Below are 144,179 nucleotides of genomic sequence, written 5' to 3'. Positions count from 1 at the left end.
GAACATGGAACGAAGTGTCAGAACAAAAAAGCTTTTGCACTGATTTATGTAACACTTGCGTAGATGGAACATAAATCAGTGACTCACTGTGATTGCTTAGGCACACCCATTTGACCCCAGTTAAAGCAGCGATCTCAAACTCAAATCTTACCGTGACACAGAGCAAATAAAATAATAAATAAATAAAATAAAGAGAATGCTATCTTACCTTACTATCAGAAGTATAATGAAAAGTAAAGTTATTTAAGTTATTGCTCTTCATCAAATATCGTTGGTTGCATGCTGTTTAAGCTTGTGCCTCAAAAAACCACAATCATGAAAAAAATAGCAATCATTACTGAGCCAGATTAATTTGGCTCTACGACAAGAAACACTTTGATGGCATTTACAAAAGAAGACACAAGATCCAAAATGGCCGGTGACATAAACGTAAATTACACTAACTTCGACGCATTTGTCACATTTCCTATGTATTTAAGTATTCAATTAACAGAATTGTGGGGTCTCAATTGCACCAAACGATTGGAGGAATACCTGCAGCATAATATGAGTTTACTGACAGGCACACGTTTACTCAACCACTGAGACAGAGAAGAGATTGATTGAGCGCTGTTTTTCGCCAAAATGGACAGCCCCAGTTGGATGTGTGCTGTCCATGGTTCTGAAACAATCACAACCCAGACGTTAAAAAATATATAATTTCAGGTGGCCTAACATCGAGGCAGCAGCTATTGGCACATTTCAGCAGCACTTATCTTTGGTGTCCAGCAGTGAATCTTGTTGAGACAGAGTATTGCCTGTACTCTTCAGATTATATGGTAAATGGACTGCATTTATGTAGCTTTACAATTAATGTAATCTCATTCACCCATTCACACACACTGACCAAATGCTGCCATCCCATGCTGCAAAGCACTAATCAGCTCGTTGGGAGAAATGGGGGATCGAACCGGCAACCCGACTGCCTTCCCTGATTGACATCTCCCCTAGTCTAGAGGTGGTCAATGACCGAGGGCACACCACAATGCTGCTTCGCAGTTGATCTGAGAGTAAAGAAAATAATAATTATTATTATATTTAATACCTTACAATATTTGTTTGAATTCATTTTCATTTGACATGAGACCTTTGAGTCTTTGAATAAGGAAGCTATCAGACCTGTGTCATGGCCAGGACATGGCCACTACAGTGGCACTCAAGCAGGAGAGGTCAAGATGACAGCTTCTTGTCAACTGTACATTAGTTGACCAGTATAGTAGCAGGCAGACAGATACTGGACAGCCATTGAGATCTGTGTGTTTTCTGGCTGAGCTATTTACTATTTGTATTCTGAATTATTGTACTAACTGCAGTTCCCGATAAGAGCGTCTTAGTAATATGAACAATAGCCTGAAAAACTGTTATATCATGGTTCAAGTTCACTGTAACTACATTCACTGTGTTTACTATACAAATAAATAATTTGGCTGGTTTTCTTGTTTAGTCTCCATTTTAATTAATTCACCTGAATTCACCTGAAGTGATGAAACAGAATGTTGTTTAAAATGAAGCAGAAAATGGCACTACTGTAACTTTCTGAAAGAACCAGCTGGTTTTAACAGACACAGACACAAAGTATTTTATGTAAATTTCATTTGACATGTTCTTTATTACCGTTTTCTTGTCAGTGTTGTTCAGAATATCCCAAAGCAGCTCTTTGGTATAGATTTGAAGATGAATTTAGTGAGCCTGGTCCCCTATTTACTGTTCATCTCAGCTAGAAGAGACAAACACTGCACCTCCATCACACATACGTACCTATTTAACTGCACAGATAATATAATCATGTATTAATATGTGTGGTGCATGTCTCATCAAGTATGGACTGAAAGAGTGTAGGTCATCTTTGAAGGTAGCAAACTCTCTGGAGTACATGTACATCACTCATGGAAGTACATGAATATTCAATTTGAGACCTTTTAACTTTGTGTTATTTATTTGTTTCAAGAATATATTTTGTTATGTGGGGCAAAGATAAAATGCAATTGATGCTTATACTGTGCATTTATCTAAAAATTAATAAAACATTGTTCACTGATATAAAATTGTGCCATGAATCACAAAATGAATAAGGGAATGAATTGTGTATTTTATGCCATGTTAATGCACATTACAATTCAGCTTCTAGCGTTCAGTTTGTTGTTCCTTCATAGTAGATTGGTTGGGAGAGTGCTAACAGCAAAGGGCAATTGACATAAATTGATAACAAAAATCCAATAAATCTAACCTTAGTGCGATTTCCTCTTAACCTCAAAATAATAAAATCAAAGCACCCCAGTGTTTTCAAATGTTAAAAGTAATGATATTTCCTTTCCTGATTTCAACTGAAGTGTCGAGACCACTTCAAATATTTGTATAATGACATAGGGTAGGGGGTGTGTTGTTATACTGTGAAATATATACAGTATATAAATATTTTCCAGTGAGCAAATTTTGGAAGATCATGGGATATTATCCCACAGATGAGGGGTTTAAATTGCCTTTCCCACCATTTTATTCTGTTGCATTGTGGGAAGCAGTATATGTAGTATATGCTAGATTCTTTCATTTATTCACACCTGTTGAAAAAGGTGTCTCTTGAAATGAGCTCAGTTGTAAATATACTGGTACACCGCACAGTGTAAAATCTGTGACAGAGTACCTATAACTGAAATAGAAAGCTCTAGTACATATTCCCTACTGGACTCATGGACACTGTTTATGCAACACTGTTAGTATTGATTTAACCTGAGTAATTTTATTGTGTACTGTTTTGACATGGAGGGTTGGCAGCATAGTGTACACTATAATCAAGTTTCGATTTATAAAGAAAATGAACAGTGGACATCACAAACAACAGCAATATCATTTTTCTGTTTAAGAAGCTGTGGTGTGGGAACACTGACTGCTTTGTCCAACCACATAACCACTCTTATTAGGACTGCAGAAATGCAGCCCATCAGCATTAAGGGAGTAAGGTGCCAGTTTTGATCAAACTCTAGCCTATTATGTGGTTGTGCACTGGAGTACTTGGCACAGAACATTGCGATCGTACCATAAACTGTTGAACGGATTCCAAAATTAAATCCCTCTTCTTCCAGCTGTCAGAATCCAGTGTAATGCTGTATAATATACTTGCTTTCTGTACTAGCATTTGGATTGCTAAAGCACTTTATACTGGATTATAACACATGAACCATTGCTTTGCTTTTAATTGAAATCTTCCGCTTTGCCAAATCCGCCAGTTTTAGTGCTTTGCATGGAGAATACAGAAATAGCATAGATACATACATACAGTAAAAACAAGGCAAATGCTACCATACAGAGTGCCAAACATATATTGCTGAATATATTTGAATTTATTCTACAATTATTTGGCCTGGCGGCACGGATGGTGCAGTGGTTAGCACTGCCGCCTCACAGCAAGGAGGTCCTGGGTTTGAATCCCCGTCGGCCGGGGCCTCTCTGTGCGGAGTTTGCATGTTCTCCCCGTGTCTGCGTGGGTTTCCTCCGGGTACTCCGGTTTCCTCCCACAGTCCAAAGACATGCAGATTAGGCTGATTGGAGAGTCTAAATTGCCCGTAGGTGTGAGTGTGTGAGTGAATGGTGTGTGTGCCCTGCGATGGACTGGCGACCTGTCCAGGGTCTATTCCTGCCTTTCGCCCAATGTATGCTGGGATAGGCTCCAGCCCCCCTGCGACCCTGATCAGGATAAGCGGGTTCAGATAATGGATGGATGGATGGATCTATACATATATATAGATATATATATTTTTTTTTTGTTTCCATTTTTCTTACAAGAAAAATGTTGCATTTGTTTTCATTTATCATTTTCACTCCTTGAACCATTTCTAATCCCTGTTTATATCTAAATAGCGAAACAGTATAAAAGAAACAGGAATGATACACAGATTCAGAAAGTCATTTTATTATTTTAAGTGCTATAAATAACATTATATAAAAATGTATAAGTTAAAACCTTTCCCAATGCCCACAGTTCTTATCTGAAAATATGATAAAATATGAATGAAATATGAGAAGTCTTCTTTCAGAGACAACTCAAAGTTTTATTTGTAAGACAAGCATATTTTATTAATTGTGTATTTACAACCTCTGTCAAAAGTACAGCCTATCGTGATATGGAAGTACAGTAGAACCTAAACGTTACAATCTGCTATGGATGACAGTTCAAATGAACATGGTGTCAAACTAGAATTAGCATATCCAATTGCGCTTCATCAGGCCTATTTACAGTATAATAGCCTTAGGAATATAGCTTAACAATCAGAGTAGCCCACTTAAAAATGTGGCATTCGTAATGTAAGCTATAATTCTAATTTATAAAGGATTCAAATTCTTTAAAACAAATGCGATATCACTTCCAAAATTAGGAATGACTGATGGAAATACATATGTTCTACTAGGTTCTACTTTATGCACACTTATAGGTCTCAACAAATAAATAATTTTAAAAGTGAGCCGTCAGTGAAGTATGATTTAATATCAAATAAATAAATACATTGAATACATTGTCTTCTCTCTCTCCTTTAGGAGGAAAACTAGAAATATTTTTCTTATTGACACAATGGAGCACCAAAGTCATTTTGGCTGAAAAGAAGTCTTAAGGCTATGGCCATTTCCAAAACAGCCTTCTAACTACTGTCTCACCACAATATGTACTGTCTACTAAACATACTGCCTATTGCTTAGTGTGTATTTTTAGTACGCAATGGGCAGTATGAATTGGGCAGTATGCAAAAAATATCATGCAAAGGTAGTGCGGAAGTGTCCTAAGATGTGCCACCCTTGTAGTAAAAAGGCCCTGCCTCTTTCTCTCTGATTTATGGGACCTCTCCAGTGAATGCTCTATGGACCTCCTAAAAAGTATGGTTTTCTTCCTGAAAAGTGTGCTGCCAAAACACTCAGAACATCCCAGGATTATATCATGCAGGGATTTTAAGTACAGTACATTATAAGAAAATTTCACTACGTTCTCATCCAGCGCTGAAATTGTATGTTCAAGCTGTACACTCACACAGTCCAACTATCTTTGGTTTTGTTTTCTTCTGGTGTATTTTCTTTTACTTTGCTTCACATTCCAATCCTTTCAGGAAAAAAATTAAAATAAAAAACATTTATGCATGAGCACACCAGGTGAAAGACGATGCTGGTGGAACTTTAAAACATACCACCATAAATGAACCGCCCTCATGCAATGAGAGACCACAGTTTTCAGTGCTTGGCAGTTCTTGGACACTTTTCAAAATGTTCATAAGGCAGGATCATAAGCACAGAGGAGTTCAGTGCCAGACTAGACATGTTAATTTACCTTTCTTGATCCCTATTTTCTCCCCAGTTAGAATTCCCGCTTTGAGAGTGCAACCTCCTTTGTCAGTTTGTGCAGGCAAACCTTGGGAACCTCATATACCTGGAAGGGGGTCGCGTTATGAGTGACCAGACAACGAGAGACCGACGTCCCGTCTGAACTTAAATCCCTCCCAACCTGATTGTGGCCACGGCAAGTTCTCCTAACCCGTACGGTGCTGCAGCCAATCACGGACAACCCTCATTTGCTTATCTTGAAGGCGCCAAAGTAACTCCCCTCCGCTTCAGGATCCAGCAACCAGGGATTGGACACCTTGACCAGGAGCCCGTCCCCTTCCTTCAGGGCGAAGACCCCGCCCTGCTGTTCGCAGTACATGTTGTAGTCGGTTGTCCCCCATTGCTTGGTGCTGCCGCTCTTCATGAGGACCGTGGGCGTGATGGTGTTCTGGGTGTGTTTCTCATGGTAGACATACTGGATAAGCTGTGTATTGTCCTCCAGCTGGTGGCTGGGCCTGGAGCCCGGCTCATAGGCCTTGACGTAGTACCGGAAGCAGGTCTTGGCGTAAATGTAATACAGACCACCTTCCTGGACAAGAATGCGACCGTTGTGGTACCTGAATCGTTCCAGGTTACCTTGGGCTTCATTCCACTGTATTGTCCTGACCTGAATCTCACCTTCTGTGAATAAGGGAATGAAAGAGAGTGAAAGAGAGAGCATAAGAGAAAGAGAGAGAGAGAACAAACATACTTTTTCCATTAATCGCCTATTTCCACCTTTGGTTCAGCGACCAACAAACTTGCAGTGTCGTGTGCATTACAGAAAAGCAGCACTTCATTAATCTGAATCTGAGGATAAACCACAAATGCTTCAGCCACCATTTCAGTCATGGTGGGGTGGAGGACATGAGGAGTGAGTTATGACTGTGAAGATCTGCACACAGAACATTTAAAGATTGACTGGATGCAGTGGTCAGTAAGTTATAATTTATCATATCCAAAGTGACTGAGCGGTTATGCTGTTGATAGATGGAGTGAAACAAGAGAAAGGCTGGGGCAAAAATAATCTGGGTGGATTAGCAATGTGCCACATGGGAGTTGAGCTAGATTTCCAACAGACTGTAAAACTGTGACTGACATTTGGATTAGATATCCTTTATCACCATAATTTGCATTGCACTTAATTCATTTGGCCATTTAGCAGACATCCAGATTGGCATACTGATTGCATTTTTAGATACAATCTATTCCTACAGCTCGACCTTCATTGGACCATTTCAGGATAAACACCTTTGCTCAGGGATACAAATACAGTGCCTCCCCTGATAATCAAGCCTGCATTTGTCCCATTGTACACCTTCCTAGTGTCTTATTTTAGGTCTTGATATCCTAAATACATTTGTGTGGGCTCTATTCAGTTTTACATGTCCATTCATCAGTGCCTCACCAAGAACTCCTAAGAGCTTAACCAAGACCAGGCTGTTGTAGTGACTGTTTCTTTAAGCCTCATTGATATCAGTGAACCTCTGCAGGTAGGAAAAAAAAACTCAACGCCATCTTTGCTACGAGTGGGCTGTGCTGAAGCAAATAAACATATTGTCGTGATGTCTTCACGGAACTGCAAACAGCTTGTTTAAATTAACATTTTCTTCTTATGGATTGCATGGATTTATTTGGGGGCTGAGTGTTTTGACACACTCAGTGTTTTCATAGCACCTTCAACTCCTTTATAATGCACATAGCAAGGGGATTTTCCACAATATATGACCTTTAAATCAAAAGCTCAGTTCCCTAGCCGTTATATTCCACTGTCACCACTATCTTCTCTATTATTATTAGCACCATTGTCAATTTATCAGATGGACTTACTTTGGACATAGTCGATGGGTGCCCTGATGGGCAAATGAGCCATTGGCGTGGGGCTTTTTGTACACCGTATTCTGTCTCTTTTTCTGGGTTCTCTAAGTGCTCTGGCCAGGATGGGTCCAGTCTGCACTGCCTGCAAAAGCAGAAGGAGCTCTGGTAACAATCTGGGACCTTATTCACATAGGAAGCACAGTTTCTGACAGAGGAATCAGGAAGCCAGAGCAAAGTTCCCTTTGATCTTGCAGGATTGAATATCCAGATGTAAAAAATGATTTAAAACCTTTGGATTAAGAGGGCTACACAGACTTTAAATAAATATAACCTCCCCAAAATGGGAAGTTCAGAAGAGCTGTGGAATATATCATGACTCAATGGTACTTAAGTCAGATCTGAACTATCCATTAATGTTGATATGATAAATACTCACAGTACACGCAATACAGTGTACAGTCGATTACAGGAATCCTAACATATAACTCAAATAAATCCACTTTACTCCACAAACCTCTCAATCCTATGCATTTCAGGAAATTCCATTTTATTTTTGTTCAACCTTTATTTTTTCCAGGACACGTTTTTTGGGAGAAAGTGAAATCTGGCAGCACAATTAAAAGCATGCACAGTACAAAAAGCAAATAAAATGACAGAACAAGCATCAAGCATGGGAATTACAACAAACACACACACACAGGAAACAACCATGGTATGACACAACCATGGTATTTCATCTTCATACAGAAATAAAAGCAACATACTGTATTCAGAAAATGTTGCACAAAACAAGAGCAGATATGTATTTAAAAACATGCAAAGCCCTAAATGCGACCTTATAAATACGTCTATCTTTGACTACTCAATTCATGAGTGTTGTCGAGAATACAAAGCTGTTGAATGGAACACTGTACATGTCTAACTGTAAACTTTGTGGGATCCCTTTTTTACCTATTCTCAGAAACTGAACCAGACAATTCAGGTTAAGAACTGCATAGTTACAGTGTAATTATTACAATACGCCGACTAAAATTCTACTTACCAGAAATGACTTAATTTAACACAATAAGACAGAAGTGTCTTATTCTAATCCTGGCTGCAGTATCTGCTGAATTCCAGAGTGTCAGAACTCAATTGAAGCTACTGGAATTAAGATTTTAAGACACTTTGACCTTCCATAACTGAAGTCTTGTGATCCTTGTATTAAGTTTTCATAATTGTAGCTGTGAAAGCCATGCTACACTATGCTTCCTAACATCCCCTGCATTCTAACTCATGCTTCACAAATGGGAAACATAGGAGAACATGCCAAATCCTGCCATGGGTCATTGAATTACTGACTGAAAGATGATTCATTAAGTTACAAAATCTCAAATCGATAATACTTGTTTTTTATTTATTTATTTTAACAATAAATTAATTAAAACTTTCCAAGGCATCTTTACATGTCCCATGATAAAAATGTTACACAATACAGGCAAAACAAAGTGGACTATAATAAACTCAGACAATGCAAAAGCACAGTGCATGGCTTGAATTTATTATTGCCAATATTGTTTGACCTCATCAAACAATGATATCTTCTTCCAAAGACGCCTGGGGTGGTTTAGGCAAGTATCCCTTTGCAGTAAAAGCAGCCAAAATGAGTCATTTTAGGTCAAGCCAAGCCATTAAATACAATGCTTTGCCAAATCCTATGTACTGTACGTGATGTAGGATAATACAGTTTGAATATTAAACATCTTGATATATTTTCCATCATTTACTGGCCTCAAGAAGCATTCATACTTCCAATACTTCCATACTTTAAATACAGCTGAGAGCAAAGATTCACACAACAGATTTGGTGTGGTGCTCCCTATCAAAAGCACACACACACACACACACTCACATACACACACACACACACACATGCACACACACACCCCCACAATGACAGAGATACTGTAATGATTCAAACTTAAGAGAGAAATTAAACAACACAAAGATCTTCTTGCAAAGATATGACTCACAATGAAACAAGCATAGATTCCAGCAAAAACCACATTACAAAGCCACTGGTGCTGATGTAGCAGAACTCATTGTGAACAAGAATCCAGTAAAAATGGTGACTTTACTCTTTGGCATCCAGACAAGAGTGCAATTAGTCCCCCTGTTGTGTGTGTGCGTGTGTGTGTGTGTGTGTGTGTTTGGGAGGGAGGGGGGTCTTTTTCACAGTGGATTAATTATGTCTTATGTTGGGAATAGTCCCATGTTGTTAAAAGGACCACACCAGTTACAGTGATGATTACTAGGCCTTGGTTCTATGTGGTCGACACTTGAAATATATTCCATTTGACCGCAATAGTTACATAAATGTTTTGAGGAAACTGTTGTGTGAAACGATGGGAAAAAATAGAAAGAGATAGACTATTCCCATTGTTGGGATATAATTAGACTTTGACCTGCTAACAGAAATAACTGATCAACCATGTGTAACTGTATGCATTAAAAAAATACATACAAGGGTATGAAACAGCTTTGCATGCATATGGTGCAGCGTTTGATTCATAACAAAGTTAACACACAAATTCCCAATTTACATGGGTATTGGGTCTGACAATTGGTAATATGGATCTATGCCCACTGTACAGTCGAATTAGTCAAAAGAATAACTCACCTCTAGCGACTTCCGCTGAACAGAGAAGTCTACCTAGAAAAATAACACATGCACAACTGCAATTAACTGAAGTAGGCTATGCCACAAATTAACTACAGTATGTGTCATAAACAATGCACAATAATCAATCACTGGGAAGACATTTGTGGTGAGTCAGAACTACATCTGTCAAAATACAGCTTTCCACTTTGTTCAGCAATAAAACAGGTCTAAGCTGTACGCTGCGTCTGTTCTAACCTCAGGCCTCCTGGAGGTAATTTGTGAGTGCACCTGCTATTTTACTGATTGTTGGTTTCCGGAATAAAGTGGAAATGCTGATTGTCGCCCTTCACATGCGCTACAGGTGCTACTGGGACAGCTTGATGTGGTGCATAATATCGGCTCCGAAATTTCCGTTTCCCAGCAGTATCGTGACTAACTAAAACAGCAACAGATGCAGCAATATAACAATTGACAAGTAGTCTAACGACTGAAACGGATGCCTTTTAACATTTGCCGTTGTTTCTATTATTCTATTTTTGCGACAATGCGATGGCTAGGTTGATTGGCAAGGATACTTCATACAGCGACTGGCCATGAAAATGCCTTCTGTGCCTTCTCTCTGGTACTACTGCTGCACTATTGTATTCCAGATGTCAACAGATGTTCTCCTCTTCGTGAGTCACACGGAATATGATGGCAGTATCTGCCAAATTACAATTAGGCACTGTACTGATAAAGAATGAGTGAAAATTATAATATTTTTTCATTGTTTCGCAACTGCAAGACGCATCATTCCAAATCAAAGGCAAGAAATTTATTTTTGTTCGTATTTTAGTTTTTTACATGAATGATGCAAGAAAGAATTTATACCACGACAATATAGTCTACTGCTACTGCAATGTCTAAGAAATGTTTGTTCGGAATAAATATATAATAATAATAATAATAATAATAATAATAATAATAATAATATTTAACATCTATTGCCAAATGTTCTCGTTAGCATCACCGAAGTTACAAAAGAGATGTGAGACATAGGCTTTAACAAATAAATGTGCGAATTCCACAAAGCACAAATATTAGGGTACAATGCAAATATTTATATGAGGAACAAAACGGGCCAGCTGAAGGTCCCGGGAATGTTGCATAGTATAAGACCATCCGTTTAGTTTCAAGGTAAAAGTTTCACTTTTAAACAATTTGAAACAATTATTTTACAGAAAGATAGACCGACATTGTCCTGGTAAAACATGAGTTGCAGGTGTGGTATCCTTACACTGGGAGAGCTATTCCGGTAAGCCAGATGTGCAACTAAAAAGCGTTTAAAATTTCAGCCTAAATCTACTGCAACACGGTAAAAGGTTCAGTCTTACATTCATCTGTGTATATCAAGGTATTTACTTGTTTGTTGCAGTCGCTTAGGAACGCCACGGTGCATATGTTAACTACAATGAAATAGAAGAAAAGTCACGCTCACCGAATCTATTAATTCGTTTTCAAAGGTGGAAAGCATGTCACGCTCTGTCTTTCAGCAATAGCAACTCCCTCAAAGGTATTGGAAATAATTAGGACTACTGGAGCAAATCCCTGTCTGCCGCAAGTTTAAACCTACTGTTGCAATACCTGTGCACAACGCTGGCTGAACTCATTTAGGGAACATTAGGATATACATAACGATAACATCCATGGCTGGCATGAAGAGTGCAACAAGGAAACAACTGTGAGCAATGTCATAATTTGAAAACCTACGTTATTAGTAGCTTCGGTATGTAACAAAGTGAAAGCATAATTGTGTGCTTGAATTAGAAGTTGAAAACACAAAATGTTGACAGAACGTAAGTGGTGTAGTCAGAGTCGTCAGTCTTCGAGCAAAGGAATACTGGTAAAAACATAGCCTACCTCGTGGATATAACCTGTTAAATGTAGCAGGATTGCTACACTCGAAGCGACCTGAAGCAATCCCATGACAAAGAGCGTTCCAAAAAGAAATGGCTTGAAACTCGGCTCCGCGGAAGAGAGTCGCGTTTGACTGTTCTCCATTTCACTAGGATCCCGTAGGTAACCGTAATTGTCATTATCTGCCATGGGCTCTTGCGTTTAATATTAATTTAAGTGGAAGGAAGCAAATGATGGCAATGGATAGATATACACAGTGGGTGGGTTGTATGGTTAGCTTCCTTCATAGAGAACAGCCAATCAGATTAAAGTAATCGCAATTATTAAGTACAGTACGGAGGTACAGGTTAAACTAGACGGTTCACATCACGTAGCTGAAAATCACCTCTCAGAAGGATACAAGGAATTTAAGAGTTATAAGGAAATACTCAGCCGCGTAGTGCGTAATCTGAGTGCTTAAAATTTATAAATGCATAATTTACCTGCGGCAAAGGGAACAAATCAAATGTCTTACTTTTCTGTCCTTTGCTCTGCACTCTATCTGGAAAGATTGTTTTGCTCGCTTCTCATTTAAGTCTCCAACTTAAAGCTAGTGTGTGATCTCGTGCACAACGTCTCATATAACGATTAGTGACTAATGTTAACCATTAGCCTAAACGATTGCAGTATGCGCTGTAAAATAATCGATTACGTGCACTCCTGTCTGTGTGATATTCAGAAAACCAAACCAAAGAGCAGCAGGATCGTGTTTGCCGTAGCTGCATGGCGGGGCGTCCCGGGTCATTGTTCTCCGTTTACATGGATATGACAATGCAATTCCATCGTCGATCAATCAATTGTGTGGTAATACCATAACCCAGGCCCAGTAGCACTATGGCTGCCTAAATATGCTTTGGAGGTTTATGTTTCCCTGCTCCCTGAGTATTAAGGATACTATTCACATTATAAAACTGTAGTTTGGTTCTTCTTTGCACTGCCACTACAGCTAATTACTCACATGCATGTGCTTCCCCTACATTGTCCTAAGGTCTGGGTGAGAGCTTCTGCAAAATTGATGTAATGTAGAGGACTTGAATTATTTAACTGCCTCTCCAAGCAAACAGTTTTTTCATTCCAGCTTTTATGATTTTTTATTTTATTTTATAAGAGCTTTTACTTTTCATTGGGTTCATTTCCAAAAAATGGATTTCCATTGTATTATAGGCTGAAAGTGTCATCTCTCTCTCTCTCTCTCTCTCTCTCTCTCTCTCTCTCTCTCTCTCTACAGTATGATATATGCACTGTGCACTACAACTAAAACAACATATATTTGACTGTTGTGCAGGGCTGAAAAACAGCAGAATATTTAGAAAATATCCTGTGACATTTTATGATTTTTTATTTTATTTTATAAGAGCTTTTACTTTTCATTAGGTTCATTTCCAAAAAATGAATTTCCATTGTATTATAGGCTGAAAGTTTCATCTCTCTCTCTCTCTCTCTCTCTCTCTCTCTCTCTCTCTCTCTCTCTCTCTCTCTCTCTCTCTCTCTCTCTCTCTCTCTCTCTCTCTCTCTCTCTCTCTCTCTCTCTCTCTCTCTCTCTCTCTCTCTCTCTACAGTATGATATATGCACTGTGCACTACAACTAAAACAACATATATTTCACTGTTGTGCAAGGCTGAAGAACAGCAGAATATTTTGAAAATATCCTGTGACAGAAAGTGCCTGGAAGACAATTGCTATGACGAATTTAGAGACAAGGGAGGGAAAGAATGCTTGGAATTTTGAATGTGAAATAAAGATTTATGCTTGTAGCAGACTTGATACAACTTGATCCAGCAGACTGCAAATTACATTAAGGCTGTTCCGAAACATGCCTGCTGGTGTGGGTGTTTAGTCATGATCGAAACAGAGTAAAGTGGTGTTTGTTTTTCAGAATCTGACCTGGACTGCCCACACTTTTCGTAGCAGAAGTGAGTTCATGATTCCCGAAGAGACTCTCTGTCTACATTTTGCTAGCCTGGGGGCAAATGTTGCCTACCGTAAACACACTCTTGGCCATTGGTTATTGGGAAAACAGTCTTATTCAGTTGCCTCAGAAATTCTACATATTAACAATACTACTAATACAATCTACTTTATGTACACACAATAAATACAATGCAATCTAGTAATAAAGTAGCAAAAAAAAAAAAAATCTTCAGTTTTAATTGTTGCAGGTATATTGGCAAACACTATGGGTGAAAAAAAGACTACACCTGTCTATAGTGGGGTAATGCATTATTGACCATAGTGTTGCGTTCACAAAATTCCATATATGGAATTACGGCTATTTAAAGAGATTTTTCTCCTGAAAAGTGACAGCAGAAATGCAAATATTGTACAAAATGCACAATACTTACTGTATTTGGAGATCTGAGAAAAATGTATTGTGTAGGTCTGCGAGCTCAGTTTGTGCATGTCAGAATGTTTTATTCTGACTAAGCATGTAAATACACACCTTGATGGGATCCATTTATTCAGATATCTTCCTCTGACCCATGTTTGTGCAAGCTCAGTGGCTGGTCATTGTATTTTAGAGGAGAGCACATGCTCTCCTGAACCAATTCCGAAGGCTACATCAATGAACATGGCTGGTAAATATTACTGGAAAATTACATTTGGAGGAAACGGCAAGAAACTTCTAAAAATGATTTTCAAGCACAATCTACTGAGGATACAGAAACAGTCAGTCCTAAAGTATGTTGCTACAACATTGTTGGCATAAGCATTAAAAAGCCTTTCCTGGTATTCACACAGGATAAAAGAGCTTACTTCTGGTGAAGTCCCTGGGCTCCTAGCCAATTTACTCCCAGTCTTACAGTAAGGTTTTGGCTTTCTGCAGGTTACTGGGGGACAAATGGCAAAGGTAGGACACTGGAAGGCGTGCCTTCAGATCCCTTTTTCTTACTGTGTTCGCACTTAAACTCTTAAGGCTAGACAAGACAGAGAAAACCCACAAGGCAGGATCCCTGTAGTGCCCTCTTCAATTTGACCTTGTGGGAGGGGTGTTAGCTCTGGCATTCCAGTCATGGACTAACAGTGGAAAGCCTGTTTTGCCACGGCCTGATTAAACCTCAGTTATCATTCGTGAGCGCAGAACTGAGGACAATGGCAGGAAGGTTTGGACGCAATTTATACCCGCTTGTTTCCCTATGTGAGTGGTGACTGCCTGGCCCAGGAGGTGGTGGAGCTGTCCAGATCATGCACTTCTCACAGAGCAACGGAGCCAAACCCGTGCAGCCGGTGACGGCTCATTTTCCAAAAGCCACTGGTAGTCACTTTCCCAGGGCAGGTGGCCGGAAGTTCACATCCTCCTCATTATGTTTGAAAATGGAAACAGATGAAACAGAAAATAAGTAATGTAATAATAATTGATATATTAATATAAAAATATTAAAAGCACAGCTATTGATGCAGTAGAAGGGATGATTAATATACTTATACTTATAATTATATCAGTCTGGAGTGTGGATGAATATAAGAATCTCATGTTCTGTCTTTTCTTTTTTTTTTGTTTGTAAAGGTTTATGCAGTGGAATCCATGCTGTTCCATATCTGAATATGCTATAGTGAAGGCAAAGTGAAAATACTGTGCTAGCTATTTACTGTGCATGGCACTGCACTGGGCCTCATAATGAAATAAAAACATACATTTCAAAGCAAAACGGCCTTTGGTTCTTGGTTTTTGTTCTTAACTACATTCTTTGACACTGTGCACACTTAAAGTTAATGGCATTCTCTGTTGTCTCCATCAACAGTGTTATTTACCAGGTGATTCGATGCAAATAAATAGAACTGATCCTTTTCCCTCACATAATTCTTTCTTGCTTCATTAGTACATTATTTTGTTGTAATTAAAAACCAAAATAATGGAATGATTGCCTTGATGAATTGTACACTGTTCATGCCGCAAATCCAGGGTGAGGTCATGGTTTTCTCTTTCAAAAACATACAGGAACATCTTACCACTTAATGTAATTCAGGGATGAGATCACCAATAAGAGACGCATCACTAGGGGAAGACAGGCTGTCAATTCATCAGAGAAGCAGCCACCATTAAACCACAGATTAGTGCATTGAGATTTGAGATGAAATGAGTCATAGCCTTCATGCTGAATGTTTTCCTTCATGTGTCAGATGGAAAAGGATTAACAAAACATCTAAATCTGCTTGTGTTAATCAGTCATAATTTTAACTGTTTTTTTATTATGCCTAGTTTATTCAAAGTCACAGAGAAAGAATGATGTAAAGACACAGATGAATGCATTTTTTACAATAGCTGATTACTCTCCATAGAGTGGAGTTTGGTGAGCATATTCAAAGAAATTAAGCAAAAAAAAAAAAAACCTACGTAGGGATATTGTGGTTAATTACTCTTCTTTCTAAAGGAAAACCTACTGCTACTATGGAAATCGTTCTCAATATTTTCATAGCCATACATGTCATTAAGCTGTCATCAAAAGGGAGGAGAGATCTAATGGAAAATTTATTTTAGTTACCATTTTAAAAAACAAATTCTGTTTCTAGTAACTATGCCATACACCTTTTTACTTCATGACATAAAAACATTACTGTATATATTCATCACTCCATTTACATTTATGATAAACAATACAGCTATTGCATAGTGAAGGGACTCCATCACTCGTGGATATCTACATTCAAACTAAGGCTTAGAAAGGCCCAGCCCTGAGATAATGTACAGACCAATCGACTAAACTCTTGTCTTGTGAAAGAGTCTAAATCATTCACAGGGGCAGCCTGTAGCAAGTAGCTAAGGTACATGCCTGGGACCCGGTGTAGCACGGTATAGCCACAACAAGATCGGTAGGACCCTTGAGCATGGTCCATTACTCCACATTGCTCACCACCACTCCTAACTGGTTCAAATGCAGGGGACAAATTACCCTATGGGCTTTGCTTATATACGTATATCTATCTGTATGTATCATGTGATAAAATAGTATTATTAGATTTTTTTTTAAGCTTGGATACATTTGCTAATAAAACCAACTTTGTGACTTCATCCCTGCTTCACGACTGGGTTTTTCCTGGCAACAAACATTTGTTGAAGGTTGCAAGGGAAGTGATATCATCCACGAAGTTAGAGTTGAATCATAGGCAAACACCAGGGAGATATTCCGGGTGAGGCCGGACTGAGCCTGCCTGCCTAGTGTGGGGCTACACCTTTCAGAGATAATTCAGGGTCAGACCATTGCATTTCCTCCAAAGGAATTCCCTTCATGTGCAGTCTTTGTTTTTACAGCTGGAAAACCTTGTGAGGAACACTAAGCCTCATGTTCTTTTTTTTAACGACTACATTAATGAACACACTCTTTGTTACAGAATGCCTCCAAGGATTCGCTTGTTTTCTGCCAGATGATTCCCTGGCACATTTTTCTGTCCCTGTGTCACTGCAAAGCCTACAATTATTCTCCTTCTTCATCTCTGTTGCATAAACACTCCTGAAAACAGTAACAGTAAATTCACACCAGTAACTAGGTAGAGCAGATAATAACATCTCATTAAATTACAATGGACTCCTTTGCTGTGTTGTCTGCTGAGACTCTGATTCTCTGAAGTTGGTGAGATTTTACTAAAGCCAACAGGTTTGACTTTGATATGCAATTTTGTTCTTCCCCAGTGAATTAAGTTAAGGGTCAGAAAGTAATTTATTCGTAGGCTAATAGAAATGGGTGGCCTGAGCTGGTATAACTGCAAATATATTGCCAGTGTGATCCTTCTTAATTTATAGCATAACTGACAGGGTGCAGTCCATAAGTAATTGGGCAGCCAGTGACACAATTTTTACTCCAGTACATTAGGATTTGTAATGAAATACTGAATATGAGGTTAACCCTTTCCACTTTACCCCCCTCTAGAGGGTAATTTCAACCTATTCTGTACTAGTCCTATAAAGGTGTCAATATCTTAAAAACTATTTACTGCACACACATGGTTGAAGACTTTAATTAAAGTGTCCCCAAATCTCTCCAAACACAAAACAGCTGCATATCATTTTGTCCAGACACATGAATGATCAGAGAAATACGTTTACAACAGTTTTTAATACGAAATGTGAAGAAAATTTAGATTCACGTGTGTTTTACTCACATATATGGGTGTATGTTTTTATAAAGCTCTCAAAGGTGTTCAAAAGGTTCTCCAAAAAGAATGACTTAAACCAATGCTTTCTAACAAATCATGTAATTTAAAATTGAAATTCATTTAAATTCGATTTGATTCCAGATTCCCGGTCCTTCCAAAGCCGAGTTTGGCCAGCAGCCAAGGGAGGGACTCGGCAGGTGCAGGAACGCTGTGCTCAATAGCACCCTGGGCGCCTTGGCATCACGATCGTGGGTGAGACAATACGGCTTGAAGAAGGTGTGTTGTTCTCTGGATCACAAGATCCATCTGCGATGCTGAGGCATGGGTCGTTGACAGCCTATCCTCCGTGTGTAGCTAACATCGATAATTGGAGTAGATAAGGTACAATTGGCCACAAAAAATGGAAAAAAATTTAAATAAAATAAACAACAAATAAATAAATAAAATTAGGTTAACCAGAGCCCCGTTAGTCAATACAATTACAGGTTTACATCTATAGCAAGTCCAAATCCTGTAATTATGCACGTCTGTATGTGCATTCTGCTATACGAAAGGAACGGTATTCCTATACTGTCCGTCGCCTGAATATGACAAATTATATTAGTTTATATTAGTACTGAAATTACCTAGCAATGCATTTACGCAACAATAATAAGTAGTTCAACATGGCATTTGCTTAGGTATAGTAAAAACTGGCTGAACGAATGACAAAACTTCATTAGTCAGTCGTAGCTTCATAACCAGGTGGGATATTTGGTTCCATAAATGTCTGTATCCATTAATTTGCAAAAAAACTTGTATTTCTACCAAACTGGAAATATGTCGCCCGGGCATGGAATGTGAGCTAAAAAACTATTTATTTATGCTAACTTCTTATATTGGAGCTTACATTGGATGATTTTTTTGATGTAGTGAAATGCTATCAAGGATTGCTAAAATATGGCTTTTATTGTCTGTGATGAGGTCAGAGTTTTAAACTGTAAGCGTGGCATGGGGGAGCCTGCTGTTTTATTGCCATGCATAGCAAATAAGAGGCTGATAAGAATCTAAACTGCTGTTCTCGGTAGCAGAAATCTAGCGGAAAATGTCAGTTTTTTGTATGATATAAAAATGTATGCAACAATTTGAGTTGTCAACGTCCACAAGGGGGGAGAGTGGATGGTGTTAAAGAGTAGACTGTCAGCTTTAGTCGTTCAATTGCTTCCTTAGTTCAGGTATAGATAGGAGAGCTTCAGTATCTAGTCTACATTCCAGGTTTGGCAGAGAACAGAGCCAAAAGCTAATTCTTCAAACTGATGGTCAAAGCACTTTTCTAAGTTGCCCTTTAAAGTATCTGTCAACTTACAGTCAGGTCCATAAATATTGGGACATAGACACAATTCTCCTCTTTTTGGCTCTATACACCACCACAATGGATTTGAAATGAAACAAACAAGATATGCTTTAACTGCAGACTTTCAGCTTTAATTTGAGGGTGTTGAACGGTGTAGGAATTACAAGTTTCTATATGTGCCTATCAGTGAAGCAAGCCATCATTAGGCAGAAAAATCCAAACAAACCCATCAGATAGCAAAAACATTAGGTGTTCCAAATCAACTGTTTGGAACATTCTTAAAAAGAAAGAACGCACCGGTGAGCTCAGCAACACCAAAAGACCCGGAAGACCACGGAAAACAACTGTGGTGGATGACAGAAGAATTCTTTCCCTGGTGAAGAAAAACCCCTTCACAACAGTTCGCCAGATCAAGAACACTCTCCAGGAGGTAGGTGTATGTGTGTCAAAGTCAACAATCAAGAGAAGACTTCACCAGACTTAATACAGATGGTTCACCACAAGATGTAAACCATTGGTGAGCCTCAAAAACAGGAAGACCAGATTAGAGTTTAAAAAAGCCTTTACAGTTCTGGAACAACATCCTATGGACAGATGAGACAAAGATCAACTTGTACCAGAATGATGGGAAGAGAATGGAGTATGGAGAAGGAAAGGAACTGCTCATTATCCAAAACATACCACCTCATCAGTGAAGCATGGTGGTGGTAGTGTCATGGCGTGGGCATGTATGGCTGCCAATGGAACTGGTTCCCTTGTATTTACTGATGATGTGACTGCTGACAAAAGCAGCAGGATAAATTCTGAAGTGTTTCAGGCAATATTATCTGCTCATATTCAGCCAAATGCTTCAGAACTCATTGGACGGCGCTTCACAGTGCAGATGGACAATGACCCGAAACATACTGCGAAAGCAACCAAAGAGTTTTTTAAGGCAAAGAAGTGGAATGTTATGCAATGGCCAAGTCAATCACCTGACCTGAATCCGATTGAACATGCATTTCACTTGCTGAAGACAAAACTGAAGGGAAAAAGCCCCAAGAACAAGCAGGAACTGAAGACAGTTGCAGTAGAGGCCTGGCAGAGCATCACCAGGGATGAAACCCAGCGTCTGGTGATGTCTATGCGTTCCAGACTTCAGGCTGTAATTGACTGCAAAGGATTTGCAACCAAGTAAAAAAAAAAGGTAAAAGTTGGATTTATGATTGTTAGTTTGTCCCATTACTTTTGGTCCCTTAAAAAGTGGGAGGCACATATACAAACTGTTGTAATTCCTACACCGGTCACCTGATTTGGATGTAAATACCCTCAAATTAAAGCTGAGAGTCTGCAGTAAAAGCACATCCTGTTCGTTTCAAATCCATTGTTGTGGTGTATGGAGCCAAAAAGATGAGAATTGTGTCGATGTCCCAATATTTATGGACCTGACTATGTAAAAATAGAAGGAGCACAGAAGTCACCTCAAGGGGGCAGTGATAATGCTCATTCAGAATTGAATTTGTAGTTGGAAAAACTTACTTGGTGCTTTTCAACTGCAATTTGTGCAATTGAATTTGAGTTGAGTGTTACTACAATGTTATAGTGTTACTTACAATAGATAACTTTGATGCCTTGTGATTAACCTTGTGCATCTCATTTCTGGGACAGAATGGGGTAATCTGTTAATAATGGGGTCAACACACACAAATTGAAAAACTACTGTACACATGAAAAATGCTTTATTCTTGGCCACAGCTTTTACAATTTGCAAATATAGTGCTTCAAGCGTGTCAATTGTAAATTAATGAGAAATATCACTATGGGACAAGTAGTGCACTCACTGTTTTAACTTACACAAATCATTAAATATTTTATTTGGCAAGATTATACAAATAAGCAAGAAAAATATATGTCAGTATACAGTGCATGTTGTTTGCTTGCTACAATGTGTAATTTGATGAATATAACACTGCACAAGTAACAAAATATATTTTCACTACTGAGTCAAATCTACTGTATATAACACATTCAGTTTTTAAATAACACAAAATAGCATTAGGCCATTTTCGAATGAAAGTGATGCACATAAATGTACATGAAATAAAGTGACTAACGCACAACATGAACACAGACACCTCCAGAAACATACTGTAAGAGAACTCCCTTCATTTGGCTGATTCAAGGAACCACCATATCACAATATCATTACCATCAAACATAGCTCTTCAATAATTATAATATTTTCCAATTAATACGCTTATTTTGTCTTATTTTGTGAGTAAGAGAGAGCTAGTATTACCACTTAGTTATCAAACCTGCTCTGGGTTCAACTGAAATATCTGGCAGCTTTCCTTGTTAATCTACTTACAATAAATATGCATGTGATTCTAAGTTTAAAAAAATAACTGATAATGGTAAACACCACTGGCATGAGGGAGCATGCAAAACTGCATCACGATTTAACAATTGGCTAACTATCCATGTTTTCTTAAAAGGCAGGTGGAATGTTCCAATACTGTACTGGTGTTAGTTTCTTCGTGGATTGTGCCATTTAACTTTGGCTAAACACAAGCAGTTAAATCATATTACACCTTCAATACATGACACTACCAAAAGGTAGGCTTGCTAGAAAAAGCACATAAAGTGACAGTCAATTGGTTATTGATGTTATTAATACCATACAGTAAGTGGCTAAGTTTTATGACCAATCAACAGCTGCCATTGAGATAGCAAGGGAATTGCTGTGGTTTACAGAAAATACTTGTGAAACCTATCATTTACCAGTGGAAAATACAAATAATAAATGTTTTAATTGGACTCAGCACTTTCCTTATTCGGGAAGAATAATACTTACAGCTGACAAAAGAAAACGTATACCTGGCTCAAGGGTATATAACAGCAGCTTCATCCCGATCAAACACATACCAACCCCGAGTGTAGAGTACAGTGCTTTTGCTAGTACAGTAGCTTCCACCCTTACCAATAGCTTACAGGCTACATTACACTCTACTTCCCTGGGATATATTGTAAAATAATTCTTTGATGTCATCTTTCCTGTCCTTATTTAAAAAGAGAGTTCATCAAATACAATTTGAGGTATTTTACACATAAAACAGGCTTGTTGCCTTGCTGGACATTAGGGTGCTTTTAGACTTATGAAAAGAAATATGAAAATTACCATTACATTGGCAGGTATTCCATTCAGAAGTAAGCCACTGAAGGATGTGTTTAAAGAGTGAAATCTAAAAAGCATGACTCAAATAGCATCCATGCTTTCAGCAGTTCAGACCACATTGATTTCATTGGTCAGTCTATAAATCAATTAAAATAATAACAAATATAAATTGTGGCCGTATCTGTGCAATTTTCATTATTTCTCAGTGCTTAATCAGTTAAATAGTTGATGATGATGTTTTTGTGTGTGATGAAGGATATTTTGGGCAATTACGAAAATTTCTGACAAACTTAGCTTTACAATGGCTGGCATAAAGGCAATAGGAGGCTTGCTTAATTGTGGAAAATATACCACAAGTAATTCAAAGCAGCTTTCCAACCACTTCAAGGTATGACGTATTGTGTTTGGAGATGCTCTTTTGCATACCACTGCAGTAATGTGTGGTTATTTCAATTACTGTAACGGTTGTGTAAGCTTGAACCAGTCCGGCCATTCTCCTCTGACCTCTCTCACAAACAAGGCCGTTTCTCGCACCATTTTCTGTAAACGCTAGAAACTGTTGTGCGTGGAAAATCCCAGGAGATCAGCAGCTTCTGAGATATAAAATCTCTGTACAATCTGCTTTGGAGTTACTCTTAGTGTTTTTCTTGCTTTAGACCACAAACATCCAAATACCCCAATAACAGCCATTGTATTGCCGGTAGACCATCAGAAATGACAATAATCCTTTCATCGCATATAGAATCAGACAAAAATATAACATATAAAACCCAATAAACTATAATAAATATTATATAAATATAGCAAAGAGGCTTTTCTAGGCTGCATTATGTCTGTGCTGTAAACAACGGTTTGTTAACTAACTAAAAAATCTGTCTTCATTTTAAACAATTTGAGCACTGCTATTATGATGCAATTGGCAAATAATCCACTGAAATAAATGTTACGGAGTGACTGGAATTTTGAATGCTTTTCATATTGGTGTTATGCGGATTCAGATAAAGGCTCTGGACTACACGACCCAACACCACACAAACACAACAAAAAGAAAACAAGCCCCGTTTTCTGAACTTATTTTCTAAACTCTAGATTGCTTTGCTTTAAAAAGCTTACAGTATAATTGAACTATACGTTTCCATAATGCTTCCTTGGTGTAACTAACACAGTCCACACAATTCCTCCTACACACTACACAGTGTTGGGAGTAGTAGTGGTTTCTGGAATTGGCTCCTGACCATGTGGAATCTACGCCAGGAGAAGAGGAATAATGGTAACAGTTTTCTGTGAAGAGATGGGGATTCCCTGAGAGAAACATTCTCTCATAAGGCTGTCCCTCCTTTCTCTTATGGCACATGACCAGGGTGTGAAAGCACAATGTACAGATACTCACACACCGATGGGACGTGGAAATGTACTGTACACGAATGTTACGAACGGAAAACCTGAAAAACAGAGCGACAAGGCCCATGACAAAACAACAAAGTGACCTGGAAGTCAAAAGCATACAGTTTGCGACATCAAGAGTGGACAGCGGGTTCTTTTCTGCCACCCCCTAGAGGGAGGGAGGTCCACCCACAAGCAGTGCACAGGACGAGACACATCCCACCAAATAGGCCTCAGGGAAAGCCCTTCTTGGTGTACTGTTCCTGCTTCTGGATTTCATGCCAACTACCACAAACTTCATTATTTAATTACAGACCTGCAGTGGTTCACTCGTGGGTCAGACCACAGTATAACATTTCATACAGGGCTGGCTGTTGTCTTTTTCAGCTGTCATTCATTAACTTATCAAGAAATAACACAAATGATGTAACATGAACTAATTAGGCTAATAAATAATTACAGGCAGAAGTTGGCATGAAGGCAAGAAAAAGACACCAAGTGTTAGAAACACTGAATTTTGGGCAGAGCGCACTAACATTACAGCACTACTGTTACTGCACTACAGCCAGGTCACACAAAATCCAGGAAGAGATTCGGCCCTCAAGGAAGGGGGTTGTACACCCTTGTTTTCGGCAGAGAGACAGCACAGTAATAGGGAGTTTTGTAGTTAATGGCAACCTTAACATTTCACCCCCCAGAGGGAGTTCAGGTGTAGGCATCTATGCTTGGTCCAGCAGCCACTGGAAGAAGGGTTGCCCACTGCGTCTCTCTGGATCCGTGCCCGGTTCCAGTTCTTCACAATACCTGAGGAGAGCCTGCAGGAGCTCCCCAACCCTCCACTCCTTCTCCTTCACCTTTTGAAGCACAGCTGGGAGCTGCAAGAGGAACACAGACACATAGTTGGTCAGCCATGTCAGACTGACCTCTACCTAATGAAAGCCAGCAGGCACTGAGGATTGAGGGCAGGGATACTCAAATCTGGCTCACAACGTTAGTAGTACGTCTGGTTTTCATTCCTCCCTTCTCAACAGGGACTGAATTATAGCTGGGACACTGACAAGTTGAAATTGTACTTCCCTCTAGGGTCTTTCGGCGAACTTATCCCTGGTTATGGGTATGCACTTTGTTGTACGTCGCTCTGGATAAGAGCATCTGTCAAATGCCAATAATATAATGTAATGTAATGACAATGCTGCTTGAGCTTCAATTTGTAAGTAATTTGGCTGACATTAGGCAAGCAACAACACAGGCAGTGTGGTAGGCCACCCCTTGGCCAGGCCAGTTGCATCTTAACCACAACTGTCTGGTGGTTGAGAATTAATAAGGGGAAAAAAGCAGTTGCACAAAATACAAAAAATTGATTTTATCGTGAATAAATGCTACAGAATGAATGTGTTTATATGAATAGCCTCTGCTAGAACCATAATGTTCAATCTGCCGCATGTTCCTGCTTTAGATAAACAAATATCCCAACACCAGCCATTGCAAAGCTGGCAAGTCATCAGAAGCATTTTTTGGAAGCATTGAAAATATCCTTAATCAATAAAAAATAAAATAAAATAAAATAAAACTGAATGAATATGAAAAAAACTCCAGAAAGTTTGTCTTATTATATTGGACTGTGCAATCTGCTTGAGTTGGTCAAATAAATAGAAAGATAAAAATAACAGCAGACCCTGGTGGTCTGAAGGACACTGGTTCAGTCAGTAAACACTCACCAGCTGCAACTCCCTGTCAGGTGGAAGGCCAAGCTGCATCATGGGAAGGTTGGACTGGGAGGCTGCAATCCACTGCAGTACCATGTTCACCTGTGGGTCCAGGGCCTGTTCCCCCAGGTGTGTGGTGACCACCAGCAGCCCTCGTTCTGGGAGGAGGGGCCTGCTCTCCACTCGAGGAGGCTCTGGAACGGTCGTCACACACAGAAATAATTGAATTTATTTATAAACATTTATTTTCAAAATGCTAACCCGACAGGGATACAGTGCCTCAGGAGGATTCTAAAAGTCAAAATTTGTTCTTCATATGAATTCGGTCTTAGACATTTTTGTTTGTTTTCTGCAAGAGTGTGGCAGTAGAAAATAAAAATGTAATGTTACAGTGAGATTTTTGCATTTTGTTAAATAAAGTAACATATTAAGTAATAGACCACTTTTAATTAACTTTTCACTGCTCTTTATAGTAATTTATAGAAAATCTATTCAATTTCGATTTGAAATGGTTAAACATTTCTGAAAGAAGCTTTTCTTCACAGATTTTCTTTACATGTGCTTTTTACAAGACTTTTGCACAGTACTGTATTTGCTATTTTTACATGAAGAACAGGAACAAATACAAATTAAAAAGGAGACAGAATAAACAAATAAATAAGATTTAAAATGTAAAACACCTTGAGGGACCTTCAGAAATGAATCAAACATAGTATCAAGTCAAGTAAATTAAATAAAAAAATAAATTAATGGCATTTGGCAGACGCTCTTATCCAGAGCGACGTGCAGTTGATTAGACTAAGCAGGAGACAATCCTCCCCTGGAGCAATGCAGGGTTAAGGGCCTTGCTCAAGGGCCCAACAGCTGTGCGGATCTTATTGTGGCTACGCCGGGGATTGAACCGCCGACCTCGCGGGACCCAGTCATGTAACTTAACCACTATGCTCCAGGCTGCCCCAGAGTATTTCATCTAATGAACAGAAGCAAGTTCTTTGCTTTTAGTCTTGATGCCCACATACAGTGGTGTGAAAAAGTGTTTGCCCCCTTCCTGATTTCTTATTTTTTGCATGTTTGTCACACTTAAATGTTTCAGATCAAACAATTTAAATATTAGTCAAAGACAACACAAGTAAACAGAAAATGCAGTTTTTTTATTATTAAGGGAGAAAAAAAATCCAAACCTACATGGCCCTGTGTGAAAAAGTGATTGCCCCCCCCTGTTAAAACATAACTTAACTGTGGTTTATCAAACCTGAGTTCAATTTATCTTGCCACACCCAGGCCTGATTACTGCCACACCTGTTCTCAATCAAGAAATCACTTAAATAGGACCTAGACCAAATAGTAGTAGACCAAATGATCCTCAAAAGCTAGACATCATGCCGAGATCTAAAGAAATTCAGGAACAAATGAGAAAGAAAGTAATTGAGATCTATCAGTCTGGAAAAGGTTATAAAGCCATTTCTAAAGCTTTGGGACTCGAACCACAGTGAGAGCCATTATCCACAAATGGCGAAAACATGGAAGTGGTGAACCTTCCCAGGAGTGGCCGGCCGACCGAAATTACCCCAATAGCGCAGCGACGACTCATCCAAGAGGTCACAAAAGACCCCACAACAACATCCAAAGAACTGCAGGCCTCATTTGCCTCAGTTAAGGTCAGTGTTCATGACTCCACCATAAGAAAGAGACTGGGCAAAAATGGCCTGCATGGCAGAGTTCCAAGACGAAAACCACTGCTGAGCAAAAAGAACATGGCTGTCTCAATTTTGCCAGAAAACATCTTGATGTTCCCCAAGAATTTTGGGAAAATACTCTGTGGTCTGACGAGACAAAAGTTGAACTTTTTGGAAGGTGTGTGTCCCATTACATCTGGCGTAAAAGTAACACCGCATTTCAGAAAAAGAACATCATACCAACAGTAAAATATGGTGGTGGTAGTGTGATGGTCTGGGGCTGTTTTGCTGCTTCAGGACCTGGAAGACTTGCTGTGATAAATGGAACCATGAATTCTGCTGTCTACCAAAAAATCCTGAAGGAGAATGTCCGGCCATCTGTTCGTGACCTCAAGCTGAAACGAACTTGGGTTCTGCAGCAGGACAATGATCCAAAACACACCAGCAAGCCCACCTCTGAATGGCTGAAGAAAAACAAAATGAAGGCTTTGGAGTGACCTAGTCAAAGTCCTGACCTGAATCCTATTGAGATGCTGTGGCATGACCTTAAAAAGGCGGTTCATGCTCGAAAACCCTCCAATGTGGCTGAATTACAACAATTCTGCAAAGATGAGTGGGCCAATATGCTCCACAGCGCTGTAAGGGACTCATTGCAAGTTATCGCAAACGCTTGATTGCAGTTGTTGCTGCTAAGGGTGGCCCAACCAGTTATTAGGTTTAGGGGGCAATCACTTTTTCACACAGGGCCATGTAGGTTTGGATTTTTTTTCTCCCTTAATAATAAAAACCTTCATTTAAAAACTGCATTTTGTGTTTACTTGTGTTGTCTTTGACTAATATTTAAATTTGTTTGATGATCTGAAACATTTAAGTGTGACAAACATGCAAAAAAAATAAGAAATCAGGAAGGGGGCAAACACTTTTTCACACCACTGTATAACCATGTGTCACAAACATGTTTGTACAGCAACAAATTAATGCAGTAAAAAATTGCAAGCATCCACTAACAAAGTCAGACTTGTTTTAATAAAGAAATCTATAGCTTTCTGCAAATACCTTTAGATTTCTTACCATTACCATCTATGTGCTCCTTGGACTCCAGCTCTTTGTCCTGCTCTTTGTCCTCTGTGCCATTGCTACCACAACGGAAAACAATCAAATGAAAAATCATATAACATTAAAGAGAAGAGGGCACAGAATAAAGAGGTTAATCAAGCTAAAATGGGAGACTGCAGAACTACATCTCCCAGCATGCCATGCCACACATCAATCAGCTCCAGAGATTTTTATATGAAAGTTACATAGTAATGATCAATGCTGATGTTTGCTTTTGTGTATGCAGCGGCCATACACATTTTCACACAAATCTTTTATTTTGACAAAACTCGAGGCGACAGATACATGCATTAGCAGGGATTACTTGTGTGACTATACATAGCTTTCTCTGTAAAGAGGAGAAAGTGATTATTTGAATGTCAATTCTGTTGCCATTTAATTATTGCACTAATCTGCTCTCTGGAACATGATCTAGCGTGAAGAGAGAGAAAGAGAAATGGAAAGGGAGAGGGAGAGACAGGGAGAGCAGTCACATCACAAACCCATGCAGCATATCTACAGTATTTATTTTCCAAGCGACAACACTTGGAATGAATGAGGGAAAATTCCCTCTCACCCACCTCCCAAAACATTTTTCCCCCTTTCATATATCGGGGAAGTCTAGAATACCAACAGGCTGTGGCCTACCAGCCAACACCCATGGCAACAAAGGCACAGTTGACCACACATTGAATACAATATGAATTTCGTGAAGAATTCAATGTCTCTCTGACCATGGATTGGTCTATAGTGGTCATACTGCTGTCATATCCAGAAGCAACACATAACTTGTACTGCACAGCATGATTTTCTGATTGGTGGACTCACCCCAATTACCTAGCTAATGTGGAGAGTTGCAGAAAAGCACTGTATTATTGTCCATATTAACACTAATCATCAAAAATCTGCCATATTTCTGACAAATACCATTTTATTTGCCAGTCAATCACATATTCATGGAATCAGTTAATGACTGCACATTTGCAGGCTGGAGTTATACTCCTGATAATAAAATGAGGAGAAAACTCCCTTATGATGGATGAAGTAAAGATGTTGACTATGCAGCCACAGGTAGGCAGTGTCTAGAGAGGAGCTGATTCAAAGAGGCTTCAGTATGAATGCATTAGTTTCAACCAATCAGAGATTCCAATTCTATTTCCAGTGAGGAATGGGCATCACTATAGATTTCAGCCAATAAGTGACATGTAAACACCCTCTGTAAACTCTGAAGATTGTATAAAACACTTAAGGAACAGTGTTTTACTGCATAGAGCTCCAACCAAGCCTTGTCTAATGCTAGGTATGACTTAATTACTACCTAGTTTTCTGGCAAGCATGTCAGCTTATTAAGCAGCATAATAGCGAGCAAATTAACTTGTCTATAGAGTAGAGTTACTTTTCTGAACATATAGTCCAGTGCGAGACCTAGTCCAGTTCTTAGTCCCCCAAAATTGGAGAAATATGTATGAAAAGTGCTGTAATTCCTAAATAGTTCACCCGATATGGATATGAATACCTTCCAATTAAAGCTCTGACAGTCCGTACAATCGGACTGTATAATCGTTGTTTCCTTACAAACCCAATGTGCTGGAGTACAAAGCCAAAACAAAAAATAATAATCGTCTCACAGTCCAAATACTTATGGACTACATTGCATGTGTGTGCCTTTGTGGTTGTGTATGTGTGCGTGTGCACATGCAAGCGCATGTTTGTGTTTGTGTACGGGGCAGAATCTACTTGGTGTATTCTAATGAAATACCGCACCCATACAGACAGCTCGGTCTCCTGAAACCGCACCAACCTGTCAGATGGGGAGAGGGATAAGGGATCCTCACAAACCTCCCCCTCTAACCCCAGACTGCTCCAGCTACTGCTGTTCCCATTACTGCCAGGAGAAAAGATGAGAACTTAGCAAGATACATTAACACTGCCTTCAACAACACTGCTAGCTTTTTTGAAGTGATACAACTACATCTGTCATTTTTGAAAGCAGGAATACATCACTGAATGTGAATCATAAATTGGCGAAACTGATTGTATGTGATGAGATTCTTCTCAATTTGCATGTAATTAAAAACATACTATGCAGGGTTTCCTTCCTTCGTTCCTGTGTTTACAATTAAAAACATCCCCATTCTCAACTGCACCTAACATCCAAGATGACAAAACTCAACTACAGTACCAATAAAACTAGATATTTTGCACTGGCTAGCTATGCCGGTAGCTTTGCAACATCGTATTGCAAATTACTGGAATCAAATTACTTACAAAAATAAAGCAATAGCTGCATTCATACCAGTCAGGCAGTCATGTATGCCAAAAAGCTTGACTGACATATCACATAGCCTGCCTGGAAGCCTTTTTAGAATAACAAATACAAGTATGGATTGCATAGAAGTGAACACAGACACTGGTTGTCAGTGCATCAGAGTAATGCCTGAGCATAGTTGTTTTATATTATTTTCAAATAGAAATCCTGCATGGCAGTAAAGCAAGGGGTAGACTTCAACTGGCAACTGGCCAGTTTTAGTGGGAAATCTGCCATATTTCTGACAAATATAATTTTACTTGCCTTGAGCAACAAAAGCACCAGATTTGCTGCCCCAATGCCTTTTAGTGTCTGGGTAAATTACTACAGTACTTGTATTTCCCTCTAATGTTTTACATGAGCAGATAATGATTAAATCTTCTTTAAATTAAATATTAAATATTACATTAAATATTTTGGCCACAAATCCATTTTACATACACTTATCATACATACAATATCAAGCTATAGTGCCAATTTCCTAACATTTCCGAGCTGTAATGTGTCCATCAGCTCATTATCTAGATGGATAACAAGGAGGTCGACTTAGTCTCCCCATGCTGTGGGATTTCTAAAAACCCCATATTCCCTGTTACTATACATGAGAACAAATGGCAGACAATTATGCAGACTGAGACAAAATGTGAACAAACATGCTTTTGCTGTCTCAACCCTCCATGGACAAGAGTTAAATAATTAATTAGCTTGGGATTAATACTAGTTATCTCACAGGAAGCAAAGGTACAGCTTGGCCGATTAAGACAGTTCCCTGGTGCTGCCTTTCACACAAGGGATTGATTAAAATTCCCAAAAGGTCTTCTAAAACACTGCCTAGTACATTCATTCCAGAAATCGAACTTAATAAGAGTTAGAGACACACTGGTGAAAAGGTGTGTGCAAGAAAAAACAGGGTGAACTATTAACAGACAACCATAGGCTCCTGCAGGGAGTATTTAGCAGTTTACTAACCCATCCAAAGGACACACAGCATCCGTAATCTACAGTAGCTTTCTCAGGTGATACATAACAGAACATTTTATGCAAAGGGTTAGGATGAATTAAGAGGTCTATCACGATCACCCAGTTCAAATTCAGCAGCTAGCATGGTGCTTCTCAGACCACGCTAGACAGACTGTACCTGTCGCTCAGGTGCAAAAAGCTGCTGCTCTCATCTGGATGCTCGTCCTCGAAGCTGAGGTTGGACCAGCTACCAATGCTGTCCTCCCCTGCACTCAGCTGCTGGCTCACTGCAGACTCTGATGTGTTTGTCCGCTCTCTTCCAGGCGGGCTAGGGCATAGAAAGCACATAACACCACTTAGCAACATGGTCAGCTGAACAGAATTTTACTTGCCCTTGAGAATTTTGTCCTGGACACACATTTGGATTCAAATGGAAACATTCCAGCGATTAATACTCCAAAAAATAGCATCATGATGCAGTCGATAATATGTCAATTTTTGTGCAGCTTTCTATGGAATTCATTTTCTTTAGTTGCCCCTAAGAAGCATTTTTGAATAAAGAAGTGTAATGTTCCTTCCTATATGTTCTGTTTGCGAACATCCATTAAAAGCAGCCATAGTGCCATGAATTTGGTGTGTGGGCAGAGGGGTCATCAATAACTCAGTGACCAATACACAAACCCCTCTGAAATTACCGTTTGAAGTAAGGTGATATTGCATAAAATAGGTTTTACCTGACACTGACAGCCCGGCAGATGTTAGATATAGCAGATGCCATTATATCTGTGGTTAGGCTCTCAGCAAAACTTGCACCATCATGCCCAATCCCACTGTCTGCATTCAGGCTGGTGCTGCTCAGCTCCCTCTTAGCTTTTTCAATTGCAGAAGACACCACTTCTTCTGCAAACACCTCCCTCTTATCCAAATTGATGTGAATCTTTGGAATTTCAAGACTGCAAGCCCTTGCCTGGTTACAGCAGCTGACAGTTGATGCTTCACAGTCCTGCCCCCTTTTCCTGTGAATTTCCTGGAAGTAATGCCTGCCCACATTCCTTAAAAATGGACACTCCTTGACAGCACAGTAGTGACAGGCTTTTTCAGCATACACATTTCTGCTCATCCTTATTCTGTCATCTAATGCTGGATGGCCTGCTGTCGCAAGTGTCACCTCTAAAGTATCATCAACAATTTTTCTGGCATACCGTTCAATGACTTGCATGACACCGTCACTGTAAGTTCCATCATTTAAGCTACCAGTGCTGTGATATTGTTTGTGTTTCTCCATGTAAGGTAGGAAGGAGTTTGAGCATGAGCTTTTGATAAGCTTGTCTGGCATATCTCCTGGCTTGGACTTTTTGTACAGGCAGGAATCGGTTAGTGATTTGGGCAGACGAACAGATGGCAGTCTGAGCTTTCTTGTAACATCACATGTGATGTTGTAAGCTAAAGACTCTGCAAAGTTAACAAGTTCAATGTATTCCCCACTGCTTACATCTCTGGTCTTCTGACATGTACACTGGTCAGCCTGTGCGTCTGTGAAAGGTGTCTCAAGAGCTGACCTCCGCCAGACCTCATCGGTGTCGTTGTGATGAAATCTCCTGAATGAGTGAAGCTTCAGGCTGGACTTCTGCTTGATTCTCCTTGTGGCATGTGCTAGTCCCGACTTGATAGATCTATAAGCAAGTCGGCTGGCGTACTGATCCAAAATGAGCTCCCTACTGCCCCCTTCTCTCTTCAGAACCCTGATGAGGTACCCAGCATATTCATCGGTTACGCTCTCACAACTAGGGAAGTTGGATGACAGTCCGCTTGCACCAGAACCCTGGAGGCTGAGAACTGAGGTCACAAGATCGCTGGACCACTGGTCGGCTATGTTGTTTAATCTACATTCTCTGTGGCCCAACTGTGAGTGACATTCAGCAGACTCGTCTTGGCCATCGCTCCAGGCCTTGCGGCCATGATGAGTAGAACTGATCATCATCTTCTTTACGTCATTGATGACCTCCCCAGCTAGTTCCCCAGCATAGGTCCACAAACAATTTAAGGTTTCTTGTGAAAACCGAGCACTGTGCACTGGGAGGTTGGCTTCACCTTCCTTGTCAGTTAACTTGCCTCCTTCTTCCAAACCTAGGGTGTCCATTTCTGTAGCCATAGAAACAAAGTGGTAAGCTAAGCGCTCTGCATACCGGAACGCTCCCTTCTGCATGATTTTCTGGTCGGTTTCTACAGGAAGGTTTTGTTCCAGCCGGCAATCTCCACCCCGCATTCTGGATTGGCACCTACTGTCTCTTCCGTATTCCTCTTCCTCGTTCCTACATGCTTCCTCCGAAAGGGACCTCATAAGCTTCACCATGAAGTCTTTCTTCTCAGAGTTGGCTCTGGCTTCAAGTGGTCCAGCGGGAGGCTGGCACTGTGGGGTAGATGGCGGTGTGGCTGGAGAAAATGCCTTTGCAAGCTTTCCCTTCAGTTTCTTTGAGAACTGCTTGATTTGTTTCTCCTGAGACACAGGTGGAGGCTGCTGTAGTGGGGTGGATGGTGGAGTGCCTGGAGTTCCATTACATTTTCTCTTGATATTGAGCGCCTCTTCCAGAACTATTTTTTGGTCACCCTGCCCTGCCAGTTCGATACTTGGGACTTCCAAAGCATCCTTCATTGACAAAGAACGTGCCTCAAGGCTTGCATCTCTGAACTGCCATACATTCCTAAAGTCGGTCTCACGACTGTCTCTATTGAAGGAAGGCTGCAAGGGAAAGAGGGAGCTTTCATCAATACGACTATCTTTCTCCCGCAGGTAGGCAGTATCTGTTAGCTTGTCTGATGCTGGACTGTGTTTGTCCAACATAGAGTATACACCAGAAGTATTTTTCTGAAGTACTGTTCTTTGATCCACTTTGTCTTCTCTATCACTCAGGAGACATTCAGTCCTGGGAGCTGATGTGTCAGTATTCCCTTGTACATCAGCATGCTTGGTGGCAGACTTCACTACATCTTCACTGAGAAGATCCGGACACTCAACTTGCCGTGATGAGGGTATGCAACTTCCTATTTTCTTGCTCAAATAGTCAGCACATTCCCCAACTGTCTTCTTCACTTTGGAAGTGGCCATGAGGTCATATGCTTCGCTCACAATCAAGTCAACCATGTTTCCAGAGAAGTTCTGAAAATTAGTCTTCCTTGATGACGTAGCTTCGTAAATATTCTCATCACTGGCAAAGACTGTTTCTTCATCATCGCCGCACATTTCACCATGTGCGCTATTGCCTTGGGCAGCAGCTGGCAGCAAGTCTGTCTGAGTTGCTGTGGATTTGTCCAATGCTGATGTTGTCACTAATCCCAGTTCAGAGCAGTTGCTTTTCTTGGGACTAGTTTGTGAGGTGTGGCTAACACTAGATTTAAAATGACAAACATCTTCTGGATTCTGAAACTGGGAAATGCCTTTCCCTGCCACAGGTACTGGCACACAACTGGCAACTCCAGACATGCAGTACAAAGCTTTTCTCATGGTGCATTTTTCTGAAGCACTGTCCAGTTCAGATGTGCATGGCAATTCCAAGTCATTTGTGGCAGTATCACATGTCATTGTAGATGGTGTGGAATCCTCAGCACTGACATAATGCATGTTATCCAGAGACACACTGATGGCCGCCTGTGTTGTGAAGGTAACCTCCACTTGAGACAACTCAATGAATGCCTCCTGGAGTACCGATTCCGAAAGGTCCGAAGCATATGATGAAACAACCTCTTCCTCTTGCTCAAAAGACCAACCACTTGAAGTTGAGGGTGTGGCTGGGTATGAGAACTGGCAGACCTCCATGATCCCTTCAAAGACCAGCTCCTCTGCAAGATCTGCCGCAAACCTGGCAACTGTGTTGTTGAAGATTTGCTTTCTCACAATAGAGAACTCTTTCAGTGCCTCAGACATGGCTTCCCCAACTAAGAAACTAGCCAGACCATTTACAGCACGTTCTTTTAATACATACGCCTGCCTCATGCCTATCTCATGAAAGGCCATTTGAAAAACTGAGGAAGTTAACCTAGCAGCTAGATGGCAAAGTGTAGTAGTGCAAGAGGACACCCCCTTCTGTAGATCTCTGAAGGCACTCCCTAGGCTCCTCTCCACCAAGTCTGTGGCAAACTTCTGTATTCCATCTGTCAGTGTTTGCGATTTCTTGGATATAGTAACGGTCTCCTGTATGTCAGAGAGTTTCATGAGGTGGCCACTGACATTTTGAAATTCTTTATGGCAAACGCAACTCAGGTTCTTGTTAATGTTCATGTCAACGGGAGATGAGTATCCACAGACCGATGCAAGGATATCCTTAGACATAGTGCTTGCAAAATCCGAGTATGTTTTATACAGTGCACAGAGGTCCTGAGGTTTGCGCAGTTCTGTGGTATCTCCATCTGCCTTCCAAAAATACTCAAAAGATCCTCCTTCTCCGAGAGGGCTAAACGCTGATGAACTGTCCGGACTGAAGAGAGCTCCATTCTCCTCACCAGAAGCTCGCACTTGCCGTGGGGAATCAGGGACCTCAGAGTGGGCACCGCTAGCCAAACCTGGTTTCAGTGGAGTGGGTTTCTTTATGTTGGCAGGGAGGATTGGATGGTCAAATTTCTGTGGATTCATAGCTTTAGCTGAGCTTCCTCTGGATTTTGAGCCTCGGTCCTCTGAAAGCTTCTTTTTATGCGTCTGGCCAGGAGATGCTATATCCTTGAACAGCTTGGTCTTAGATGTGCTCTCCAGAGCCTGTTCCAGGTCATCAAACTGGTCAAAGCTATCAAAAAACTCACTCACCTCCGAATCAGAGTCCTCCACCCCATCCTTGAGGATGGGGATTTTTGGAATGTCAAGCTTTGCTTTCAAACTTTTTTGATAACCTACTTCATCCAAGAAGATAATAGGGCTTGGACTTGAGCAATTGGACTCGTCCGACTCTGTGAGGGAGGTTGAGGTGAGGCGACCTTTCTCAGGACTGCTTGGTGAGTAGAAGCTCCACTGGCTCCCAGAACCTGTGGACCATCCTACCGCGGAGCTCTGTACAGAAACCGATACTTCAGGAGGGGTTGACTTTTTGGCTGATGTCTTTTTAGAGATAGAGCGGATGATGACCCGGGAACCAGACTTGTCTTTGCGGTGGGAGGGGACAGTCTGAGAGGCCACGTCACGCCGGTTATGCTGACAGTAGGCACCAGAAGCTGAAAAGAATAAGAGACAGGGGCATTTATTAAATAACACAGATATTCAATTATGATGAATATCCTACAAATGTTATGCATTCTTCAGATTATACTATCCTTCTAAAAATCAACTTTCAGGCCTCAAGCTGCAAAAGTAATCAAAAGTGATGTAGTTATAATTATTTGATCCTTGACTTAAAATGCAAGCCTCTCCGCTAATAGCATTATATGGATGGAATGTTGACATGTGGTTGAAGAGCTAGCTAGAACAACATGTAATAGTGCATGCATATACACTATTATGTTCATGTTTATTCTGACATTTCAATGTTCTCCTAATAAATCTTGTTAAATTGGGAAACCAACACTTGTTAATAGCGTTTTTGGCAATAGTATTTCTGGCCCTCTAGTGGACATAGTTAGCACAACACCAGTTATGTATGAGTGGTCAGTTTTGACATTATAATTATTCTCAAAACAATAAAAACAAAAGTATTTAAAATGTACATATTGAAAGTGCAAGGTTTGGTCAAAGTGACAGCCCTAGTTTGCAATCACCAAATCAAGGCTGATTATTCGAAAACATGCATGAGTGAAAATGTACCAATTTATATACCGATAAGCGGAACCAAAATTAAAATTTCTTATCAGATACCTGGATCTTGGAATTTTGGATCCAGTTCTAATTTGGAACTGGTTAATCTACCCTGAACATAGTGCTCAGGATCGCATATGAGCCACCATTTAATGGGAAATTAATATTGAATTGGGATCTAGTCAATAATAGTCGACAATATGAAATCTAGTCTTTTTTTTTTTATGGGTACATTGTAGTGCAATGTAATTAGCTGGGGATTGGAAATCAACTCAAATATTATGAAATTACAACCCAAACTTTCAGAGAAATTACCTACATGGGTAATCTGTGGTGTCCTCCTCCTCCAAGTGCTCAAAAGCGGTGACAAAATCATCCTCGATGGAGGATACAGACTGGTTGGTATCATCGTCTTCAGATTGGCAGGTATCAGGTGTGGCCTTGTGTACAGACTGCAGCTCTATGGCAAACTTTACACCTGCAGCGTATCTGGCCAGTAGACCCAGTGCAGTATTGATACTACTCTGAGGAGTCAGGGAGAACCGCAGTATACAGATGGCTTTCAACCAGCCACTCTGGAGCAAAAAGAGGATATGACCATGGTCAGCCAATGCAAAGGAAGAAATAACAGTTGATTTATTAAGAAAATAAATTGAGGCTAGAGAAAGCACTGCCATAAGGGTAGTTTTCCCATGCATCTGAAACTAAGGGTTGGATTCCACACATTACTCAAGGCCCAAGGGTTTTGGCACATCATCTGAATTATTATGGTTAATTTTAGAGTTAACCATGAATGTGACAGTGCCCATAGTCATTATGTATGTGCTTATTTAATGCACATAAAATGCAGTTTATGGGAAATCATGTTCTGAACTGATTCAAAGCAGTTACTGATTCTCTATTTACTCCCATTGTCTTTGGGGGCACTGTAAAAAAGTGCACACATAAAGCCTTGTTATGCCCAATGTTATATTGGGATGGTGATCTAATCTCCCTGAAGGACTAAACTCTGCAGTCACAACAACATACCAAACAGAAGAACCAGATAAAATCTATGCAGGAAACTTAATTAAGTGACTTTAACTGACAATGCATCGATTACGAGTGCAGTAGAAGATCAAAAATACTAATCAAATCATCAAATTACAGTCCTCAAGGGCTGAGAGCTGCTGGTTTTCCCACCAACCCTTTACCTGCAAGTCAGGTGTGAAGATAGTCTGGCCAATAAGTAGCACTAATAGTTCATTCAATTGCCCAGGTGAAAAGAAAACCAATAGACTTGGATTTGAGAGCCAAATGTAATGATCCCTGGTCTAACACATAGTAATCACAAAATGCAAATCCCATTACTGTAAATAGAAATGGTGAATAATAGAAAATTCCCAATCGTACCTGAGAAGTACTGTCTTTTTTCTCCAAGAGATTCTTAGAGTCTTTGAGCAGCAGCAGCTCTTCATCCTTCAGGCTAGGGACATGTAGTGATCTAAGCAGCTCAGTCACGTCACTGGGGGCAGCTGCCACAGCCTTCATACAGTGCATCAAACACAATGAATGTAGGCATTTTACAGCATTTACAGGGCGTAGAAATATTAGATATAATTATTTTTGTTCAAAAATGTCATGAGAATGTTAAGCCACATTTAATATTTTATTTTTTTGTGAGTGCTAAAGAAAATATATGAGCAATAAGTATGAGCAATGCCATTTTGAAATATAAAACAAGCACTGACCTGTAGTGTGATACTGTCTCCGAGAGAATGACTGGGTAAACACACAAAATGAATCTAAGGGTGGAAAAGGAGATGTGTTTAGAATAACAAGCTGTTAAAATAATAATCAGAAGAACTTGGTAAAGGACCAACACAAATATCACATCTTAACAAAACAAAAAAATTACTTTTCTGCAACCATTCAATTTGGATCATTGCTGCACTCTCCTACTCTCATACTTTCAGGTCCTGTTTCAGTCACAGTCTAACAGAGGGCAGCTGGTTTGTACACATAGACTGTAAGTACCTGACTGATCAGACTGACCACTTAGCAGCCCTTAAAACGTTTAAGTGAATTTGTAACTTGGACGTGGGAATACATACCTCAGTCGGAGACACCATCTCTCTGATTGGCAGGTCCAGCACCACGTTACACAGCTGTTTTCTACTCTTCACAAGGTTCTTCAGATTGAGTGTGGAGCTCTCCTGGACAGTCTAACCAAGGAAATAATGTTGGCCAACCAGCAAAAGGATAAACACAGGCAAACACAAGTATTTTGAATGACTAAATTACAGGGCTGCAGTATACTATAATGGCTAGTGAACTGGGCTTGTAATCTTAAGGCTGCAAGTTTGATTTTTAGAATTCCACCACAAAATAACATTAAGGTAATTTAACAGATCAAGATATAACTGATTAAGTCTCTCCTGCTGACCAAATTCAGCAGCAAATTTGGCAAAACTTGATAATTGCACCCTCTCTCATTCTTGGGTGGGTGATTTGAATTTGGGGATACTGTTTCGCGACCTCCCGTACTAGGCAAAGGGGATTTTGGCTAGTAAACAGGATATTGCTCAGTGTGTGTAGTAGTCTTGCAGAGATGTTCTCCTCAATAACCTCTGGCTGAAAGTGCCTGCTACACATTTGCACATTTTTAACTGTGTCTGAATCGTATAGGCAGGATATTTAGCATCGCCAATTGCAGTCAGACATTGTTTTCCGGTGTGTTTGCCAACAGCAAAGCAGCATTTTCCTAAAACCTAAAAGCATGAAAGTAAACTGAACTGAGCACCATTAACCTAGACTTATAGTAATTTTCTTTCTTTAAGAACTTGCATTCAAGCCAAGTAGGAACACCCAGCCTCTGTTTGTATTTGTAAGTGGAAACCTGAGACATTGTCTGACACCTGCCCATAGATTTATAAGTGCAACCACTGTCATTGTCATCCATAGTAAAGCATGTGCAGTAATTTGGGGTAATGTAATACTTGTTAAATTTATGTTAAATTTGAAAACACTCCTGTTTTTGTAGACACTTTTTTAACTCAGGAGGTAAGAGCGGTCGTCTGGCAGGTGGAGAGTTTCATCCCGGTGTGGCGACGTGTCTCTGAGACACCTAACCCCCAATTACTCCTGGCAAGCTGGTCAGTGCCTTGCATGTCAACTTTTCACCATTAATGTGTGAGCGAATATGAATGGGTGAATCAGAGGTCTAGTGCTATTTACCATATAAAATGCCGTCCACTTACTGGCCAAAACGGACAATCATATGAAAGAACAGGTAAGATGAAAATACAATAGAGACTTTTAAATTGGTCAGTAATCTGCAGCAATTATATATGTGCCTAAAGGGTTTCAAATACCTATCTAGATCAGTCCTATACCCATCATCTAATAAAACTAAGGTCACCTGGGTTTTCATTGAAGTGTACTATGGAATTGATATATAAATCAGAGATCATCATATTGATACTGAAGTCCTGATAATCAGTAATACGAAGCTAGTGAGTTATCAAGAATGAAAGACGTTCTAGGACGAACACATTTTATAATATTTGGAAGTACTCTGGAAACCCATCCTGATTGACTGACCTCTTTCCTAATGGAGGCCCGGGTCTTCAGAGGGACCCCTCTGATTCGGGCACAGGCGTCCATGGCTGGGCAGGGCTGGGACAGGACGCTGGCCACTCACCTGCAGCTGTCATGGAAAGAACTCTCAGGCATTAGCACTGGGGGAGCAATACTGAGGAAAGGAAGCATCTCATACACTTGTGGAAAACAAGGACCCTGGTGAAGGACCCTGGTGCAATAAGTGCCATGAAGAGGTTATTAAGATGGTCAGTAAGAATTGTATCTGTTACAGCACAGTGTCCCCATCACTATGTTGGGGCATTAGTTTTTCCAAGATGAATGTCCAAACTGCCTGCTACTGGCACACGAACAGTGCAAGATGGCAGCCTTGTTTTCCCAGAATCTTTTTCATACTACATTTCAAGTGCAAAAATAACAAAAATCTAGTCTCCTCCAAGATCTGGCTTACTGTATGACAGAAAGTTACGGGGTAATAGTGCTATTGGCAACAATCAGAGTAGCGTCTTGAAGGGTGTGCAACAATGAAATGAAATAAATGTTGGCCTCCTGCTAGTCTTCATTGTCAAACTGAAGACCAAACCAAGATGTTCTAAGACGTGTCATTAACATGCCAATAGCAAGGCAGAGTCACAAAATGGAAAGAATGAATGTGACCATTTGCTCACACCGTTCAGAGCAGGCTAATCTTTTTGTACGGAGCCCAATATAAATCAGGGCTTATATATATATTTATTAAAGGGAAAGTTCATCCAAAAAAGAAATGAAAACATGTTACCACTTACCCAGGGTACTATCTACAGTATCAATCTAGATAGGTTCTAGGTTTAAAAATGCAGTTGAACTTGATACAATAGATCTTTATCGACCAACTTTTTTGTGGCCCTCAAGGCGCTGAACATATACATGTGAGAAACCAAACAGCAACGTCTCTTTAGAAATACAATGCGACGGTTATTCACAAACATTCACAGAGCTTAATATTCCCACCATTTGAGAACTAGCTTAACCCGAAGTATGCCAACTGTGTATATCCAAGCAAAGTCGCATGCCGGCAGATAATCAAAAATATTCACTTTTAAGGTCAATCGAGGTCATACAATAAAAGTGAAATCACATGAAAAACCCCAGAAAGTGAACTATCCATTTAAAATGAGGTTAACCCCAGAAAGAGCACTATCCATTTAAATTGAGGTTAAATGAATTAAATGCTTTGTCAAATTTCCTACAGCAGCATCTGTTGCTATGTGTTGATACATAACAGTACCAAGTTTGAACTTGGCTGCAGGTCTGGCAGTATGAGACATCAAACTAATCTTTGTTCTGATGCCAGGGTTTCCCCTAATTTAGCCTAGGCTTCACACTTGTGGTGATGATGTAAAGTTCGTTATAAAAGACTGCTCTTTAAATTTTTACTGTTAAAGGAAACATACTGAAATGTTTTAATCATTTCGCATACATCTCAGACTTAAAAACTGCCAGATACTCACAAAGACAAATCAATGTAACCCAGACAAACTACTACTAGTACAGGACAACAGAGCATCAACCACTTTCATTTTAATTGCGAAAAACTTTATTGCACTGCTGGTCTAGCTACTATTCAACATAACTTAAAAAAAAAAAAAAAAAACCTTATGTGGCAAGGTGGCTTGGTTTGCGGGAAGGAAGCAGGGCAATCGGAGGCACACCTGGACTACATTGCGAATCAGTCCAGGCTTCTAAAAGGTGTGTTTCTATCCACAGTAGGCGGCAGAAACCGGGAACATGCAGGAGAGGACAGAGACCAGACACGTATCGAGTCACAAACCCCAAGCCAGCTGAAAAGCTATGCGAGTCCTGTTATTTTCTTTGCAGTTGTGCTCTTCCTCCTTCCAGCTTCGGCTGCGTGCAAATAAAACACCGGAGCAATCCTGAATTTCCGTATCTCTCTTCTGTCCTCCCCAGAGTGTGTCACGGCGTGCAACACCTTATTTTCCATTGCCAAATTCAGGGTTATGAGACAACTTGAAATTACTAGCGCCACTATGCCGTATTAACCCTCTCAGTCCCAAACCCAATATGAATTGGCTCCACCCAAATCCCAAAGGGTTTTGGCTTTGGTTGTTTAAACTTAATTTATTTTAGGATAAAACCCCTTAAGATGTACCATCTCATTTTTCGAAGTAAATAAATGAATAGGGGCTGAGCTAATTTTGATTAGTTGACAAGCTACACGGTTGAGAGTGCCATATGGCACTGGGATTGCATGGTAGTTACACTTGAGTGCCAATCACACAGCTTATGGCGTTTTCTATCAGAATTTCAATAGAAAATTGCCAAAACATTTAATATGGGCCAATTTCCCTTTCCAATTAAACATGTGGAAAAACTAAAAAATCGAACACAGAATCTGCTCATAAGGCCTCTCACACCTGATTTTTTGAAAAACATTCGGGAGTCCATAAGCCAGTGGGATCAGCTCAAAATGGTATCTCAAACCTAGCCAATTGCGATGTCAAAATGTTTTTCTTATGATTTGGTCCCAATCTGAAAATAACAAATGGGAGCCAGCAATCGTATAGTGTAAGCCCGTTTTACTGCACAGAGTGGGATTGGATGGGTTATGCCTCCTTCAAGAACACAACATAGGTTTTACTTGCATTAGGCTACTTAATCACTTCATTGGGTAGACCTGTACACATCTGCTCATGAAAGTAATCTAATCAGCCAATCATGTGGCCGCAACTCAATGCATAAAAGCATGCAGACAGCGTAAAGAGGTTCAGTTCTTGTTCAGATCAAACATCAGAATGGAGAAGAAATGTGACCGAAGTGACTCTGAAAATGGATTGATTGTTGGTGCCAGATCAGATTTGCTGATCTCATTTCATGCACTAAAGTCTCTAGAGTTGACAGCAAATGATGGAAAAAAACATCCAATGAGCAGAATTTCTGTGAGCAAAAAAACACTGAAAATGAGAGAGGTCAAGGGAAAATGGTCAGGTTGGTTGTTCAAGCTAAGAGGAAGGTGACAATAACTTAACCACGCGTTACAACTGTGGTATGCAGAAGACTATCTCTGAACCCACAACACATCAAACCTTTAAGTGGATGAGCTACAGCAGCAGAATTAAAAATAAATAAACAAGTCTAATAAATACCTAATAAAGTGATCACTGAGGGTATATAATTACACACATTTAGGAATGTTTTAATCAAATCAATCTGCTGTCAAGACAGACTTAGCCTAATACCCAGGCTTGAATTACATGGCAACAAAGGATAAGACACCTGATTTTTCTTTGTGTGAGATGGCCCCACTGTGCATTCTGGAGGTCTTGGGAGGGTTTTCAAAAATGACATAATGGTCTAACTTCAGAGATGCATTGCTTTGCACTCCAATGCAGAGGATCCTCGTCGGATATAAGCTAGCATAACGCACATAATTCATAGGTTCATTTACACCATTACACCAACATTTAATTTAGACATTTAGTCATACTTTAATCCAGACTAACAAAAGTAGAAAAAAGTTAGAATGATGCCATGTCATCAGTCATCAACAGTCATTACACAGTCCTAAATCTTCAACTTAAGTACCACAGTGTAGTGCAAAAGGAAGATTTGTGTATATAGGGCTTTAAGCAGCAAATGGATTTGAGGGTATAATTCTCCAGCTTTGGGGAAACTGTTAAATGCAGTTTATTTCTTCTCCTAATGACAATGAAAATTACAAAATGTATAATGGTATGACTGCACTATGCATACAATGACTGTAAATCTACCAGGGATGTGACAAATCAGTATAACAACTTTAATGTCAAGATAAAAGCCTAATTGCCTAAAAGCCTAACAGATGTCCAGCAGTCTATAGTTAAGGCTACAACGAGGCATGCTGGTTGATCATGTGTCATTTTCTTAAATGCATGGTTAATGCCATGCCAGTCGACTGGTCTCATGATTGTTTCTATATGGCTTATATTTTTATGAAACGGTAAACTTTGCCAATTAATTTGATTTCATAAAGCTCATTTGATACTAATCATAGATACTAATTGCAAAAGGCTTTTTGACCAGGGGTGCCCAGATTTTTGCACACTACTGTATGTGAAAAGAAGCAAACCTGACTTCCAAACGGTACAACATTTTACATTTACAACTTTTTATTAAAATTTTTTACAGTTTCTAAATAATAAAAAAGTTTGGGAACTCAGTTAGTACTTGTAACTCCTCCTCGGGCAAAAATAATAGCTTGTAAATATTTCCTGTAGCCAGCGAGGAGTCGCTTTTTTCCCCCATTCTTCCTGGCAGAATACACACACAGATTTTCAATAATATTCAATAATAAGTCTGGGGACCTTGGCGACCATTGCAAAACCTTCATCTGTCTTTCCTGGAGGTACTTCATTCTTGATTTTGAGTTATGGTTTGGATCATTATATTGCTGGAATACCCAACCTCTCTTCAACTTCAAAGTCTGGACTGACCTTCAAACATTAGCCTCTAAATGTTCAACGGTATTCAGATTGGGGGAATGAGTCAAGAATGTTCCAGCTTATGCCTTTGAAAAACTCCTTTGTTGCTTTTGCAGTATGTCCATTGTGCTTCTATAGGATGAAGGGTCATCCAATGAGTTCGGAGGTGGAGGCATGTGGTTGAACTTCAGCAGATAGGGTGCATTTCTACACCCCATAATTAATTCAACTGCAGTTATCAGCAGTTACATTATCAATTAAGAGTGAGCTTGTACCTGTGGCAGCCATACATGCCCAAACCATAACACCCCCACCATGTTTCACAGATAATGGGGTGTGCTTTGGATCTTGGGCAGTTCCTTTTGGCCACCACACTTTGCTCTTGCCATCACTCTGTCAATCTCAGTCGCATCTGTCCACAAGACATTTTTTCTTATTTCTCAGCTGCATAATGGCTTCCTTGACTTCCTTGACAATCAAAAGCCTAGAATAAAGACTAGATAGTGAAATATTGTATCTGGACTAGGGAAACAACCGAGCACAACCTGACTAATGAAAAACACCTGTGAAGGCAACTGTACCGAACACGGAGCCCTGAAATCGGGGACAATGTACAAAAAGTGCTATTATTTCTACAGTACAAGGTGAAACCAAAATATATACAAATAAAAGCTGAGCATACGCACTCTAAGTACCTATGTTACAAATTTTGTAATCCAGAACCAAATCACAGAAAACATGTCTTAGTCCCAAACATAATGGAGCTCACTGCATTTTTTCGTTCTCTGAGAAAACAATGCTCAAGGGCCCAACAGCGACATTGCGGGTCCCAGTCATGTACCTTAACCAATATACTACAGGCTACCCTGTGGACGCATAGATATGAACCAAAACAGGTCACATTAAATTAAAAGTGCAGCCATATTCATCCTCAAAGAAACACCAGACATAGGGCTGGCACAGTCACAACCTGGATGTTGTTCATGCCTTGTTTTTTAATTCTGAAACTAGTGCGAATGTTTAGCTGTATCTAGGTTTGTGTAATGTGATAGGCCTCTTTGAACATTTCAGATTCTATAGCCTATCAGGCACCACAGCATTTCTTAGAGTCTTTTACAATGGCCATTGTCCACAAATTGTCCATGTTAGTCCAGACTGTCACAAATGTAATATAGAACTGATCGTCAAGTGTATGCTAATATTAAATATAATAGATTGTTTTTAAAACATAATATAAAATATATAATTAGGCTAAATCAAAAACGGTTTCAGAAGCATTCGCTAAACGCAGGTCACCTGTGCGAAAGAGCCATCCAAACACTGATACCTCTCCCAGAAACAGCAGCTAGCCTACTCTCTTATTAACATGAGTAAGAGCTAACACACCTTCCATGGGCACAACAATATTCAAACATACCTCTCATTGAAGCAGACTGCAACGTTACCAGGGCGTGGACTGATCATAACTAGTAGGCTATAACTAAATGTTTATCTTCCCTAAGATATTCTAAGCAGCTTTAGAGAGAGTCAGGGCAACAATCTGTCGCCAGGGCATAACTTATATAAGCTCTAGTGATGAAAATGGGTCAGACTCTACCGTTTGCTGTAACGGTATATGTTACGACGTAGAATGTGTGTTTAGATGCATCGAGCTACGCTGGTTAACGTTAGCTAACATTAACTTTATCAAAGTATGTCAAATCAAACAGCAACGTTAGGCTTTCGGCTGATGCAGACGTATATTTTAGCAATGATATGCATTCAGCGTGATAGCTAACCCAACATAAATTTCATTTTGCACTACGTTACTAAAGCTAAATCTAGACAGATGCTAGGCCTAAGTGGATATTGAAATCTATGTTTGCATCTGCTACAGCTGTGTAGCAAGTCGGTACAGCATTTAATTGCGGAAAGTGGCGGCTGTTGTGGTCTGATGTCATCTTCGGGAAAGTGAGATCGTATGGATTAGCCAGCAGGAAAGGTAACATTATGTATGTTAACATCTACACTACAAAAGCTACTCACATTACAACGCTTATTTGAGATACGAGCGCTAAATGATGCGAGAGCATCACACGCACTGACAGACGTCAAAGTAGTTACTATTTAACATTTTCACAGGGCCGCGGCCTCAGTATAACCCAATATGTAGCTCGTGTGTATTTGCTTTTACAGCGGAAATACATACAATAAAACAGTTGAAACAAATACAGTTAAAGCACCAAAATATCTAATTATAAAATCGCGCAGCATACACAATGATTATTCTCACCAGATAGCCGTCAGACTCTTTGCTGCTTCCCTCTGATAATTTCACATAACATGGAAGATTCAGGCCAAAGCAATCAAATCCGGAAAAAATCTGCCAGCAAGGGGAAACGGAGACTACTGAAATAGCGATTCGATTCAAATAAAACAAGCAAACACATTATTTTATTTAATGATAATCCACATTTGAGATAACATAGATTGCATAGGCAAAACATCTAGGCTAGGCTTGGCTAGGTAAGCAGTGTTTGGATAATTAACTTTGGTCACTTTTGCTCTGTTTGTTTGTTTCTTTGTTCAAAAATTGGCCTTATATTTGTTGTACAGGTAGCAGTTGAAATTGTACTTCCCTCTAGGGTCTTTCAGCGCACTTATCCCTGGTTATGGGTATGCACTTTGTTGTACGTCGCTCTGGATAAGAGCGTCTGCCAAATGCCAATAATGTAATGTAATGTAAAACAAAGAGCAGTATAGTTACTCGCAAATTTTTAAAAAAAAATGTATGACCAATAGCAATTCAGGAATGATTGGTAAAAGATGCCCACATAATTATGTATATTATTTGAAGACTACACAGTATGTGGTGACTAGTACAGACAAAAATCCCATATTATTTAGATATCTGGACTATATACCGTACCTATCGTATATCAGATATGCCTATGAGAGACAACATGATCTAATATTTATCTGAAAACAACAATGAATAAACACATGGATGTATTCTGTAGGAATTCAGGCAGAAACATTAGGATTGCATTCCGTTTTATTGATGTAGGAAGATATCAACTGCCAGCCTTTACAAGGCAGCACAAAATGTACAAAGTTTGACAATTAGAATACAAAAATACACATCTCCTGACCTTCATACTGTAATAGTTACCATGCATTTTACAATAAAAAGGCACAGAATACAGTCACTTAATTGTCATATAAATTACTACTTGACCATTGTTATCCAGCTATCTATACAAGTAATTACAGTGTAATATTATACTCCAAGGGTGATAACACATTACACATTACATAATTGCATGATATGCAAGACACACACACTATATACACACACTGTGCACTTTATTAGGAAGACCCATACACCAGCTTGTTAATGGAAATATTTAAACCCAAATGTCAGAATGGGGAAGACGTGATCTAAGTGACTTTGACTTTGGAATGATGGTTTGTGCCAGACACGGTGGTTTGACTATCTCAGAAACCGCTGATCTCCTGGGATTTTCATGCACACTGGTCCCTAGTGTAAAGAATGGTGAAATAATAATAATAATAATAAATCCAGTGAGCAGCAGTTCTGCAGACAGAAACGCCTTGTTAACAAGAGACATCAGAGAATGGCCAGACTGGTTAAAGCTGACAGGAAAGCAACAGTATCGCAAATAACCACAACAGTGGTATGCAGAAGAGTATCTCTGAACACACAACACATCATAAATCTAACTGGATAGGCTACAGCAATAAAAAAGTCTAATAAGTCTAATAAATACCTAATAAAGTGCTCGGTGAGTGTATAATTAAAAAGAAAACTGTTGTAAACAGAATGTAAACACACACTCTCTTCTCTTTAACCTTGTTACATATGTTGTTCAAGATCAAAGATCCTCTCAACAGGTGAAACCAGGCAGTTTGTAGCTTTTTTTACACGGCAATAATTCTTTATGAGTGACATTTTGCCTGGGGCATACATAGCAGGTTACCGGGCTGCAGGTTTTTTTGCCAAGCACATAACACTTATCACAATGTACTTTCCTCTTGGGGGACTCACTCAGTACTCAGAAACCCTCCTTCTAGGGGACAAAAGAAAATGTCTGAACCATCCACCTATATGCAGCTCATATTAATGGGTGGCTCTAATTAGCAAGAGTAAGAGGAAGAACTAAAAATCTGATAAGCAAATTGTATATTTAGATTTAAGATGTACCATTGTAACAGCGAAGGATATGCAGACACATTCAGAAACACATAAATATACACACCTCCAATCCTGAATGTCACACTGCCTATAATATAGTATTTTGTATCACATTCACATAAAAGGTATATATATGAAATAAATTAATGTAAAGAGAAAGGTCCAGTGCAATAAACATTGACCCTATCATAACTCATTCTGAACCCATTCTGAACGTGTCACAATCCATTGTTAAATCAGATTAGATCATGCCTTGCTTAAAAAAGGCATTGCAAGCTGTTGGGAATGGAAGAATTACTGATGACAAAACAATAATAAAACAGTAAGAATACAATGTATTACTGTTAAACATCTCAAATTGATGTTTTTGAAGCTCAACAATTGCTGGAGTATTTTTCAGGTCTGATCATTGCTGAGGTTTTCCATCGTCCTTTGACAGTTCTGCGATATTTACAAGTTATTAGCTCAAAGACGGAAGAAAGCACATGGTATTAGGACGTTTGACATTCCTTTTCCCTTCATCCAGTGCTTGAAGTGCTGGTACTCAGAACTGGCACGTCAACCTTTTACTCTTTGGATTACTGTAACTTTCTTGCATACTGACACTTATTTTAACATCCCAGTACTGTTTTCTGCACCTGCCCAACCATATTCTCTATCAGTAAAAGACTGTTTGCCAGTGGTAGTACCAGGGCTTGAAGTGGGCTGGTTACAGTCCAGTAGTACCAGCAATTCTTTTTTCCACTTCAAACACTGGCTCCATCATACTTTTAAAGCCTCACCCACATTGATGAAATTTCAGACTGTCTTTGAATGAGTGATTCTAAGCAAATATTCTGTCTTAATTTTTGATAAATGTGTAAAGGACAAAGACAAAGAACCATTTTACTGAACAAAGGACCCGGTAACACTTTACAATAAGGTCACGTGAATTGACATTAAGTAATGTAGTTGTTAACATGAATTAATGATATACAAATGCATTAATTAAGCATGAAATTCACTTTTCATTAGGAAATGTAACTCCTAACTAATGTATTAGTTACATGAATATTTATACATTAGCAAACCATAGAATAAACATACAATTAGTTAAGCATTATCAGATACATTAACTGGTTTTCTCATTCCAATATGAATCAGCATGAACTAATGTAGTTGTTAGCATGTATTCATGATGTACACATACAAAAACAAAGCTGAACAGCTTAATTTTTCAGTAGTTAGATCATTAACAACAACATTAGTTAATTCCAATTAATGTAAACTTAGTGTTAAGTGTTACCAAGAACCCTGTAATTGTTCAAAGGCTTGGCATGTGGCATACTTGAACGTTTGATGGGTAATTTGGATTCCTTGCACTGATTAATAGGATCCATTGATTAGTCTTCAATGTGGTACACTAACAGATCCATTGGTTCTCAACATTACACAGCACTAAACAGCTAAAAATAGTATTTGTCTTGTAATAGCATAAAAATGTATCCCAATAAAAAGTTCAACTTTTGATTAGTGACATTACTGAGTCTGAAACAGTCTATACACATGTATTTCAACAACCAAAAAAGCATTTTCTCCTAAAAGTAATTAACAGAAAGGGAAAATGGCCTGAGATTCTGAGTAATAAAATTGTCAACCATTTTTTTCTCCAAGTGATATTGACTAAATAATTGATTGTAGCTGTGCAACTATTGCCACAAAACACATTTTCTCATGTAAGTCTTACATTGTAATAAAAACAAAATTGGAAGGATTTTCATTGTAAATATTTTTTTTCAAAATATGTTTTTAAAAGCTTTTGAATGCACCTTTTGGTTTCTGTTGAAGCACACACTGCTAGTTATATTGCAGGTTATTTCAGTGCATGTTTCCTGTATTGAGCTGCCAGCTTGTAGCTTCTGTACGTATAGTCTCTTTCTCTAATCTGCTGCTAATATCTTAATATGTACTTTGTCCCCCACACCAAATTCAAGAACTGTCTTTAGAAATCAAGACTGTAACACATTGACGGTTAAGGGTGATGGCTTTTGCAGATTAATGTAGTTTATTCCTCCAGGGGGCATAATAAATCATTAACTAAAACACATCCAACTTTGACTGTATCAAATGTAACAGTCAGTCTGCATATGCTTATGCAGAGCCTCATATAAACATAAGCTTATTGAAAGGTGATCTAATTCTGTTCCTGTCTTTTCTGGTCTCATTTGCACCCTCTGGTGGATAACAACAACGCAACACTTTAGTGAACAGTGGCTGAATTTGTCACTATCCAAACAAACTACAAAGTGCATAAAAACAGTTTGATTATTTGCAAAAAGTATTTAAAAAAACATTTCACCTATTGCATCTGATAGAAGCACAACTGGACTATCTTGCTGTCTGAACTAGGAAATATAGTCACTGTTGCCATGTTTAGCACAATATCTAGGAAGCTGGATCACTGGATCAACAGTGAGCTATTGGAAGCATTTCGAACAATTAAAACATTTATTCTACACATATTCTCCCTTAAGGTCCATATAACACCCCCCCACCCCCCCACCCCGTATGTTTTCCACAGAAAAACATCCAAATGTAAAGCTATATAGTCAAATAAATGAATTTAAATAGCATTATACTGCACCTTTATCAAACGACACGGATCATATCACTCACTAATATCTATTTTCTGGTGCACTGCACAGGTTCAGGTGTGTAATTCAGCAAACCGTAACAAACATAAATATACCATGCATTGCCCCCACCATAGAGAAAAAGCATTATGTTATCACAAGTGAAATAAATAAAATGGCACATAACTGTTAACGAACACATCTCATTGACACTGAAGTTAAATGCAAAAATCAATGCAAAAATATTAAAAAGGCTAAGGAACAAGGGGCTACTTCGGTGGCAACAACCATCATTGAAGTGGTTCTTCATCATGTGTTCTTGTAAATTTAAAAAATATAAATCAGATGTCATGCATTAAAATATACACCCATGTCAAACAGGCACAGCATGCAGTTATCTCACACTTTTTCCCTTCTCGGTCTACCATGAAACCATTGGCTAGACCACAATGCATCCCTTTCCTCCTCTGTCCCTGCCTCTGCAGAATGTAAAATGGTGTTTTTCGAAAGCAAGATGTTTCTGGCACTTTACCCGCCTTCCCAAATGCCAATTCATCGTTTGAAAATTGCCAGCTGGCAACTGTGAAGTCAGATACAAAACCCAGAGAATAGGTTTGTGCGAAGTTGCTGCTGTGCTTTAATGTTTTTTTTGTGAGAGCAGAGGCAGCCTATTAATGACAAGGTACTATTGTGATTCTGCCATGACTGTGAAAATACCTTTTTTTTCTGAAAATCAAAAGCCTTATTGAAATGTCTCATCCTGCTCTTGTATTCTTTGGCACCGGTACCATCTGAAACATCCCATTCCTATTCTCCCTTTGGCAACGAAATGGTGGGAAACGTTCTGTCACCCTTCTCCCGCCATCATTGGGCAGCATCGTAGGGTGACGCACCCCGACTCATGTCCTTCCAGGTCACAGGTCAATGAAGGCGCTTTTGGCCAGATCCTTAGTCCCCTGCAGAATTCTCTTCACATGACCCACCTTCGATATCCCCAGATCCTATCAACACAGGAGAAAGGGTCGTCAGAGTGCCAAAGGTTAACTCGAAAGGGCAGGCTTGCTTTCCTTTCAGAGAGAACCGCTATGCCAATGTGATGTTCAAATTCAGCCGGGGCGCCATCCAACTGAGACACCTGTCACTTGCTGCAGAGGGGCATTTACAGGGACAAACTGACGCGACGTGGGTCTGAGAATGACAAAATGAAAGGATTCACAGAGACAGATGTGCGGACAATACTGAAATGAGCACTGTGCTGCAGGAAACCACCAAAACTTGAAGACACATTGAGTAAATTGGCTAGCTAGGTTGGGTTTAGCACCAAATAAACTCGGACATCTGAATTCCTTCCATGCCCATGTTTTACATCGCCCTTTGAATTTAAACTTCAATATATATTTACGTTTACAGGCAAACGTACAGTGCAATACATAGCCAGAGAAGAATCAACAACAACATCAGTCACACCTTTAACCTCAACAGTCTTAATGTTTATACACATTTGATCAAAGTCAAACCAAATAACATTTGTTTATTAACATTCTATATATGGATTATTGGAGGCCTGTGGAGATTTCCTCACATTATTTTATGATGCAGAGTATATGATGCTATTTCTCTTATTTTAAAATAAAATGCTCATGCATAAATGGGCAATAAGGCATTGTTACTGTATGCAGTTGATAAGGTTTGTTTACCTATTTATTTTAATATCAAACTGACAGTGTACATGACAATTGTGTAATCTCTGCTTCTAGTTTTCTGATACATTATCTTGTGTACAATTAGTGTGGGGGGGACAATGTATTCAGAGGGCTTTTCTGTGGACTCCTACTATAATATTTAGTGATACCTTTATAACAAATACTGTTTAATCTAGACAACAGCAGACCAGTGCGAACATTCATGACTGAATCCCTGCGTGTGCTTTGGTGGATGAGAAGGACTATAATTAAATGGCAGGCACAAAACAGCAATTCACTTACACAGTCCAAATGGGTCAGAATTCAAATGGGTTTGAGATCTATCTGTGTGAAACTCAAGCTACCGCAGAAATGTTCTATTTCTGATTTGTCTAATGTTACTTTTATTATGTTGATGATCTCAAACTCAGTTTCTGCTGGTTTTCAGTGTGTTTCGGTTTCAAAATGTCAAATTTAACTAACTGACAAAATTAAGTGTACACATTTTAGACCTAAATTTGCTATTGCACGACTTTGAACTAATGTGAGAGTCTGCATAATTTATATATGCGTAATAGGAAACATTGACATTATTTCCTTCGATTCTTCACTTCGACTCACAGACAAGCAGAATGTGAGTGTGTCTGTAATTATTGGAAAGAATTTTCGGATTATTTCATGAATTAAACTGGTCAAACAAATAAACAAATAAATAAATATGAATACTAATTTAAAATGGTAGGTCTCCTGAAATGTGTGATAGGAAATATTTTCATAGTATATACTGTAGCATTTCCTTATGTATTGCTTTTAATACAAATATGATTTTTAACTTTAATATTTGACCTACTATTTAACCTGATTAAAAGGTGCTGTCAGGAAAGTGAAGTGTATTGTGGGATGGAAGCAATGAAAATTGTTTTCTTATTACACAGAAATCCTATAATTCCCAAGGCTCTAGTGTCATTCATTAGTTCAACTTCCTGCCAACCTCTTTTCTTGATTATTGCAATTAAGTTTATTAAATTTAGCTGAAGAATTTAGATTTAGAATAATATTTCATTTTGTGATCTCAATTTCCATTCAGTTCCATTGGATGCAACTTCTTCAGTAACAAGTGTAAGTAGATATTTTAGAATGTGAAGGTGTCAGGACAGACTGGTTCTGCCCTTACCCCAATGCAAAAGTCCCACCATCATGACTGCATGCAATCCTGCGTTCCAGAAGCATTGGTCACACGGCAAGGTTTGTTCAGGAACAGTCCACTCTCTGTAACTTTGTGTCAGTAAGGAAAAGGTCCTTTGCTCGTTACCTCACTAAACCTGTACAAGATCTCTGCTCTGCTTCTGAGCAAATTGTCCCTTTCATCAAAGTTGGAATGTACATCTGACCCGCGGGGCGAGAACGAAACTCTCTGGGCTTTTTTTACAACAGCGTTTTGCACAGGGGAAGCCAAGCAGAGCAGTGCAGAGTTGCAAACGGCAGCAAGCAGGGGAACAGACTGAGAGACAGAGAAACGAGAGACAACAGATCTAGAGACAGAACGAGACTTTGGTTGGTCTAGGCCGGTGTTCCTCAACTTGCAGACCAACCTGAATTGTACATTGCGTAAAATAATACAAATAAAATAATACAAATTCAGAGCACATTTAATACTTTGGCCACATTGTTAAAAACTCCAATGACAGTGTGTTATATATACCAGTGGCACACTGCATTAGTAGATGATATCTTTTCAGTGTTGGGGAACACTGGCATAAGAAAAAAAAAGCAGCCATTTTAAATGATGCGAAATCCTGATGAAAAAATAATCAGTCATTTTGTGACTGAAGCAAACTTTCCTCATTGTGGCCCACGTGACACATGTTCATTGGGGTCACGCGATGAATATTATCCACAAATAGAGGATCACCGGTCTCGATGGTTAGGCTAAGAATCTCAAACTCCAGTCTTGGAAAGCCACAGTACTCTGCAGGTTTTCGTGACTTCCTTCCAACCAGCAACCAACCGGAAGTCCTTGGAAACAAGGTGCGTGTTCTAAACGACTTAACCTATAGCGTTTAGCCAATCGAAGCTTACGCCTAAGTGCCGAAACATGTCGGAAGTGTCGGCAGGCACTGAGATCTCCGGGGGCCTGAGGTTTGAGATCCCTGGGTTTTAGCGCGAGAAGGCTCGGAGCCGTTGTCGTATACCTTCAGGTCCCTCCTCTCCAGGTGCAGGAGCTCGGAGCCGCGAACGTCATGGCGGACGAAGGTCCCTTTGTACTCTCCGAGGCCGAGCTGCTCCAGCCAGGCGGCCACTTCCTCAGTGCCCCACCTCTGAACTACACAGGTCAAGAGCACAAAGCGCTCTTCAGTGAACACGCACCACAACGAGCAGACGGGGGGGCGGAGGGGGGATCAGGCCCGTAGAGAGTGAGAGGGAGGGAAGAGGAGGAAGGAGAAGGTGGGGGGGGGGGGGTAGTACAGTACGGAGGACAAAGGGGAAGTGGCAGCAGCAGCTCGCGAAAAGGTAGGGGGGGAAGGGGTGGGGTGGGTCTTCACAGACAGGCCTCTGGTCACTGGCACTCCAGAGTCTCTTGCATGCAAGTTATAGTAAAGGGTGGAGGGGAATAAGAACGAAGCCTGTGCAAGGCCCTACTCTCGCTTAGCGCCGTGGCGATTCCAGCCGTCAGCTTGCAGCCAATCGGAGCTGGCCCTGACCAAGAGCGCCACTCCCACCTTAGTTGCATTATAATAAAGTATGTAGTATGAAGCGCATGACAAGCCTGCTACCCTTAGAAATGTCAGGTTATGGCAAACAGCACTATTGGTGTAAAGGTCCATTTGCATTTTGATGTCACAGCTCTGGATTTTAAAGAACTCATAACCAGAAGAATGCAGTTTAAAATCCTTGACAGAATGCAGCACTGCTATCGTACCCATTTTTTTAAAATTTGCACTCAATTCTGCTGTATAATAAAACAAACTGTAAATGTAGGCTTTGGTTAAACCATATTACAAAAAGAAAAAATTCACAGGTAACAGCAGTGTTCATACAGTACAGTAGGCAATGCAGAATGTGGGAAGTGTGTGTGTGTGTGTGTGTGAGATCCCCCAGCAGTTTGTGTTGGAACAATTATAAAATGACAAAAGCAAGTTTGTTAATTTCATCACAACACAATTCTCTATCGACTCACCAGATATTCAGCTCCTGCATTCCTTTTGTCCTCTCTGCTTCTTAACTACAGGAGTTTCCGTTGCTATGTTACAGTATACAACATCCATTGCCACAGTATTGTCCTTGACCATGTCAATGCATTTTCAGAGTATGCATGGAATTAGAGTCCCTGGCTTCAATGGTAGGGAGACAGAACTTGCAACAGGGAATTGAGTATCTGATGAGTCTAAAGAATCTGTGTCCATATTCTGTCCTTTCCCTAAGTTTACTCTTCGCAGTTGGAGTGAGCTGTCTGACTGTCATCCGAGGGCATTTGCGCCTCTTGTGCATGTCTGTGCAGACAGACGGTATCCGAGCAACAGGACAACAACATGTACAGAGAATGTGTGTTGATGGGTGGGATTTAGACAGAGGATGACATCACAGAACAGGCAGCAGGAGATAATTCTTAGCATGTAACCAGCGATGTTAGTACGCCACCAACATGAATATCAGGTTTCACCTCTAGAGGGTGCCTATGAACACTAAACAGAGCAGAATGAATGGTGGTCAATGTCAGTTTTCCATAAAAACAGCTTCATCAGAGACAATGTGCAGATGTCGGACAGCAATATACAATTTTCTGTGCACCTAGATTCACGAAATCCTGAACCAGTATAGACAGTAAAGCTCGACAGCTAGCTAATGCTAGCTACTTGGCTAGTGGAATACAGGACAGTCGCATCGCGTAGCCTCAATGCTAGTGGAAATGTTTGAAACTGAGATCATAAAACAACCATTCATAGCATCTTATCAATTTTGTATTTCTTACAAACATTAAACTGTGTAACAATGACAGCAATGCTGCAGTTACTGAAAAATATTCAATATAAACCAATTATACCAATTAGCTTAATTGACAGCCATGTATTTTACTCTGTTTAGCAATGCCACCACACTGCCCCCTATCATATAGCACTGCACTATTTTTTTTGTTTCATTGCAGTCAATGGAGGTGGCAGGGCTTTCACTCTCTCTGGCAGTGGTCTCCAACCCTGGTCCTTGAGAGGCACAGGGTCTGCCGATTTTCACTGTAACTCTGCACTTAACTAATAAATGACAGCAGTTGATAACACAGTTAACTCACCTCACCCAGTTACTTGGGTCTTAGCTGGGTGCTGATTTTAGTGAAAACAGAAACCAGCAGACCCTGTAGCTCTCCAGGGCCAGGGTTGAAGAGCACTGCTCTATGGGCTTTGGTGGAACTCTCTGTAGCCATGATTTCACCACCGTCACACCCGTTCCAGCAGCACGGCAGGGTGGGACTGACAGCTCCATGGCCTGGGGCCATTGTGGGTGTGTATGGAAAGAGACTATGATAATATGAGCGGGGTCCTCACCTGACTGTTGGCTGCACTTCTTGGGCGGTTTTTCCTTCATGAATTTTGGCACGATGCGGAACACGGTGCTGCGGCTGTTCCTCTTGCTGTACTCCAGGGCGTGATCCTGAGACATGGAGACAGAGCATTGCACACCGTTCCCCACTTTAACATCTTCCTGTCTGGCCTGTCTGGCATCCTCTGCCCCAACCAGGGCAAGGCAACAGTGAATCCAGAACAGGGGGTCAGGGATCATTTGAGCAACCAATGGGAGATGACCAGCCGTGAAGGGTGGGGTTGGTCAATGTGAGTAGTATTGGGGTGGGGTTTGTAATGTGACTTGTGGGTGGCCATTAGGTGGGCCTCTAATGTGAGCAGCCAATGGGAGTGACAGTGGGCGACCTTCTCACCTGTTCCTGATCGGGCTCCAGAATGTGGTGGAGCCAGGGGATCTCCCAGAGTTTGCCCAGCTCCAGCTCAACGTTCTGCAGGGCATTGGACAGCAGCTCCTCATGCGGGGGTTCCAGTTGCTTTAGAGAGAAACAAAGGTGCTGAGTAAAAACCTACAGGAATTTACAAGTCTAACAAAAACTTCTAATAACTTATAACAAGATTAAGTTTAAATATCCTGGTCAGACATGGCAATTGAACTTTCTTCAATTTTTTTTTCTCCAGGGTCTCAGCAGGATATAGGAAAAAAAGCAAACAAAGCTAAAAAGAAACATACCGGAAACATATCCTACGTAAATCTGTGAATACAAATGACAGCGTCATGCAAACGCATGGTCCGGTTGTACATACTGATGCATTTATGTCCCTGTGGAGGTAATAAACCCGTGCCCTCAAGGGGGCGCTCCAATATAGTTGTGAAAGACAGTGTAAGAAAGCACAAAATGAAGATGTCCTCCTGTTGTTGCCTGCTATAGTATCCCTCACTGTGACTTTTGACACTGCAGCTGTTATGTTCCTGTGTTCTGTCTGTTAGTTTATCATTGTTTATTATCATTATTCTTGTAATTTATTATTTTTCATATTCATGTCTAGTGTTCTGTTTATATTCATTAGTCTTTGCACTCGTCGTCCCCTGTGAAGTCTGAATGTTTACTAGCCCAGTCACTCCCCTGTCTGCGTGCCCCACTATTCGGGTGTTTACGGTAGTTCCGGGGTTCAACCTTCCTTCCAATCTTGCATTCCTTACTTCCTGCTTTTGTACATAGCACTAATATACTAATCCCAACTAACATAGAAGTTGTACAATACTAATTATACTAACACACTAATACGGTTGTCAAACTAACAAACTAACATTCACTAGTTTTGGGTATTTGTAATTTAAATCACTTAACTAACTTACTAACGTGTCTCCAGTTTCAATTCTGTTCTGTAACTCCGCCTCCCTATTCTATCCCTGATTACTTGCTTAGTTTCAGCGAAGTATTTGCACCTGTCTCTCCATGTCTCTGCATCTCATGATTCTCTGCAATTGTCTACTCCCTAGTCCGGAGCCGTTTGTATTACGTGTGTCATTGTGAATCCAGTCCGCGTTTCCGTTTCCCCCTCGTTATTGTGCTATTACCCTTTCATGTGTCTCACCTGATGTTTATTTGTTAGACCACCCTCACTCCCGTGCCCCGCCTAGTTTGTCTCATTCCCCTGTGTATTTATACCTGTCCTTTTCAGTTGCACTCTGCTAGTTCGTCTTGTCCTGTTTTTGAGTCCTGAGCCCTTAATTCCTTCCCATGTTCTAGCCCCCTTATTCCCGAGCCTTGTTTCCTGAGCCTTGTTTGTTTTCCCGTGCCTTGTTTGTTTGCCCTTGCCGTGTTTCTGTTTGGATTTCCTGTGTTTGACCCCTGCCTGCTTTTTGGACTATTCTGTTGGATCAACCTCTGTACTTTTGCCTGTGGACTGAGGTTTTAGATCTTTTGCCTGTTTTTTTACTACGCTCTGTCTGCCCCTCCACCTGCTAGTAAACCTGTCATTTTCCACACCCCTGTGTCTGCTTCTGGTTCCTCTGTCCTCCCCGCCGTGACCGCAGCTTGCGCTTGCGTTGCGCTACGAATTTCAGGTGACACGTTTTACAACACAACTACATGTGAAATTGACTTCGCATAGCTGGAAGTGTCTGCACTTGTGTACTTGCATAGGATAGAACTGGGTTGACTCTCAGGTGGGCTGTTGTATCTTGAGGTAGGTATCAATATAGATTATACTGTTTGTAAAATTTTAGTTGTATTTAGCTCTGGAAAAGTAGCTGATAAATAGCTAAAAGTAATGCAGTGTAATGTAGCCCATAATAGCACACTCACCAGAGAGACCCTTCCCACTAGCAGTGACTCAGTCTCATTGTGAAGAGCCTTCACACTGCTGGCCACCTCGATAGCAGTGTTCCTGGCCAGACTCTGCAGAACATAGGATGGGTTCAGTGACCAATCAACAAAAGCATTTATAAATTCTTTGGGTAATTACTGTTGCAATGTCCAAAATGGGCAGTACTTTCTAATGATTAAAAACCAATGGAGTTCAGTGTATGCCATTTAACCTGGGTGGGGGTCCCTGCTACAGAAAAGGTTGAAAACCCCTGCTTCACACCAGTGATTATAGCAGGCAACAAAGTGACAATGTGTTACAAATGTGTTCTGAGGATCCTTAGCCACACAGTAGCTGGTCTTTTTTTAAAATTCAGAATAATGTTCTGCCATATTTTTCAAATATTCCCTCTGGGTTCAGCACTCAGGTAGCCAGCTCATGTGCGACAATTTCTTTTGTGTCCAAGTTTTATTTACAGCATGGGAGAAATTCAGGAAAAGAAGGAGAATTAAAGAGAGGATACAGTGTTGTGAATAGCGGAAAACGGTAAACGGAAGGCTCTCACTTCTGGGAACTTGGGGTGTGTTTTGTTGATGGCGTGAGAGCTGGCGTTAACTGCATGAGCCAGTTCCTGCTCAAGGATGCTGTGGACCTTGGCTGCTTCACAAATCCTGTAGACAAACAAAAGTCAGAGGTCAGATCATAGCGCACTATGCACTGCCATCTTTTAGCACAGCACAGGCTAGTCCAGAACTTCTGCCAGTCGCTACACCTTCTCCTGCTACAGACTTCTTATAAAGGTCATCTTTGATACTTTTTTTCTTCTTTTACTTACTACTTACTACTACTACTACTATGACAACTACTACTACCCCTAACCATCATCAATCACTTTGTTCATGCACTGCAACTGTTTTGATATGTGGCTGCACCTGGGTTTAAAATGATCTAATACATCAACTTCACCGAATGTCAAGTCACACTCCATTGGGAATTATTGGCTGTCCGGAAACCTGGGGGCACAGGGTCACCTGGTGATTAGCTCCTCTGCGGCACGGGCACATATCTGGACGAGAGCCGCCTCCTCCTCAGTTGCCAAGTCAACGGACTGCTGGGGGTACAGGTGTGGCCGCAGTGGAGGCTTGTCGTACTTCAGCTTGTCCTCCCAGGACTTAAGCGTGTTCTCAAATGCCTGTGCAACAGGCAGACAGAAGGTAAGTTGTTCTCAAATCCCCGAGCAACAGACAGATAGGACTTAAGCTACTCTCAAAGACCTGCACAAACAGCTAGACAGGACTTAAGCTGTTCTCAAAGACCTGCGCAAACAGAAACACAGGACTTAAGCTGTTCTCAAAGACTGGCGCAAACAGACATACATGACTTGAATCTGTTTTCAAATGTCTGTGCCAACACACAGACAGGATTTAATGGATTTCACAGACCAAACTTGCGGTCTGTCTCTATCACACACACATGCACACACAACCAGACTCTCCCTCTCACATAATCACACAACAGGTTTTATAAAGCCACTCAAACAGAAACGCTGCCTTTTTCTCTTACCCTGTCCCGTGTCAGCATCTGTGCCCTGTTCTTATGCTGGATCTTAATGACCCCAGGGGGCTGGATCCAGGCCTCCCCATCCACCTGGATAGGGACCCCCTCCTCCCCCAGGATGGTGATCCTCACGGAGCGACACTGAGGGGACAGAGGGGCCACATTACAACACTGTTGGTGGACCCAGCCTGTGGGACAGGAATGTGGTTCAGACCAGTAATGGTTTTGGATTCAAATACTTTTCTGTGTCCAACTGATCTTGCCTGGTATAATTGAGCCAAGGCAAGAGGACCAGAAGGCAGGGTTTGTAGTTTTTTGAGAGCATTTCAACCAGACAAGCTGAAAAAAACTGCAAGCTATGTTTTGAAACAGCTGGTAGCTGGTTGAAGTTCAGACCAGCTCCCAGCTTGATATGGTTTGACCAGCTCAAGCTAGGTTTTGAAACAGCTCAGACCAACTATCAGCATTAGCTGGTTGATCAGTTCATATCCAGCTAGACCAGCTTCATGACCAGCTTGGTCATGGTGGTTGACCAGCTGATACTAGCTAGACCAGCTCATGACCAGCTTGACCAGCACAATTTTCAAGCTGGTCAAGCTGGCATGGTTGAATTTTACAGCAGTGCAGTAAAGCATAGAAAAGTATTTGAAAACAAAACAATTACATAATTCACCTGGATCTGGTTCAGACTGACGTGCGCCTCACCTGGGCAATCCGGTGGTGCTGGAGTTTGATGACTCGGGACACGGCCATCTGCATGCTCCCAAATACAGCCACCACCTCCAGGATCTTATCATCAAATGATGGGGCACAGAAGATCTGGAAAAGATGCCATGAAATATAGACCTCAAACATAGTACAAAGCTAGGTCAGATCAAGACATCTGCTGACAAGAGACTAGGATCTCAAACATTTGCACTTACACCATTGTTATTTTAAACATAAAGACACACTGCATTTGTTGACGATGGCCATCAAGCTGTTATTATTTTATAAGATATACTGTACAATGTTGGATTACAGATCCAGTTGTGGCTAAAAGTTGACCATACATTTAATTAGACAGGCAAGCACAGTCAAATTGAAATGTTTTGAGAACTTAGAAGATCCTTGTTAAAGCAGGGCAGTTTCATGTACAGTATGTAAAAAAAGCTAAAAGACAGGGAGTAAAGCCATTCACAGGAGTGCACACTGTGAACCCTTATTATTGCAGTTCATAAACAGCAGCTTTTTAAAGTCTGGTTCTCACTAGACCAAGCTTGTTTGGTTCACTGGCATCTGATAAACAATGGGGGTGGGATTATTGAGAAAGCAGCCATTCAGTAGTGCATCCTTATTATGAATCTGAACTTAAGGTACTGTATGGCTGGAAACAAACATCGACAACAAAGGAAGCTTTATCCGCTGTTTATGTAAAACGATCCTGTTCCCTGCTGTTCACTGTTGGAAATGGAAGTAAACAGCTGTCAATGAAAAAGTCTCATTCTAAAATTCCAAGGTAAGACACTTCAGAGGATGCAACAAAACATCACAGTTGTAATGCTGTGGTCAATTGAAGGGATATTTCCCTTCAAAAAACGGACATATGAAGTGAACCATCCCTTTAAATCAGGCTATAGGACTATATACTGCAAAAAAAACTGCAACGGGTCATAAAGACAGCAGAGAGAATCATCGGCTCTGATCTCCCCTCCATGGACACTATATACACCCAGCGCTGCAGGAGGAGAGCACAGTGTATCCTCAAGGACAAACAGCACCCAGCACACACCCTGTTCAAATGGGTGGACTCAGGCTACAACCTGAGGCATCGCAGGCCTGTGAGCATCAAAACTCACAGGGCCCGCTTTCACAACAGCTTCTTCCCAGCCACTGTCAGGCTAGTGGCACAGGACATTAAGGAGGGATGGAAACACCTCACTCCCCACTGACATTATCTGCCCCCACTCACACAGAATGTGCAATATATCCATTCCTCAACATGTGCAATACACTGTAAATCAAGTAAAATATAACAATGTGCAATAAGAAATGTCTCCTTTTTATTTATTTATTTTTTATTTTTATTTGACTTACTCTTGTCTTATATAGGATTGTATTGTATTGTATTGTTCTGTATGTACATCTGCACTGTTTTTACTTGCACTAGCCTCACCTTTATTATTTATTATTCATGTGTATTTTTTACTTGCCTGACTGGAAGAGAACGCACAATAATTCCAATGTACCTGTACTGTATTGTACCTGTGCAAATGGCAATAAAACTCTCAAAACTATTCTATTTTATTCTATATGGGTCCTCTGTGTTTAGCAATTACTATCAATATGAATATGAATAATACATATTAATAATATTATTAATAATAATAAATTACTTAACACTCACATCATCTTCTTTAGTTCCACCCCAGAAGTTTGTCCCACCAGCGTAGCTGGGAATATTCAAAACCGCAATTCCCTGCAGACTGGGGAGAGGGATGTACTGGCCGTCACACTGAAAGAAAAAACATGGAATGGATAAATACGGTGATATAGTATGATAATCTTTTGGATCAATGCTGTGAATATTATGTAGGCCTTTACGTTTACCCACTTCTGAAACCTGTCAGGCCACACAGGTTCCACAGACACTGTTGCAAAATGAAACCATTGACCTGCCTTGGTGCTGTTTATTAAACTTGAGACATGAAATAAAACCATGGGAGAGTCTTGTAGCACAGCCACTGTGCTGTGCTCGAGAAGGTGCAGACCATTGGAGGAGATGATTCGCTGTGGTTAAGATCACATGAGACTTCTCAAAAGAAGGTGTTAACCCCAGCATCCAGGTCAAATTCACATGAATCTGGTCACCTTCCTACCCCACCTCTGATTGGTTACACAATCCCTTGAATCCCCAAGTTACTGGTGAAAATGAGAACCAAGGTTCAGAACATGTTCCTTTGAAATGGTTTGACCTATTATTTTTTAATCTGACTTAATGAATGTATCCAAGTTAACTGACTGGTTTTCATCATATACTATGATGTTACTGAGATGAATGTGGAGCAGTAGATTATGGGTAATTAAGTCTCTCTCCCTCTGATTTGGCATCCAGCCCATGCCATCGTTCCTGCTTTGCCAAAACCCTGTGAGATCTCTCACCTCTAGCTGGACCTTCTGCTCCAGGTTCTTATATGTTCTCTGTAGCAGCTCCTTGGTCCCCAGAACTCCATACCACATCAGGTTCTTTGTGCGACTCCTACAGGTGAAAACATACAGTGGGACCATGAACCAGTTCAGTTCTTGGTTTAATCCAGGTATTTTTTAGCTGCATATATAGTGCCCTCCATAATGTGTGGGACAAAGACCCATAATTTATTTATTTGCCTTTGTACTCCACAATTTGAGATTTGTAATAAATAAAATAAAATATGATTTTAATAAAGGGCATTTTTATACATTTTAGTTTCACCATGAATAAAGTACAGCAGTGGTTATACATAGTCCCCCCATTTTAGGGTACCATAATGTTTGGGACACAACAATGTTATGTAAAGGAAAGTAGTCGTTTTTAGTATTTTGCTGCATATCCTTTGCATGCCATGACTTCCTCATGTCTGTGACCTATGAACATCATCAGAATCTGGATATCTTATTTTCAGGTTGTCCTACAAGCAATACTAAAACTATTTGCATTTCAATGAATCTCTTCCAGCATTTGTACTACAAAAAAGTTTACATCTGTGTTATCCATCCATCCATTATCTGAACCCGCTTATCCTGAACAGGGTCGCAGGGGGGCTGGAGCCTATCCCAGCATACATTGGGTGAAAGGCAGGAATACACCCTGGACAGGTCACCAGTCCATCGCAGGGCACACACACAATTCACTCACACACTCATACCTACGGGCAATTTAGACTCTCCAATCAGCCTAACGTGCATGTCTTTGGACTGTGGGAGGAAACCGGAGTACCCGGAGGAAACCCACGCAGACACGGGGAGAACATGCAAACTCCGCACAGAGAGGCCCCGGCCGACGGGGATTCGAACCCAGGACCTCCTTGCTGTGAGGTGGCAGTGCTACTCACTGTGCCATCCATGCCGCCTCTGTGTTATCCAGCCTGACTGAAATTGTTACCTTGCATCATTGACCCATATACTGATTCAATGCCTTTAATGAACAAAATCTTGAAACTAGTACGGAAACGTCAACATTCAGGAAAGAAAGAGTTGAAAAGAGGAGAAGGAATCCCAGCTCACCTGCATTTCTCTGGGTGCTCCTCTCGTTTATTGTTGAACTCCAGGGAAATCTTGGCATCCAGTCCGATCCCAAAATAGTTGTTCATGACACATTTTTCCATATACCCATCCCTTTAGGAAACATGAGTCATAACTGGTTTTAATATTAAGATGACAAAAACACATTTTTGTGTGTTATTTGAAGGAGGGAGGTTATGTTAAGAGCTATTGTAAGCTGAACAGGCATGTTCTAGAAGAATAATGAGAAGGATGCAACAAAGAGGTCACAGTTTTTTAGTGCTCACAGAATTGAACCTGAAGAAAAATACAATTCCCACAGTTACAAACTTTGACAGAAACTAGCAAGCAGAAGTAAAAAACACATTCCATGTAGTAATACCCCACTTGTCATGTGAAATAAAAAAACTGGTCATGTAGACAATGTTTGAGACAAAACTGAACCCAAGCACCAGTCCAAAAAAAAAAGAAAAGAAAAGTCAAGCACCAATCAGAGCCTTACAGTGAGTCCAGGTCAGGGTCGATAAAGGGCGTGGCTCCAAAAGGATCAATGTTGGCCAATAACATCTTACTGATGATGGAGCTCCCAGCTATGGAGGCAGCTAGACCTGCCCTTAAACCTGCAGGCAGAGAGAGATGGAGGAACCAAATGATGAGTACAGTGAGTGGAGCGTGTTTGTGTATGCGAGCATGTGCCTGTGCATGCGCGTATGTGTTGGCACGCATTCCAGGACAGATAATCAATGCGTTAGGTATGCTGTATGTGTGTGTGCGTGCGTGCGTGTGTGTGCATGTGTGTGTGAGCATGTACCAGGACAGATAATGGTAAATGGTAAATGGTTGGCATTTATATAGCGCCTTTATCCAAAGTGCTGTACAATTGATGCTTCTCATTCACCCATTCATACACACACTCGGGGACACTTCGACACAGCCCAGGCGGGGGATCGAACCGGCAACCCTCCGACTGCCAGACAACTGCTCTTACTGCCTGAGCCATGTTGCCCCACAATAATAATAATAATAATAATAATAATAATAATAATAATTGCATTCGGTATGCTGTATGTGTGTGTGCGTGTGTGCATGTACCAGAATAGATAATACATGCATTAGGTATGCTGTGTGTGTGTGTACGCATGTACCAGGATAGATAATACATGCATTAGGTATGCTGTGTGTGTGTGTGTGTGTGTGTGTGTGTACGCATGTACCAGGATAGATAATACATGCATTAGGTATGCTGTCTGTGTGAGCATGTACCAGGACAGATGATGCGTGTGTTGAGCACAGGCAGGTTCTCCTTGCTGGTGCTGAAGGGGATGGAAAAGGAACCACACGATTGGCTGCTGCGACTCATCCGTGTCTCAGGAGGGGAGCACGGCGTCTGTGCAGCTGGAAGAACAGACACACCGTCAGCTCTCGTCCACAATCCTCAGCTTCCACACACCATCAGCTCTCTCCCACAATCCTCAGCTTCCACACACCGTCAGCTCTCGTCCACAATCCTCAGCTTCCACACACCATCAGCTCTCTCCCACAATCCTCAGCTTCCACACACCGTCAGCTCTCGTCCACAATCCTCAGCTTCCACACACCATCAGCTCTCTCACTCTAACACAGTTACCTAGGACCTCACCCTGACTGAAACAGGTGACATGAAAATGCCTCAGATTTCAAATGAACTGATTTCAAACCATTCTTTTTTTACCACCCCATTTCCTTTCACTGATGAAGTTCTCTGAATTTCCAGTAGGTGGTAGTAGCAAGTCATCCAATGTTTTCCTTTCCCATGTGCCATTCTTTTGTGCTGTCATTAATGACACATACACACACACATACACACACACATGCACACACGCACGACCACACACACACACATAGCAATTTTATGAATGATTGAAGTATTAATGCAGAAACATACAAGGAGGCGACTCCAGTTCCTTAGTATCTTCGTCCTTCTCGTTGTCCTTGTTGTCTTCCTCGCTCTCATTCTCTTTAAGCTCCGTAGGTGAGTGTAGGTCCTGCTGCTCCTCTGTGTGAGCATTCTGCTCATCCACCACTGAGGAAGAGCCAAACAAGAGGGCAAGAGGAGTGTAAAATAAATTTGAGTGGAGCGGGTGAGAAAAGGGAGGAGAGAAACAGAGAAAGGAGAAAAATGGGAGCGAAAGTTAATCAAGGGGGGTTTGGAGCTGACTAACAGAAGCAAAAAGCCAAACCTTCTATATCCAGCCAGATTTTCTCTACTTCATCACTTAAGGATGTAATTGCTCTGACTGCAGACATTTTCTAGGCCTTCAAATTGTGACTGTCACATTTTGAATTAATGTCTCTGTCCAGATTTACCTGGACAATCTTCCACAAATGTAAGGTATTGCAGCTGGTACATACTGTATTGCTATCTCAACATTCTTGTAACCTCGCTCTAACACTGCAAAAGCATACAGTAGCTGTACCTAACATCTACTGAATGTTTGCATTTACTGTGTGTATGTATCATTTTGGAATTCATGTAGGTTTTAAACATTAATGTATCTCTCTGTTTAACACTTTATTCTTTTATCTCTTGACTTCCATAAAAAAGCCTAACTAGGGACAGGAGTTGAAAACTACCACTAGCTATAATCTCTGTATGCGGAACATTCGCGACATGAATTTGGTGTAAACTGACAGTAATGATGCTATGCTGTCCATTGTCCCTATTCAAATGAACATGAAATAAAAGAAGTCGTAAAACGAGCTCCAGGCCTGCCTTTCTCTGCCTGCTCGATGATCTGCCGCACGGCTTTCTTTAGGCTGTTGGCACGCAGCATCAGCTGCTCCCTTGGCCGGAAACATTTCTCCGTCTGAGTCTCCTCCAGCTTCTCCTTCAGCTCCGACAGCGACTCCTCGCTCATCTCCTCGCTCAGCTCGTCCTCCTCCTCCTCGTCCTCCTCCAGCTCCTCTTCCACGATTGGTGGAGTGGTGTGAGGCGGGTGGAGCACGGCCTGGGCCTCCACGTTGAGGGTTTGGAGGAGGGAGTCCAGCTTCTCATTGAGGACAGAGCACTGGGGGGGGGGGGTCAGGCAGAAACATATTAAACACAAGCTTACAACATGGATAATGCACAGTCTATTTAGACCTTTGGGTGTATGGTCTCTTTAGCCATTCAGTGACTAATTAATCACATAAGTGATGAAACACAGCAAAAACCAACTGATACTACTGCTCTCCCCTGCTAAAAAATCCAGCAATGCCAGCTTGACCAACATGAAAATTGAGCTTGTCGAACTGGTCATACGCTGGTCTAGCTGAGTATGAGCTGGTCAACCAGCTAGTGCTGGTAGTCTGTCTGAATTAGTCAACCAGTTAAACCACGTCGAGCTGGGAGCTGGTCTGAACTGGTCTGAACCTAGCTTGAGCTGTTTTTTTCAGCCGGGCCTATTCATAGATATGATGGTTTCAGGTGAAGACACATTAGCATGGTATGTCTAGCACACCTGGGCACTGTCCCCCTTGACTCACCTTGAGAGACATAGTATCAGGACCGTCAGCATTATCTGTGGACTTCTCATAGGATTTCCCCACTTTGGCAACAAAGTCCTTCACCGTCTCACAGAGAACCCTAGACAAAAGTGAGGAAAAGAGGTCTGTCTTGTTTTCTTTAAAACATCATGGAATACAGCCAGGCTACAAAGATCCAAAAATGCAGCTGAAGGAACATAAAGAACCATCAAGAAGAGGTCACTTTTCCTTATTTAGTACTGTTGACCATTTATTCCATTAAATCTACACTCAGTGAGCACTTTATTAGGTAGACTTGTACACCAGCTTGTTAATGCAAATATTTAATCAGCCAATCATGTGGCAGCAACTAAATATCTAAGCATGCAGACATGGTCAAGAGGTTCAGCTCTTTTTCAGACCAAATGTCAGAATGGGGAAGAAATGTGATCTCAGTAACTATGGAATGATTGGTGGTGCCAGACAGGGTTGTTTGAAACTGCTTATCTCCTGGGATTTTCACATACAACAGTCTCTGTAGGGTTTGCAGAGAATGATGCAAAAAACATCCAGTAAGCAGCAGTTCTGCAGTCAAAAACACATTGATAATGAGAGAGGTCAGAGGAGAATGGCCAGACTGGACTGGTCAATGTTGAAAGGAAGGTGACAGTAATACAAATAACCACACATTACAACAGTGGCATGCAGAAGAGTATGTCTGAACACACAATGCATCAAACCTCATAAGTGGATGGGCTACAGCAACAGAAGTGTAGAAAATAAGTAATAAATACCTCAGTGCTCAGTGAGAGTATATTTCTTATTTGTTTCTACTTTATAAACATGACTTAGCCATGTGCTTGCTAAGGACTAACTTTGCGGAAGAAATGACCACAGAGTGCTGGTCTGAGTTGAGGATCTTGGTGAGGTGGGCAGCGACCGAGTCCTCGTAGCTTGAGATTGGGAACTACAACAGGCAAAAGAAGAAGAAAGAACAATAGGCATATGGTGTGTTATGTCAACACTGATGCAGCAAGTGGCATCACCATGACATACCAAGTGAACTGACACAACACCCATATTGTTTTAGTACTGTAAATCAGTCAGTTATCAGAACTGGGGCAAAAGACTTGTGACGCATCGTCATTAGGACGACAGAGTCAAAGCCTGATGGATTAGGAAAGTTACCTGGCAGTCCTCCGACTCCTCGGGCGTGCTGGCACAGCTGAGCTTGGGAGGTATTTTAATCTCATATGTCATAATGCTCCACCTGGGGAGGCAAGGGAACAGTTGTCAGCCAAATTCACCTGTGGTTCTGCAGTAATTACTTGTGCGGCTTACTTACAAAGTCACAATGGACTGAATGCATGGGATGGATTCTCTGTCAGGATCAGATACCGTGAGCACCAATGGAGTCTCCAATGACTGCTTTGTCCAAACACACAGGGCTGTGCAGCATCAATTGTAAATAGATTTCAAAATGGCACTTAGATGGATAGTACTACCCAGTATTTCCACCATGCAGTCAGTGCTGTTGTGATAAAATCACTTTCACTCTCTATTTTATTGGGTTTTTAATATCATTGTTTTTAATATCACTGGATCTTTCAAAGAAAAATCTATCTAAAATATCTCATTTATTGTCATGAAATATCTCAGAGGCAAATTCCTGACTGATCACTGCAGGTAGGGGATTTCAATCTCACAGAATATACCACAGTACCTTTGACAAAATTGCTTTTCCTCATTGGTACCAGAAAAACAATTGCAGAATAAATGCATTATGGTGGGTAATACAGTATGTTTGGTAATACCTAAAATATTGTGGGTATTTTATATCACATCCATCCATCCATCCATTATCTGAACCCGCTTATCCTGAACAGGGTCGCAGGGGGGCTGGAGCCTATCCCAGCATACATTGGGCGAAAGGCAGGAATACACCCTGGACAGGTCGCCAGTCCATCACAGGGCACACACACCATTCACTCACACACTCATACCTACGGGCAATTTAGACTCTCCAATCAGCCTAACCTGCATGTCTTTGGACTGTGGGAGGAAACCGGAGTACCCGGAGGAAACCCACGCAGACACGGGGAGAACATGCAAACTCCGCACAGAGAGGCCCCGGCCGACGGGGATTCGAACCCAGGACCTCCTTGCTGTGAGGCGGCAGTGCTACCCACTGCGCCATCCATGCCGCCTTTTATATCACATTTACATTTAATACATAATAAAAATGTTATTACATCTGTGGCGATAACCAAACCCCCATCCCCCTTCCTCAGCCATTCCTCTAAATCCGCACAAGACATCCCACAAGAACAGCCTCCCACATCAACCTAACCAACCCATCCCACACCACCAAAATCATAAAATTCATCCCTAACCACAGTACAGTTGTCCCTTGTCAGGTCATGACAGTACCTGTCCAGCATCTTGGTGCTGGCCCGTTCCAGCTTCTCCAGGATTTGTGGCAGTAGTGTGTCATCGTCACAGGAAGGCCCCCAGCCCAGCACCCGTGCCAGGTCATTACCGGTGCCCAGGGGCAGAACTCCCAGCTGGCACTGCAATGCAAGGCAAGGCAAGGCAAGTTTATTTATAGAGCGCAATTCATGTACAAGATAATTTAATGTGATTTACATAAGCAAAAAAAATCAAAAAGACCAAGTAAAATAGATACATTCATACATATTAGATATTAGATATTTATTAAAAAGATTTTTTTAGACTTGCTGTAGCCTATCCATTTAGAGGTTTGAGCTCTGATCTCTCTCATTAGCAATGCACCTTTGCCCACATAATTGCTGCTCAATGGATGATTTTTTGTTTTTTTTCCACAGCATTCTCCGCAAACTCGAGAGACTGTTGTGCATGAAAATCCCAGGAGATCAGCAGTTTCTGCGATACTCAAGCCACCCTCTCTGGCACCAAAAATCATTCCACCGTCAAATTCACTTTCAGAGCATCTGTTAAAAATCTGAATATTATGTAAAATTGAGAATTAAGCATGCATTCAATGCATTCAATGTATCTGTTTATATGTATTCTACCAATCAATCTAAGCTTTAAGCACTAGTCAGACTTCATACTTCACCTGCTTGTGAAGGTTCAGCTTGTCGATTTCAGATAAAACCCATCCAACGCTTCCGTCTCCTCCACACACCAGGATTCTGAAGTTGTCGAACTTATGGAACAAGCGCAGTCTGTGGGGTGAGTAGAAGAGTGAGATCTCATTTAAAGTCCAAAGGATTCCTTCAAAAAATGATTTTTGACTTCCACTCATTACATTGTTTGGTATGGTTGGCTACTTCTCAGTACACAATTATGAAGTACCCAGGCCTTTCCACTACATTGGATACAAATGCTGTGTACCCTTACCTGTTAATCCATCCATTTATATAATGGATAGGCAACACGGACAGGTCAGGATAGGTTTATAGCTTAGTATGATGCCATATAAAACTGGGCTTGTAATTCACAGGTTGTAGGTTTGACTCCCAGGTAGGGCACTCTCATCATAACCCTGAGCAAGGTACTTATCTTTAATTCCTTCACTAAATAGTCAGCTGTTAATTGGATTGTATAACACAAAAGGAAACTGCACAAAATAGTCTGTATTAGAGTGCCTGGCAAATGCCTAAATGCATTGCCCTTACAGCATTTCATGTTAAATCAGAGTAATACTGCAGTGCCTACTGTTTTTCAGTGTCTTGAAACCTGAAGCCTAAATCAGTTGCTGATTGAAAGAAAATCCCCTGGTCGATAGCCTGTAGCATTTCTGGCCTGAATGAGTACACAGTTGGATTCAGAAACAGTACTCAGACTTACCCTAAATGAGGGCCACCATTCATCAAGTCGAAGACCTGCGCAGGGTTGAGTAGCTGCTTGAAGCGGCGCAGGAATTTCACCCCCTGGTTGTCCCCACTTTTAGAGTTGACGAAGACCAGGAGCGGGCTGGCACATGATGGTGGGCAGGTGGCCTTCCAGAAACCTGACAAAAAAGAAAGATTAGTCAATGATTCCAATGCATTAATTTGATCAGCTCAATAGAATTCTGTGGTATTCTTCAGCATTTCTGCCTTGTTGCACATTCCCAAGTTTGCAGATATCAACATATTTTTGGTTTTGAAAGCTTCTTTGCTCACACACAACTTAGATCAAACTATGAAAGACCAAAACAAAAACCCAAAATACATTATTTTAACTAACCATCTCCTCACACACCCGTGACTGAGATGCTTCACATCTTATGACAGTGCCACCTTTTGTGTAGCTAGGCTTGGAACATGATGTATGACATAGGTCAAGGTCAAAACTGAAGCAAAAGCAAAGATAGCAGGGCAATAAAGATGGCTGAATAATAACAGTGGTGATTGATGATAGGAGTAAAGGTTATGTAATTCTGTGATGTAAGGTAATATGAGCTCATCACATGCTCGCTGAAAGTAAACACTCAACAGCCAGAACCAATAATATGATATAATATTTCTCTCTTGTGTACGTGTGCCTGGATGTGTTTTGCTAGGATGTTGCTATGGGCTTACATATTAGGATTGAGGGTCCCTCAGGGGGACTCTGCAGCAAAATGTGGAGAAGCCCCAGCGATCCCCAAATGTGGTTTAATGAGAGCAAAATTCAATTCAATCCTTTCTTTCTGGTAGTTTATTCTGTATTTTGTACACTCTCGCTCTTTCCTACTATCGTAGATGTTTTCCATATGCTCTCTCCTCTTCCTTTGTCAGTCATGTCCTTTCTCTTCTCTTACTCTCACTCTTCTCCTCTCATTAGTTCCCTCTTCCCTGTCTAGCAAAGTATGCATTGTTGTTGAAGTAACACAATCATTACAGGTACTAAAACTGCACGAGATTTGTCAGTAGCCCACATGACAAGGTGATGTGAAAATTGTTTTCAACGCATCTGCCAATCTTTGGAAAATACTTTCTCCCATAATTTACTCTGAAAAGGTCACTAGTAAATGTTTGCTGATGTTCGATGCATCTGAACAGCACATTTTGCTTTTCAATGATCAATCTCTTGAGAGTATGCCTATGTTGGTTTTATTTTTGTGTTCTAGGAAGGGTCACTAGTTTTTCTAAAGCATGTAACCCACAGGAATTTAAATGTCTAACAGAATTGACATCCTCATGGCGTCCCTATGGGCTCAATGGGGGAGATATCTGTCAACAGGGCACTTTAAATAGAACATACATAGCAGGCTGTAAGTATTCAGACAATGATACCATTTCTGTTATTTTGGATTTGAAATGAAACAATGAACATGTGGTTGGAGTGCAGACAGTCACTTTTAATGTCAGGGTATTTTCATCCGTATCGGGTGATCCGTGTAGGAATTACATCCCCTTTTATACATAGACCCCCCATTTTAGGGTCCCAAAAGTCATTGGACAGTTGGCAACTCTGCTGATTCTGAGTAGTCAGGTGTATTCGATCGTTTCCTTAGTGGAGGTTATTCTAGTCTGTTATTGGCATTATGTCAACTTGAGGACCAGAGTTGTGCCAGATACATAGGCCAAACAATAGACTTACCAAAACAAACTGTTTGGAACATCATTAAGAAGAAAGAGCACAGAGACATTATCAAAGAAGGCAAGTGAGCCTGCGGCAGTCATACATGGCCAAAATGTAACACCACCACCACCATGTTCCACAGATCAGGGTGGTACTTTGGTTCCTGGGCAGTTCCTTTTATCATCCACAATTTGCTCTGGCTCTTCACCTTTCCATCACTCTGATACAAGTCAGTGTTGGTCTCCGAAACCTTTTTCCAGAACTCTGCTGGCTCTTTTAGGTACTACTTACAAGCATAAAACCTAGTGGTATACACCTCTGACTGTTTTCTTCTTATTTCTCAGCCTCATAATGGCTTCCTTGACTGTCATTGGCACAACTCTAGCCCTCATGTTGACAAACGCCAATGACAAATGCCAAAGGTGATCAAAGGCCTACAATCAAGAGCAGATACTAAAAGGTATACTTTCTTATACCTTGTAATACAAAAATGATGTGCATTTCTCACTAACCATGTAAGCAATGGTAGGGCAATCCCTTATGTAAAACAGCTTAAGCAGCAGTGTGTGCTCAATTCTGCTGATACTCATAAAAAAAATAAGGCACCGTTCTAGACTGCTGACAGCAGATCTCTGGTCACAGACAAATCAACATTGATTGATGGCACAATTATTTTTTCCACATTCTATTTATTAATTGTTATGTATTTGTTTGTTGGCAAACCAGCAGGAGTTGTTAAACAGAAAAAAATATGGTACACAGTGATTCTAAAAAGTCCAATAACAGAGCAAGCTCCCGACCCACCAATAAAACTCCCACCCGACCTGAGCCATACAAACAAGATAAGCAGATGGGGGTATTATGTTGTGTTGTACAATTCCCAGTACCTCAATTTCTGCACCCATAGATGGACTTATCTCACCAATCACTTCATGCTGGCACAGCTCAAGGAGTTATTGCTTGTAAGGTTTAGGGACATTATTTTCATCACAGAACATGCCACAAGCCTTGTTGAAAAGGGTCACTACTTTGAGGGTGGATAAATCAGAATACATGAAACATACAAGGTTGAACAATTCAAAAATGAATCCCAAAATGCTGGCTCAGCAGACATATAGAACAGTCAATCAACAAATAGACAATGCGTTAAAACATTCACAGAAGATTCAGAGAAACTAACACATTTTTACTCCAATGCACTCTAAAAGAAATGTTTCTTTCAACCAGCACACAGATTCCTCGAGGCTGTGAGGGTTTTTGAACCCAAGCCAGTCCGCACACTTGACCTGACAAAACTCGCACTGGATCTGATACCAGGATCTGACAACAACTATTCTTCCAAACACACCAATTACAAAATATATGCACAAGAAAACAGCACTGCAATATGATAGATTTCTTGGACCAAAGCAATATAATATTTTTCTGTTCCAACCACCTCAGTCAATACAGAAAGATGCATTTACGGCGGTACCATGATTAAATTCAGTCACACAGTTTAGACCTTACTGTATGTTTTCACTCCATCAGTTTTAATCTATTTCATTTTTATCAGTCTACCGCTGCTGCAAATCATTTAATTATTATAAATAGCCTCCTATCTTTTTTTTTTTCAAGGAATAACTGCACTATGTATTTATATAAACTGCTTCTCACAGACTAAAAATAACAGCATAGCACACCAATAAAAATATTTGAAATATGCCACTGCCACGTCTAAATGCAGAGTGTAACAGAGTGGGAAAATTGCTATCAATCAATTGTGAGCCCTTACCATCTGAGTCAATGCTGTTGAGGGCAGTAGGCGGGATGATGGACACCTTGCACTGGCCCAGCGGACATTTTCTGGGGTATAGGTCCATGCAAGCTGTGTGTACCTGTCCACAGCAGAAAAGATGGGGGTACAGACACACCGGGGGTGTAAAAAACAATGTTAGGTTGGATATATATATTTTCTAATCACTTGCAAACAATACAAATCCTCATATTGAAGACAAAAATTTTTTCCTCAATTTTGTCAATTCTTCATACGCAGATGAACATGTCTTAAAAGTATATATAATCGGAGAAGCTAGTGCTGCACTAACGTCCATTTGAGCTTGTCTTTAAATCAGTGTCAAGTAGAGCCAATATGTATTCTCAGTTGATTTCATGCAGAACATTTTGCTGGACTGTGCTGTAAAGTGCTGCAGAAGTGTAAAAAACATTCACAATCAAGTAAAATAGTGACATAAACAACACAATCTCATAAGGTGAGGTCCTCACCATGGCCTTGCACCACAGGCAGCGCCAGTCCTGCAGCCTCAACACGCTGCCACAGGTCTTGTCGCACACGGCGCATTTGGCACTGACCGGCAGGTTCCCCTCCAGCCACTGATGAGGCATGGCAATCTGGAAAAAAACCCACACATCCACATATTATTGGACACACCATTGTGGTGAGTTTGACTGTTGAACCCTAAAAATTGTATCTTCAAAATAGAACCCAAAATGTTAAAATAAGAATTAAATACATGTACCCTCTTCAGAAAATATCAAAACTGAAAGCTATTGAGCAAGTTAGAAGGATTGATGGACTGAACCTTGTTTTTAAGCCTAGCAATGGATGGTTCATAAAAGACAAAAGACAGATCTCCCAGCTCCCAGGTTAAGCCAAGCACCTTTTGATGAATGAATGCATCCATTAATGTGTCAAACAATGCATTAAAAACGTGTGTTTTATTGTATACAAGTACGCCATTGTTTTTGTTTCATTGTGCTGCTCCCTTGGTAACTCATTCCTCTAAAAAAACAAACAACAAAAGCACACACGGATTTGCAATGTACCCTGTAACACATGCAAAGTGTACATTGAGATTTTGCGAACTAGTGAGTAGCATAGCCAGTCGAAGCACTTCTTCTTACAAGCAAATCCTAGCCAGTGGTGAATGCCAACTATCCAAAGGTTTGTCATCACTCAATAGTGACACAGTCTCTCTCCAAGACTTACAACCTGCTTGCACCATCTGTATTAGTAGGATGAAACAGTGAAAATTACCAGAGGCTAGCTGCACACGATTCTGAGGAAGTGTGTAGGTTATACAGCATGTACTGTCTAGAATTGAATGGAAGGGGTTGAACTGAGGGGGTAATCAAGAAAAGCTAGTTAATAGCCTTTCATTTGAGGGTATTTACATCCATATCGGTTGATGCGTGTAGGAATCACATCTATTTTTATACAATGTCCCCCTCATAGCCGTCCATAGACCGAAAGTAATTGGACGGCTGATTCTGAATAGTCACATGTGTTCAATCGCTTCCTTGGTGGAGGTTGTTTGTTATTGGCGTTTGTCTACATGAGGCTCAGAGTCATGCCAAGGACAGTCAAGGAAGTCATGGCCGGTTTGTAACCCATAATCAGACCCATTTCTAAGATTTCCACCCACAGGCTGTCTCATACCAGATACATCAATGATTGGGCACTTCAAACTGGGAGAGAAAATAAAGGTAGGGGATTAGAGTGGGGCACCATTGGCTCAGGCGGTAAGAAGGGTTGCCTGGGTGTGTCAAAGTGTGCCTGAGCAAGACACCTAACCCCCAAATGCCGGTTGGTGCCTTGCATGACAGCCAATTGCCTTTGGTCTGTGAGTGTCTGGATGAATGGGTGAATGAGACACATCAATTGTACAGCGCTTTGGATAAAAGCGCTATATAAATGCCAACCATTTACCATTTAGAAGACAGGAGTAAATGTCAAGACTAGATTTTGAAGGCCGGTCACTCACCCCATCCTCATCCTCGATGATGTCTTTCCCGATTGATGCCAGGGTTGTCCATTTGCAATTGTTTGTGGCCCTGACTGCACATCTTTTATGAGCTTTAAACTTGCACACTGCAAAAAAAACCCACAAAGAATATAGACTCCGAAAGTCCTCCCAAGAAAGCAAGACACAAAGACGTTTCGCATTGAACACCATTGTCAGTTGTCCACATCGTTTTCACCTCAAATCTGGAGAATACATTTAAATCTTTTGACAGAACCTTTGACAGGCTGATACAGATACAGAAGTTATAATGAGATACGACAGAGTGATAATATGACAGACAGCTAGTAATAGATAAAAAATGTCTTTCATTCCAGAGGCAAAATGGAATATATAATAAAGGTGTATAGGTTATGACTATTCCTCCACTGAAATGCATGCACATTTTTGAGCACAAATTGACAGACGCATATGAATCCTTGCGACATTACTATTCCATTCACTGATTGTCGTCTGCTACATCAAATGAGAATTTAGAACAAATGAACATTGATCCTACAAGGGTCCAGAACATAAATCAAGCACTTTATTGCGGTTCCAGCTGGTTTATTACATAATCAGACCATTTTCCCTATGATTTCCGCCCACACCGAGGCAAACTGCAGTTTCTCAAGGCAGATAACATGTACCAGATATTTCTTATCCAGTTAATCAATGCTTGTATTGGTTATCTAAATCCATTACAACTTGTACAACAACTACAAATTTGCATGCTCAACAAGTGCTTAATAAGCTGTTGCTATTCTGCATAAACACATTAGTGTATACACATTAGTCTTTCGGAGATACAAATATTTAATATTGACTTGCATTTCAAAAGACTTAATAACAAACTGACCACTCTCTAGTAAATCATAATTTAGCAGTATATGAACCCATGATTTTCACTATATGCTATTCAGTCTCCTGAAGACTTAAACATTACACTAGCACAGTTAACTTCAGAGGTATTGAAATTGGTCCTTGTTCATTTGTTCCTGCAGTACTGTACACACACTGTGCCATACACCAATGTGCTACAGAGACACACAAGGTCCTATAGGAAGCCAGACCGTATTAAATCACACTAAAGCCATGGCATATGTGGACATCAGGAATGTGCTGTGACGCACAGTCTAATTCAATAAGGCAGGCATACAGTTTCTCCCATAGACAGATGTAAAGATAAATACTGACATTGCTAATGAAACCCAAGCAATGAAAACCAGGCCCTGAAGGCAGATCACAGCATCACTAACCATCACAACTTCTTCATTAAATGCAGTACCTTTTAGACTTAGATTTAATGTATTAAATTTGCCTCCCATATGCTCCTATAAGTTAATCAGGTAGTTCAGGTGCCATTTCTCCTTATGCATACTATATCCTTTATTCTATAGATGAAATCACCATAATGTCAGCAAAGAACTTAGTTCCGGATGGATAATGTTGAGGAATGTGAATAGCAGGCAGTGTTTTCCGTGTCATTTAACCAAGGTACAAACACATATTCAATGTTGGAATATAAAAATAATTTAGGAAAACTGAACAACATTGTTTTATTTATATGATTTATATGATGCTAGCTAATGTAATGTTAATGTTAGATGTCAGCACCCCCCTAACATTGTAGCTAACGTTAACTAGCCAACATTATTAACATGAATAACCAGTCAAAACTAGCTAGCTAGCGTTATTGGGATACCCTATTACTCTAACATTACTACTAAAACTAGCTAGCTAGCTAACTAGTTTTAAAACAGGCAAGGTTGGATTTAACGTTTCATCGTTTCATGTTTGTAAAGTTATCATCCCAGTGTTGCTCTGTATGGCCACAGAAGAGTGTCTGGTGTTTATTAGCTAACATTAGCTGCTAACAACGTTTGTGAAGAACATGAGCAATACAATTAGAAGTTCTGGTTTTGTTTTTTCCCCCATGTTTCTGGCACTTTGAAACTTATGTTGAGCCTCTCCTTGTGAGCTGCCATTGACTGTGCCAAGCACCTGAGGCCGCCCTGTAAAAAGATGTAGGATCTGGGTTATCTTCCCTTTCAAGAATCGGAAAAAGCCCAATCCACTGTGTGCCGGATTACATTTGGCATTACAGTCCCAAACACACCGATTTTGGCACAGTTAACAAGCTAACTGTTTCTACACAGCTCTGGTTCAGTAGATTTTAAGTAAAGTTGCTTCATTCTGCAGCTGAGCGGCCACCCGGAAGTATCTTAGCAACCTTTGTTTAAAAACATTCTGATTTCATCTATACTTTAAACTATATGCCATTATCAGAACACCTACAGAGGAGAATTTGCGGTTTAGTCAATTGTACTATTCTAATTTGCATTTGCAATGCCTCTCAAATGAATAAATGTTCTTAGTGTGCTTCATAGTAAATAGTAAAGAGAAATGTACTTGAATTATATTCCTCTTTTTCCATCTCAAATTTCCATCAACCTGTACTCATTGGTTACCACAAGAAATGGGATGTTGTGTGCTGGCAGGCTTTATTGGTCCTGACACCTGAAAATTCAGCATTTTCATCGTCTGAAAACCAGGTCACATTTCCAGCAGTTTCATAATCCTGTTCTGAGCTTGTGTTATATAGTGAGCTCCACAGTTCACTAAAACCCAAAGATGTCAGGTCTCATATCTCCTTTATAACCCTATCACACTACAAGAAGTGGGGGGGGGACTTGTAGAAGTGCGATTCAAAATTGCCAGTGCAGTTATTCGAAAAGCCTATAAAAAGGATATTACATGTCACTACTGCACAGGAACCAATTATATTCCAATTTCCAGGGGAATAAATCAACGATGCCCAGTAGGGCCATCAATGAGAGGTTTTGTCAAAATGAATGGGATGATTTTTGTTCTTCACAGCAAAATATAATGAATGCTCTAGAGTGCAAAACAATGACATTGAATCACAACAGCAATTTAATTGTTGCACTTGAACCATAGTATTTTTGAATCCGCTGAAAATGTTATAATGCGAAATACATAGGGATAATTGATGCGTTTGGTCACTCTTACATGCACAATGGAAAGATCTATCATCACAAAGATGTGTAATTTACTCTAATTTAAAAAATGGGTAATTTACTCCGATTGTTATGTAATACAAGTAATGTAATGATCTTGAATTAATCTCCTGATACTTTCCAGGAATTCCTGTGTTACTGATACAAAGAAATATGTTTTCTCATTTGCATTCCAAAAACATTTCATGGTTAAATGGGTTTAAATGCCCTTAAAATCGCTTGCCTATTTTACCCAATAAGCTTGTGCTTACAGTACTGAGTCATGCTTTTCTTGAACCACCATTTTCTTGGACTTCAGCTTGATACTCTTTGAGGATGGAGAGACTATTATTCCATTTTCTACAAAAAATAAGTCTTTTTTAATTCCCCCTGAGAGACATCCTGTGTGACAGCTTGTTTTTTTATAGTTGGATTGATTTATTGAAATAAAACAATGAGAATAGAAGCCATCCTTTTCAACACTTGAAACATATATAGTGAAACTGGCAATGTTTACTTCCTCGTAGCACAGATTTATTCAGCATAGCTTAATTTCCATCTGCTTGTCATGCTAATTACCATAATCTTTTAATATGATTCCAGGCCATTAGCATGTATAATGCATGACATATGGTGCTATTTTTAGACCAAGTGCAATTACGTGCATGTTTCTGCATTTTTCTTTATTTTGAAATGGCAGATTATCCACGCAGAACAAACCGTGTCCAGTTGAAAGCTTTTTTTGAATTTAAACAACTGAATGAATGTTCTTTTACAGTATATCCATTTTCAATATTCTGTAATACACAGAACTATCAGATAGTGCTATAGTCAGATATTGCAAATAGATTTTTTTTTTATTATCAATTTTTAAAAACATACACTACACTCACTTTATTAGGTATTTATTAGACTATCTAGGTTTAGACATATTGGTATCCTGCTGCTGTTGCCTATGCCTATCCACTTAGAGGTTTGATGCATTGTGTGTTCAGAGATGCTCTTCTGCATACCACTGTTGTAATGTGTGTTTATTTGCGCTCCTGTCACCTTTCTGTCAGCTTTGACCAGTCTGGCCATTCTCCTCTGACCTCTCTTATTAACAAGGCATTTTTGCACACAGAACTGCTGCTCACTGGATGTTTTTTGTTTTTCGCACCATTCTCTGCAAACTCTAGAGAGTGTTGTGTGTGAAAATCATCCATTCTCTCCTCTTATGGAATATTACCACTCAAGGAAATATTTAGACGTATCCACACTAAAGGTTTTATTCTATGATTATAGATTTTCTCTGATACTATATTCATTACCGTACTAATCTAATTCTAAATTCCATTAGTATCATTATTCTACAAGCCACAATCATTGCTTTCACCGTTAATGGTGAAACAAGATGATCAACTACCGGCAACGTCTGGTGAATTAATGACTCGGGCCCTCCAGCAGTGTGATGAATCACATAATGCAACACATCCAATCTTGCCTATTATTCCTGGTTAGGCTCAGGAGTGCAATTAACTATCTCTTTAAACTGCAAATGTGAAAAGCAGCGATCCATTGAGCTTACCTTCACAGGAGAGGCCATGGGAAGTGACCCCAGAGAGACTGTCTCTGCAGACGTTGCAGAAGGTGGGGCGGGCGTGGGAGCAGGCATACCAGTTGTGCATCCCTGAGAAATGTTCCACATTAAACTGTGCTGTCTGGCGAAGGAGAAGTTAAGACAAGTTGGCAGCACCATTATAAAGACCCCCCCAAAGCCCAACAAGAAACACACTCAGAGCTAATGGCTTAGATGCATCAAAAACCGCATGCGTACTACTGTATGACATGCACCATATTAACTCAAAACCAATAGGGAGAGAAACCCTGTCCTTGTGTATTACCCTACACAATTCACTGATACACAGCTTCACAAAGCTCATGCTAGTATATGGATACTTCTTAAACTGAAGTCCTGCAGCAGTTACTGTTTTTGGTGTATTTTCACACAGAACTGCCTACTTTAAGAAACTGACAGGCTAAAGAGTGCAAACAATTTAGTTTCAAATGCCTACCTGAACATTTACTGCTAACTGAAAATAAAGCACAAAAACCTGAAGACACTGCAGACCTCCAATACTGGAATTTGAATTACTGCCTCGGTGCATTAAATTATTTATTTGCATAGCAGCTGGAATTTACCAGCTTGGCTTACATATCTAAATTGCACAAATTATTCATGTCATGCACCTGGCCACCAGCATATAATATTATGACATTGGAAAAATACAGATAGGAAAGGACACAACCACAGCATCCAACCCATGAATGAAACCTGCAACCATCTGGTTTTAATAGTTGTTTACTACCCCCGACTGTATGTCAACCAGCTGCCCTGTGGCACAGTATGTTTTCTGTGGGTATGTTTTCTGCCTTTAGGGGAAATTCAGCAACTTACTGTACAACAGTCGTTATGACAGTAACTGTATAACAAAAATAGTCAGCTAATAATCCTGCTAGAAGCAACCAGAAAGCTTTTCTCAGAGATAAGCATTGTCAATGACCTGCTCTGAAGTACTAAGTACTAAGTACTAAGAAGAGCTATCTTACACTGCTCTCTCAGCTGTTTATTCCTAAATAAATCAGGCTTCATCTCAAAAATGCATATGACATGCCTCAAAAATGCCTGTTCACCCTGGCTGGCAATAAAGACAGACTCCCCAGCGCTCAGATGTCCATGCAATCAGATGCATCTTAGGTCAACATCCACTGGAAATATACTATGCAATGTGCATGTGCGCTGAAAATGATTTACATCTGGGTCATGTGAAAAGCGGTTTTTGATCAGAGCAGAAACAAAGTGGGTACACCCTAAGTAATTATATAAAATGTACATTTATTTTATATATGAAAAAGCAAGCGCTATAAACAATGTTTAAATAAAAAAGGGGTCAGGTCCTATTTTGGGTAATCCAAGAATGTGGTGTGGCTAAATAAAATCCAAGTAAACAATAAGGTTATTGCAAACATTTTCTTAGGAAGGTTATGAGAAGCGTAGTATTCTTACCTCATAATGCTCTCTGGACTGGACGGACTTTAAAGAACTGATCCAGTCCTCCATCTCTTTTCTGTTCTCCGCACAAAGGATGAGTCTTCTGAATGGGGTGATTACCTGAAGAAGATATTCGCCCAATTAATGCCTTCTGCCCTGGCACTCACCGAACGCACTGTTCCAACAGAGGATGTGTCCCTTCTTTAAAATGAGAGCCGAGTCTACCCCCCCCCCCCCCAACCCTTCTTCTCCTCCATCTCCTCCTTTACCTAAACCTCAGCTTGAGTTAGATTCCTCCTGACAAGCAGAACGCCTCAGAAAATCGCTAAAAGCCTGTTTCATAACCGAGACCGCCTTCGCCGAAAACCTCACCGACACTCTTCTTCATATCCTCTCATTATTTATCGATTATGCCTTCCTCAACTTTTTATATTTATATTTTATCCGTTGGAGCGGCAAGAGCCAGCCCGGCTCCCACGAGAGCAATTCTGTACATTGCGCGTTGTGATTCGGAGACATGCGAAGCAGCCCACAAAGTAAAGAGGAGCGGCGTCTTATACCGCGGACCGTGCCTACGAACCGAAGCGCGTGCGTTCCCGCAAATCACTGCCAAAGTGTTCAGCCGACACAAGCTTCATCATTACCCGCCAGTCACAATGACTACAAGTTTACAGTGCTGTACAACCACATTTCCATCAGTTTGATTTAAAGAGTCAGGTTGTGCTCCGACAAGTCTGACACATTGCAGTGCAGCGTGTGACTGTATTACTGTATGCTGCTTGTATAATCCCTTAAAATACAGAATATACTGCAACATATTGTACATATAGACTTTATTGAAATATGATGGAAATACTGTATATTTCACAATATTTTTCCCCAAAAAATGTATTGAAAAAACTGTGGCAATAATCTGAAGATCTACCTATATTTGTGTTGCATTAACTGTTCTGATATTGAAAATATAGTTTTTACTTTCAATATGGTAGCAGTATATTAAATGTCCCTAAGGGATATTCATATTGTTCTTCATGGTTACACCATAGATGAAAGAATAGTACTCTTATTCACGAATACTAAGCATTTATTCCCCATGCGTCTTAAGAAACAGCAATTGCATGCAGCTACAGTACTTGTTTGACATCGTACATGTATTCACGTGCAGGAACTATGCACATGCTGAAGTGTATGTGCGAGAATTTAAAATGTTGGACGCTGCCTGGGACAGAGTCTATTCTTATAGGCACAGCTGTGCGTTAAAAGCACAAGGCCTCATCAACAATCATTGAGCTTGCACCTCCCCTTATATGGCTCTCAGAGGTACAGTGTAGTCCGTAAGTATTTAGACAGTGGTTGAATTTCTGTTCTTTTGGATCGGTACTCCAATACATTGGATTTTAAATTAAACAACGACGATGAGGTTAAAGTGCAGACTGGCACATTTAATTTGAGGTATTGTAGCCATGTTGGGGGATCCCTTTTTATACATAATTTTAGGGGACCAAAAGTAATTAGACAGTTGTCTTCCCAGCTGTTTCTAATTAGTCAAGTGTATGCAATCGCTTCCTTAATAAAGGTCAAATAAGACATTCAATAAAGCAAGTCAATAATAATAATAATAATCACAACAACAATACTACTACTACTACTACTACAACTACTATTACTAATAATAATGATAAAAAATAATTCACTTAGCGACACAAGGAGCGTGTAATTTGTGAGTGTAGAGTGAAGGGAGATGGAGTTAAAAAAGAAAGAAGTTGCAGTACATGCTCAGCTGTGTGTGTGTCTGCGTGAGTGCGTGTCGTAGTGTTCATGTGTCCCTGTTATTTCTGCCTCCATTGCCATGAAGTGGAACTGGCTCCATCTCGATCATTTCACCAGAGAGTAAAATTGAAATTCCAAGGAGAGCCCATTTTAAAAGCCTGTCCCCGTATTCGGCAATGGGGATGCTAAATTCCTGCCTGCCTGCCTGACAGAATAGGCCAGTCATGGACACAGATATTAAATCATTAAAGATCAGCATGCTCCATGGGTGTATGCATCAGTTTCAATACAAGCATTGCATTGCATGTTGGGGAAAAACACAACAACACAACAAAAAAAGACTCCAAGGCCATTTTTTCGGAATTATTATTTAAAGCCATTTCCTGCATGTCGTTAATAATGATATGACCTTTAGCAGCTTTTAGATGTACTAAAATGCCCTGCTACTTTGCCTGCTGCTTAGTCTGCAAATAATTGTAATAGTCTTCATAAAAAAATAATAAAAAAACATTAATAAAAAAAGTATGTGAATATATTGGCACATTTAGCTAATAGCCACTGTTTTATATAATTTATCCTATCCAATTAACTGTAGACACTGCTGTAAATGTGGTCATGATGGACAGCTGGTTTTGCCTCGAAAGCACAGTGCTGTGAAAGTAATATTGCCTTTCGTTAAGGTCAAAGCCTAAGGGTGTCAAATTTAGCCAAAACAAGCAGAAATCGGTTATCGGCTTACAGTATATTACAGTTTGATGCAATGTCAGCTGTTCACATTAGCATTCAGCTTTCTTTGTTGCATAGCCAACTCCCAAGTCATGCTTCTCAACCACACAAGGAAGGGTATGTTTGAAGTACACTTTTCAAAGACCAAAAGGCTTTGAAAGTTGTTATTTTCCATGGCAACACTTTAAGATAAGGTTACCTTAATTAACAAGAATGCAATCAAATATATTAAAAATATTTGTAATGTACTTTACTAACTAAGCCTTATACCACTGTACATGACAACAGCAAATTGCAGTAACTCATTTCAGTTTCTTGAATGTTTTTTTAATGGCATATGCTATGCATAAACTATCTTCCGTTTACTCAATGTCAGTGCAAAAAACAGCAGCTGACAAAAAGAGGAGAGCTTGTGCCTTCGACTGTATGTACTCCTGAAGAGATTGCAGCAATGGGCATGAGTAAAATAGGGCACTCCAAATTGGTGTAATATTAAAATAATTAAGTAAGAGAAAGCGGGAGCTGGTGTAGTGGTTTTTGAACAATTGAGGTAAATCTGAATACTCATGCCACAAATCACTGTATCGCAAACAGTGGACCACACAGGATAAAGGCAGAGAGCAGTGCGGAAATCCATTGCAGAAATAGGCAAATCTGATCAGGGCATATGACCAGGTATGCTGTGAACCAATGCTGAATGTGAAATTAAATGCAAGTTATTTTCTCTAAGTTATTTTCTCCACTTCATTATAGCAGAGGACCCCAACCCTTGGTCCAAAAGAGACTAAAAGCGTGCTCGCATTTGTTGCTGGTCAGCCATATATAAAGCAGATCATGACAATTCACTCACCTCAGTCTGATTTCTTGGATCTAAGCATATTTCTGATTATATGGCAGAAGAAGAAAACAGCAGACCCTGTGTTGTTCCAAAACCATAACTGATCATCCCTGAATTAAATATTAGATCTGAATATTTTCACACCTCCGGCTTTCGTTTTTGCACATTTGTGTTTGGTGTTTGTCTATGATATTTGTTTTTGATATCTGATACAAAATTGGTTTTCAGCAAGGATGCCATGGATGAAGAAAGCAACACGATTCGCAAAACACAATCAGAATGGGACAGTATTGTTATTTAACACTGCCAGAAAATAGTGTAAATGATTCAGTACCCCTTAAATGATTCATCCAACGGGAAAATGGATTACCATTTTTAAAACGTTTAGCTTCAAAGCAGAAACACGGCACCAGAGTGCAATACCTCTTTTGTGTCCTTATTTCAGATACCACATTTCAGGATAAATCAGAAATATCACTATGTCACACAACAGATGTTAATTATACATTTTTAACACACCACACAATGAGGATACCATTTATCTTCAAGAAACCCCTATGTTTCTCATTGTTACTTATTTACTAAGTAGTGCATGAATCACTTTCTCAGGAATTAGGAAGAGGACACACAATGGCCCTGACGCAGGATCAATGACTCTGTAACAGGCTCCAATCATTCAAACTGTCTGCGCGGTGAAAATGACACCATATTCCGCACAACATTGATCTGCCTCTCGAAAGAGAAGAACACCCATCATCACCTTGTTTGAAATACCATGTCAAGGACAGCAGACAAAGCTACTGTCTAAATGAGGTAACGGTTTGCAGAACAACATTCCCCGCAAGAGTTGTTTCGTTTCTAAAATAGAACACTAACAAGACTGCGAAAACACCAGCAACGAAGAACTGAATTGTCAAGCTTATCCTACCAGCCATCAGAACATTCAAAAAAGAAAGTCTCATGTTATTAATTTAAAAGACCACTTGGAGGGATGCTGTAACCAAAGGGGTGTGCACAGATGATTAACCCAAGGAAGAGCCTTTGGTGGGTGAAACGCAAGCACTGCTCTCCCCTCCAGTGGCAGGGACGGAAAAGCTTGGTGACCCGTTGCCTTGGAGCTCAGATCCTCTGGGGTTTCTTCTGTTCTACTGTTCAGCAGCCCCCATCAGCTGACAACCATGCACGTGCACGCACACACATGCACGTATGCACACGCATATGCATGCACCCACAGTCATACACACACAGGCACACACACACATGCACACACAGAGAAAAACAAGTAATACACGTATGCACAAACAGAGGCGTATACACACTTTCCTACACTCTAACAGTCACACACATGCATAAATATCATAAATCAGAACCATGCTGAAATGTGCAGAATTGCAAAAAAACACACAAGCGCACACGCAGACACACATGCAAACACACAGAATGTATACACTCATGTACATGCACAAACACACACACATATTGCACACACACTATCTAAGAACAGCTCATGCTAATGTATGCACACAGCAGTCAGCAGGAAAATCTAACACACACACACACAGTCAAATAGGAAATTTTTATATCTCATAAATCCCCATCCTCTCACAATTATACTTATTCAAGGTCTGAATAATTCAACATATGAAATCAGCAATCAAAAATGTTGTTATACTATAATCCTCACATTATGTTTATGTTCATTTAAATCACACAGAGCACATTTTCCAGGTGAATGCGTGAAAGCATTAAGTCCCAGAAAAAACGAACCCTTGTGGATAATCAAATCACGTTTCTGATTAGCAAAATCAAACCAAAGCTTGGAGACCAGATGCAAGCAACCCAGGCATGTCTCCAAATACTATGTCTCCAAGACTTTCAAGTAAAATCCTGCTCAAACCGAACATCTCAGCAGTACCTTATGATACTACCCAGCCATGCAGACAACAATGTACAGGCAAACTTCCCTTCGAATGACCACCGAGAGACCTATTCAGAACAACATTTTCCAGACATGCCTCATCTTTTTGACACAAAATAAATTTTATGTGACACTGACTTTAAGATTCCGTCGGTCTGCTGGATCCAGCCGCGATGATTCCTTTGTAGTACCCTTCCTCTCTCCTACTGTAAATGTCCTGTCTGTCGATAAGCCTGCACATCTTCTAATGAGGTAATGTTATCTCTCTCTCTCTCTCCCTCTTCTCTCTCCCTCTTTCTCTCTCTCTCCCCTCCCTCCTTCTTCTTTTGCTATGCAGCCCCTCAACAGCCTGAGGACAGCCCACCAAAGCAGCACTGAGCATCACATGGCATGACACGCTCTCCCCTTAAGAAACAAACACGCAACACACTCAGACACATATGCATACGCACAAATACATACAGAAACACACACACAAGCACAAAGAACTCATGCACGCACACACACTTGCATACACACAAAGTACATGCACAAACACATACATGTGTGCATGCGATGAACATTTAGGGGGATCTCATGTGCACAACCTTCCCAGAGCAACTGGTTACCTCTTCCACCGGTCCAAAAGGGAAAACCTCTGCTAAAACGAGAGCAGCATTTTGCTTTCTGCTGTCAGTCTCATTCCCCCTCTTCCTTTCTCGACTCCGGGAGAGCTTCAGCTCAGCGCTAATATCGCCGCGCATATGACATCGCTCCGAGGATTCCCTTTCTGTTCTTCTGAGCGCCGCTAACCCCCCCCCCCCCCCCGCCAAACCCCCCCGTCCACCCACACTCACACACCCTCGCACGTGCCTGCGTCTCCCAGGAGAGCGATATGGTATGCACCTCTCCTCTCCGCTCAGACTCCGCTCTAAAGATTTCTGCCAGTGGCTAAAGCACAACGCGCATCCTCATTCAACGATGTCTCGCCTTCTCTGCCCCCAAAACACTAACAGTTACTCCATTTAGAAACGCATTTAGTAAAATACCATTTCCCCACTTAAGGACTTATGTAGGTCCAGACCGTTTTTATTCCCTCCCAGTAGGGACTCTCAATCTCACCATTTTAATATAGGAATGAGACCCAGAACATATTGTTTTATCAATATTTAATGCATTGTACTGTAGCCCTACGAATAAGAAGCCTGCCAAATCACCCTCAAATCGAGGACATAATTTGTATTCTGCTCAGTAGCAGGGGTTTTCTCTCACTAAACCAGGGATCTGCTCCTCCAGGCTGCCATTAGCTTAAAGGTATAATAGGGTGCAAAATATGTGGCTTTTTGTGGTAAAAGTCAAGATAAGGAAAATTAAAATGCTAAGGGTAGCTATCCTTGGACTGTTTGTGCAGTCGTATTCACCTCAAATCGTATTTTGCTTTAGAAATTCCTCAGAAGAGGAGAAGCTTTCTAACAATACCAAAGGTATCTCTCTACTGTAGATATCAAGGGAGTTGTATCCCATTGCATTTTGAGTGCCACCAAACCATGTTTTTGAGAACAACGTCTTCAAAGTTCCATCGCAAGAGTTACGTGAGGCTGGGAGACAACTGAGTACACTTAGTAGCTGACTAAATTTATAATCATTTTGCAATAAAATCCACCTTGACTTTCTCTATACATGCCCAATTTCAAACACTCAAAAACTACATTGAGCAATGCACAAAGACATGCCCCAATCTAACGTTACGAACTGAAAAACCGCATAAATCCCAAGATGTAACAGATTTCCTAAAATCAAACAGATTTCCTAAACAGACACCCACCAACCCTACTTAGCCTATAGGTGTTGGAGCTTGAAACATATCTGGTACTTAAAGTTTTAGAAACATTGCATCTGGATTACTTTATGTTATCCTTCAGGCTAACATTATACGCATCCCCCATACCCCCTGTGTAAATTACACATATGTATAAACCCCTTAAAACTATGTTTTTACTCTGAACATTTACTCTTGACATTAAGCAATACAGACCATGAAAGCAAATACATTGACATGTAGCCACAAACGCAGCTGATGTGGTTGTTTGTGACTGGTGAACGGTGATAAGCTGGCTAGCCTCCAAACAATACACAACTCCGGTGTTACTTTCACATCTTGTATTTAAAACCTTAAAAACTATATTTCCACACTGAATTTGGCATCAAGACATGTAGCCAAGATCTTGTTCAACAAAATGAAGATGAAATCCTAAAACAGCCAAAGATATTTTACATAAACATTGATTTATGTGAAATTGGCTGTCACAACATAAGACTGATTATGACAGAACGGGTCACATATGAGAACATCCTTTCACATATCACTCAGTGATACTGCCTCTCAATTAATACACTGCAGGGGATCAGACAACACAAACAACATTTTACAGGGAGTTCAGCTCCATCATTAATATCTACAGAGGTGGTGGTGTGCATGAGAAAAACAAGTGGGGTTCTACTGCTGTGTGCATTGGAACTGCTTTGACTAAATTTCCTCCCAAATGCAAAAGGCTTGTAAAAAAAAAAAAAAAAAGTTGATTAGTGTATTTTACTAAATGACACATATAGAACACATTTATTTTAACTTGAGTATGGCCCCCTTTATAAACCCATGTGCAAAATATATGTAGTATACTGTACAGTATCACATACTGCATGTGTTATAGAACCAGTTTTTTTAAACATATAGAGCACTTCACAATTTATTTTTATTTTGAGATCAAGTCAAGGCTCAGCATATTGTATCAAACTCAGTGTCCAATTAAAGGGAAGGGAAAATAGATATTTAGTTACCATTTCAATAATTTGAATTACGAGCTCTTGTGAAATTAATATAAATTTATAGAATACATTACTTTGAACATAATTTGAACTGTGATTAACACTGATGGTTGCCTCAAAATTTCCATAAATAATATAGAAATAATCAGGAGAGAAATGGGAGGTCAATAGCCTACCCAATATTAAATGCCTATTTACAGTATGATACTTTCAATGCATAGCTACTTGACTCATTAATCACAAATATTTCAGGTTAGTAAATTTTTTATACCTAAAAATGGACTGCATACACAACAGACTAAGTCAGCACTGTCACGGACAACATGTATGCAAAGACTCACACATCCTCATCCACACAACGCAAGCTGTCTTCTTCAGAAACGCATGCTAACTACAGTGGTAAAAAAATGGATGCTATTTATAACTGCTATCCTCCCTGGGGCTTTCTTATTTGACTTCCATGCCTTTTTATAGCCTTGCCTGGGGAGCACGTTGCAATTCTTAGGACACACTTGCTTTCACACAATCGCTTCCCCATTATGAGTCAGGCTCTTTGCTCTCTGTAGAGCAGTAGGGAACCAAATTATGACCCTGTATTGTGCATTGCATTTACCCAGAGAAATGAACCGGAATTGAACGAGAGCCTAGAGCCCTGCACAAGATTTAATCCCATTCACGCTGACATCTATAACATTTCTGACCATTCCCACGCGTTTCCACTGAGGTTTTGTTCCAATAAATAAATACATAAAGTGAAATAAATAATGGTTATGGTTAGGGTTGTCACATCACCAGCGAGAACTGGCTACCTGTTTCCAAAAGCCAAACCTCAAATCCATGGTAGTTTTCACTGTGTCTAGACAATATGATCTCCTTTACCAGTTCTGTTATGTCAGTGATTTTCCTGGTCCTGAAGAGACAGAGGGTGTGCTGGTTTTTGTTTTCGCCTTAATATCAAGAACCAATTCAGACCCAAGGAGCCAGGTGAGGTGAATGAACCCTTTTCACTTTGCCACCGTAGAAGGCAATTTCCACCTATTTTGTACTAGGCCTATAAAACTGTCAATATCTCGAAAACTATTTACTGTACACACATGGTTGAAGACTTGGGATCACCACCTCATACAACATGGCAAACGAGCCTGAAACTATTTACAAAAGAACAGTATCGGAATATACACAGACTGAAAGCACTATGAAGACTTATAGTGCTTCAACCAACGAACGTGCTAAAAATGATAATGACATATAAATACCGTAATGTATTCACAACAGCCAGATAAATACCCCCAGGATAAGATAAAAACATAGTTTTACAGTGATATAGCCTATCCCTGTGGTGAAAGCTTAGTGTATTCTGCACAGGGTTAGGGTCGGACAAAGGTTTGGCTGCAACATAAACGCTCATAGAATGGATATGCTGTCTGTATATTCATTCTGCTATGCGAACGCAGCAATATTCATAAACTGTCCGTCACCTGTATATGACACATTATACCATGTTGGAAAGGATAGGAAACCCTGTACAAGAAGCTTACCATGTTTTACATTAGTCTGGTACTGAAATGACCTAGCAATGCATTTACCCCACAATAAGAAGTAGTTCAAGATGACTTTCGCTTAGCTATAGTCCCGGCAAATATATAGTTCTCAAAAATAGCTGTGACTGTTTAATCAGAAAACAGTCATAGCTTCATAACCAGGAGAGATATTTGGTTCCAATACTTCTGAATTGTATATTGGAACATTACTTTTTGACGCAGAGAAATGGTACTAAGGATTGTTGGAATATGCCTTTTATTGTGGAAGGCAGGATTCTATTGCCCTGCTTTGCAAATAAGAGGCTAATGAGCATCTGAACTGCTGTTCTCACTAACAGAGAGTCTTTTTAACAATCAGGCTTTGCTCTTTGCAATTTTATTATGTTGCAGTTTTTGTATTATATAAATATGAACGCAACAATAATTTGGGACGTCGACAACTCCACCAGAAGGGGCAAAGTTGATAGGGTTAACTGTGTAATCAACTGCTTTCATTGAACAATGAAGTGCTGAGTAACACTGAAAGCCAGCACACCCTGCAGCTGTCCAGGTCCAGGAATAAAGATCACTGTGTTATGTACTGCTGAAGCATTGGAGACTTACAGTGAAGCTGTTATTGACATTCTTTGTGCTGGATTCGGCGACACTTGCATCTGACAAGTCCACTTCATCAAAAATGAGTGACTGAGGAGGAGAGAAGAGAGGGAGACAGTAAATTAGTGCAGCAAGAGGAATGCACCAGCCTCTGCAGAATGCATGGTGCTGAAATCCTTCACAGTTCCCTTTCCACTTTCAACTCAAATAAAGTTGTTGTTGTTGTAGTTTTCCTTCTTTCTAGAGTATGTTTTTTTCCATTTTTTCCAAGTATGTGTCAACCTTTGGCATTCCTGGTCAGTTTTTGATTTAACAGCATTGGGGGTTGTCACCGTGCAAAATGGTGTTATTTCAGCCTTTTCAGCCTTTCAGCTTTCCTCCTGCAATTAACACTAGAAAAGGAATACAGGGGGTTTGTGCTATTTTCTTCACAGAAATCCAATGCCAGCCAATAGTCAAGCAGCTGCTGGTATGCACGTGTGAATGTGTTGATCTCTACCAAGCACGCTCTTCAGAAACTGATTGTCTATGCAAGAGCTATCGAAAGAAATATATACAATATATAAACAAAACAATATGAATTAATTGCAATTGTTTGATGAAGATGATAGAGATGTTGGGGATGAGTTAGATTTTTCACTGAAACCAAGTCATTGAATAGCTACTCTCGGAATAGACTTCACGATAGCAATACCTGTGGCAAATAGGGCCCGTTTTGTGGGAAGGAGGCAGAGCAATCCGAGGACCACGCCCACTTGTTAAGTAGGCACACTCCTGGACTAGATTACGAATCACTCCTGGCACTTATAAATACGTGCTTTCCAGGGTAGGTGGCTTAGGAACCGCCATGCGATAAAAACCCAAGAAGGTATGAAGCTGAAAAGCTACAGTTTGGTTTGGTTTGCCTTCATTATTTTGACCCCAATCCCATGAGGGTGAAGGGAGAAGAAGTTTTGTTTATTTTTAGAGTTCGCTCTCTCTCTCCCTCTCCCTTCCCCACTCCACAATATGAATAAAATGTCAAAAACCAACACTCTTCCTACCTCCCTGTGTCCACTAGTACCCGCACCCCCCTTCCATTAATTCTGGGACATGATTGGCTGGGGTTTAGAGAGATGGCGAGGCTGAAGATGGCTGAAGGGGCCTGAAAAGGGGGATGTGTTCATTGTCTTTTTACCTCAGCCGGGAGTAAGGTGGTCACTGAGGATGAGGAACCAGGGGACCATATGGTGGTCGCGTCCCGGTTTCAGGTGAGACAAATATCTGACACGGATTCAGGGCGGAGGCTGCACGCCCTCCTCTACTCTCTCGAGTGACTGACTTCACCCTCGAACAGATTCGGGATAACCAAGTGATCAAGATTGATGGGAGGCTACTTGACCAGCAGAGGGCAGTGTCATACCCCTACTTTTGTATAATTAATGAAGTTATATAGGGTTAGTCAGGACCCACATACAGGGAAAGAAGCACACATTCATAACCACCTGGACTGTTTCGTAATGTAGTCCAGGTGTGTGCCTTCTTAACCAGTAGGTGTGGCCTTCGGATTACCCTGCCTCCTTCCCTCCTTGCCACAGATACGTAAAGACAACTGTGACCTGCAACAGTTTTGTGTGTGGTCCCTGCTCACACAAAAGAAAAGATCTGTTTTTCCTGTGGAATTGATGAGTCAGAGGAGAGAGGCAGTGTGTGTAATAGCAGGGGCATGGGAAGGGAATTAATTCATTGTGGGAGCTGAATTCATTATGACTAAAGATTACATTACTTTTTCCATTTTGTCCTGCCCTGTTTCATACATGTTAGCGCTTTTCTGTGTGCCTGTAATAAGCTATGGCTTGACACATTTTTTCGTACTGCCTATATAACAAAAGCAGTAACAATAATTTAGAAATAAATATCAATTCACTTGCATCCTTTATTTCAAAAAAATAGTTTTGCGACATGTGCTAACATAATCTTTATGAAATTAGGTGGTTGTGTGTGTAGAAACCAACTAGGCATCAGGCTTGATGGTTCTACGTAGTAAATAAAATGACAGAAGAGTTGGGCCAAGACAATAAAGGAACTTTTACAAGTTCTGGGAACCAATAAAAGGCCACTTTAAAAAACCATAAACTGACACATTTTTCAACCTTTAAAGTCAGAAAAAATCTCTAACATGCTCCACTGAGGAATTAAGATGGTGCATAAGCAATGCTCTCTAAATGCCATTATTATGTAAATAGGAAATGGTTGGCATTTATATAGCGCCTTTATCCAAAGCGCTGTAAAATTGATGCTTCTCATTCACCCATTCACACACCAATGGCGATTGACTGCCAAGCAAGGCACCAAACAGCTCGACAGGAGCATTTGGGGGTTAGGTATCTTGCTCAGGGGCACTTCGACACACCCAGGGCGAAATCAAACCGGCAACCCTCTGACTGCCAGGCAATTGCTCTTACCACCTGAGTCAATGTTCCCATGTAACTTCCATCCTGTTACTTCATCATAGGCCACACTTTGCCTTGTTGGCCACATTTTGATTTCCTTTGCCTTATTGGCTACATTTTGATTTCCTTTGCCTTGCTTTCTCATTTTTACAGTAAATCTGCAAGGCACAGACTGAATAGGTTTTAATGTCCAATTTATTCAAAACATTTCTGTAAGGAGCCTCTACATGGATGACATATTTGATCCACTTATCCAATTTGCATGCGCAAATCACTGAATAATGCTCAACAATAACTACATGGTAAAGTGGTTATTTGTTGTAATATTTAAATATTTTTTTCAATGTCCCTTTAGGGAACTCCAAAATGTCAGAAATGGCAACAAAAAAAAGACCTCCAGAAAGGTAAATGCCTACCTTGGCATCCTTGGCATAGTAAAGCGTTCTACCCCTCAGTTTGAAGAAGCGTCTTTTCCAACGCTGGAAGGAGCTGGTCTGTTTTAGTAGTAGTCCCTCTTTCACGCTTGTCTAAAAAACAACAACCCCCCCACCAAATATCATTTTAAATATAAATAAATACACAATCAAATTACATGGTCTACTTCAATGGTACGTCTGAAAGCATATCATTAGACTCAATGAATCAGCATTCAACACAATCATTCAACACAAAACCACCAAATTATGAAATGAATTGTCCTACATACGGAGTACACTTTAATTATTTAGTAATACTTTTGTTACTTATTATTTTATTTTATCACGTTATCCTAATTTTGAATTCCAGATTTGTCCTGTATCGCTCATAGTTTTTCCTCTAACCCCAACTTCTTTCACATGAAGCTACTTGGCACACAAATGCACCTCTTAGCTATTTAAGAATCTCTGTCAAGCTGAAAGACACGGCAAGGATAATTTAAAGTGTAAGGAGGTGCAAAGGAGAAAAGAAAATAGGCTGTTAGCGGACTGAGTGCCACTTTGGGATGATGTAAACACAGTAATCCCCAGCCTCATTGTTAGGAAGGACAGGGCCCTATTAATGGTCCAATCACACTAAAGCTGTAATCTCACATGCAAACTGTTATTCTTAGGTCCAGAGTTAGTTGGTTCCGCAAAAAAAATAATGTTCAAATTCAAATCAAGTGCTATGGGGTGCCAAAGTAAAAAAACTTTTTCTGTTTGTTTTTGTTCTTTTTTTCAGATTTAGCCTAAAGATTTAGGAAGCACAGATTTAAGATTTTAGCTAAATATTAAATTTGGAATGCAGTATAATAATAACATGGCAAGATGGCTCAGGCAGTAAGAGCAGTCGTCTGGCAGTCGGAGGGTTGCCGGTTTGATCCCCTGCCCGGGCTGTGTCAAAATGTCCCTGAGCAAGACACCTAACCCCCAAATGCTCCTGATGAGTTGGTTGGTGCCTTGTATGGCAACCAATCACTGTTGGTGTGTATGAATGGGTGAATGAAATGCATCAATTGTACAGTGCTTTGGATAAAGGCGCTATATAAATGCCAACCATTTATTTAATAATATATTAATCATATAAATTATTATTATTATTATTATTCTTATTATTTATTATGATGATGTGATAATAATAATAATTATTATTATTATTAATAATAATTATTATAATTATACTAATATCTATAATTAATATTTAACTTTTAACCCCGGTGTGGGTTTTTTTGCATTCATTATATTCTTTCACTGAGCAATTCTCAATCACTATGGTAACAGGATATACCGTTTCAAAGCATCAAATCTCATGGTTCTATCTGCCTTAGCGACAACAGTTCCTTATTTTGTAACATGTGGTTGGAAAAACAAGTGTGGGGCGACCTCACCTTCTGTGCATTTTGAACATCCATATACTGCACGAAATAAGGTAAAGTCAGTGTCCTTTTCACAGCAAATGCATAACATGTTATAAACATGCTAACTCCGAGAAATGTCCTTTGTATACTTAGAATTCCTCCGGAGAAATTATTGTTGTTGCCTGTTTTCCCATTGCATATTTCTACAAAAGTACTTGTACATATGAATGCCAGTAAGAGGACAGTAATGCAAATAACCACACATTACAACAGCGGTATGCAGAAGAGCATCTCTGAACACACAATTCACCATAACTCTAAGTGCATAGGCTACAGCAGCAGAAGTCTAATAAAGATCTAATATCTAATTAGTGATTGGAGAGTGTATTTTGAGATTTGAAAATTAAATCTGAAAACATGAACAAAAATGTTTATTTAGCTTGTCAATTAAATCAGAGAAAAATGACTCATATTTTGCCTAAATCTTTGGGGAAAAGCCATAAAAGCACAGGAAAACATGCTGTGTTTGACTTGACATTTGGCACCCCATACTGCGCTAGGGCCAATTAAGCATATTTATTTATTTAGCGAGATGCTTCTAACATGAGAGAGAATGTATCAAATTGATATGAACTTCTGGATTTACAGGCAACAAAAGGCAAAGTTACAGGCATTAATGACAAATCAAAGAAAGTCCTGAAAAACCTTGACAGGGGAGGCAGGTCATGTGACAACAGCCAAGAGGTAATCCAGCTAATGAGTCTCTCTTTACGGATCTGCTTTTTGACTGCAGTGCCATGTGACCATTTTCCATAATAAACCAAAGACCAGAGGAAGTTGCGGTGGTCTTTCTCTCTCATTCATCTAGATATAGATTGAACATGGAAAAAATGAGCTCTTAAAACACAACAGGAACCCAGAGGCATACAGAAGGGATATTTTTAGCAAACGGAATACATGCTCTGGGGGGGGGGGGGGGGGGAGTTGAGGAGCCGGGAGGAGGTGGGGCTACTGAATTACAAACAGAAACCCAAACCCAAGGCTTGTACACGACACCCGGGTGCACAGCTGTGTCAATTTAAGCAGAGAATTCCCCCTTCAGCAAACACGGGGACGCAACACGACGATGTCATCGGGGACCAGAATTCTCTCCTGCACTTTTCCTTATACAGCCAGCCATTCTGGGCACGTGTTTCATCCATTAGACTGGAGCAACACTGGTTCTCATCCCAGATCATCCTGAAACCAAGCAATTCATTCTTGTCCCATGTGGGTTACACAAGTCCCTGATCTTAATCTCAGGAAATATATATACTACAATGATAAAAATGCTACAGTATAAGGCATTCAATAAGGATAAAATAATGAATATTTTTTAAAGTATTTTCTCTGCAATATGGTATTTGTCATGTTTTCACTGAGTCAAATTATCATTTGAAATACTACTAGTATGCTAAATAGACAGCAATATATTTTATAAAGAGATTTTTTTTTATCTGTATTATTACACTTGATAGTTTTTAGTAAAAAAATAACAAGTCAAGCAGGTAATATGTTTTTGTTCATCTGAAATTCAGAAAGGCAATGTAAACGAACCAGAGACAACATGACATTTTTGTCAGATAATGTATTAAAATGTATTAATGTAAGTGGAGAATAGGTATCGACTCTCCCATGATGGGGAATGGTTACCACCACCCACCAGACTAAAAGCACATGCCCCAATGTTATATTTGACTCATAGATAGCTCTTCCCCTAAACAAATGCTTAGAAGCCTTTGTCTCAAATTTAGGAATGATATGCATGAAATGGCATTCAGTGAACAAGTTGTAACCAATATTGATTATTATTATGTGTGCCTAACTTCATCCATTATTCTAGCTAATGTCATCTGTTGACAAGTATTGTTATATTGTGGCACCCTAGTAAGCCAATTAGCCAAGAAATACCAAAAGCTATGCTGTACAATAGTTTTTTGTTATTACATAAGCAATGTAAGCAACACTGCTGCTATCCTTATGGATAGGTGGATGCACCAATTACTAAACCAGAGATGCCAATAATGAATAAATATGATTTTGGTTCGTTCCATTGGAATATTAAGTACATTATTTTTTACAGTGTGTATGTCAATAATTTCTTGTTTATTTTTTAAAGTATTTTTTAAGTGCAATGCCAGTCAAGGGGTACCAATAATTCTGGAGCCCACTCATGTGTGTGTTTCCAAATATATTATTTGGCAATTTTTATATTTTTTTATCAGTGCAACACAAGTTTGTTCTGTAAAAAATCTAAAGTGTACATTTTCCCACATTTTTGTGGCATGTACTTTGATTAAATTGCTTTTTTAAACTTCTCTTCTTGGTTTCCTGTTGGCAACTGAGACAAGAGACAATCTATTAATAGCATCTTTCTTCATTTAATTATCAGTTGGAGAAGAGCTTGGTGTCAGAGAGACAGGAACAACACACCCTCTCTTCGTAGTCCTTTTGCTGTAGACTATTTCATATGAACACACTCCATTCTCTCACCTACTCTTTCATACTGTATGTGCATACATGCACACAGGCAACACATGCACCTAACTCTTAACAATCGACAAAGGTGTGTCAAAGCTCAGAATAGCAGTTCCTGGACAAAGGGAAATGGGAAAACAGGCCTTCATCCTGTGCTTGAGGAAATCTCTGTAGAACTAGTCCCCACTTAGCCACTGACACACCCCATAATGATCCATCAACATGTACAGTATATGGATAATTTTCTTCCACCCACCACCCCTGAATCTAAGATCTGCATGGGTTTGGGTGGATTTAATATATAGGATGTAATATCTCTAGTGTGTCACACAATGTGTGTTTTCTGGAACAAGAAAGCAAGCACAGTTTTTTGATTGTGCTTTTATGTAACTGCATGTAAGAAAAACCAGTTTGTGCCTTGCTTTTGGATTTTGAAAATAGTTTAACTGTTCAGCACTCTGGAATATGTTTGAACTCATGTGACTGATTATTTAATTTTGGTTAATTATTCCAGCAAATAAGATATGTTTGGGTTAGTTTAGTCAAACTCCCTTTGATATGCATGAGTGTTTTCGAACATCTAAAAAGTTAAAGCGTTTCAATTTAAGTATTTTTTCCAGGTCTGTCTACAACTCCTGAGAAGAGGTTGAGATGGTTCAATCTCAAGTACACCTTGTGATTTACTGCATTGATTCCTTTCACAACAGAAGGCTCCACTCCAACATATTAACAGCAAACCAGCTGTTCCACTTCAGGTATCCACCTGGTTCAGGGCCAGGAAAGGAACATGTTATACTGCCATCCCTCAGAATTAAAACAGCAGCCAAATCGTAGACATGTGCACCTTCCATTTGTGTTTCTAAAAGGTACCTGGGTGTCCATCAGCCACTTTAACTGCTGAATAATGCAAGTGCAGTTGTACCCATTTTCAAATGGCTTGGCTCTTTCCCATGCAGTGGGTGAATGTTCATAGCCTTTGCAAAAGCCAATCAACGTTTTTTGTGGATGCTATCCAGTTTGACTTTGATATAAATCCCAGAAAAAGAAAACTGCATATTTTACTGCCATTGTATGAGCTTCCCTGTTTTTATTTAGTTTTATACATTTTTTTACCTTGAAGTTACTGCTGTCATTATTTTGTCTTGCATATTATATCTTAGTTGTATCATACACTAGCACATTAAGCTATTTAGTTGGGAAATTAAAACTGACCCATATTAAACTTTTTGGCAACTTTTTATTAAAATTCTAATGGAAGAAAATGTTAACATATTTGAACAAATACCTCATATTTTATAAGATTCATTCAAACTCAATAAAAAAAAGGTGACAACCCAGCTTTGCACCTCCTACAAAAGAACATCAAAGGAGACATCTGCCTCATCCCCATCTTCCATTGCAGTCATAGGCTATACATGCCCGGAATATATTTTTCTTTATTCCTTTCCGATTTTCCCCATTTTCTCCCAATTTGGTTGCGGTTATACCCTGTTTCTCCCATGTTAGTTGACAAAACACTGCTACGACCCCCGTCCCCTTCTTCAAGTCGCAGCGTCTCAACACCCGGACCCGTGATTCCGAGGTGATCAGGGCGTTTTTGTATGAGGCGATCCTCCCTGCCAAGTCCCTCCCCCCACCCTCGGAGCGGTGGGCCAGTTATACCCCTCCCTCATGCGCCGGCCATACTCGGCCTTGGCAGGACGGGTCCTCTGTGTGCAACAGCATCGAACTCTCATGCCTGCATCAAGGTCCGATACGTTAGCCATGAGCCGGCACAGCACTTGCCCAAGGAATATTAAAGGGAATGAAAACAGTTCATTTGATTGGCTATGAATGTATCAGGCTGCATCACACCCACTGATGATATATTACGGATAATTCTGCCCATTTTCCACCGACACCGGACGCCTTGAGCTGTGTGCTCCTTGCTTCACCCTACGAAACTGCCATCGTTCCATAGCCACGGCTAGCGCACCCACTCACCACTGAACACACCCATGCGCGCGTGACGCTGATTGTGTAAAATAGAGCCCTAAGGGAGATTATGCTAACAGATAATAGCTCAATGTTGATTGCTTAACTCATGCTTCCACTTCCCTCTCCTGTCTCAGTTAAGACGGCCTTTCAAAATTTATGGAGGAGGTATAGGCTAAAGATTTATTAATAGCGTCTCCATCCTCTTCCTGAGTAAACCGCGACTGGGAGATAAGCCGCGCATCTCTCTGTGGAGAAGTCTGTGCTTATATCACACCATCTGCGGTATATCACAGAAGTATATTTGCATCAGTAATTTTGTGCAAGTGCAAGTAAGAAGCACATTATCCAAAAGGAAATGAATAAATAAAGAGCACTGGTTGCGGCTCACAGATTAAATCAAATAAATCACTTGGGAGCATAATAGCAGTGTGCTACTCTGAACAGTACTTATTTTAGATCACATCAGTGAAGCTGACATCCCACACATACGGCAGGAGGTTCTCCAGAGTGCTGACCTATGTCTGAACTCCCTCCTTATCAGAAGATATAGTCAGGAGAAAGGGAGAAATCTGCCAGCTCTGTGGATCCCACTGCAGTAGGAATACAGTTATGTTGTCAAACAATCAAATTAAAGCCATATAAAGTAAATTAAACAAAAGGGAATGAGCCACCAAGACAGTGCGGATAATATAAATCAATGTGATATTTCCTGATTAATCACGAAACACTGATTTACTGATGTTAAATATCTCCGGGGGCCACTAGTTGATTCAGTAGATTTTTATTTATTTAAGTGTCCTGAACCTTGTTTCGAGGTGCCCAGCCCATATGGGGCTTGTAAGATACTGCTGAACTTTTCAAACGCCAAGTACAGTCATTTCATAACATAAATGAATCCATAAATTGATCCAAAATGGTCACGTAGAGAATAACATATAGAACCACTGGCAAAAGCAGAATCACAGAGAATAATCTCAAGCAGAATCAAAAGCAAAATCAGAATAAAGTATAGAATCAAACAGCTCAAATCAGCACAGACAGCACACATCATTTACACTACCATATACACCGGCCTACACCATTCTTCTGTCATGACTGACTGGGGATATAAGACACCCTTGGCACATTCCAATCCCTTAATTTTCTCCTCCTGTTTCTTTCTCTTTCTCCTTTTCTTGCCCCTAGCTCCACCTATCGGGAGAGGCTAGGAAAAGATTAAAGAAAAAGAAAAATCGAGAAAACATGAATTAGGAAAATGGAATGTCCTTGCTCCTTCATACGTCAGTTCAAAGTCATGCCAGCTACAGACGTGGCAGATGGGGAGATGTGGACGCACAGGTCGATCATTTATACATCATGCTTTAGGAAAAATACTTCTGCTCCTACTTCTAGCTCCTAGAAGGAGCATTTATCGGGTTGGAATGTAAAAGATAAAGGAGAAAAATAAGCAATTGGGATGAGCCCCCTGTCTTCTCTTCCAAGCTCTAGAAACCAGACCTGCCATTGCCACTATTTTATCACTGAGCATTCTCCCTTGCTCCCAGCTGTCAAATAATGAAAAAAAGGCTCTTGATTGAGTGCTGACGACGTACTCAAGTCCTCCGCCTCAGGTGTAGAAAGACAGGGCCTCAGCATGGCTGCCGTGATCAGGAAATCAGGAAAAATCATGAGCAATCACTTCCCTGATTGTAGTGGGTTTACTTGAGCCTATTTGTGAAGCAGTGGGCACTAGACTGTTTCTATGGATAGAAAGGGAAAGGGTGCAGGCGGTGGAAAGGACTCAGTCTGAGAACACCACCTAAGCTCCCGCATGTCCGCAATCCAATCAGCGCAGGGTTAGGAGGAAGGAAACCAAGTACTGGTAAGTGGTAATGCACTGAGAATGGTGTTAGGCACTAGCGAAGCAGTTCTGCTTAATTCAATGAGAGCCACTGGCAGCTGTCCCCGTGCCTCCCCCCAATGATGACCACTTTCCCCTGTGTCTTTTCTGGACAACCAGACTGCAGCTAAGACACACAGCGAAACAGCGGCAGCCATTTTCATGTTATTATATTACTACACACTCAGAAATAAATGAGAAAAAAAACATGCCTAAAAAGGTACAAATCCCTTTTTCACTGGGGCAGCAATTGTACCCCTCGCCAGCAATATAGAATTAATTTGCACCTTTTTTTTGCTTTTCATTTGTACCAAAAAGATAACATGACTATATTTTCAGGCTACATTTGGGACATTTTATCCTTGAAGAACAAAAATGTACCTCCACTGTCGCTTTATTTCTGAGAGTGTATGGCACCAATAGGGCAATTGTACATGGTGTGACATCGATTCTTATCAAATGTTGCTCGGAACATTCATCATTCGGGTACACCACATATCTCCTGGCAAGCCAGCCAAACAAGAGCAAAAGTAGCTAAATGATTTTTCCAGATTTTTCCAGAACATTTCTTTTCCAAAACCATTTGTTTCGCAGAATTCTAGGCAAGTCAATGTACTGGTAAGGTGAGTGAATTTGAGCTCCAGCCTGTGGAAACATTTAAAAGCAGTACAGAGATGGAGAACAGTGCATAAGCTTGAATTTCACACCCGCCCACCCACCCACCCACCAAATGTCTGAAATATATTTTATAGAACACAAAGAACAGATATTCTGTGCCACATCGTTCAAGTTCAAAGGAAACTGATCCACACAAACAAGTTCAAGTCTGTCTCAACATGAAACTAGTGTCATATGGAGATTGCATTTTCTTAAATGCATTATACAAAATGTATTGTGCATAAATTCTAAATGGCAAGAACATCTCTTCATCGACATGACAAACTGGCTGGCTCGCAAAAAAATATTACTTTTGAAATCTCTCTAAACTCTTTCTTACTTCTTTTTCATTTAGACATGAATGCAATTTTTGGTCTTCAGCAAAGTCCATTGCGCTTGAAGACAGAATAGGACTTAGTCTGTGCTCCTTTTTAACTGCTGACCCAGTATCTGATATGTGTTAATCATCCATGTACAGTGCCCTCCATAATGTTTGGGACAAAGACCCACCATTTATTTATTAGCCTCCGGAGTGCACATTTTAATAAAGGGCATTGTTATACATATTGGTTTCAGCATGTATAAATTACAACAGTGTTTATACATAGTACCCCCATTTCAGGGCACCATAATGATTGGGACACATCAATGTTATGTAAATGAAAGTAGTCCTGTTTAGTATTTTGCTGTATATCTTTTGCATGCCATGAATGGATCTCTATGGGAATTGGGTGGTGGGACTAGATTCAGCTGTAAATTATGCTGATACAGTATGGAACACATGTTGGCTAAATGGCTTTAAGTCTTAAGTCCAAGGTATAAAATGAGCTTCAAACCACCATATGCAGTAGACACAAAAATAATTGTTTCTCCTGAATAATTTTTCCATTGAGTTCAACAGTGATTTGAGACTCATTGATACCTTGGACCCTTGATGACTATATCACCGAATGTAATCTCTTGTGACTTAGCTCCGTTGTGTGTCTAAGTACATCAGCCACAGCTACAATAATCTGTATCTAGTCATAAACAAACTATTTTCAGTGAGAAATAAGCTTCCACTTTAACTTTTTTTAGTAATAGGTCGAAAAAATAAATAATAATAAGTACAATAATCACAATAATACCACCTGGTACAGAAATACATTCATTGAGGTCCACTGATTTAAGTTTTTTTCAAATACCTGACCCCCATCAACAAGTCGAACGCATTCCATAATTTCATATACTACTTATTACTAAAAAGCATGTTGGCTCCTTATTCATATGCATACAGAATAATAATAGCATATTTAGAGAATGTATTTAGATGTGCAACAGTCTCAGAGTGCATATTAAAAATGCTACAGTATCGCTGCGCTGGCCAAAAACTTCTGTCTTGTTTTATGCAAGTCTTCAGAAGTATACAATGGTGAAAATACATAAAAAACTGTTGTCACTAAAGCAATGGCATCTTGGTTCTAATGCTTTCAAACACCATTTCCTGTTACATTACATTACATTATTGGCATTTGGCAGATGCTCTTATCCTGACCGACGTACAGTTGATTAGACTAAGCAGGAGACAATCCTCCCCTGGAGCAATGCAGGGTTAAGGGCCTTGCTCAAGGGCCCAACGGCTGTGCGGATCTTATTGTGGCTAAACCGGGATTAGAACCACCAACCTTGTGTGTCCCAGTCATTTACTTTAACCACTACGCTACAGGCCGCCCTGTAGTGATTGAAAATTGCACCATGAAAAAAGGAATGAATGAATAAGAAACCTCACAGGTGAGATTTATGCGGGAAACTTACAGTTTACAAACTTACGCGTGGTCCCAATTGGACTCATACAAACATAGTTGAATGGACACTGGAAATTTTAGTGTACTTTCCCTACGGTTTTCATTGTGTAGATAATTGTTTCTTAGTTTGCAGCCAAATGACCACTTGCCACCTGGACATGTGTTTGCAGAGTGGCTGCAGGCAATGGTAGCTAGAACAGCCTGGAACATGGAACCTGCAGGCAGGACCACCATCTGCACAGATGTCCGCGGTCACGGCTCCCTCTCAAATGACAGAGAAGGCACTGCTGAGTGTGCACACTAATCAGGCTCCAGAGTAATTTTCCACCATCTACAAACATAAACAAGCACTGGGACTCTCCCAGTTACCGTTAGATGTATCATACTGATATTGTACATGTGATTAATCACCTGCTTAGGCCTGCTAAGGCAGTTCATTGTGAGCGTTCATTCGCCTTCCTGATGTCCCACATCAACCAGACCCATCCAAGGATAACAGAGAGACTGCTATTATGTATGACCATTTACAGACAGTGGAATATTACTGGGGTAAGTACTTCCAACAGCAGACGAAGATGCCTTCGCCACATTTGAGGCTGAACAACATAACGCAGTATTGGCATCTGATCCATACCAACATAGATATCTGGCACTTTCAGATATTACACACACTTGCACGCAAACACACACACACACACACACACACACACACACACACACACAACTTCTGTTGCTTTGGCTCTGCACTCCAGCACATATTGCTTTAGCAGAACACTACCTCCACCATGTTTTACAAATGAGGGCGGTGCTTTGGATCATGACTAGTTCCTTTCTTCTCCACACTTTCCTCTTTCCATCACTTTGGTACAGATTAACACGCATCTATCCATAAGATTTATAGACAAAACTCTGTTTTTTAATCACTTTTAACCTGGTCATTTTGTACTTGAGGCTCACCAGATGTTTGCATCTTGCACAAACCCTCTGAGGTTTGGCTAGTAGCCTTCACTTTATTTTAATATTTTGACACATCTAAGCCTACTTTCTGGAGAATGCGCTTGAGCTTTTTAGAGTTGAAAAGTGTTTTAGCCACATTTGAGCCACAGTATTCTTTTGATACCCACTCTGTGGTCTTACATAGTGGTCTTCCAACCAGGTTTTAGGCAGGTGTGAAAAATGCTGTAAAGTAAGAATGCTTTTAAAAATAGAAATGTTAAATGTTTGCTATTGCTGAACTCACCAGTGCATTCTTTCTTTTTAATAATGTACCAAACAGTTGGGTTTGACAGACCATATTTTCGGCTAAGTCTCTGATTGATTTATTCTGATTTTTCAGCCTGAGGATGGCCAGCTTCACTGGCATTGATGCCTGTTTGGTTCTTATGCAGAGAGACAACAGCAACAGACCCCAAATGCCAATTCCACACATATTTTTTAACTCTCAACTTTTGTAGCTTTCTTCCATAAGGAATTGGTCATATAAACTTGTAGGTTACAGGTACAAATTCAGTTTGGGGTACTGCTGTTCACAAATGTAAAAATGTTAAAACATTTTGGAACAGTGTCATTTCCACAAGCTCTGCATCTACACCAGGGTAAATATTACTCTGAGAAAGTCGATTTGAACAAGCCTTTTGGATCTATATAAATTATATTATAACTGTTTACTGTGCTGAAGGCAAAAGGTTGAAAACTACTGGACAAATGAGCATGAAACTGGCTATGATTACATGGGCAAAAAGAGTATTACTTACACCTCAGGGTATTAGTGAACCACTCGTTGGCATAACAATACAGACCCTGCCCAAATCATTACCCAAACAGAAGCAGCAGTCCACAAAACCTTTCCCAAACTTCCCAAATAATACAGTTTTTCTTGTATATAGACATATTAATATCCTACCATTGTATTTGCAAAGAACTGATTATAGTAGAATGCACTGACAACAGAGCAAATGTCAATTATAGCCTACTCCAATTGTTCTCAGTTGATTATATTTGTCTTCAGATGGCTCACTGGGACATCAAAGTTAAGTAATTTTGTATAACTGAACTCCCTGTGTCCAGGAAATTATAGACCATGACACTGGCTTGTGCCTGTAATTCAAAACAAACAAAATAATAACAACACGACTTTATGGATAAATAGCCAATGGGTGTATGCAAGCATATAACTGCTGCAGTGCCGCAAAAAGTGGAAGAAACCGAATTAAGGTTACACTGGATTGTAAACAAGGAGTTGTTTCGTCTCTTAATTTGCTGTCAAAAAGTACATCAAATAAGCACCCGTGGTCACATTTTTATTCCGTCTGAAGTTAATGGCAACCACCCGCACCGCGCTTCACCCACAATTATTACGAACGACTTGAATGTCGTTTTATTTTTTTAAATAGAATAACAACGAAGGCCTACAATGGAACTGCAACGGACTGTTTCAATATTCAGCCACGCTTAGAACGGTGTACTGCCCAAAATGGTTTGAGTTCAGTGTTACTAAAAGCAGTTAAAAACAAAATAGAAATAGTGTGGCATTTTCTCTTGCATTGCAAGAACTAACAATTGCACTGATAACGCAGTAGCAATATTAACCAAATTACTGACAATTGTTCATGCGCATAGATACATGCATTTCAAACAGAGAAATATGTCATATTTTGAGCCAATGTCTGCTTAAAGAGATTACACTTGTTTGATCATCAGCCTGTCTCATCTCCATCTTTTGCTCACCTTGGTCCTGATCTGGCCAGAGGTGGACACTTTTCTGATGAGTTTATGTTGCCCCTCTTGTTCCCCTTCGCTGTCGGATGACTCGTCCACTGGACCAGCGCCCCCGAAAGCACCAACAGCATGATGTTGTATGCCTGCGCCGCAAATCCCCGCAACAGTTGGCTCGCGATCTTTCTCCGGGTCCTGGTGTGAAGAAAGACCACACCACTCCGTCTGATTCTGGAGCGTCTTTCCTTTCCTCTCCGGCACGCCAGAGCTGGACAGCGGCTGGAAATCTCTCTTCGCCGCCATCTTCAACTAGCTTTTTCACTGGAAGTAAACACTTTTGCCTATGAGAGAGACGTTAAAAGGGATCACCTTAAAGCCCACACATCTGCCATATTCATATCAGTGTCGTGCCATTGAGCGCTTGCTTTCAAATGTGTGCTTCAGAACTGACAGGAGTTAAGAGTGCCTCCAGTGTCTCACAAATTTATTGAAGACAGGAGGAAATATCAGTAGCAAACCCTAGTGGTTGCAAGATGAGATCATCCGTCCAGACTTGGAGCGCAGTTTCACAAAAAATGTTGGAATTGTTTGGTTTATAATGACTGAAACAATAATGGTAAACTACAGATATAGTAGACCTAAATAATTGACAGGCTGTGACTAAACTGGTGTTAAATAAATAAAAACATTTGTAAATAACGAACAAAACGATATACTAGTGTATGTCGTGACAGTTCCTTTTAAAATAAATCGTTCACAATTCGCAACTTGTTGCTAACAGTTGTAAAATACAAGCAACGTCAAACGTTGATTCGTTTTGCATGATTAACATATGGCGACAATAGGCAAATCATTTGCAAGGTTCAAAAGAAAAAGAAACCTGCCATTTTAAATTAAGTAAACATTACTGGCTGAGACATCGTGTTATCAGCTGAATAAACCCATTCTTTGTCAGTCATCAAACATAATTTGAAACATGTTGGAACAAGCAATGGTAAACACAGTAACAAGCAGAAAGAAAACACCAGACTTTTACATTTACATTTAGTTTTCATTAGATTTATGTGTAACTGTTGATAAAAGTCTGAATAATTACATATTCACTTTTTAATTTCAGTTTTCTGTCAGCCAGATTCAATTGCTTCTAAATTAATTGATTAGTAGATTTCTCTAAAGTATATGAGATGGCTTGTGTGAGTGTTGTGGTGTATATGTATGTATTCGCCAAAATGTATCATATACAGCTGATTTTATAGTAGGTACCAGTTTTTAGTTAAGTCCCTTTACATCCACAGGGCTTTTCCCCTTCATAGAGACATAAATAAAACTGAACTGATATAATATTTTGCTATTTGAGTTGTAAAGCAGCAATAAAAGCTGTCAAATAAAATGATTCCTTAACAGCCTAGTATGATGAATTGCACATCTAATTCAAAGTAAATTCAGGAAAATAAATGTTAATACTTGTTGATGGTTATTTTAGAGTGGTAAATCCAAACCAGAAACCCACCATGGACAAGTTTATTGAGACACTCTGAGATTTGCTTGTGTTATAAACATGACTCATGCTTGGCCGGTCTCAGTACTTGTCACAAAACTATTTTGGATAGATTTTTAACGTCTGAAGCTGCAAATGGTGTTGTTTTTGCAGCAATGCTTCTGTGTCACTTTTGTATAAAAATCCAAACATCTTGCAGGCATATCCTTAGATGAAACTGCAGCAATGTGATTGGATTGGTCATGTGCTCACTGAGGAAGGTTGTCCTGCTGTCTCAGCCAATGGAGAAGCCGGGACATCACTGTGACAGGACTGCCCAAACACTGCAAGCAGGGATTAAGTATTTTCCGAAAATAGAAACCAGCTGATTTGACTCTAACCATGTATGAATTTATTTTTTGTTTTTGACATATGAATTGCGACCATGGTTATTGATTTATATAGAGTGCAGTCCGTTAGTATTTGAACAGTGGTACAATTTCAGTTTTTTTGGCTCTGTACTCCAGCACATTGGATTTGAAATGAAACAATGGATATGCAGTTAAATTCCAGGCCATCAGCTTTAATTTAAGGAGGTTTGCATTCATTTTGGGCGATAATGGAATGCATCCCAACTGTTTCCGTGAAGACGATTCCACAATCATCAAATTATTCTTGTTTTGTGTGATATTGTTCTCTACACTCCCACTTAAACAACATAATTCCATAAGTAAATTTGTAACAGTTATCAAGAAAAATAATAAGATCACAAACTAAATGTTAATTCATTTTGTAAGACTATTTGCCATATGTTACCCGTGAGGTCACTGTTAGCAAAAGCGTCTGCATTATTTTCCTCCCCACATCCTCTCATTTCAAAGCACTTTAAACCCAAGCCTTCTCCTAATTGGAAGACTCCTGTAAATACTCGTGGCGGTTCAGGTAGTAAAACTACAGTGTGTGCGTGTGCAGGAATTCTGGGAATGCCCTTGCTACTGTTGATTTAGCGCCAGGGTCTGTCAGGAACAGCCAGGAAAAGGAAGCTGCCTGTGCATCAGGCAAAGCTATTTTTAGACACTGTAGGTCACAGGCCTCAGCATTATGGGAATAAAGGAATTTCTGCTGCAGTTCATCACTTCAGCTGAGTAAATCCCGTTTAAATCCAAAGTTGATGCCACATTGCTCTATCCCTTTTACACTGTTAATCAAATTTGCTTATGAGTAGAGAGAGATTTCAAAATAAAAGCCCCGTTATTTTTATCTTTTTATTTTTAGCAGCATTTGCGTTTCCCCATCTGGCATCTCACCCTGTACGTCTGTTTCTTTCTGTCTTCTCCTGTATGTCCTGTTCACATTCTTCTTGGAAGCGGTCATCAGCAAAAGCTCAACGAAAAGCTCAGGCTCCTAGAATTGGAGGTTCTCTGTTCCTGCCTAAAATCTATATAAGGGAAGGTTTATAATATCTCCTTTCATTAAAAAGGAAATTCCATTATCAGTCAATTACCAGCCCATTACCAGCACAGGTTATTATTTCCAGGGAAACTATTTGAATGGCATATATCACAGTATGTTAATCTTATTACTTTGCAGCATGCATTATAAGGTAACAATGGGAGCCTCTTACAGAATCTTTTCAATGATGAAATCTCACCATCAGCTGCCTCTCGCGCCTCCAGCAGAATGTATTATTTGCATTCATTGTAAATTTTTCTAGTGATTTTGGATGCCCTGCTCATTCGACCTTTTCCATTTCACTTTTTCTAAGCCTCTTAATACAATCCCTTAATCAAGATCAATTCAAAAATAGAATGTATGTATGTATGTATCCCATCATTTGCCTGTTTGTCGACCCATATTTTTTGTTGTGTCTTATGTGGCTTTTGTGGCATTAAGCAGTTAACTTCTCCCTGAAATTAATTGACACTGGGTCCTGTTCCTTTGTGTGCAGTCAAGCATTGCTGCGCTGAGATGGATCCCTTATCTCTAGATAATGAATTAACTTATCAGATGAACTCAATTCTTTGGGAAAAGCCTTTCAAATAAGAGGATGGGCTTCACTTGTCAAGGCAATAATAAATTCTGTCAGAGAGTCAGCAGATGCTCCTGTTAATTATTATGCTTTATTTGTATGATTACTTTACGCTATATTATTATTATTATTATTATTATTATTATTATTATTATTATTATTATTATTATAGCAATATGGTATGGCAATACACACCAATGTGTTTTTTTAAATAATGCATTTAATTAGAACAGTGAGTGTGCGTGTGGGAGAGAGAGAGAGAGAGAGAGAGAGAGAGAGGGGGGGGGAGGAGGAAACACTGCTGCAAAACAGGCCAGCACTGCTTCAAGTGTACTTACAGTATCACATCTAGTGTGTATCACTCCCAGGAAGCATAACTAATTCAGTGTAGCTGAGGGTGGTGTTAGAAGCAACACCTTGTCATTTTGACGCCTGCTGTGTTCACCCACCCAGCGAAAAGGCCAGCAACAGACAAAATATTACATTTCACCATATTTGGGCAGGAAAGTGTTTTTCTGAGCAGGATGGAGCCAAGATGGAGGTGCGCTGCTGTTTCTGCAGGAACGCAGAGATTACAAGATAAGAGAGCTGACCCAAATTCATCACAGACTCCAGAGTCCATCCCGGCTCCCCACTGTGTCTCACAAGTGCTTGATTGTGCCCCACTTTCAGTGCATACTTTTCCCCAAGAAAAATTCAAATGGGGAAAATTTTGTGTGAAACTCATAGCATACTTCACGGCAAGAAGGAAGGGAAAATTTGTTCAATACTTGTTCAATATTTACAGCATCCCCAATAATTCCTTAAAGAAAATTAATTGAAGATGCACTGAATGTGACGATGGTTGTTTTTTATTCAAGGTATTCTCAAAAATGTTTAAAATTATTAAATGAAATGTTTTTTTTCAACATGAGTTTTAATTTTAATTTTAGCAAGCTGAATATAAAATTTGCCAGGAAGATACAAGTCAGGGTACTTAACTGGTATATTACATAGATACACTCTTTTCTGCATTTAGTAGATAATGTTAAATAATAATCCCTCCCATTTCAGATGGCCATGCTCCTTATAAACATTCTTTATTTGAGGCACTGAACTTAGGCATGTCTTCATTGTTGCTTTATGTCCTAGTACCAAAGTAAGATTGGTCCTATTTTTCCATGCTTGTACCTTTCAGGTAACCCAAAAAAAGATATTTAAGAAATCTATATATTATTTGCTTATTTTCAAATAAGAACCCTTTTCAGTTTTTAGAAAATATGTGGGTACGTTAGCCTTCTGTTGCTGGCAATCTCCTCTGCGCATATCGCCAAGTTCATACAAAACTAACCAAAACATTTGATAATTAAATATTATATAACAGATGAAGTCATTGTATTTGTCATTACAGAAACCTGAACAAATGACATCTCTTTGTCAACCTGTTTTTTTTTCTTCCCACATGGTTGGATATTAATGCTACTTATAAATCTCCCATTTCCTATGGTACTCCGGCCTCTCGACAGGTCCTAAATTGAAGGCGAAGGAACACTAGACAAAAGCACAGCTTTTGTAGGTGATAAAATGTATTCTTTGATGAACAACTAATGTGATGTGACATATTTGAAAGGGAAATAACTAATGTTATTCCTATGATTTTTTAAAATATGCTGTGCCTAGTTTATAATGTGCACTATGTTGTTCCATATTGTCTACAGTGTGCATAGCGTTGACATCCCCACAGGGCATATCAGGTTACACTGCACAATGTTCCACTTTTTCCACCTCACAGAAAAAAGATTATTCATTTACTGTCACACCTCGTGATACACCCATGTGAGGAAAGAGCTGGACACAGGGTGATATGGAAATTCCGGATTGCACTGCCGTTTCATTTGTAGGAGGAGCGGAGAGGAGAGTGAGTGAGTGAGAGTGAAAATAAACCAAAAGTCTTCAGACGTCCACCTCACGGGTTCTGGACAAAATAATGAGCTTATTTGCAATGTAGTAAACTAATAAAATGGTTGTTGACCTGCTGATTAAGATTATGCTGGTGAGATTTTTTGCCAGGAAAACATAATAAAGTTTCATGGGTTGTGAAATTAAATGTTTTATTGACCTGGCTATATCCTAACCAATTAAAACTGTATTCTAGCTAGCTAGCTACTATCAGGATACATTCATTTATAATGGGTTAAAGCTTCTATAAGCCCATTGGCTTATAATATACAGTATCTACTTTGATAGCTATCTAATGAATGTAAAAAGCCAAGTCAAATATTTATATATTCATAAAATATATTATAATCAATATACTATCCTTGTTAGCATAAAAAGTATATGTTTTGTCCTGCTCAAGAACAAACATACAAATGTGGTCCTTGAAAAAAGGATGAATTTTACAACAGTGCCTGGTATTAGATGCAGGTTTCTTGATTAGTTTTCTTGTGTGAGTCGTGACATACTCATGCTTTTCCAAATAAGGCCTTCCCACTGCAAGTCCGTCACCATGGTAACTGACATGCTTCACTGCCAGGAACATGAAGTCGCCTCTATAGACATCACCACCTGTATGCAATGACTGATTGAGTGATTTATTGATTGATTGGATGATTGTATTTAACAATTAAAATACAAGAGAATCATTTATACTGTATCTCAAATGACACATGGTATAGTGACCGCACTTAAAAAATGGCAAAGGGCAACACAATGAAGTCACCATTTTGGTTCCTCTTGTGCCAGGTAGGAAAATGGGGGAATTACGAGAGGCCATAAATCATGTCACCATGTGACAAATTTGTACAGTTTCCCAGTTCTCTCAAAGCTAATTCTGTACCACTAACCTAAATGGTGATTAGTGATTACATTACATTCATTCAGCAGACACTCCTGTCCAGTGGGACTTATAATGTAGGAGAAACATAAGTGCATTCCCCTGATTAATGAGAGTGAGAATGAGAGAGAGAGCGGGGGCTGGGGGGAGAGAGAGAATTCCATGCCTAGGAGCAAGCGAGCAGGAAGCTGAGTGCCCCACATTCACACAACACCCTCTTCCTCTCCTATTTCTTTTTTGCACACTCACCTCAGTCCACCCCAACACACATAGAGTTGCAAAGCAAAACCTTTTTTCACAGCCCTGTAACCGCCTTGCATCACCTCAGCTTACCTAATAAGGCTTAGAATGAGAAGAGCACAACTAGCACACATTAACAATGAAATCATTCTCAGACAAACTGGTCACTCGCTCCTTGTTATTTCAACATTCACGTAGCAAATACTCTTATCCAGGGGCAGATTTTATTAGACACAAAAGACCAGGGAAGTGCTATAAATACCAATTCCGGGCAATAGAAATGTAAAAATAGATGGAGAAAAAAGTATTACTGCTGTAGTTACTTTTGTCCAAAGTTGTGCTCCGGTGTGCGAGAGGTCAACTGGAGGTCGCGGTTCTGGGAGCGGAGGGAAAAACAAAACCCCAATCGGAACGCCAAGGCCTATGTCCCTTTGCCAGAAGATTCCACAATTTATTCAGTGGAGAAGCAAGCTTTCTATTAATATCACAGACAGTGCAGGCCGTGGTCGGGCCTGCTAGGGTTCATTCACCTCTCCTGTAAACCCAGCTGAATAATATTCAACCCAAAAGTTGTTTGAAAGAAGAGATAATGATTGGCAAAAGCTGAAAAAGACAGGAAATTCACAGAAGCACCGAGAACATTATCTTGACCTATGCATTGACAAGGCTTCCAACACACAATGTATTAATACCTGCTATGGGTACTGTAACTATAGTGGTCTACTTCAAACATCACCACTGGGCAGGCTGCTGATGTTTCAATATTCTCTTTGAATCAACAACCAAATAGATTATTTTCAGAGGAACGCAGGAGTTGATTAATTTCTAGAAATCAATTTGGTAAGTATTTTGTTGCTATATGTACTTAAAATGTACAATTATGTGTCTTGTTACTTTCTAGTAATTGATTCTCTGTAAAAGAAACTAAAAGAGGTAATCACTGCCAAATTATATAAGTACATAGTGTATATCTGAACTAATGGTAGCAGCCATGAAAATCGATGTTCAGACAATAAGAGACAATAAGAGAGAACAAAGCAGCAGAGAACATTTGTACATGTTTTGTGGAATTTGTGATTTGATTGATTTTACATTTACATTGTATTGGGTTCTATTTTAAATGTATAGTTCTATTTTAAATGTATTTCCTGTCGTATTGTACTGCTTCTACTGATTTTTCTTAATAGGGAACTCTTGAAAATGAGACACTCGTCTCAATGAGTCCTCCCTGTGTAAATAAAGAATAAATAAAAAATAATCAGAATTGTATTGTTAGTCACCATAGTAATTGTCCTTCCCCCCCTCCCAGATTTTGTAAAGTATTTGGGTTCTTGAATAGTGCTATATACAATTGTAAATACAATTCTCTTGATAATAATAATAATAATTCATTCATTTATTCATTATCCTAACCCGCCTATCCTGAACAGGGTCGGAGGGGGGCTGGAGCCTATCCCAGCATACATTTGGCGAAAGGCAGGAATACACCCTGGACAGGTCGCCAGTCCATCGCAGGGCACACACACCATTCACTCACACACTCATACCTATGGGCAATTTACCCTCCAATCAGCCTAACCTGCATGTCTTTGGACTGTGGGAGGAAACTGGAGTACCCGGAGGAAACCCACGACCCAAGACATTTTCATTTTGCGGTGAAATATGAGTACCCGTAATGATAGAGAAATTACTTCAATTCATCAATGAAGCCTACATATGTGTTATTCAAGACTAGATTCCATTTAACAGTTCAACATTTAGAAATACATGTGCATATTTCAAATTAAGATATGAAGATATATACTGACTGAAACAAATGGATGTTGATATGACTATCTTCTTATTTTCATTGTCATACCTTGAATGTCACAGTGACATTTTGTTTTTCTTCTTCAGAGCATTAATTACTAAAAAGTAACAAGACACATAATTGGTACATTTTAAGTACATATAGCAACATAATACTTAACTAATTGATTTATAGAAATGAATCAACTCCTGTGTTCCTCTGAAAATAATCTATTTGGTTGTTGATTAGGTGGCACGGATGGTGCAGTGGGTAGCACTGCCGCCTCACAGCAAGGAGGTCCTGGGTTTGAATCCCCGTCGGCCGGGGCCTCTCTGTGTGGAGTTTGCATGTTCTCCCCGTGTCTGCGTGGGTTTTCTCCGGGTACTCCGGTTTCCTCCCACAGTCCAAAGACATGCAGGTTAGGCTGACTGGAGAGTCAAAATTGCCCATAGGTATGAGTGTGTGAGTGAATGGTGTGCGTGCCCTGCGATGGACTGGCGACCTGTCCAGGGTGTATTCCTGCCTTTCGCCCAATGTATGCTGGGATAGGCTCCAGCCCCCCTGTGACCCTGTTCAGGATAAGCGGGTTAAGATAATGGATGGATGGATGGATGGATGGATGGTTGTTGATTGAAAGAAAATATTTTATTGAATCCACAGCAGCCTGCCCAGTGGTACATGTTGTAGTGGCGGGCAGTGAAAGAGAATGAACAGAGAAGATGTCATGCCTCATGCCAGGATGTGCAAGCTGTTTATAGCTGCAAATTTGTAGGTAATGTTCCATTAAGGCAATGTTGTTTTGTAAGCTTTGCGGTGACAATTAGTCTGCTGTTGTTGATTTAATGTATATGCTTTACAGGACTTAATAACATAGCTAGCTAGCAGTTGCCATCGTGGCTAATTATCCTATTTATTGTTACATAGCTCACTAGCTAACGCAATTAGCTAGTAATGTTAATGTTACTTTACCACCAAGCCAATATAGACTAGCTAGCTAAGCATAGAAGCATAGAGCTAGTGTAAAACCCCACGCTAACCCAACGACGGAATTTAGCGAGGGCTGAAGGTATCAGCGTGCTCGTCCTTCTGGTGTTGCTGAAAGAATACTAATAGGGTTAAAAATGAGTGGCCCCTATGTGGAGAGTCTAGATCAGCCAATAAATAAACCACGATACAAAGGCAGTAGTACCACTCTGCCTTCGGCTCTTTACTGGTCCGGGCTGACCAAGAATCTCCACAATAGGGCCAATAGATTCACCTTTGTTTATCTGACTCCATTTTAGAATAATAATTTAGATTAGTTATCCACATTAGGTAGATTTATTATTGATAATTTTGACTTGATCGCTATAGGAATCCTGTACTGAGATTTACTCTCCGAACAGTCCTCTGCTGGTACCGCCGCATGTCACATCGCGCGTTATGTGCACGTCTCACAAACTGACTAGCTATCTGTAGTCATTACAGAGGTCGCAGGAATAGCTACTCTTGGGTATATCTGTTTACAGCCTAGGGACCCAAGCAGACCAACCTAGCTATGGCTGTGCTCGACATGAATGAACTACCACGCGGAGGCGAGGGATTTACCATCATAGGTCTACGGGTGCTATACACCGTGATACATTAAGCGTAAATATTCATCCTCCCTAGACCGGTTCGAGGGGGTAAACCAAGCATTCCCTGTATAACTTTGAGTGTCAGTAAGCGAAACCACACAGATCAAGTTTTAACAATTTATTTTACCAGGCAGGTTACATACACGTAATTACTAGTTCCAAATCAAAAAACTTTACAACGGAAACCAAATTACGGAGTCTTAAAAGTCATACCTGGTAATAAAAGCTACATACGGGAGTCTGGCTACAGACACCCTGTACATAGAAATTACGTGCACTGTGTGCACGGGAGGCTGATTGCATTCTCCCAGATTGCTTAGTTTACTGTCCTTAAATCCAAAATATGTTAACCCTAAAAATGGGTCACCCATCTGTAATTTGGAGCCACGCCTCCCCAGGAAACGCAGGGGGGTTGAGGCACATGGGTTTCACTGGGGCAGAGCTCCACACAGTTTTCCCTGGTTCTTGGTTGATTATGATGTCCAGGGTTTGCTGTTGCAGAAATAAAACCATTGCACCAGTCGCACTGAAACAATCAGAATAATACCAAACATGAATATTATCTAAACTGACTTTGTCATGAAACATCCAGTGCTGTACACATCATTTAGTGACTGAGTAAAGAGGGAGTGAGCAATAAAGGGGGGTTCAGGAGAAGGTCAGGGCCTAACAGGCCATGCCCTCTGAAACCAGGGCATGTCAGAAATAAAACCATTGCACCAGTCGCACTGAAACAATCAGAATAATACCAAACATGAATATTATCTAAACTGACTTTGTCATGAAACATCCAGTGCTGTACACATCATTTAGTGACTGAGTAAAGAGGGAGTGAGCAATAAAGGGGGGTTCAGGAGAAGGTCAGGGCCTAACAGGCCATGCCCTCTGAAACCTTCCCGTGCCGTAAAGGATCGTTGCAACGAGTTTTACGGCTGGAGGCCTGAGTCTTCCCCCACAGGCTCCTGCCCATATGGGTGCGGAGATAGTGGGGGTTAATGGTGCATGCTCCTGGGTTAAATTACTTTACAGCCACATTTTGCCACAATAAGCAAGCTGACCAGCCCTGAGTGATAATGCCAGATATTAATATTATTAATTAATTAATTTCCGCCTTACACTAGCTAGCTATCCCAACACCGACAGACATTTTTGTGACGTAATGTATGTTGCCCATTGATCCAGGTTCAGACATAATGTTCCTTAGTTTTTGGGAAATTTTGGGAAATCAGATCCTAGAGCAGCAGGGCAACTTAAGCCTGAAGTATGCATGTATGTATGTATGCATGTATAGATAGATAGATAGATAACACATTAGATGGGGTAACACATACATATTTATTTAACTTGACTAGCTTTGTACAGTTGTATCACTAGCTACTAGTAACTAACAAGCTAGTGAGCTATCAATAGCTAAAATTACCTGAGCTAACTGCCATCATGAAAGCGGTCAGAAATAGCCTGTCATGACAACGAGTGCGTCCGATTAGCCACTACCACTCTCCTCCTCCTGCCCCGAAAGTCTCCCTCCCTCCACTGTCCCATTTTCAAGTATAGGAATGAAACGGCTAAAACCCCGCCCTTTTCCACCCCCCCAGTGTAGTGTACAATGATGTATCTTTCAGCTGAAGTATTTTCCACATTTCTGGGTGACTTCATCATGCTTACACCCACCTAAAGTTTTACAAGGAGCAGGCAGAAATCACAAAGAGTATCCAAAACCAGGTCATACATAGGGAGTCAAAGAATTCACAAAGATACTATAGGGTTGGGAAATACAGAGGCTTGGTATAATGCTACAAACTATAAAACCACACAAGGAATAAACAGGCAGAAAAGGTAAAAATAATTTAATTAAATTCAATCTATTTTTATACTTTTCAGAGAAGACTGTCACAAAGACACTTTGACAGTGAAGGGAATAAAACATATCAGCCCTAAGCCCCCAATAGCATATGAGGTAAACAACTCCCTTAGGGGAGAAAAACCCTCAAACAGTGGAGAGAAAAAATCTCACTTGTCCATGTTGTACAGCACTAAACTTACTAATAACAACTAACATAGATATTGTACAGTACTAATTATATTAACAGACTAACTGTCTGTCTAACTAACTAACTAGTTTGGGGTCATTTAGATTGAAGCTCGTAACTAAATTACTAACATATCTCCAGTTTCAGTTATGTCCTGTAACCCCGCCTCCCTATTCTATTGCTGATTACTTGCTTAGTTTCAGCGAAGTGTTTGTACCTGCATCTTGCTATTACTACGTCTTCTACTCTATGTAAATGTCCACTCCCTAATCCGGAGCCGTATTTCTTACATGTTGGTCTATGTGTACCCAGTTTGCGTTTTTGTTTTCCCCCTTGTTATTGTATTATTGCCCGTTCATGTTCCTCACCTGTTGTTTAATTGTTTTGCCCACCTCACTCCTGTGCCCCGCCTAGTATGTAACTTCCCTTCATGTATTTAAACCCCGGTCTGACATCCTCCCATTTGTTACCTGCCTTGTGAACGCCTCCCTGTCTTCTGGTGGGTTTCTATCATCCTCCAAAAGGGCCCACATCACCCCACTGCTGAAAAAGCCCACCCTGGACACCTCTATGATCCCAAACTACTGCCTGGTATCGCTTCCTTTTTTTAATCTAAAACAATCGAACAAGCTGCTTCTAATCTCTCCTCTTTCCTTTCTAAGAACCTACTAGACCCCCATCAGTCTGTCTTCAGACCTGGCCACTCAACGGAGACTGCATTGGGTGAGGCACAGGGATGTTCTTTGGTGTCTTTCTGAGAGCGTTGTGACAGGACAGCCCCTACCCCGATGTTGGATGCGTCCACTTCCACGATAAACTGGAGGGAGGGGTCCGGTGAATGAGGATCGGGGGTGTCGTAAATCGTCCCTTAAGGGCAAGGAACGCTTGGCTGGCTGTGAATCACTCCATGCCGTGTGCGCAGCCTCTCTCCCCTCTGTCCTGATTCTTCTAGACCTCTCTGCTGCCTTTGACACTGTGGCTTTTGTCGTTACTTGGCATCAATTGATCAATGTAAGCCGTTGCTTAGTTAACTCGCCTCACCTGGTTTCTTGGGTCTGAATCGGTTGCTTATTTTAAGGTGGAGACGAAAGCCAGCACACCCTGCGGCTCTCCAGGACCAGGGTTGCCGACCCCTGCTCTAGGGCAGGTGTCTCCAACCCTGGTCCTGGAGAGCTACTGGGTCTGCTGGTTTTTGTGTTCACCTTAAAATCAGCACCCGTTGAGACCCAGGTGAGGTGAGTTAATTAAATTAGAGGAGTTGATTATAGTTAATTGCAGGGTAAGAACGAAAACCAGCAGACCCAGTAGCTCTCCAGGACCAGGGTTGGAGACCACTGCTCTAGGGTCTTTCAGCGCACTTGGGTATGCACTTTGCACTTTGTTGTACGTCGCTCTGGATAAGCGCGTCTGCCAAATGCCATTAATGCGATGCAATGTAATGTAAAAGCTTGAGAATCTTTACTGTATTAAATGTTTTGCAAACCGTGTTGACAATGTGATGGTTGTGAAAAATGAAGACCACTGTGTGAAGGGAACCAATTAAGAGTTCAGTTAATGCATTAAAGTTGTGACCACTGCATTTGCAGTATTATGCTATAACAAATTCAAATGCTTAACGGTAAGAACACGCTATATTTACGGGATATGTTCAAACGGAAAATGTATATTACTTGCGGAGGCAACCACACAACCAAACAAAACGAAGATATCAGTAATTGTGCTGTAATTCGTTAAATGTACAACCAATAATTATTAACAGATAATGGGAAATTATGGATGAATGTACTTTTTATCACAGTTGAAGAAGTTTGATGTCCGTCCCGAAAACGGTAATCTATACGTGAGGAATATTCTTTCAAAAATCAATTAATGAAGCAGTGCATTGCGTAGTCTCAAACGCACTGGCTGACCCTCCTATGAGCTGGAAGAGAACAGTTTAAAATCGTATGTACAGCAGCTTGTCATTTTAAATGCACCGGAGATGTGCCGATTAACTATGGTGTGCATAATCACATTTCAAACAAAAAATAAAACCGCCAACTGGTCTCCGGATTTTAGCTTTATTTTTGCCGTCTTGATTTATTCAATTCTCTCTGTTGCCAAACCCGGCCGACTATTCAAAACATATAACCTGACATGCTTGAGCGCAAGCTTTTAAAAGGACAGCGTACATATTTGTCACACTTTGCGGTAAATGACTAATTTGCCATCCATACGTTTAACAGAGGGATAAACTGTACACATGTCTTAATACGGTGCGTACAAATTTTAGTGCACCAAACTTGACACGTTTTTACATTATGTGGCTATCACAATGCAGCTGAACAATGGAGAAAAACTGGTATGTACTTCAACTTATTTTCTGGTTGTAGAGTGCTGCCCTCTGCCGGTAACTATGTTGTATGAAGTCAAAACTCAAAGGAAAAAGGGTCATACAAAGGAAATGTATATTTAAAATAATGAATTATTCTTAATTTTTTTGTGAATTATAACATATATATTTGTAATGATTTAATTTATTTTTTTATGAATTATTCTTCACTTTTATTTGCATTATTCTTTTTTCTTTTGAATTATCCTTTTTAACATTATTGGTTAGTGCAGGCTTGTGGTGTAGTTGCATAGGGAAATGAGGACAAAGTAGGCAAATACTTTTTCAAGGCACCGTGCGTCATTCCCATTGTGAAAATCTTAATTTCAAATAGTTGTGTTTGTCACTTGTGATTATTTTAGTTAATATGTTTTTTGGATTGTTTACTTTTTCTTTTCTGAATTCTAAGTCAGTGTGTTCTAGAACTCCATTGCATTTAAATACCAGTGGTGTTTATCACATCAGTATTAGAATGTTCAGCAAAGAACATTCTAGGGTTACCACATATGGAACTTTTTGGCCTGTTTTAATTCCAGGTCCACTGGTTAAGATCCACACAAATGTTTCCATGACAAAGTGATCAATGTTCTGCAATGGCCATATCAACTGAAGCGGGCAGTTCCAGTAATAAGTTCCAACCAAAGAATGCGAAAGGATGAAAGGATAGAGGAATGATCTAAAATCCTTCCAAATGTTTTTTAAAACCTTGTCAAGCATTACAGGGAAAGACTCCATGCAATTTCTCCCTGTGTGTGCATGGGTTTCCTCCGGGTACTCCGGTTTCCTCTCACAGTCCAAAGACATGCAGGTTAGGCTGATTGGAGAGTCTAAATTGCCCGTAGGTATGAGTGTGTCAGTGAATGGTGTGTGTGCCCTGCGATGGACTGGCGACCTGTCCAGGGTGTATTCCTGCCTTTCGCCCAATGTATGCTGTATAACATTGTTTCAGCTTACCTTTCAGCGTTATTTTGACTCTCTGCTCTGTGTATGGACCTGTTTCTGTTTATTTCAACTATTGATTTTTTAACTCTGTTTTTGTACTTCTGCTTCTCTGGATAACTTCTGGTTTACAAATTTTGCTTGCGACCGTGACCATCCCTTTGCTTACCCTTGCTGTAACTATCTGCCAGTGATTGAACTCTGTCTCTCCTTCGACCTCTCCCTGCAATACTCTCCTCCAACACACAAGGCGGGCAATGTCCTACACCTTGTGTTTGTGAGAAACTGCTCATGCTCCGATTTCAAGGTTACCCCTCTGCATACATCTGATCACCACTTAATCTCATTCTTCTTCCCTCTTCCTCTGCTTGCCTGAATGACATCCAGAGCTGGATGGACAACCACCATCTAAAGTTCAACCCAGGTAAGACTGAAATTATATTCATCCCTGCCATTACTGCTCCCCATCTGGATCTCTCCATTTCCCTAGGGGATACCACACTTATGCCATCATCCTGTGCAAGGAACCTCGGCGTGGTGATGGACAGCAGACTGTCCTTCTCCGAGAACATTGACCCGAACATGCAGGTTCTTCCTATACAACATACGGAAAATCCACCCCTTTCTTACCCCCTACTGGCTCCACGGTGGTGGAACAAACTCCCCGTTGAGGTCAGAACTGTAGAATCTCTTCCCATCTTCAAGCGCAAACTGAAGAAGCACCTCTTCAAGCAGCACCTCACCCTGTCCCGCCCTACCTCCCTGTGAACCTTAATTGTTGTCCTTCTGTGTTTTACTTTCTGTGTTTTACTTTCTGTGTATCAGCATGTTTTAGTTTGGCTAGGTAAGCAGTGTTTGGCTAGTTAAGGGGTTTGTTCATACATTTGCGTGTTGGGAAAAAAAAATAAAATAAAAATAAAATAAAAATAAAAATCAAATAGGCCCTGGTCCTTATCTTTGTTGTGCAGGTAGCAGTTGAAATTATACTTCCCTCTCGGGTCTTTCAGCGCACTTATCCCTGGTTATGGGTATGCACTTTGCTGTACGTCGCTCTGGATAAGAGCATCTGCCAAATGCCATTAATGTAATGTAATGTAATGTCTCTGCCTGTCTGGACAACAAAAAAAAACTCCCGTTTCCTCGACTTCAGGGTTATTCTTGATATTTCTGTCCCATCGCCTGACAGAACAATCGAGCCAGAGATGGAACAAGCAACCCCGTCATCTGCCCAGGATGCCCTCCAACTTCAGGGACAGCGATTGGACCAGCATGAATCGGAGATCCGTTCACTCCACCAAAGTCTCCACTCTCTGCGTGCTGAAGTTACTGGCATCTCTGACACCCTTGGCAGAGTAAAAGTCGCGGGGACCCCGGTCGTTGCCCCTACAGACGCTTCCGATCACACCCTGAGCCTCGCCAACCACACCCTGAACGCTACGCTGGTGAGCCGAGATCCTACCGATCTTTCCTGTCCCGGTGTTCTCCGGCCCTCCACATTCCCCACGGAACGCTCAATGGCGGCCTGTGTGATTACCCTGCTGGCCGGCAAAGCATGCGAGCGGGGGACTACCTTCTGGGATTCTGACGCTCCGGAGTGTGGCGACTTCACACTGTTCTCCGCGGAAACGAGGAAAGTTTTTAATCGGGCGGCCGTGGGACGTGCCTCAGCTCGTCGGCTCCTAGGGCCACGCCAGGAGAACAGTTCCATTTCAGGCTGTGCCATAGAGTTCCAGACCCTGGCCGGTGACAGGGTGGCCTGTAGCGTAGTGGTTGAGGAACATGACTGGGACCCGCAAGGTCGGCGATTCGATCCCCGGTCAAGCCACAGTAAGATCCGCACAGCCGTTGGACCCTTGAGCAAGGCCCTTAACCCTGCATAGCTCCAGGGGGTATTGTCTCCTGCTTAGTCTAATCAACTGTACATCGCTCTTGATGAGAGCGTCTGCCATTAATGTAATGTAATGATGTACCATGTGTTTTTTTTGTCAGAGCAAATAAAAGACGTACTTGCTGCTTGCAATCTCCCTCAAAACCTGGCCAGTTTAATCAACCTGGCCGTCCGGGTTGACTTGCGACTACGGGAGAGACGAGCTGACAGTGGGACACGTCACAGGCCGACCCGCTTTCTCCAAAGCCTCTCTCCTCGCACCACTGAACTCTCTCTGACCAGCGCTTCAGCACCTGAACCCATGCAAATTAACCGGGCGGGATTATCATTGCGAGAGAGACAGAGACGCACTAATGAACAATTATGTTTGTACTGTGCTGGTTCTGGGCACACAGTATCTAACTGTCCAGAAAAAGAAAATACCACTTAGTTACTAAGGGGATTCTCTTTGAACTCATCGCCCTCTAACTCACGTTATGTTCTCCATCCTGTGGTCTCCTACAAGGGAGCTCAACTGGAGCTCTGATTGTTTCATGTGTCCATCAATGGTCAGCAGAATACGGATCCCCACGTCTCATGTCACTGCAGCCCTCTGTACCAAAGGTATCTTTTGTGTGGGTGATCTAAACAAATGTATTTCAATGAGTTGGGAAATGCAAGATTTATTGAAACATATGAATGCACAATGCATGTTTTGAACAGGGAAACAGGCTGTGTTGCCAGGCTTAGAAATGAGATACACAGCTTTCATAATTAAACATGTTGTAAATGTTTGGAATATTGTATGAAAACACAGTGCCAAATTTAGCCTTTTCCTTGTATGCTAGTTCTGTTGTTTTGCAGACATGAGGTGACTTTTTGTAAATCTAAAGAGAATGCTCCTACATTTATTGTTTATTGTTTATTTGGATCTCTTAACTGCTCCTCTCTTGGTTGAGTTATTTGCGCATCCTGCAATCCACTCCCCTACATTTGCAAAATGTCGACTGCCAATGCCACACATTGGTGGTTCTCCCCATTCAGCTATGTAGTGGTTCTTCTAAGGTATTTCTCCCATGTGTGTAGGGTTGGATATTGTTCGGATTTTATTGGTTCCGGTTCTGCAAATCGGTTCCGATTCATAACAGTTTCCAGTACCGATTCCAGTATGGTAAAAATAAATAAGTGTTGGCCCTACAAGCAAGGGAATTGTTTCATTAAAATAACTAAGCGCAAAATCATTTTACCTAATGTTCAGAAAGTAAATACTTACAATTCCCAAAAAAATAAACTCAATATTTCCAGAAAGTGAACTTGGTGGCGATAAAATGATTAAGTAAAAAGAACTGTGGACAGAAACAGAGTGATGTTATGTTGCTATGTTGCTGGACCAGCTTGACAATTGAGTCTAGCTGTGCATGAGCTGGTCAACCGGCTGTACAAATCCAGCTATGCAGCTTGACCAGCTTGAAAATTGAGCTGGTCAAGCTGGTCCAGCTGGGTATGAGCTGGACCAGCAGAAATCTTTCAGGATACTGCAGATCCTATGGCCTGAAAAATTCAAAGCAAAGATTTGACTCGAGATGTCAGAGATGATGTTGCAATGCAAGCAATGATGTTGTGGTAAGTTAGCCAGTCAGATTGCAAGCAGACAAAAATAAGACTAATTGTGATATTAACAAAAGTTTAACGTTAGGGGCGGCCTGTGGCGTAGTGGTTAAGGTAAATGACTAGGATACATAAGGTTGGTGGTTCTAATCCCGGTGTAGCCACAATAAGATCTGCACAGCCGTTGGGCCCTTGAGCAAGGCCCTTAACCTTGCATTGCTCCAGGGGAAGCTTGTCTCCTGCTTTGTCTAATCAACTGTATGTCGCTCTGGGTAAGAGCGTCTGCCAAATGCCAATAATGTAATGTTTAATCAACAATACTTATTTCCAGTCCATAGTGGTGGATGGAAATAATTGTCAAATTGTCAAAGGTCCCCCCAATACTTTCACAAATAACACTATTCGGTAGTGTTTTATCTTTCAAATCCTCCAAAGCCGTGGTTTCTTTATTCATAGCATAAGGTCTGGCAGTTGCTTAGTGGTGGTCTCATCAAACTCTAACAGTTGGTGCAGTGACTTGTCATCTTACTATCTTGCTGCACTCTACTGCACATTTAATATAGCGGGACTCTTCAAAATCCATGAAAACCATCCTTTCCATGACAGAGGGCTTCGCATAATTTGCCAACAGCCACTGATGTGGAGAAAGTCAAACATTCCGGGCCATGCTGAATCTTGGGGCTTTAGATGTAGACTTAAAAAGGATTTTTGTCATTTAAAAAAATCCACCTTCTGAAAATTATTCATGTTGTTATTATAAATGTTTTTGATACAATTTGCATTTGACCTGGTGATCTGCATCGGAAAGAATCTTTCAGGATACTGCAGATCCTCTGGCCTGAAAATGTGGACTGCCATCTTAAATTCAAACCAACGATTTGACTCCAGATGTTAGAGATTGAGTAACTGCAAACAATTATGTTGTGGTTAGTTAGCCAGTCAGATTGCAAGCAGACTTAAAAAATATGACTAATTGTGACATTAACAAAACTTTAATTAACAATACTTATTACCAGTCCATAATGGTGGATGGAAAGAATTGTCAAATGTTCCCCCAACATTTTCATAAATAAAACTATTCAGTAGTGTTTTATCCTTCTATCCTTGCAACAACAGGATGCACAAAGAAAATGGTGTATATGCTGTTTTGTGAATAAGTCATGTTTAACACTCACTCACATTTAAAAGTACAGTTAAACTGCTTTGAAATATGATTGTAACTAGGATTGGAGCATTATATTTAAATGTACAAGACGTCTCCTTCATTTCAAGACGTCTCCTTCAAATTTTTACAATTCTCAGAGAAAAAGATTGTAAGATTTAAGTAATATTGTTTCCCAAAAATATGTCACAATTATTCACACAGCTAATAATTCACTAACTATACAATTATTGATAACATTTTCCCACCCTGAGTGGAAAAAAACTATGTGGCTATAAAAACATGAAGTAAAAAGAACTGTGGACCGAAACAGAGAGATCAAAGAAGGTCTCTTACTTGTGACAGGGATCCAGCTATGTTGCTGGACCAGCTTGACAATTGAGTCTAGCTGTGCATGAGCTGGTCTACCGGTTGTACAAATCCAGCTATGCAGCTTGACCAGCTTGGAAATTGAGCTGGTCAAGCTGGTCCAGCTGGGTATGAGTGGGTCAGAGAGAATACAGATTCAAATCCATGTGTTGCATTTTACGCAGTTGTCTTTATGTGTCAGCACATGTATAGACACTATTATGTTCATATCTATTATATTTACATTTCAATATTCTGTTAATAACTATTGTTAAATTGGGAAACAACACTCCTTAATGGGTCTTTTTGGCAATAGTACTTTCTGGTTTTCTATTGGACATAGCTAGCACAACACCAGATATGTATGATATGAAGGCCTATGTATTTACATATTTGAGGTGCAATTTCAATTTGCAATCAGGAAGTCAAGGCTGTTTATTTGAAACATGCATGAGTTTGAAACATGCAGAACAGATTTAAAAAATTTTCAATCAGTTACCAGGTTCTTGGAATTTAGAACCGATTCTCGGTTCCCAACCCTACATGTGCGTTATGGCTGGGGAACATGATCATGATAATATTTATTTATTTTTACAGTAGTATATGCCACACAATTGTACTTTCACCAGCAACATTCCTCTTTAGGGTAGGTTTGCTGCAGCTTGACTACATTCAGTGTGAAGGAATTGGTAGTTTGTACAACTGGGCTTTCAGAGGATTTCCCCCAAAACTGTGGTTTCTTTATTCACAGCATAAGGTCTGGCAGTTGCTTAGTGGTGGTCTCATCAAACTCTAACAGTTGGTGCAGAGTCTTGTCATCTTATTATCTTGCTGCACTCTACTGTACATTTCATATAGCGGGACTCTTCGAAATCCATGAAAACCATCCTTTCCATGACAGAGGGCTTCACATAATTTGCCAACAGCCACAGACAGGGAGAAAGTTAAATATTCCGGGCCAAGCAGAATCTTGGGAGTTTAGACGTAGACTTAGATAGGATTTTTGTAATTAAAAAAAAATACACCTTCTGAAAATTATTCATGTTGTTATTCTAAATGTTTTTGATACAATTTGCATTTGACTTGGTGATCTGCATCAGAAAGAATCTTTCAGGATACTACAGATCCTTTGGCCTTCAAATGTGGACTGCCATCTTAAATTCAACCCAACGATTTGACTCCAGAAGTCAGAGATTGAGTAACTGCAAACAATTATGTTGTGGTTAGTTAGCGAGTTAGATTGCAAGCAGACTTTAAAAATAGGACTAATTGTGACATTAACAAAAGTTTAATTAACAATACTTATTTCCAGTCCATAATGGTGGATGGAAAGAATTGTCAAATTGTCAAATGTTCCCTCAATAATTTCACAAATAACACTATTCAGTGGTGTTTTATCCTTCTATCCTTGCAACAACAGGATGCACAAAGAAAATGGTGTATATGCTGTTCTGTGAATAAGTCATGTTTAATACTCACTCACATTTAATAGTACAGTTAAACTGCTTTGAAATATTATTGTAACTAGGATTGGAGAATTATATTTAAATGTACAAGACGTCTCCCTCATTTCAGGAAAAAACTGCAGATCTGGCTTACAAGGAAACTTCAGAATTTGACATATTCATTGACAGCAGTCCAAACATTTAACATACAAGTCTTAGGCAGCCTAGACTTTATATATACATATAAATATGTATATATATATATATATGAATCAAATCAATAAGGGTGGTCACAAAAATATTGGTTTGATTCAGTTTTTAACTATTCTGGCAAATTATTAAAAAGTAATGTCAAATGTTTGTTTCGGACCTTTCATTTAATTATTTTTGAAAGAATCTTATACCTGTTATACAGGTGCCAAAGACTTGTATGTTCAACCGGTTGTAAAAATCCAGCTATGCAGCTTGACCAGCTTTAAAATTGAGCTGGTCAAGCTGGTCCAGCTGGGTATGAGAAGAAATACAGAGAATACAGATTCAAATCCGTGTGTTGCATTTTACGCAGTTGTCTTTAGGTATTGCTGCATGTATAGACACTTTTATGTTCATATTTATTATATTTGCATTTCAATATTCTGTTAATAACTATTGTTAAATTGGGAAACAACACTTGTTAATGGGTCTTTTTGGCAATAGTACTTTCTGGCCTTCTAGTGGACATAGCTAGCACAACACCAGATATGTATGATATGAAGGCCTATGTATTTGTATATTTGAGGTGCAATTTTTATTTGCAATCAGCAAACAAGGCCGTTTATTCAAAACATGCATGAGTGAAAATACACACTTAGGAACCAATAAGCAGAACAGAATTTTTCTTTTTTATCAGTTACCGGGCTCTTGGAATTTAGAACCGATTCTTGGTTCGCATCCCTACATGTGCGTTATGGCAGGGGAACATGATCATGATAATATATATATATTTTTTTTTACAGTAGTATATACCACACAATATTAATTTTAATCAATACGCCTTCTGAAAATTATTTATGCTTTTATTATGAATGTTTTTGATACAATCTGTGTTTGATCTCGTGGTCTGCATTGGAGGCAAAACATTCAAAAGAGGAGGAGCCATAGTTTAAATGCCACACTGATGGAATCACAGCCAACTGCTATAAATACCTGTGCTGAGGAGAGGAGACTGACATCCCACCTTGGTGATTGATTGGTAAGTGCATAGGTGTAATAATAATTTATTTTGACCAAATAATTCAAAGAACATTATTTTTGTTAAAATAATTGTGACAAACTTTGTTTTCTCCACTAGGTTTTGCATGGTCATTGGAGGCTGGAAGTGTGAAGAATGATGATGATCTCAGGAGCTGCACTGTTCTGCACTGCACTCCTACTGATATCCACCGTCTCAGCTAATGACGCAGGTAAAGCATCATGTCTCTTTGCTTTCATTAGTACTTCACTGCTCTCAATTCCAGTTCAATATCGTGACTTACAGCTGCACATGTGTTATAGAGAATAAAACTGTCCAGGTATGACTTCTTCTAACAAACACTGTTTTTACAATCAGCAATTTATTTAATTAAGGGCTGTATAAATGACAATGCCCGGCGGCACGGATGGTGCAGTGGGTAGCACTGCCGCCTCACAGCAAGGAGGTCCTGGGTTCTAATCCCCGTCGACCGGGGCCTCTCTGTGCGGAGTTTGCATGTTCTCCCTGTGTTTGGGTGGGTTTCCTCCCACAGTCCAAAGACATGCAGGTTAAGCCGATTGGAGAGTCTAAATTGCCCGTAGGCATGAGTGTGTGAGTGAATGGTGCGTGTGCCCTGCGATGGACTGGCGACCTGTCCAGGGTGTATTCCTGCCTTTCGCCCAATGTATGCTGGGATAGGCTCCAGCCCCCCTGTGACCCTGATCAGGATAAGCGGGTTCAGATAATGGATGGATGGATAGATAAATGACAATGCAAGATATATAAATAAAGAAAACAATGCTGTTATAAATGTACCTCCCTAGGGAAAATAAAAATATTAAGTAAAATGAACTGAGAACAGAAACGATAATGCATCAAAGAAGATCTCTCACTTGTGACCTGGACCAGCTTGAAAATGTAGTCTAGCTGTGCAAGAGCTGGTCAGCCAGCTAGTGCTGGTAGCTTGTTTGAGCTGGTAGCCGGTCAACCGGCTACCAGCTGTTTAAAAAAATAGCTTACAATGTAAAGCTGGGAGCTGGTCTGAACTGATCAACCAGCTACCAGCTGTTTCAAAACCTAGCTTGAGCTCTTTTTTTCAGCAGGCATGTGGGAAATAGGCTACGAAAATTAGAATGTGCTGTTTGCGCAATTGGCCGAAAGCTCATTTTAAGCCCGTTACCTACTCTATGCAAGAAATGTTTTTCACTACCTTCCAAATTATGTAACGATACACAAACCTGTGCTGCAATCCCGCGCATTTCTGTTAGAGGTGCTAAATGCAAACAGGATGTGAAAACCCTGCTGTAAAATCTTGAAAATTGAGCTGGTCAAACTGGTTATAATCTGGTCAAGATGGTCATAATCTGGTCCAGCTGGGTATGAGCTGGTCAATACCACAGAGAATACAGATTCAAATCTGTTTGTTGCATTTCACGCAGTTGACTTTATGTATCGCTATCATTTAGTACATGTGGTCATGTGCAAAAAATTCCAGAAATTGAGCAACTCATGCCTGGTGAGGATATTTTAATTAAGCTTATTGGGGAAGAAAGTGAGGGTTTTAAGATTGGACCGACCACCAGCCTCAGACACTAGTCTGAATACAATGCTCTTTAAAAATATCAAGCAATCTTGTCAGAGAGGTGAGACTATTATCATGGGAGACTTCAGTTACCCTAATTTTAACTGAAATTTGGTGACTGGACAGGGAAAAATGTGAATGACTTTTTTGACAAATTTGGGAGCAGGATTTTGATTGCAAAAGTGTGAATGAAAGTTGAGGCAGGTTGAAAAGTGTTATACTTTGATACGCAGTGTAAATTCATTCCAAAAGTGTGGAAAAGTAAGTTGAAAAAGCAGTCTCCACAGTGGATGAATAAAGCTATATGAAAAAGAAAAAAATAATAATAATGAAATGTATAAGAAAAGGACACTTTTTACTGACTTGTGACTCGATTTCAGCATATCATGTAAGAGTCATTTTGACACTAGTGCAACCCTTTAAGTCTTAAGTAATAGGATGTATACTCTTATCTTATCTTGCATTAAACAATTTTATCAGCAGCCTTTCGTAGCAAAATTCTCAACGAGGTAAGGTACTGCTTTGGTAAAAAGCACATGTCTTTGATGGATGTAACTGGATAACATTTCAAATATGAATTAAAGGTACAATAAGTAAGATTTTTGTCTTGAAACATTGAAATCCCTTCCTGTCATTGAAAAAGGCTCACTGACATGTTGACTCACCCCCTGCCTGTGTTTATAGTCCTTAAATTCGGGTTTCAAAGTGTACATTTGTCGGGCCATTAAATGTATCAAAACATTGTACAGCTGTACAGTAATTAAAGCTCATTGGTTGAAAAAGGGTTCCAACTGCCACAGCCAATGCCACTCTGGGGGCTTATTCTGATCGTGTTCGTTCATGTGCTGCCCGAATTGCACTCTAGACAAGCAATCACTGAAACTCTGTGTATTATTGCTTATTATCTAAGTGAAGACTGCATATCTAGTTATAAAATAATACTAGTTTGTAATAGTTAGCCTGAAGAATCCACTTATGATAAAATATAGGCAGTACGAACATAGTAGCGATTGCACGAGCGTGTTGCTTCAGGTGGATATTTGTACATTCGGGAAGCTGACTAGTGATAGCTAATTTTCTTGGTGTTACTGATAGCGAACTGATATTGTTTTATAACTCGATAAGCAATAGTATACAGAGTTTCGGTGATCGCTTGTCTGCAGTGCAATTTGGGCAGCTACACGTTCCTTTTGTCTCTTTACTTGTTCAATCATCCGTAAACCTTTATTTCTCTCAAACTGTAAGTTGCACTTGCATCATTTGTGGTAGACTACCATATCTTAATTATATAGCCAGCTAGTTTTGAGGCCAAATAACTGGCGTTTTCACAATATAGTTGGTTAGCTGAAGTGAAAACTATAGTGTTGTGTAGCACACCAAAGTCAAGATCTCATAAAGTCACCTGTTCAGCGAACATTTTCATGCTAGAACACTACGAAAAGATGGCAGGCTCTGTTGGTTTGTCACTATCAGCTTTCCAAAACGCATGACAACACTGAAATGTATAATAACGATTTATATTACGCGTTATATTCATTGACTGTGGGAAGCATAAAAAGTGTTGTGATTTGAGGTTGTCTGTTGTTGCAATTCCTCTCTTGACCGTTAGTCCGAAATTACCTATTGTACCTTTAAGGACATAAGCGGTGACTCGCCTAAATCACAATACTGCAGTTCTTGACCTGTGCGCAAGTTTGCCAACTTTATATAAAGTGATTCCAAAGTGTTTCATATCTTTGTTTTCAGCACAAACTCAGCTACAATAATATGGCTCTAGAATAACACAAATTGTGAACAGTAATTTTGAACACATACAGGAATGCTGTAAATAAATACACTAACCAATCACAACAACATTTTTGGATCACTGAAATGTATTAATCTAGGTCTTGGGTATCTTAAAATGACAAAATATTGTAGCAAATCCAGTTAGAAATATAAAGTGAATTCCAAAAACGTAGTGTTGTTACTACTTTTTTTCAGCATCAGTTTACAATGGGAGGGCTGATGGCTTTTCTTCAATTACTATTTATGTGGTATGCAGAGATTTTATGCCAAAAAAGGTTGACATTTTACAACAAAAAAACGCAACTTGATCCCACTAATGTGAGACAGTTTTTCAGTGCTTGCACAATGGAAACGTACAAATAAACAACAAAAAGGGATAAGCTTGCAAGCTAACAGGCAGAACAACGTTAGAGTTTACTAATGTAGCATATCAACCGCCTGGCAGAACTATTTTCTTATGATTAAATTGTTCACAAAAAAATCTGTTTTAATGGGATTGTATTTGATAAGCATTTATATCATTATGTTTGATAACCATTTTATATCTGTGATAGCATTTCTGTATACTGCTGCCTGTCGTGTGTTATTGCTTAAATATGTCACATCAGCAGGCATGTTATCATGAAGTGCAGCATACTCAAAGTAAATGTTTACATGTGAAGCTTTTTTTTGGTATTTTCAGTCACCGACTGTGACGCGTGCAGCATGAACGCTACATGTCAGAGCTCTCAGGGAGACGAAAACATGAACCCAACATGCAGCTGCAAGGCTGGCTTTGTGGGAGATGGTCTTTCCTGCTACAACAGCATGGCCTGTGCCAGTGGAGTCTGCTGCGCCTCCGGCTACCGCTGGTCCTCGGCGGAAGGCTGCGTGGACATCGACGAGTGCGCTTCCTCTGAGGAAAACTGCCTCTCCCATCTGGTCTGCGAGAATACGCGCGGGTCTTTCGACTGCCAGACGCCCCCTGAACCCACCAGGGCCCCAGGAGCCCACCACATTGCGAAGCGCAGTGTCAGCCCAAACTCCGTACTGTTCCGGTGCGGGGCTGTGATGTGCGCTGCAGGACACGATTGTTACACTGTTAATGGCGTCGAGCAGTGCAGGGACCCGTGCACTTTCAACTCTCGCCTGGATGATCCATGGCGTTCCACCAGCAACACTGGTCAAAACCCCTTGAAGTGTGATAATACTGTTGACTGGCAAGGCTGGTACCGTCTGTTCCTGGGGGCGGATAGTGTGCAGATGCCAGAGAACTGTGTTCCAGTGAGAAGATGTGGGACCCACGCCCCACTCTGGCTCCCAGACGGCCACCCAAAACCATCGGATGGAATCGTCTTGAGCCGCGTCTGTGGGCACTGGTCTTCGGACTGTTGTAACTTTGAATCTAATCCCATCCACATCAAGGCCTGTCCTAGAAATTACTTTGTCTACAAGTTTGTCAACCCATCTGCCTGTCATTTGGGCTATTGTGCAGGTATGTTATTTCCTTATAGCTCATGTTAGACAGATGAGTTTTTGTTTATGAATGTCTGCCATTGCGCAGGAATGTAGTCAACTGTGCTTCTAACCAGAACATTGCAGTTTCAAACCATGAGTGGACATCTCGTCTTTGTACATTTGGACACTGTAATTTAGAAGAAATGAATAAGTAAACATCCTGTAGTGTTCATAGACTAAAGGTAATAATTTAAAAAGCCGTTAAACTACACAAAATTACGTCAGGCCTATTTGCGATTATGGCAGTTTATGTCACCAGAATTCCATAATCTGTATTTTCCTTAGGTGACAATGTGGGACAGTGATGCCTAATGATATGTCATGGAGTGGCAAGAGTGTGGAGGTTTTCAAAAAACTTCACCTGCTTATTTCAGCCATTACTCACTGTAGGTGACATTAGCTCAGTCGTCTGGCAGTGAGAGGGTTGCCGGTTCGATTCTGCCCTGGGTGTGTTGAAGTGTCCCTGAGCAAGACACCTAACCCCCAAATCCTCCTGACGAGATGGTTGGTGGTTGGCAACCAATCGCAGTCGGTGTGTGAGCATGTGTATGAACGGGTGAATGAGAAGCATCAATTGTACCGTGCAATGCCGCTATATAAAATCTCCACTCCATGGCATATCATTAGGCAGCACCGGCTTAGGATAAAGGTTGGGGAACTGGGTGGCCTGTAGCGTAGTGGTTAAGGTAAATGACTGGAACACGCAAGGTCAGTGGTTCGATCCCCGGTGTAGCCACAATAAAATCTGCACAGCCGTTGGGCCCTTGAGCAAGGCCCTTAACCCTGCATTGCTCCGGGGGAGGAATATCTCCTGCTTAGTCTAATCAACTGTACGTTGCTCTGGATAAGAGCGTCTGCCAAATGGCAATAATGTAATGTACCTGGGCTTGCGACTCAATAGTTGTTTCTTCCATTCACAGGCAGGGTACAACTTTTGTACCTCTGAGTAAGGTAAACCAGAATTAACTAGTTAAGTAAAGATCCAGCATGTATGTTAAAATAAAGAATAAGCTGCATAAGAAAATTGACTAAAGACCTGAAATGTAAACTGCCATTTTTTAGATGTCAACACCGCAGTGTGCGGGTCCTGCAGACAAGATGAATTGTGTGTGAGTGAGGACAAAGTCAACTGGCGGTGTGAGAGTCAAGGTGGGTGAAAGCACTCAGAGCGTCTCTATCCATCTCACTGCTAAAAATTGACATCCCTTTTCATACATTTCTCATTTAAAAGTGCTCAGAGTGTACTGGTACTTGCTTCTTTGTTAGCTTGTTTACTGGGATTTTTTACATTCCTGAGAGTTGTGTTAATAAAAATACACTTCCATTATTTAAATTACAGAAAAATACTGCTTCTCAAAATACATTTTTAATTTTCCCTACTTGTGTTAGAGGTCTGTCTATATTCATTAATATTCATCATAATCATAATTATTTTCATGAAAGATATTTAGACATAATATCTATCAAGACACAAAAAAACAGCTATCAATCTGTTGCATCTAAAATGGGTGGAACGAATACCTTGGTGTGGACCGAGAATGCCCTAAAAATCATCTCTTTTAGGTAGGGGCCCCAGAGCTGGTGGACAGGTGTTGGGAGCCCCAGAGCTGGTGTGTGGGAGTAGCTTCATCCAGGTGGGGTTAGACAGCTCTGTCCTGGCGGGCAAAGGTCTGAATGCATCATCCGCTCACCTGGCCAACTTCCGCTGCAAGGCACTCAATGAGACAAAAGGCGTGGTGTGGTTTCGGATAGAGCGCAAGAGGGAGAGCTGTGGGACCCAGCTGAGGGTAAGTGCTCATTCCTTTAGGGGAATTCTCAGAGCAGCAAGTCAAAAACCTGTGTGTCCTTCTTTTTTTTGTTCCTTATTTTTAAATTAATAATTTTTAAACATGTATCTATAAGTTATTATGCCGCTATCGTCCTCCGACTGCATGAATTAGATATAATTAGAAACGGTAATTGATTTACAATACATATGGGACTCGGTTGGACCTCCATAAAACCAATTATTCCAAACAAACACACTGTGCGTGATGGAGATCTCTGAATTGGCAGTCAGCCACACTTGTCTGAACTATGTTAACTATGTCTCTTCTCTTTTGACAGACAAATATCACCCATGCCACTTATTCCAACACTTTATTTGTTTACCCTGTTACCATTGGAAATATAACCTTCTCCATTCCGGAGAAAATCCCGTTCTCCTGCGTGTATCCTCTGCACACTGAAACCAGCCTGGATGTGGCCATCAGACCTCAACTGTGAGTAATAATAATAATTATAATGATGATAATAATAAAAATAAAAATAATAATAATAATAATAATAATAATAAACAAACACATTAGGATGTATAGAAAGAGTGGATTAAAGATAGTTGAAGGACTAAATGACTGAAGTCATTTTTGAAAATCTTATTTAAATGACTAAATTAAATTGGGATACAGAACATGGGGCAGCCTGTAGCATAGTGGCTAATGTACATGACTGGGACCCGGAAAGATTGGTGTTTCAAGCCCCGGTGTAGCCACGATAAGATCCACACCGCCATTGGGCCTTTGAAGAAGACCCTTAACCTGGCATTGCTCCAGGGGGTATTGTCCCCTGTCTTGCCAAATCAACTGTAAGTCGCTTTAGATAAAAACATCAGGTAAATAACAAATGATATGATATAATTATAAAATGGAACATGAACCTTGAGGGGATAAAAGCCCTGGGGCCTGATGGCGGAAGTATCTCAGCTTAGTCGAGTGAAATCTAAGACAGCGAGGTCAACAAATCCTACACATGGCAATCACTGATAACAGGTATCACAATGCTGGTTATAAACTGGAATTCCCACTCAAGCTATCTGTGTGTTCACGTCAAAGAAGCAGTGTTTGTAACAATAAGCCAATCGCACAGAGTCACAGAGAGAGCCAGGGTTTAACATAGGCCTATGCAAGCAGTATTTTTTTCACAGTATCAGTTTGGTAGGTTTGTGAATTTATAAGCGCACCTTGAGGGATGAAAGGGGTATTATTGAAAAATTGAGAATGTAACTTTCTCAGAACCTTTAGCCTACACATATGTGTTTTCTCACAAGAAATCCTCACTTAAGGAGCAGGCGACAATATTTTTATAGATAAGTTTGCTTACTCATGAACCTTCCAAACAAATCTTAAGAGAATCATGTCTGTATAGTTTGATCAAAAGATACCAGAAACTCCGGACAGAAAGTGCAAAGATTGCTAGCTAGCCCACTTACTGTAGCCTGCTTTGTCATTTAGGCCACTATTCTCCAAGGCAAATAGAGCCGTAACCCCAAAATGTTTCATTGAAATATGTTGCAAACTTGATTCAATCAATATTGTGCTCTTAAGATGCATGTATTGTGTTTTCCTTGAGTGATACTACATGAGTAATGTACTGCAGAATGCTGTGTTGCCTTTGCTGTACTCATTTCAGTATTCAGGAGTCTATTGTTTGTGCGAGATCTCGAGCTCAGTGCTACATCTTAATGCTAGTTCAACCTTTCAAAATAATTGTTTACAGATGAACCATCTTTGTGGGCATCACTGGGAAATGTGTCTAGTTCAGCAGGTCTGTGTCCAGTTTGCCTTATTCTATGGTACTCATTAGGTCGCTGGAGGGAGCAGTGGTGCGGGCAGGCTCCAGGCCCAATGCGGTCATGTCTCTCTACCGCAACGCCGACTACACAGACCCCTACTCCTCGGGCCGGGTGCTCCTGCCCCTAGGCTCCGCCCTGTATGTGGGCGTGTCTGCAGAGGAAGCAGCTTCAGACAGGTTTGCTGTCATTCTGGAGAGCTGCTACGCCACACCCACTGCTGACTCGGATGGCCCCTCGCGCTTCTCCCTGATCCAGAACAGGTCAGTACCTGCTCCCTGATACAGATTAGGTCAGTACCTGCTCCCTGATACAGAACAGGTCAGTACCTGCTCCCTGATACAGATTAGGTCAGTACCTGTTCCGTGATACAGATTAGGTCAGTACCTGCTCCCTGATACAGAACAGGTCAGTACCTGCTCCCTGATACAGATTAGGTCAGTACCTGCTCCCTGATACAGATTAGGTCAGTACCTGCTCCCTGATACAGAACAGGTCAGTACCTGCTCCCTGATCCAGAACAGGTCAGTACCTGCTCCCTGATACAGAACAGGTCAGTACCTGCTCCCTGATACAGATTAGGTCAGTACCTGCTCCCTGATACAGAACAGGTCAGTACCTGCTCCCTGATACAGATTAGGTCAGTACCTGTTCCGTGATACAGATTAGGTCAGTACCTGCTCCCTGATACAGAACAGGTCAGTACCTGCTCCCTGATACAGATTAGGTCAGTACCTGCTCCCTGATATAGATTAGGTCAGTACCTGCTCCCTGATACAGAACAGGTCAGTACCTGCTCCCTGATCCAGAACAGGTCAGTACCTGCTCCCTGATACAGAACAGGTCAGTACCTGCTCCCTGATACAGAACAGGTCAGTACCTGCTCATTTTCAACAGGTTAGCAGGGTTGAGGTCGAGGTGCCACTCTGCAGTATGTAGAGTATCCAAGGCATGGGGGCGCCAAGCCACAAGAGGGCCCAAAAATCACCAGAGAATGTGTTTTATTATAGTAGTAGCTATATTATATAAAATAATACTGCAATTAAAATTGCCTAAACTATAGTATAGCCTAATAGAGTGTTACAGCAATTTCCTATGTCTTTTTAAGCCAACCTGGAATTTTCTTTCTTTCTTTTCTTTTTATTTAACTTTATACTTAAGATGAATCTAGAATCAGTTTTCCCAAATTCCTTTACCCTGCTAGTCATGGGCCTCTGCAGACAAATCTCTGCTGTCTACCACAGGACTAGCCCAATTAAGGCATCTGACTGTCATATTGATAGAGCATAAAATTGCAGGTCTCAGAGACAATTGTATTAAGGATATCAGTGTATGAAACTGACTGGCTGGCTGACTGGTGTGCCCTTTACATAAACTCAAGCATTAAGGATTGTTGTATAAGTAATTAATCCCAGTGGATAAATTGTATGGTTGAATGTAGGCTACATTTCGCTATTAAAATACTGTCCAAAATTCACAATAGGTCAACAGAAACTAAGATGTAGGGAGTGGGGCCCCAAAATGGCATCTCGCATCTACTTCTTAA

The 144,179-nt window shown here is 40.3% G+C and overlaps 5 protein-coding genes across 6 annotated transcripts in view; 2 read left to right on the top strand and 3 right to left on the bottom strand.

Moving 5' to 3' along the window:
* Window positions 1-4,106: 4,106 nt before the first annotated feature.
* On the bottom strand, window positions 4,107-11,923 carry LOC133125128 (tumor necrosis factor ligand superfamily member 11-like). The gene is made up of 4 exons (XM_061236864.1): window positions 11,738-11,923; window positions 9,857-9,889; window positions 7,210-7,339; window positions 4,107-6,021 (listed from the first exon to the last, which is right to left on the bottom strand). Exons 1-4 carry the CDS (start codon window positions 11,921-11,923, stop codon window positions 5,585-5,587), a joined length of 786 nt encoding a protein of 261 aa, XP_061092848.1. The 3' UTR covers window positions 4,107-5,584.
* Window positions 11,924-20,899: 8,976 nt separating this feature from the next.
* LOC133125094 (A-kinase anchor protein 11-like) lies at window positions 20,900-47,594 on the bottom strand. The gene is made up of 12 exons (XM_061236812.1): window positions 47,560-47,594; window positions 40,834-40,939; window positions 39,345-39,455; window positions 38,982-39,035; window positions 38,644-38,775; window positions 37,571-37,826; window positions 32,213-36,674; window positions 31,657-31,806; window positions 30,012-30,095; window positions 28,187-28,251; window positions 25,452-25,633; window positions 20,900-24,608 (listed from the first exon to the last, which is right to left on the bottom strand). Exons 2-12 carry the CDS (start codon window positions 40,894-40,896, stop codon window positions 24,453-24,455), a joined length of 5,715 nt encoding a protein of 1,904 aa, XP_061092796.1. The 5' UTR covers window positions 40,897-40,939; window positions 47,560-47,594; the 3' UTR covers window positions 20,900-24,452.
* A 4,439-nt stretch (window positions 47,595-52,033) lies between these two features.
* LOC133124169 (diacylglycerol kinase eta-like) lies at window positions 52,034-111,516 on the bottom strand. Of its 2 annotated transcripts, none has more exons than XM_061235125.1 (30): window positions 111,226-111,516; window positions 98,285-98,395; window positions 95,446-95,526; window positions 85,263-85,367; window positions 83,784-83,916; window positions 79,179-79,285; window positions 77,680-77,805; window positions 77,189-77,291; window positions 73,714-73,876; window positions 72,980-73,088; window positions 72,310-72,449; window positions 71,068-71,149; window positions 70,755-70,846; window positions 69,901-70,000; window positions 69,149-69,443; window positions 68,321-68,458; window positions 67,654-67,791; window positions 66,899-67,022; window positions 66,400-66,510; window positions 65,299-65,395; window positions 64,544-64,651; window positions 62,863-62,976; window positions 62,164-62,298; window positions 61,632-61,792; window positions 61,166-61,271; window positions 60,600-60,692; window positions 58,704-58,823; window positions 58,315-58,420; window positions 55,969-56,099; window positions 52,034-53,095 (listed from the first exon to the last, which is right to left on the bottom strand). In XM_061235125.1, exons 1-30 carry the CDS (start codon window positions 111,514-111,516, stop codon window positions 53,009-53,011), a joined length of 3,807 nt encoding a protein of 1,268 aa, XP_061091109.1. In that variant the 3' UTR covers window positions 52,034-53,008. The 2 variants fall into 2 exon arrangements, with proteins under 2 accessions (XP_061091109.1, XP_061091107.1); XM_061235123.1 differs by having other exon boundaries at window positions 66,899-67,016; window positions 67,660-67,791.
* A 15,574-nt stretch (window positions 111,517-127,090) lies between these two features.
* LOC133123092 (uncharacterized) lies at window positions 127,091-128,516 on the top strand. Its single transcript, XM_061233363.1, has 2 exons — window positions 127,091-127,191; window positions 127,706-128,516. Exon 2 carries the CDS (start codon window positions 127,722-127,724, stop codon window positions 128,397-128,399), a length of 678 nt encoding a protein of 225 aa, XP_061089347.1. The 5' UTR covers window positions 127,091-127,191; window positions 127,706-127,721; the 3' UTR covers window positions 128,400-128,516.
* Window positions 128,517-134,315: 5,799 nt separating this feature from the next.
* LOC133123489 (uromodulin-like) overlaps window positions 134,316-144,179 on the top strand; it is a 13,177-nt gene continuing 3,313 nt past the window's right edge. The window contains exons 1-6 of the mRNA XM_061233958.1: window positions 134,316-134,391; window positions 138,212-139,003; window positions 140,089-140,175; window positions 140,590-140,813; window positions 141,133-141,287; window positions 142,648-142,896. Of these exons, the coding sequence (XP_061089942.1) occupies window positions 134,316-134,391; window positions 138,212-139,003; window positions 140,089-140,175; window positions 140,590-140,813; window positions 141,133-141,287; window positions 142,648-142,896 (1,583 nt within the window). The remainder of the gene's footprint in view (window positions 134,392-138,211; window positions 139,004-140,088; window positions 140,176-140,589; window positions 140,814-141,132; window positions 141,288-142,647; window positions 142,897-144,179) is intronic.

This window comes from Conger conger, chromosome 3, assembly GCF_963514075.1.
Source record: "Conger conger chromosome 3, fConCon1.1, whole genome shotgun sequence".
Taxonomy (NCBI): domain Eukaryota; kingdom Metazoa; phylum Chordata; class Actinopteri; order Anguilliformes; family Congridae; genus Conger; species Conger conger.
This window is presented reverse-complemented; position numbering and strand designations above follow the sequence as displayed.

Excerpts from the sequence above, each read along its gene's own strand:
- LOC133123092 (XM_061233363.1), top strand. The coding sequence starts at position 127,722 with ATGGAACAAGCAACCCCGTCATCTGCCCAGGATGCCCTCCAACTTCAG.
- LOC133124169 (XM_061235125.1), bottom strand. The coding sequence starts at position 111,516 with ATGGCGGCGAAGAGAGATTTCCAGCCGCTGTCCAGCTCTGGCGTGCCG. Across the intron at positions 67,792-68,320 it reads GGAACTGGAGTCGCCTCCTT|CTGCACAGACGCCGTGCTCC; the intron begins GTATGTTTCTGC and ends CTGTTCTTCCAG. Across the intron at positions 58,421-58,703 it reads TGGAGCCCGATCAGGAACAG|GATCACGCCCTGGAGTACAG; the intron begins GTGAGAAGGTCG and ends TCCATGTCTCAG.
- LOC133125094 (XM_061236812.1), bottom strand. The coding sequence starts at position 40,896 with ATGGACGCCTGTGCCCGAATCAGAGGGGTCCCTCTGAAGACCCGGGCC. Across the intron at positions 39,456-40,833 it reads GGGCCTCCATTAGGAAAGAG|ACTGTCCAGGAGAGCTCCAC; the intron begins GTCAGTCAATCA and ends TTCCTTGGTTAG. Across the intron at positions 38,776-38,981 it reads GAGACAGTATCACACTACAG|GCTGTGGCAGCTGCCCCCAG; the intron begins GTCAGTGCTTGT and ends CACTGTATGAAG.
- LOC133125128 (XM_061236864.1), bottom strand. The coding sequence starts at position 11,923 with ATGGCAGATAATGACAATTACGGTTACCTACGGGATCCTAGTGAAATG. Across the intron at positions 7,340-9,856 it reads TTCAGCGGAAGTCGCTAGAG|GCAGTGCAGACTGGACCCAT; the intron begins GTGAGTTATTCT and ends CTGCTTTTGCAG. Across the intron at positions 6,022-7,209 it reads ACCCATCGACTATGTCCAAA|AAGGTGAGATTCAGGTCAGG; the intron begins GTAAGTCCATCT and ends CCTTATTCACAG.